Below are 144,179 nucleotides of genomic sequence, written 5' to 3'. Positions count from 1 at the left end.
GAGTAGCTCATAGTGTCTTGTCAATGATATACAGGAATTTTTCTAGCAGGGATAAGGAGGTAATTATCCCCTTGTATAAGGCAATGGTCAGGCCACACCTTGAGAACTGTGTACAGGTCTGGAGGCCTCATTTTAAGAAGGATGTAAAGCTGTTGGAACGAGTACACAGAAGGGCAGCAAGATTAGTGAATGGAACGAAGGGTTGCTCTTACGAAGAAAGGCTTATGTTTTGCAGATTACAGTGTCTGGAGACTAGGCACCTGCGAGGCGATCTGATTGAGGTGTATAAAGCCTTGAATGGTTTGAGCATGCTGAATGCTGATGGGATTCTTCCTCTTGCTCAGAATAATCACCTGAGAGGGCATAAAATAAAATTGAGGAAAGACAGATGTAGGATAGATGTGCGGAAGTTTGCCTTTAGCAGCGGGTAGTTGATTGGTGGAACAGACTTCCATCCCTTGTAGTGGAAGTTGATAGCCTAAATAAATTAAGAATGAGCTGGACATGTATTTGGAACGAACAGAGGAGTGAAATGGGAGCGGTTTTTTTTTTTTTTTGGCTAATACTGCATAAGCTTGCTTTCTTGCATCATATGCCTCTACTAATGCTAATGGTCGTCGGAACACGCTTGTGCTGTGACTAAGCCCAGATCCATGATGTGGAACATTGTTGTCATCAAGCACAATGTTTCACAGGAGGAGATTCAAAGCAGGGCCCTGTGGACATCCCCTGTAGACCCGACGAGCGACACTACTGTATGTAGTGTTCACTTGAATTCTTCTGTTTGTTAGGGAATTGGTGAGATATTTGTAGAGATTTGATGGGATGCTGGCCTGCCGAAGGCGCCTAAGGATGCTGGGCCACTAGAGCTTATCAAAAGCCCAGCAATATCCACTGAGATAACGAGGAAGTATTTATTTATACAGTTGATGGCAGCTGTTATTATGCGGTGGAGAGCATCTTCAGCACAACTACCTGAACAGAACCCGTATTGGTTTTCAGCTTTAAGACCTAAGTTGGGTGTAGTGTTAATTTACTCTGACGAGGAGGAGTCTTTCAAGAAGTTTGTTGACAGTAGAGAGCAAATTAATTGTTACGAGTTGTTTTGTAATTGTATCCCATTTTTGGGGTATTATTACAGATCAGTTGGTTAGAAAAAGGCTGACTGCGAGAAATGACTGGTTGATAGAAAGAAAAAAAAAAAAAAAAAAACCAGAAGGAAAAATATTACACGTAACGTAAGCAAATGCAAAGAAGAAGGAAAGAGCAAATCAGATTCTAGCTACCTTACAGAATAACATGGAGCAGCTGCGCGCAGACCGATTAACTTTTCCACAAAGTAAAAAAGGTCTATAAAAGTTTTCTCTGTCCGTAACAAGAAGTAACTTCACTGAGAATCGAGCTCAAGCCTTTCTGCATGAGTTGCAGGAGGGTTCTTACTGTTGCGATTATTTATATAGCGCATTTGTGTCTAACGCCATATTGTAATGTATGTATTAAGTTTGTCCAGTGTGTGTGTGTGTGTGTGTGTGTGTGTGTGTGTGCGTGCGTGCGTGCATGCTTGCATTGACGATTTGCCTTTTGGGACAAAACCCTTATTATTATTATTGTACGGTTTGAGTTTCATCAGCGACCTAGATCATATTGCGCCATATGTGTATTAGGCCCGTAAATTGCGTGTGTTCTGCGGTTGATTTGAGTATTTGCAGGACGAAAACCCTGAGTTTCTGGGAGAAAAATCGACGCAATCCTCGCTTTAGACCGACTAACTCAGCCAAGTTGTGAAAAAAATTTATCTCGTCATTGACGGGATTCGAACGTGGGTCTTTTCCACCCTGTGTGGGAGCCGCGCCGCTTATATTCACTTGCCACCTGCGAGTTATAGGGACCGTGTTACTGACACCAGCTGATTGTTAGAAAATCATATATGATGACTGTTTTTAACACAAGAAAGAAATTTTATTGGCAGTTTAAGTTAAGTTCATATTAGAACTTGCACAATTGAATAAACAGGGACATCAAAAAGTAAAACTGTAGTTTGAATTGCCCGTATTTAATTAAGTATTTAACTTATAGATAGGAGAAGCGTCATGTATATATGCAGCTCTAAGGAATTTCTTTCTTTACACTTGGGTGCTTGTAATAAGCAATCATTGCAGTGACCACTTATTATGGGAACTCCAGTGCGAGACTTATTTCGAGTTGACTTGAATGATGTCACAAAATATGTAAAATCTGGGAGTTTATTACTGTCGTGTGCTCATTTATAGGTGGAAATTTTAACACTTATGAAAAAGTGATATACATCACAGAGTAGTATGCATTTTATGTAATAAATCCTGGTGGTTATGGAGATGAAATTCGATTTCACTTACTGCAATTATTACTATTTGATTCTAGTACGTCAAGGAACCTGTAAAACTATGCCGGATACCACAAGCACATTCGTTTCAGTTGAGAAGTATCGCAAAAGGAAAGATGCAAAATGGATGACAAGAGAGCTGAAAGACTTAAGTGAACAAAAGAAGAAAGCATGAGGCAGTTGCAGGCTATCGTATGACACTGCTTCACGCATAACTACAAGCAGATATGTAATAAAATCACTGACGGGGTAAAGTATGCAAGAGCTGAGTATGAAACATCTTTAAAGAAACGGAGAATGAGGAAGAGGGGGAAGTTGAAAAGGAGTTCTACGGATATATGAATGCAACGAAGCAATCAACCATCCGTTTAAAATGGTGACAGATGTAAACAAATATTTCGGCAGGTATCATTACAATTCAAACCACATTAATTGATGTCAATTGGGAATGGAAAAGCCGAGTTAAACTACTGAACACGATTGAATGTATCAACCTGTGGTTATGTAGAGTGGATATCTTGCATTGCTCATTTTAATTAGTAAGACAAGTATAAAGCAGTTGGTTGAGAAAAACATAATTTTGCCAGGCATTGCATTTGAGGATTTTAGTAAGGCTTTTGATACAGTTCCTCAAAATATGTTACTTGTTTTAGGTGCATCAGCGACTTACATTAGGGCATATTGTATTGCGATGATATGTTATGTCTTTAATTGCGTATGTTCTGTGGTCGATTTGCCTGTGTGCTAAAAAACCCGATTTTCCAGGAAGAAAAACTCCCCTACCCTCGCTTGAAACCGCCTAACCCAGTGAGGTTGCGAAAAATGCCATAAAAGTTCCCCACGACATTGACGTGATTCGAACTCGGGTCTTTTCCACCCGATGCGTGTGGAGAGAACTGTGATTATATCAACTGTGTACCAGTAAGGCCAAGATAGGTTACTGTACTACACTTAAAAAACAAACTTTGTAGTTAGATTGGAGGGGCGAGGAACTAAAGGATATGCTGACGAGAAAGATTTGAAGATTACGATAAAGAAATATATGAAGTTCAGCAATCAGTATGAGCAGGCGGCAAGAAGGGCACTTGGTGTCTTGTGATTTATTGTAATTTTGCAAGTAGAGAGACAGAGGTCCTTATCGATCTGTATAAAACTGTATTCTGTCTGTCTCTCTCTCTCTGTAGAAGGGGTAAGCAAAATAAATGAGGGAAGAATATTTTCACTGGTGAGTGAGAGAAGAAGGAGAAGGCGCAACTATAAAATCTTAGGAAGTAACAGTAGACTAATCCATGTGTTGTGGAAAGTTGAAATAAGTTATCTTGCAAAGTGACCGAGACGAAGAGTTTGGCAAAATTCAAGGAAGAATTGGAAAGGCACTTCTTGGACAATGAAATAATGGTTTTTTTTTTGGTTTTTTTTTCACATGCTGAATAGTTCGCTTTCTTGAATTATTATGCAATTTTAATACTAATACAAATGTGATATCCTGCATGAAGCACATGAGTAGTACAGTTTATAAAATTGACGTCCTACCTACATTCGGTGTAAAAGACCCGTGTTCGATGCTGTCGATAAGGCAACGAGGCTGGCTGAGTTAGTCGGTCTCAGGCGAAGGTAGCATAGTTTTCGGCAACTCGCGTTCTTCGTATGACAAACAGGTAACTCGGCCACAGAACATCCGAAATTTACAGAAATATGATGAATGGTGCAATGTGGCCCAAGTTGCTGTTGCGCCTGAAATCCAACAACAATAAATAGCCTGCATGAAACTTTTATCAATTGAGTTAGCAGGTTCAACAACTGACATCATTTAATGGAAGTTTGGTATTTCAAAAAACGTTTCTCGGTCTCATATGGAGTTATTAATGTCAAGTAAACTTGCTGCTTACTTTGTGCATGTATTAGTATTGGCTCACATTTTGCGATTGGGCATCTCGGAAGAGGTGCAGAAAGTGAAAATTCTCGGCTCAAGGACTGTGCATTTCTTAGAATAGTGGTCGTGTTACCTTCACGAATATCATCTTTGCTCTTTGCAGATATTCTAAGTGGATAGAGAAAAAGAGAGAGAAAGAGAGACTTGTAATAAGTAAAGAGTGGTTTGAGAGAGAAATAACCCTTTAAAATTGTAGAATTTTATAGTGAGAATATTAACTTCAGTCAGAGGTTCTGTAACTGCTGGTGGAGACGCCGCCATAAGGTCGCGAGCAACTCGGAAGAGTGTCGGCATTCTTTTTTCATTTTGCTTCAGGTTTTAAATTTTATTTTATATATTTTTTTTATTTGTATTTCCAGTGAAATGGTTTCATTTTATTTTATTAAGATTCTATCATTTTTTATTTGATATAGATAAGAATTTAACAATTAAAAGTAAGAGCGTATATTTATTTCTTGCCCAACTCTAACCCAAATGATATCGTTAGTGTTGTTCATTGTGTGGAGTAGGTGGTTTAAATTGGTGTGCATGTAAAACAATTTAAAGACAACTATTACTGAATTTTATTTAATTAATAGTATTAATAATAATAGCATAAATTATTAACTAATTTATTTTACATTAACTAGCAGAATATGATGATAAATTCCAGTAACTAGCTTTAGATGCGAAAATCTTAAAAAAATATATTCACTTCTGAAATCAGGCCATTTCATGTTCACTGAATATCATTGTCAAAATTCATTAATCTTTTTTTTTGATGAAATTTTACTTCAGGAGTATTTTTCAACTTTATCAGTTTTCAACTTCACCTCCCGCCACTGAATATTGGCAAAGTAAACAAAATTCTTATCACTCCCATAAACATTATGAAACGTTCAGGAGCACAGAAGCCGGAAGTGGGCGAGTGGGTGGACATTTCTGTGCTCCTTTAGCAATATTCCATTTAGAATGTTGCTACAGGAGCATAGAAATGCTCACCCACTTACCCATTCACACTGCGTCATTCGTTATTTCTAAGAATTGCAACTTTCCTCAGTTTGAAGCGCGATGGATCTACTGACTCAATTCTGCTTTTCTGTCTTGTATATATACGATATTAGTTTGAAAACTAAATTGAAAATATACATTTTGAAATATATCCCACTTTTTTGCAGCAAACGAGAAAAATGCGTCCAGTACTCGTATGTGTTAAAATATAGCGTTATTGGGCCCCATCATGTTCTTAAAATTTTAATCTTACCTTTTAAGAATATTAAAATTTATGTTTTCAGTTCTGAAAGCGAACGAAGTCATCCTAATGGAACCAGTGAATGGACAAAAACTTAAAAACTATGTTCATGAATAGTATTGATCAATGAAAATTATCCATTTCAATAAAACGAATTATTATAATCAGTTTCCTGTATTGTTTATGTCTGATGTACAATATGATATTAAAGAAAAATTCAGTACTTTAATTCCCAAAAACATTATCAGTATTACTGCTTTATAATGTCGAATATTAAATTAATAATTTCATTATGATTTTTTACACTCCCATGTACTTTCAAAATTTTAGGTTGTTTCAGTGAAAGCAATCATTAATTAATTTATAAAGGCAATAAGGATAAGAGGATACACAGCAAATACCGAACGTGTCTAACGATAAAATGGCTGACACCCTTTGTTTGGGGGGGGGGGGTGTTCTGCACATTTCGTGCATATGAATGGTACATATCCGTTAGGCGAGACAAGTAGAACGTGGCGGCATCTAGTAACAAAGGGACACACTTTGGTAGTAATAAAGGTAGTGGTGAAAATGGAATAATTTTCTTACAAGTTGTTTTAACATTTTCAGATTTTTTTTTGAACTACTTTAGAATTCCACAAATATTTTTATAAATGCACATTTTTGGTGAGACTTCAAAAAAAAATTATTAACTAAAGTAAAAAAGATCGAAAAAATATATAAAAAATAGAAAAATAAGATAAAAAAAACAAAGAAATAGAAATAAATAAAAAAAAAAATAAGTGAGGCCAAAGGACTGAGAACCACGAGTTTGTAAGTTTCCCTTGAAATGGTTCCCATTTTATCCTTCTTTTTAAAATTTCTATTTGTATTTATTTTAGTTAATTCTTCCGGAGAACCATTAGCTTTTTACGCTTCATTGTACTTCGCATATGTATAAAACAGTTTATAATGTTGAGCTTTTATATAATTCTTTTATATTTCATGTGAAATTGTGATTGCTCCAATTCGGAGCAGTCAGAACCGCTAAATCGATATTATAAAAATTTATTATAGTGAGATCGATTCTGCCTCAGATACCACATATTCGGATAATAGAAATCTAACTTTTTTCAACCTCTTTTATAGAATATATTCGTTTATTATTATTTATAGAATTTATTTATGATTGTACAGTCGTTACCGATTCATTACTGTACTGTCATTCCCTATTATAAGTTATAGAACATTCTTAATTAATCACACCATACAAATTTCAGAACTATTAAGAACTTTTTATATTTTCTTATGTTCGACAAATTTTTGATAAAAAATTATCCTGTTTTTATAGCCAAATATTAGCGTTGAGGTCATTATTACATTAGACCATCGATAACCAGAGTTACCATTTTCAAAATTTCTAATGCTATTTTGACCTTTTCAAAATTATGAAAATATTACTTTCTTTTCCAATGACATTTTTTTTTTTGTGGCTGAGGATTTAAATTGTCTATACAGTATATTCAATTGCCTTAATGCTCATAGTACACCAAACTTTTCATTTATGCTACTTGCGGTTTTAAACAAATGGAGATATTATTTCTTTAAAATTAAATATTAAGTCGAAACTTACAGGATGTCATTGCCCTGTAACCAGGAGCAATGACATATTTATTGTAATATTTATACACACACGTAAATATAATTAATTTTATTAATAAGGAAAAAATACAAATTAAAGATAAAATTACTACAAATACAATTCCAGTAACAAAAATTGCAATATTTTATTTTTATAATATTTAATGAGATTTCATACTGTTTATTTTTATCAGTGAATCGATATCTGGATCAATATTTGTTGTATCAATGCGCACAGTATTTTCTCAATTTAAGTCAGAAATTCCATTAATTCAAAAATGTATATCTAATAAACGCCGTGGCATTTATTATACAGTATATGTGTTTTTAAAACAACCGCGGGTCGGATTACTCACGTTCTGGGACCGGAGTTGGCCCGCGGGTTGGATTACTCGCGTTCGGGGACAGGAGTTGGCCTGCGGGGAGTAGGTTGCCCACCCCCTGGTCTAGAGACTCTACACCAGCAATGCCGAACCAGTGGCACGCGTAGTGCTTCGGGAATGAATAGGAAAATACCGGCATGCAGTCACTTATAAATAATACTGAACAACAAATTTTGGGTCATATCTTTTTACGGGCATGAAAGTAAGTTTACTTTATAGATTTTGGGGTGCTAAATAGTGCTTAAAATGGCAAATTGACTCTTGTTTTCGAAAAAAAACAGTAGTTTTTCATATTTATACAAGGTATTTTTTATTTATATGGCAGTAAAATGTAGCTATGAACATACTAGTATCAGACACGGGACGTTCTCGCCTAATATGGCGACACTCCATTTGCTTTTGTATCTTCGTTCCATCGCTACGATGTCTTGATGGAAGCACTCACCATGTTCGTCACTGCAGTTTGGCGAAAGAAATCCAGGTTTGAGTGCAAGAAATGCATCTTCAATGATATGATGCACCCCAGTTTTGCGTAAGAAGTAATGAGATCTTCAACAGCTGTTACTGGCTTTAACATTTCCAAGAAAACTAGTTGAAACATTTCGGAAGGCTTTCCACGCTGATTTATCGCTGTCACTAAGGGCACATTTTAACTGCTCGACTTTGAAAAGTTGCGTTATTTGTGGAGCAATGAAAATGCCTGCTTTGGTCTTCTCTGTACTAAGTCTTGGGAATTTCTCTTGCAAATATGTGAATGCAGGACTGTTCACTTCCAAAGCTTTCACGAAATTTTTCATGAGTCCCAGTTTGATGTGGAGTGGTGGAATCAAAACTTTATTTGGATTTACTAGAGGTTCAAACGCTACGTTCTTCATTCGAGGTGTTAATGATTTTTGTTGAGGCCAACTCCTCTTCTCGTAGTGCATATCCTCGACTATCCCACTCGCAGAGAAAGCAACAATACTTAATGTACCCATTTTTTCAGTCCTAATAAAATGGCGATTACCTTTAAATCACCACATATCTGCCATTCATACTTCTGAAAGTGTACATCTAAGAAGATGTTCTCCATGTTTGCGCATGTTTCTTTTTTGTGCTGCCTTCAATACCTCTTGAAGTATTGAAGACAGCATATTTCCATTGTGTAATAACATAGCCTTAAGGCTAACCTTAGAAGCCTCTATAAATAGTCGCCATTCTTCGGAAACGTGCCTCATGTTTATTGCTGCCATTAGATCATCAATGTCCTTACAAACAGTGAGTTCACCTTCTGTTTGATAGAATTTATCACAGTCTTTATTTCGAGTACGAAATGTTGTCACTTTCACAGAATGGTCTAGAAGATTCCACTGTTGTAGCCTCGAAGCCAAAAGCTCTGCTTTATTCTTTGGTAGTTCGAGATCCCTGACGAGGTCATTAAGCTCACTTTCTGTGATCTTATGTGGTTCGGAAGGCTAAAGGGTTGGACAAAATGGTGGTTTCCTTGACTTAGACGGCTGCTGTACTTCGTGTATATCAAGTTGATGTTCATCAGTGTCTTCATTTCATCAGAGTGTACAGAAAAACATTCGGGTGGTTCAGGAATAGGTAGTACTTCCCTGTGAGGTACGGGACGAATTGCAGATGGTATATTTGGGTATGTCATTGTCCACTTTTTCTTCATTGTCACCCCTTTTCTAATAGGAGGCACCATATAGAAGTAACAGTCTGTGACATGATTGGTTGGATCCCTTCATATCATTGGCATTGCGATAGGCATAAAACTTCCCTTTCGATTCACCCACACCTTGAGTTTTGATGAACAGTAGTGCAGCATATGTGTGGAGCCCAGTAGTTGACCGGGTCTCCTACTTCTTGTACCCAAAGTACAAGAAGTAGGCCTTTTTTATGGTTCGAGTTAAGGGATGCTTTCTTGAAGCTATCATGACTTCTCCACATACGTAACAGAAGTCATCCGGACTATTTACACAATTACGGGGCATATTAATCTTACACGACACAAATAATGCACAAAAAGTAGGAATCGCACAGAGAACAACCGTTAACTGAAAAAAAACCACCCACTACCTAGTCGTATTCGGGGATTACTGCAACAGAGTTGAAAGCGCCAACAACTTATTGCGTGATGCATAGCGAGGTGACAGTTGCCGGCCACCTGATAAGAGCGTGGTGGTATTGAAACTTCGGTTGCAATGCTTTTTGCCGAGAGCCATAGTTGATAATGTAGAGTAACCCGCTAATATGAGGCCCCAACTGTAATTAGAAAACAAAAGCCAATCGACAAATTTTATTGCGCCTTTCGTGTTCAGCAGCTTAAAATCAGTCAAGATTGGGTATTTTCGTTTTCGTAACGTTTTACTTGTTGACCAGTGTATTACTCTGAAGTTTATATTTCCTACCACTCTTATGCCACGTGAACTTAATAATATGCTATTCGCCTAAACTACTATACATTAAGGTGACGTTGCAGGTGTCTTACCGATACCCATTATCAGACCATGCTGCTGAGAGACTCCTCTTGCCGATGCTCCCAGGAACCTGATGTGCATACTGGGAACATCGACAGGAGGAGTCTGTCAGCAGCATGGTCTGATGATGGGTATCGGTAAAACACCTGCAACGTCACCTTAATATATAGTTTAGTTTAGGAGAATAGCTTAATAAACTATATTATTAATTTAATTAAGATTATTGCTATATTACATATAGTAATAATCTTAATGGAAAACATCCACCTAACATCCTTCCTTAACTATATTATATTACTCTATTAAAAATTAGTTTTTTATTTGATGATGTGACCTTATGCGCAAAGTTATACAGCAAAAGTTCTCATTAGAAACGTTCAAGTAATTTTACCATTTTATATCAATGGAAAACTATTTACTAATTTAAGTCAGTTATGTTTTTTATCGCAAGCGAAAATAACTTTATTTTTGTTTCAGTTTACTTCTGGCTTAATTACTATTTTTAATCTTATTAAGCAGGATGCAAAAGATTTATCATTCTTGATTTAGTCTAAATCATGCGGAAAAAATGGAGAAAACACTACAAATTGATCAAATTACAGTATGAGGAAACTACAGGAATGTGAATGAAAAATGGGCGATGTGATTGCCATTTTGTGTTACTAATGTGTTAGAATCGATTTCAGTACATGGTTAACTATTGTCCAAAACATGTCACGGTGAATATTGGCAACATGCCTTGTGATGATTTCCTTAAGTCAGCAAGAGAGTGAATATTGCTTTAATAATCCTGGCCTTCAGCTATCCGCAATACCAGAAGTCATGAGTCGGGAGCAAGGTAGCTAAAAATTGGTAAGATGCCGGGAACAGATGTGATCATCGTCAAATGTTCCCCCAAAACAACACTGTTTTACTGACTAAATAATATGTGGTAGACAAAGATCCTCTCTTGAAAGGCAAGAATCACATATATAAAATGACACAGAAAATCATGTTTCGGGACCTCATGTTAAAATCTTCTGAAAGGAGAATGATTCATTGTGAAGTAGTAGCAGTAGGGTTTTAGAAGCATCAGCAATTAAGGCGATGTTGCTCCGTATATACTGTCTATAAATTTCCTGTCTTCTGTGGTCGATTTTCTGTTTACTGGACGAACAACGCGAGTTTCCGGGAGAAAAATCTTGTTACCGTCGCCTGATACCGATTAACTAAGCCAGGTTGTGAAAAAGGCCCATAAAAATTCTTCAGGGACTCGAACTCAGGTCTTTTCCACCGTTGTGGGGAGGCCGGTGATTCTACTAACAGTGCTAATCACCAGGGCCCATTACTGGACGAACAACGCGAGTTTCCGGGAGAAAAATCTTGTTACCGTCGCCTGATACCGATTAACTAAGCCAGGTTGTGAAAAAGGCCCATAAAAATTCTTCAGGGACTCGAACTCAGGTCTTTTCCACCGTTGTGGGGAGGCCGGTGATTCTACTAACAGTGCTAATCACCAGGGCCCATTGTGAAGTGTGCCGTGAACTTACATCAAACAGTAATGGGTACTGACTGTAGACTTCGTAGATAACATGAATGAGAAGAGTCTTCATCTGTTATCTACGACGTTTTAGCCAGAAATAAGCCTTATCAATGCTGATGAGATGATCCAAATTCATATGTCCATCCATCTCTATCTTAGCCACAAACTGTAGAGCGAAGTGGGAACATTGTTGAGATCAAGTGAAGTTAACTGGAGCCGTATTGCAAATCCTGCAAGTAAATCATTCGGGGGAAAGAAGGAGGAGGATCGAATCCTTATTCGAAGTAGTCTGTAGAATATCTAGTTGCGACTTCGTACTAGTGGACGAATGTGTACTTTGTGTTAAACATCGGCAAGCGCAACGTACGTATCTTGTGCTGTAAAGAAAACGTATTTACTTATATTCTTTCCATTTATCTTTCGCCTCTATGTATTATATTACCAAATTACTTCCACCGACGTTTTTTTTTTTTAAACGAATTATTTGGTGTTTATTGATCATTTTGAGTTAAGCACCTTTGCAGGCTTAATCACCTTTTTCAACGCTTCAATGGAAGAGAGTTGACACTAAGTTTCTTATTTCTGTTTATTTTGTTTTAACTTTTTGTTTTTTATCAGGCTAAAAATTTTCCTAATACCCGATTTTAATTCTGCCACAGCTTACACTTTCTCTTGCTACAACATACACGGGCTACAAAACAGATAAATACATTAAAGAGGTACTGAAATTTATTCGGAATAATAATCCTGTTTTTTTTCATATTTTACTGTAGTCTTCTTACCAAACTTGGTCTTTTATTGCACCATTACTAAATTGCAGTTTCTGGCTTCAATATATTTGTTTTGGAAGAAAGTGCACAGCAATCATCAGTAGGATTCGTTAGACCAAATCATTAAAACGAATTTGGGTTACAACACGTATTCACACAGTTTCATCTGGAAATAGTACTTCTTTAAACTTTGATATCTATTATTAAAGCAAACATTAACTGCGATAGGAACTAGTTCAACTAGTTTTGTGGGAATTTGAAAAAATAAAAGTAAAATTCGATTGGTGGTTATATATTAAGAAATTGGTGCTAAAACGAAAGTAGTATGAGGGCGTTTGACAAGCCCCTTAAAGAGAAAATAATATGATTTATCAAAAGTTGATCACACTTTTTTGTGTTGTTGTTGTGTGAAAAAAAAGTCAATGGGAGATAGTTGCTACTGAGCAACCTCTACGCTTCACAAACAGAGCAGAAAGGAAAGAGGTTGCTAATAGGTATTACGTGTGGCCATTGGCAATATGTTGAACTATATAAAGATTATTCAAGCTTTACTTGCTGATCATTTTAATGCATTTCTCAGACGTAAGCTGCATATTTGGTTTTCTTCAGAACTATACAGTGTAAACCCGGCAATTGGAACAGAATATGAACAAGGTAATTCAAAAATTATGTAATATTGGGAGTATTGTGGTTAAAGATTGGACTAATTAAGAAGTAATTGGATTTTTAAGTAGAGTCCGATTATTTTAGTGTTTTATCATGATTCTCAAGTTGTGGGTCGGTATTCGCCCCAGAGGTTGTAAGTCTATCCTTGAACGGTAAATCCGGGATGGATAACGATCAACAATGGAACCTGTACTTTATCCATTATTTTTATTTTATTAGATCACTCTGTTTCAACTTCATTTAAAATTTAAAGATGAATCTTTATTTTGAGTATTGGCTTTTGCTAAAATAAAAGAATAAATCTAAAGCTGTTTCAGCATATGAGTTTTCATTTGATGTTTCTTTTACTGTAGTTCTCCAAGCTAATTAATTATTTTCTTACAAAACCTTTACAGAAGTAAAATCATACAAGAACAAATCTTGTTCTTGTATGATTTAAATGATTTACTTCTGTAATACCGACCCAAAGACAAAATTTGGTCCCTGATAGTTATTGAAAACATTTTTCCAATCATGAGAGCTTGAGCTGCTATCTGAGAGTCTAAAACACTGATGAAGTTGATATTTAAGTCACCCTTCCTTCAACCCTTGAGAGTCAAGTGGGCGACGTTTCGGCAGAGTCTGATGGTTCTGCAACAACCGGATCCTCTGCTGGCTCCTTCACGGTGGAATCTTCTCTTTTTGGTTGTCTCTGTTATAAAATCTTTTTTTTATCCCATTCTGTAAAATTCACATGTTTCCTCTATCATCCTTCCATTAGAAATCACTAACTTTTTGATTTCCTTTCTTTGAAACTACTTGGTGTTAGTATTATCTCCATTGAATATTCTTTGGGATAATCTGGAAAGTCGGCTTCGGAACACTAGCCAAATGTCCTCAATCGATAGCCTGAATTGACCGTTGTTCCCAATTTCTAAATTATACCAGCAAAAATATAGAAACTCTACGTACCAAAACAAGTAAAAGTGCCATTTAAATATGTATCTGACTAGAAACAATGCTGCTGATTAGTATCAATATCGTATTAATCAGGCCAAACGATTCAAGGAAGTTAAACTATTTCTGCATCAGCCAGAAAAAGAAAACTTTCAGCTGATCACAATTTGCCCATTGCTAAAAGGAAAATATCCGTTTGCACTTTAAACTTTTTCAAAACTTCTTACCTTCATTATCTTAGAAGGGGAACTTTTTCCAGTGATCAATAACATACTGCCCAAAGGTGAACTTCACGTGATCGAATTTTGTGATGCTTCCCGAAATTTCAATATTCCCAAAGTCCTTTCCAAAAATGTTTAATGGCAAATAAGAGTACGCGTGACTAGAATGGATAAACATTTTACGGTACTTTTCTGCTTATTCTTATTTATTTGTACCATTAAGTTTTTAAAATATACAATCAATTTTTAATTATTTTTCCTTCAATTCCAAGTTTGAAGCATCTGTTTCAAGTCTTGCCTACGCTACTGTTTAAAGTATCAAGTCATAAACTCAGAATTGAGATATGATCTCAACTCTGTATCTGTCATTATCAGAAGAACGGAACATTTAATTAGCAAAATGAATATTTTCTCATGTTATCTGAGTCAAAAAAGTGCCTAAATTTTTTTCTAGAATGTTCTTTTTTTATTATTCCTCGTGGATTCAGAGACAGAAGTGTCTTCATCCGGTTTCCTTAGATATGCATCTTTTATACGTGAACTGAAATTGCAAACTCTTCCTAATGTAATCGGCTCCCTTTCCTCTTTCGGCACTTGCACACACACACACCACACAAAATCCGGTACTTTCATTTAATTGACTTCGTTATTAATTTTAGCATTGACGCTTTGTTCAGATGAATAACCATGAAGGAGAAACTGGGAAAACGAATACCATATCAGATCTCAGATCTATTCCCTCAACTAAAATAATGAGTTTATTAACATAATATATATTATACGAATCTTCAACAAAATGTGTGGTAAAATTATATACAGTTATATAGTTCCACTGAAAGTTGCCATTAATGTGCAAATAAACGTACCCGAGATGGAAAAATGATTGAGGAACACTTCAGTTGCATGCTATTTTAAAAGGATAAAATGGCATAAAGATATCAGCGTCAGAACTATTAATAAGTTGTCAAGAAGGCAGATTGGAAGGTCAAAAATAACACGTTTATGTGAATTAACTGCTGGGACAGATGACATTATGCGCACAAATGAACACACGTAAGCAAATAAGGAAAGTCTAGTTTAGAATAAAGTGAGCTCTATGATATGCACTGCGGACAGGAAGAGGTAGCAAACTAAAGCGCATAGGAGGTGCAAATATCCAATATATGATAGACTAGGTGAGTGAGAAAGCATGGGTATTTCACAAACCTTCACCGTACATTTTCTAACTTGTTTATTAAACAGTTGAGATAGGGTAACCAGATTAAATCACAATATCCAGAGTCGAGAACTAGTTGTTTGTAGAAAATAAGGACATGAGTTGTAGAAGATGAAAATGAAGAAATTCACGAGAATTTGAATAAATCCAGGAGCTTTGAGACAGACGACACCTGAAGAGAATCATGAAAATCAAAGCTAAGGCATACACCTAAGTCCGCAAAGGACTCGACGTAGTTTGTAGCGATTACTGAATCAAAATCGTGCAAACTGATTTTGTTTTGAAATAGTCGAGCTGAATAGTGGCATCATCATCTATAAAACAGATGGAAAAGAGTGTCCCCAAAGGTGACCCCTGAGCAACGATACCTTAGTTAATTGAGAATGGAGCAGATTTAGTGCCAATGCCGAAGGAATGGCAATTAGATAGAAAGTACAACGAAAGAAGAATGTTAGGAGGTACCAGACCCAGTTTCGCTGTATCTGTCCAAAGTCATTTATACTCTATTCATGGAAAGGAGAGTACGTGTAAACACATACGAGAAAGATGCTAAGGAAAGAGCTAGCATTAAAAGTGCAGAGAGAATATGTGAAAAAGGTCTCGCATTAGTAGCAAAGTACGGAATATATGTGCAGACAGACGCATGTGAACATTCAAGAAAATCACGTGTTGGAATTGAATTGAGACATTCTTTCTGCTTAACTCCTTGCCACTACCAATACTGTTAATCCCGCTTTCAAATTGAACCAATATCCTACTTGTCGCTGCGATTAATCCTATGGTCTAATTGGGTTCCGACAAGTGAACATGCAATAATCACGCGCTGTTATTTAATTACAGCTATTTGTCTCCTTTCAGTGAATATACTACAGTTTATGAGTTAGGATATTAAGATCAATTCTTTAAAACTCCTGAGCCAAATCAAGGAAGAGAGAATTGACTACTTTTTTCCTTGGTCTAGATAAGAACAGGAGGTCATGGGTTAAGATACCTATGAGGTTGTGGAATATTTAGGCATGATTTCGATTGGGAGCCCGTTTTTATAGACCGGAATTAGACGAATTCGTTTGAGCTTATGTGGATAAAAACCCTTGTAGCGGTAAGGGATTAAGTAGGAAGATTGGATCAATTTTAATCTTCAGCACTCGTGATGCCAGTTCTTATAAACAGCACTGCAAAGGAGCAGGAGCAATCGGGTCTCTGAGGTTGGGAATTTCCTTTTAAAAAATAAATAAACAAACAAAACCATGACAGCTACTTAATGCATCCATATAAGAAAAAAAAAAAAAGAGTTGAAAGAGTTGGTTAGTAACCTGGCCGTGGGACAAAACGAATTGTTAGTCCAATAATGTTAATTTTAGAATGTGGGATGATTTCTTGACTGATCTACAAGAAGGATTTAGTGTTATAATCCTGGACGATACAAGATTCGATAGAATCAAAAAAGCATTTGTATTATATTTGGGCAAGCCTGCTAACTTCTTTGCGATTATTTTGCGATGTGCAACATCATTTTTTTATGATGAGAGAGATTAACGCTGTTAACATCGTTGAGGAAAGACTAATTTCCGGGACAAAGCGATGGAGAACTTCTGGTATACAGCTTTCAGAAAGGAATCAATTTCATTAAAATGAAAGGGAATAAGTCAGATGGTGTTTTAAGAAAGAAAAGCATTCAAATTTGTAGACTTGAACAACTTGAAAAAAGGGGAGAAGCTGACAAGATTATTTAAACGAATTACAGTAGGAAAATAAATGAGAACACGAGGTGTTCAACCCAGCAGTATGGCCGACAGATTCCTTAATTAAGCCATTCATCAAAAAAAAGATACCAACCACAAGGTCCCAAGGGTACACCAATAGCAATCAATTGACAAGAGGCAAATGGATGTAACCCAAACGACAGTAAAATTTTTTCTACAAAATGTTAGGAGCCTTGCTAACAAGCTACATACCCTGCAAGCCCTGCTCTTCCAGGAAGACATTGACTTCATTTGCATCTCGGAAAAATGGGTTGATGAGAGAAAACAACTTGGATTGCTCCTCTCGTCCACTCAATATCAATATATTGCAAACTCCTGGAAGTATAAGAGAGGAGGTAGTGTTGTCATCTTCTACGAGACCTCTTTCAGGCAGATACATGTCTACAGCAGTAAAACACCGAACTATGAAGCAATCACTGCAATTTTCACCAAAAATGAAAAAAAGGATCCAAATGTGCCTTGTGTATCTCCCACCAGGTCACACCCCATCAATCAGAGAGGATCTTATCTCATGGATGTCTACTCATCTACGCCCCGATATTGAAACAACCATTTCAGGAGATTTCAAGTTGCCTCTGTCACGGTACAAGGATGCAAAGCAAGGCATGGAAGATACCATGTGGACCTGGGGGCTCATCCCACTAAATACACCACCGACCAGAGGAAATCAAGTCCTGGACAGCGTCCACCACAATTCGGAACAAATACAAATCATTCCCTATAACTCCAAATTCGTGTCGGACCACCTCCCAATAGTGTTTGAAATTGCACAGGCATCTGCAACCTTAGTCGTTGGGACCAAATCCGCGGACCTGGTGCATACAGTAACCACGTTTTCAACAGACCTGGTCAGCCCAGATGTTATCCTTACTGAACTTAAAGGTATTTAATTGGAATAATCTCTGCTTCAAACCAGTGGAAGAGGCAATTAATGCCATTTCTAATGAATTGAGACACATTTCTCTCATTGGTGCTTCGAAGACAATTAAAATCTCCTCAAACACCAGGTGGTGGTTCAACTCCGAAACGAAACAGGTTTTTAATCTAAAGCAAAATGCCTACAGGACCTGGAAAAACTCTGGCTCTATGCTAGATCACATTGCTTACAATAAACAAAGAGCGGAGCGAATTTCCTGCGTGTTCGGAAGAAGGCACATTGGAGGTGCATCCAGAAAAGACTTAGGCATTCCAAGCATATCGTTTCCACACGTGGTCGTCAGGTAGAAATGGACGAAGAAACGATAAAATTATGGACACAGTCAATCTTCCACCCTGACCAGGAAAAACATCCGACCCTCCCTGTAGCGGTCATCACAGATAAGGCCAGGACTGAGCTTGCGCTTATTAAGATCAAGGGAAATGATTATGAAAGCAATAAACAACCTTTCCAATAAATCTGTAGTTGGTTCCGACAGATTTCCCCTCTTTATTCTGAAAATATGCAGTTTCTATATGATTGACCTGTTACATCACATCAACCGTATCCTCGAGACTGGTATCACACCGACAATTTGGAATGTCTACCATGCTTTACCAGTTCCAAAAACTAATAAACCAAAAGATCTGAGAGGCTACAGAGCAATCTTTATTTCCTGTGGACTACTAAAAGCGTTTGAAAAAACGATACAGTCCATCTTAGTGGATCACTGCTTCAATGGGTGTCCACAGCATCTTCATACTATTATTCCTAGGAGTTCTATGCTTCCAAATCTATTAACGACCAGCTGGGCGATCCAAAAAGCCCTTAATTATAAGAAACAACTTGAAATCTTATTTCTAGACATAAAAGCAGCTTTTGACACACTCAGCACAACAGAGCTAGTTAAAATTTTGAAGCATTATTTCAGAATCGATGGTAATCTTCTCGCTATACTCCATAAACTCCTTATCAACAGGCAACTCTTTATTAAATATGGCCATAGGTTAGAGAGGAGCACCACGACCTCTGTTGGCATCCCACAAGGGGGAGTTCTTTTATCATGGTTTTTTGCCGCAGCACTAGAGCCCTTCCTTGCGAAGCACCCAAACTTCATTTCATACGCTGATGCTGATGATATTAAGATGCTGGCCACATCCGATGATCCAGCAAAAGCTGAGGCAGTCGCCTATGAAAATCAGATAGTAGTGTTTGAACTCCAGGATTTTCTAGGACGTCTGGGAATTAAACTGAATCCTCAGAAAGCAGCTCAGATGACCTTCACAAAAAGGACTATTAATGAAATTATGCTCACAATAAATGGGACCGCCACTAAAAAGGTTCACTCACACACGGATTTGGGATTGAAGTGGGGTGACGGACTTACTTTCAAAGACCACCTCAAGATGGTCAGGCTAAAAACACTTGCGGCTTTCTGAGCAATCCGGCAGGAGTTGGTCGGTCTTATGCCTCGAGAATTCCTTTGGGAATACATCCAAAGGAATTTAACACCCGTACGCTTCGGTACTCTGGTCAGGAGTCTCCTCTACTCAACTAAAGAGATTTCTGGGGGTTGAATACTGGCTACTGAGATGGCTAAAAAAGGAGATGGGCTATCCTTTCACCATCTCTAGCAGCGTGCTCTATGCAAACCTTGGCATGAAACCCTGGGAAACCATGGTCAAAGAGAGGAATCTACACACCTTGGCAACTTCGATGCGGACAAATGGATTCGTCTGACATCTGAGTTGTTTCTGCAAACCCTTGGACCTCAGAACGAACTCGGTGCAGTTCAACACTTTGTCTACAATCTTGTCTGCAAAATGTGCAATACCTGAGGTCAGAGTTCCTTAGGTTAATATATAACTCCCTGGGAATTGATGCCTCATCCATCTGCAGCTCGAATCGCAATAGACAGGACATAGTGAAAGAATTCTATAAACATGAACGATAAGCATTATGTAAAAAGAATTCTCTGCAAAGGCTTCCCTAGATTCACCGTTCTTTTTTTGTTTGTTATTTATTTTATTTTTTATTAATTGATTTTTATTTTGTTGTGTATTTTCAATCTGTTTTGATCGCTTGCAATTCTAATCAATGCAATCAACTGGAATTTGCATAATGTACACCCTTCTAGCCGAACCAGGCTGTTCCTGTTAAATTAAAATGATATTAATAATAATAATAAAAAAAATTAATCAACTTTGTTAATGAAAAATTGTCTGGTGTCAACAGAAAGCCGAGGAAAGCTGAATGCTTTATGGAAAACGGGCAGATCTGTGAGATAGCACTGCCCAATAGGATGTTCCTGAATTGTTAAGCCAGACAATTCTGATAAGAATTAGCGCCAAAGGCAGAAGGTATACTGAAGTCCCCAATAATAAGCATATTGGTTTTCGAAGGCATGGTGGAAAAGGTGTAGTCAATAATTTTATTCAATGAAAATAATATATAATAAGGGACAGAGAGGGGAGGACAGAATAACAGAATTATTAATAATCTGTTAAAATGAGAGACGTACCTTCAACTTTATCGAATTTTGTGAAGTGAAATACCTTCACGAGGTCCCTCGAGATAAGGGAGGCGCTATATGAACAGAATTCAAATAAGAATTCCTGTCAGAGAACAGCCACATAATCCAGATTTTTCCATGGAGGACGAGGACATAGGAATTCTGCAATAAGAAAAGGTAGGATATCCTTAAAAACACTGCAGAAGTTTATTTCTTTTTGGAAGAACAAATTCACAGAAGAATGATGAAATGGATGAAGATATTTTAGATTTTTTTCACACTATTTCAGATGTTTAAAACTTTGTCCAAAAATTATCTTATTTTATAGGACGAGAAATTTTGTCACTAATAATTCTGATGGAAGGGAGGAGCCGAAATCAGAAGTTAGGTTGTAGTAGGCTTTTAGGAACATCAGCAACTAAGGCCATATTTCCCGTGTATATTGTTTGTAAATTGCGCGTGTTCTGAGGAAGATTTTCTGTTTGCTGGACGAAACACCCGAGTTTCAGGGAGAAAATCCATGCTACCCTCGCCTGAGATGGACTAACTCAACCACGTTGTGAAAAGGCCCGTAGAAATCCCTCACGTCATCGACGGGACTTGAACTCAGGTCTTTTCCACCCGGTGTGGGGAGGACGGCAATTCTACCAACTGTGCTACCCACGAGGGCCTAGAAGTTAGGTTTCATATTTCTAAACGAACACTAAGCTTCATAATTAGTAGAAAAAATAATTTCATTATAAAAATTTGAGCCTCCAAAGAGGCATAACGATTTACTGTCTGTCCAATGAAACAGAGAAGTCGTGTCCCACGCGATCTTTAGCCATTCCAAGATAAATTGCCAAACATTAAAGAGTAGTATTTTATAACTTTTTGTGGAGTAAAGCAAAATATAAACAAAACTATTTATAATTTTCATAAATACGGGGTAATTAACATTCGTTTTCTTGTTTTTGCAGATAAAATCTCATAAATTTATGTTATTTTACAGGACAAACTGGTTATGCTAATTCACGTTTTTGCCTTCAACACCACGAACACGTTCGGAATGAGATAAATTACAACCACTTCTTCTCAAGCTGTTAAGTAGCGATTGTTCACGAAAATTTCCAGGAATTTTTTCTGTTATGTATTTTACCTTTCTAGATAGCCTTATTATTGATGAAATATGCTATCGGAAATATAAATTTAAATGAATACATTGAACTGCACTACCGAGACTTTTTTCCCCTTTACTTAATAGCAGTTGGAGAGATGTATTTATTCTCATATTAGTTGTGTGAATGTACTTTTGTGTGTACGGAATTAAAAAAGTAAATGTTAAATTTTATTATCATGTATTCATTGTACGCGTACAGTTGGTATGTCTCATATTATTTTACTTTGTTTTCACAGACAGTTATGTTACGTATTCTGCTATTTATGGCGCTGATGCTGTCATCTTCCTACTTCGTTGATTCTTATCCAGCAGGAGAGGGGAAGGTCAGTATTAAAGTCTGGAGAGGACCAAGCAGGAAAGGAGATACCGAACACGAAGAAGAAGATTCAGCACCTTTTGCTTACTATATTCTACAGCCGGCAGGCAGCTCTCATGGTCACGAGAAAACGCACTACTGAGAAAGTTTCTTTAATACTTAGTTCTGTTTAAATTTCGTTTCTTCTTATTATCTCTGACAGAAAATTCTTAATTTACAAACCAATTTATCTTAATTTAGAAACCAATTTGGAGAGATTAATTACTCAAAAATGTTATCCATTAGAAGAAACAGTTATGTTGTTGATGATGTTTGTAAATTTACTACAGGTACAAAGAAAATAAATGAAATCGTAATAATTTATTTGCACCAGCAATAAAAATTTTCCATGACTTTATAGTCAAGAATAGTTTTTCTATTTAAGTCACGTGCAACCCGCAAAGTAATATTATTTGAAATTACACAAACAACAAAATCCATTTTTTACACAAATAATCTCACTATCAAAAATTGCAAATACAAGAGATAAATTTTACATTTTTTCCTTTCCAGTTGATTCAGTTAATCTGATCGCTTCGTGTATAACCAACACTTGTTTTTTCCCTATCTTGTATGTTGAAATTGATTGTATTGTTATTTCAGGATAACATCTGTCCTGTTCATATTACTTTTAAAATCACATCATGCCTATGTCTTAAAAATTTTCAAGGAGTTATTCCGAATCATATCTCCCACAATAAAGCTGGAATTGTCTGGATACCAAGAGAACCCATGGATACGAGGAATCGTCACATCTTGTCTGTAAATTTCGTGTTTTAAGGTCGTTTCATTTGTTTTCGGGATGAAGAATTTCTACACATTCATCTGAGGCTCTCTAACTGATCTTGAATTTCTCATTAAGTTCTTCGCATCATAGAAAGATTGGAATGCCGTCCTTTGTAAAAAGGTAACGATTGCCAAATCCCCGCAACCACAAAGGCTCTTAGTGAAGAGAAGAAATTAAACGAAGAAAAATGTGGCGCATAAAATAATAAAAAGTAACAGTTTCACCGATCCCGAGATAAATATCACCACCCACTCCTCTCCAGTTGCTTAATGACACATTTTATGTTGTGTAAGTCAACTTCTTCATTTTAAATACTGAATGCAATTTTTGTTTTCTATCACTGTACAATTAAAACTTAAACAAAAATAAAAATTTAGTCATATTTAGGGTTACAGAGAACAATATTATCTCAACCTAATCACGTGTATTATGTTCATAAATTGCGTTTATTTCCTGGTAGGTTTGCCTGTTTATCTGGACTAAAAACCCGAATTTCTGGGAGAAAAATCCTCGCTATACTCTCCTGAGACACACTAACTCAGCCACAGAATGAAAAAATAAAAGCCCATAAGAGTTCCTCGTATCATTAACGAGATTCGAACTCGGGCCTTTTCCACCTGGTGTAGGGAAGGACGGTAATTATAACTGCTGTTATATCCTCAAGGACCAGTTAAAACAGAAAAGAATATATCTGGTGGCTGCTTTTAGAAATTATTCCTAAAAAAAAAAAACATGGCCTGCTTTATTTCATGAAATAGGCCACTCCTTTGGTCGCCCCCTTATCTTTCGCCACCTCCGTATTTGCCACTCCGTACCCACCCTTTAGAAACGTCCTTGGTCAAATAGGAAATGGATAACCTTTATTTGGGATGAAGACTTTAGCTGTAGGTTTACATACAGAATTAAATATGTACAAACTGGACTCGAAAAATTAATTTTCCGAAATATTTGATTGAAAATAAGAATAAAAATATTCATAGAAATCTTTCCAAATGTTATTCATGTAATTCTTATAAGCTTAGGTAAAACGCTAAACTATCCAGCTATATAAAACGTATATAAGACTTTATTTCATAAAAAGTTGGAACTCATCAGCATTTTGAAGCGACAGCCCTTTGAAGTAAACTCCATCTACAACCGCAACACAAAATGCCATTGAGAACTTGTCGAAAACTCAATTTCGTTAAATAATGTTAAGCACTTTAGACTAAAACAGTATTAAAGGAAAAAATCGCTACGGTTTCAAGCACTGATTACTCCACTTATCTCGTGCTCGTAGAAAAAATAATTTCCTCGAGTTATTAGTTCTCGTGAATCCTTGCTTTCTTGAGAAGCAAACCTATCTTTAGGCCTAGCGTGACTATAGAAATTACGGTCACTAGGACTTCTTTGCCGTGAGAAACTGAATGCAGAATGTTCATTTAGCATTCAGAAGGAGATACGAAAATAAATGGGGCGAAAGGTGAGGCTTTATTAGTGTACATAATTTATTAACGAGTACCATGGTGTTCATTTATAATGAAGCTAATAGTGGTACTTTTGACATTAACAGCGACAGTAATCGATAGTCTTTAATTTCTACTAAAAAAAGAAAAGGAAAATGCACAGGAAAAATTAATTTCGAATAGCAATTCTCAGGTTTTATGAGAGTGAGGACATGCGTTTTTCAGAAATTTAATGGATTCAATAATAATGCATAAACACACACCTCTTTGAGTTAATTACCAAAATCAAAGCTAGAGCGAGGAATACAATCGATTTCTTTTCGTATGCTCTCTCTAAGTTAGTCATTCTGTAAGCTCTAATCTTTGGAATTCAAAAAGAAAAAAAATCAAAATCACGAATGTAAATTAGGATATCAGAGTCTCGATTTTGAGACTCTGATATTCAACAATGTAAGTAGACGATGTAATCTGGTAGCGCTTCATGATATTGATAAGAAATTTGTACAAAAAAAAAAAGCCACAGCAGTCATTATCAAACGGAAGTCTTAGAGAATTCGAATACAACAAATATATGGGCTTTCAGGAGTGAAGGATGCCATTAATTTTGGATAAGTTGAAATATAAAATACTCAGCCTATCATTCTTGATTTTATTTTATGAAAACCTCATGCACGAGAAGTATTCGACCTATAATACTTAGTTTAGAGAAATACAGGAGAAGGAAGTTGAGAAGTTGTTCTAGAAAACAGAAGTAAAATGGAAAAATAAGGAAGAGAAATAGTAGATTCTGGGAGTTTGGTGTTGGACAATGAATTGATGCTGACTTCTTGCGTGTTTGGACTGACCTCGAAGAGAGTGGCGGAATTACAAATGCCAATTCAGAGGAACAGAGCTCATGGAAATATCTACAGAAACGGCATGCAGCAGATACTGTTCATCTATGAGACAGAGAGTGACAAATTTTGTAAGAGACGGGTCATTATTCAATCTGGTTGGCCTCTTTGAATAAAGTTTGGAAGCTGGAGAGCTGTTTCGGGGACATGACCTCAGATATGGGTACAATATTCAACAGTAGGGCGGATTTGAGGCTTATACAGAGTGAGTAATTGTTTAGAAGAAAAATAATACTCACAACGAAATAGAAAACTCAGTTTATTTGACGCAGAGGAAGCAATATTTCTGCTTATGCAAAAAGATATTATAAGTCATGGTAATTCCTAATAGAGATATGTGATCATGTTTAGAAATCTCAGTGTCATAAGATAAGCACAAAAACAAGCATCCTTTTTTTGCGAGAAATAAGAGGTTTAAGCTTTCTTTGCCCAATTCTGGAGATTACATAGAAATTGGTATTTAAGAAATTGGTGGTGGATATTCGACAAGTTGAAACTGTTTGTACAGAACGAAGTTATTCAAACTGGAAGGTAGACTGTAAAGTGCAATTCAGCAAAACTGTGAATCGGATTTCCGGTCAGTGGAAGAAGGTCATTAATATTTAAGGATATTAATATACTTTGTCACGGAGGGGGTATCACAGCGACGACACAACCGGGTTCCATTCCTGTCAACAAAAAAACAGGTTCCGTTACAACGGACTTAGAATACCAACGCTGGACAGTGGAGGATTGTAAAAAAAACTGTTGACCGACGAATTCCGGTTCCTGCTGTTTCGTGTTGATGGGAGGACCAGAATATGCAGAAACAACAGCATGACATATGTCAACCTGCAGGCTGGTGCTGGCAGTCTAATGGTGTGAGGAGTATTTATTGAGCTCCTTGTAACATCTAGATATCATGGTTATCTGAAAACTGATACATCCCTTCATGGCAGCAGTATATTTATCTACGAATGCGTTCTTCCAACAGGATAATCTCCAATGTCATAAGGAGATAATTGTAGAGAACTAATTCTAGGAACAGTAGAGTGAATTCAGCCTACTGCGATTGGCCTCCCAATTGCCAGATTTCAATTAAATTGAGCACCTCTGGGAGGGGGATTAAAGACACATAATTAATTATTATAGATACACAATTACGCAATTTGCAACAATTGTGGGAAGCATTTGAATCAACATCTCTGTGATACCCTTCCGACATTTCGTTGAGTCTACACGTCGAATCCAGGCTGTTCTGAAAGCTAAATGGTGGGGAATCTACACGCTATATGGCAAGGGTGCTTAATAAATTGCTCATTCAATTATGTCGCCATTTTCTCTATTGGACTTTTCAATAAAATTTTTCTGTTTTAGTAATAGTCAGAGGATAACTAGGACCTTGAAAATGTCTTTAAAAAAATTATCTTCCCTTTTGTTGTGAAGGAACTAAACAAAGTCCATTATCAAAGCTCAAATACTTGTATATTTGAGCTTTGATAATGGACTTTGTTTAGTTCAGTGTATGTCAAAAAAACCAAACCTTTTTTATTTCGAAATTTTTAATGTGTTTACTGAATGGGTCTTACATGTGACAGTGCAGAATGTACTCCTCAAAGAGCTTATATCTTCAGCTGTATTATTGAAAATCACATTATCCACATAATGATAAACAATTTAATGCATGGGTGATAGGATACTCCTTATGTTTGTCTCAGTATGGATTAGATGAAATCAATTTTTAAATCCTATTCGTAAACAAAACGAAGTCCCCAAAGTCTGTCTACAAAAATTCCACCTCACCTTATAAATTATTTCGTCATAGTCACATGTATGATGTTGCCAGCATTGTTCTGATGAAAGGAACCCAGTTAGATCAAAGATAGCTGACAACTGTTCTTAAACCGAATGACAATGTAAATTCAGAAAAGAGGAGGCTAGTAGTACCGTTCAAAGTGATAGATTTAACGAATTAAGAGGCAAATTCCCTGATTGAACTCGTCTGATAAGTTGATGTATACGAAATAAAAATCTTCACCTCAAGGACCGTACCACATCAATGTTACTGATCTGTTCATGCCGAATTTAATTTGTAAACAAAGCAGAATTACTAATACAAATATTATTTGATAATATTTATTTTGTTAATAAAACAATAGTGCAATCGAATGGGAAAAAGCCAGCACTCTCTCTCTCTCTCTTATTTGGATTGTAAAAAAAAATAAGATCCGCTATTTGATACCGTGCTTTGAAACTAATCCGTATCCAATTACTATAATTATCGTTAAAAGCTGTGATCAAGAAGAATTATATCAATAATTAAGGAGTATAAAAACCGAGGAAAGTGGCTGATAAAAGTTAAGACTACCATCTATGGTCCTTGGTAACCCGGATACTCAAGGATCCCTAAATAGTTGTTAATCACATGCGTTATTAAGAAACACGAGAAGATAATGCGGATGTCACGAGTTAGCCTATATAATTTCTCTATTTCTTTTTTTATTCTTCTTTTGCACGTTCCTCACATCACGGTCGGAACAAATTGATATTGGGAAGTACAGACCAAAATACGTTTTCTCATAGGAAACTTTTGAAATAAACACACAACGCCCTGTATAATCCTTGTGTGATGCATTCTGATTAGAGTTTTTGCCCATACTTCTGTATTTTTTGTTGAACATTTCACAATCGCGAAACAAAAACCTCACTAACAAAATGTTCCTTTTAAGGAAGTAGCTGCTACTTGTACTGGATCTAATGCTGATTTGTGACACTTAAAAGGAAAATAGAAAATACGAAGATTTCAATAATAAAGGATAGTATCGCTACACTTAGTTTGATGATCAACCTTTAGATCCACGCGAGGATTGGATTCGCAGATTACATAATATTTATTAGAACCCTCTCCTTTAAACCAAAGGTTGGATATTGCGTTTTGATTTGATTGAAGTAATTTGGAAAGATTTAAGAGTTGATAGATGTATTCGTCTGTGGATTTATAAATTAAAGAAATTTAATACTTGAAACATAGATGCAATTTTATTTGTACTTGTGAAGCAGAATCTGTTAATTCCAAATTTAATTATATTTCCTACGTAAAACCATTAAGAATTTTTGTCAGATCATTGAAGTTGTTTAAGAGAATCTGAATTAATTCCATTTAAACCAACGTATTGGTTAGTGTTCTGCGCTCTGTATCAGTTTAAATTGATTAGCTTAAAGTGATGCAGAGTCTGGATATTAGGCGTCATTAAAAAAATCTTATATTGTGAATTCCTTTACAACAAGCTGCCCTGCTCTTTAACTTGAATAAGTAATACTTTACAAATGAAGATCCTTGCGGATAGGAAGGTGATTATAATCACAGTCCTCCCCATACTTAAAAGTTCCCCATAAAAGGGGCTTTTATGGGTGTTTATTATTTTGTGGCTCGTTTAGTCGCGAGGATAGCAAGGCACCTACTCTCCTCGGCAACCCGGGTTTTTCTTCCAGCAAACAGACAAATAGACCAGAGAATACACGCAATTTATAGACATAACACGCATAGGTGGGAGAGGTTGTTCTCGGGTAACCCTAATAGAGAGTTTTTTTTTTTTTTTTTTTTAATTAATTTCCATATAAAAAGCATACTGCTACTTATTCTCAGTTCAGTGCCACCACCATCAGACATCACCGTTTCGGAGATTACTGTCTCGTCATTTCTTACATTCAACATAAGAGATGATAATTCAGTTGTGAATTATTTCCACAACTGAATTATCAGTTGTGGTGAAAAATTCAACTTATGTACTTACATACAACTGTAATAAAGCAACTAGTTGTTGTTGTTGTTCTTGGATTTTAGGGGCATCGACAACTAAGGCCATGTTGCTCTGTGTATATTGTCCGAATTGCGTTTGTTTTGAGGTCGATTTTCTGTTTGCTGGACGAAAAAACCGAGTTTCTGGGAGAAAAACCATGCTACTCTCGCCTAGGCCCGACTAACTCAGCCACGTTGTGAAAAAGACCAATAAAATTCTTCCCGTCTTCGACGGGATTCGAACTCAGGTCTTTTCCACCCGGTGTGGGGAGGACGGCGATCCTACCAACTGTGCTACCCACGAGGGCAAAGCACTGGTGAGTGCTCTATAATATCTTTAAATTTTTAGGGATACCCACTTAAACTGCAAACCAACATGAACGTTTTGAACGCCTCCACATTCTTTAATCTCAAGGGAATGACATTGCCACAATTTATGCAAGCCCCTATGTTATCGATGGCCTTCTTAGAACTTATAATGATATGTTGGCCTACAGATTTTTTTTCACCCCTGTGGAATGTCGATGAGGTCATCCCAATTTTTAAAGGAGTCAACTGCAGACTTCAAACCCATTGCTGAGGCAACCATGTCTCCTTTGACTAGTTGAAAATCTGCTGATCCCAATCTTGTTCCAAACAGTTCTTTTTTAATAATCCACCTCAAATCCATTGTGACATTAGCGGACAGTCTGCATTTACAATATGTTGGACATTCGTACCAAAGTTCTTAAGACCTTTGTAAAGATGGTCTGAAATTGTCATTACTTACTTTACTTAAATCTGAAATAACCCCTGTCTATATCAATTGTTATGGGCATGTTAAAAATTTTGCGTACCTCTCTTTCCATATTTATGTTATGTTGCAATCATTGGCGAATCTCATAGTCTACAAGTTTGGAAATTTGCCAACCGGGCTCCTCATGGTATGGCTCAGTTAAGGCAGCATATGTTACAGTAATCTATCACCAACAACGGAGGATATGTTCTCAAAAAGTACCACGTTTGGCAAAACACCACAGTTGGAAAGACTAAGGTCCAAGAAAATATCAGGTTAGGGGAAAATCAATAAATGTTAATTGGGTGTTTAACAATAAGAAAAAATAGAGATAAGAACAAGATGAGAAACAAGATATACATAGAACTACACAAAATTTCGACTATCCTCCTAAGAAGCATCTTCATTTAATACAGAAAAAGATAAGTTGCAAGTTCATTGCTGAAGAGATACGAATAAACGAGGTTCGAATTATCGGACTAGGCTGGACAGTAGCTTCAGCCCCTCTATGGCAATTAAGGAAGATTATACCGTGTTTACTCTTAACTAATCTAGCAAAAGAGTTGTGGCACCGCGTGCACAACAAATCCACTTTTTAGTTAAAGAAAATCGAATAAAAAAACACTTTAAAATAGTTATTCATAAAGCAAACACGTGAGCATGAATAATTGAAAAAGCGTAACAGAAGTACTAACGGGCATCTGTTGTGTAATATTTCTTTCGGCTTGGAAGGATTTTTTTTATATTCATCGTATAACGAATGGGAAATCCGTAACAGAGTGGAATAACAAACAACCACCGGAAAACTGCTGACCTCTGATTATACGAGTAGTTGAATAATTCATAGTCCAAATTTTGCTTCACAAATTTTAGTTTACCGTTTTGGTTGGAGAAAGGATGAGATGAAATCAAAACTGGGGTTGTTTTTAGTTCGTGGTCTTACATTGCAAGAATTAAGTACTCTTTGTGTTCACGATGAGCTAAAGCCAGATCAGACGCAAAATATCATGCTTTATTCTTCCCAAGGAACCACTAACCAGAGGAAAGGCAGCCACCCACCAAAGTGATAGTGCAATTCGTAGTAATACACTCATTGGACAAAAAAGAGTACGTTTAGAAGAGCCCCGATTGAAAAACACACAAAAAAAAAAAAAAAAAAAAACAAAGAAAATCACTGGTGTGTCGAAAGCAATCATCTCCAAAATATACAATGAGTGGAAGATGAAAGGAGAATGCAGCTCCAACACAAAGAAATGTGGTAGAAGGTCGGTACTCTAAGAAAAGAACCGCAGAATTTTAGGTTAATTGTAAATAGAAGATGTGCAGCGAATGATGAAAATTTCAATTTAGCCAAAGAAAGGCATTTCCAAACGAAATATGCTGCTGAAGTCGAAAAATCTGGAATTTTGTAGTCGAAATAGAGATAAGACCAGATTCTTCAACTGGTAGTCGAAGATCTGGAAACTGTGCCTATACGAAAGCCACTTCTTTACAAAATCGAAGGATTCGAATGGAGTGATGCCAAAAATGAAAAGACTAGAATGTGGAATAGTGAAAAATGATCATGTGAGTTGACGGGTTTCGATTTATAATTTTTTGCACCAATGGTAGGATGCAAACTGATGAAGGGTGAACCTCATGAAGCCATGCACCCAGACTGTATGTCTGGTTCTCAAGCGAGTGAAGGTGGTATAACGGTATGGGTATGTTCAGTTGGCACGGATTGCGTTCGCTCATACCGTTAGAAGGTCGTGTTATCTCTACTAAATATCTTCGGTTAAATCGGACCAACTTCACCCTGCAATGCTTCCTTTTTAGCGGACTGTTATCGATTCTTTCAAGACGACAACCATCCACCATGCAAAAAATTGCATCTGAATGGTTCGAGTATCATTACCAAGATTTCCCTCAGACATCCAGTGGAATCCATGTCACGAAGTATGCACAGGCTGTAATTCGGGCAGAAGGTAGCCATCCTAGATATTGAATAAAAGTTTCTAATTTTTTGGACAGTGAGAGCGGTATTTGATGTAGCGTGATCGTGAAGAAGGAACTGTTAAGTAAATTTAGCAGTTCCTTCTTCATCGCTTTGATTTTATCCAATGGATAATGCTGTTAATATTATTTCCTCTATCCAAAGTACTGTGTAGATTTATTTGCTAAACAGAACTACCTACATTATCAACAGTATTTGGTCAACAGCATTTTCCAAAAATTGGACTCTTGAAAATGAAATTAATACCGTTGATTACTTTAAGGCCTTCGGTATATAGGATCCTTCTGAAATAATTTGTTTACTAACGCAGGCAACTCAGATTTTGTACTATTTTTCTTTAAAGCATTCGTCCGCTATGGAGTTGAAAGAGACATATTAGCAGTATCTTGATTTAGTGTTCGTAGCACACGCTTCTTGATTAGACCGGGGTTCGAGCCCGTCACCACCAAATACGGAGGATGCGGAAAGGTCAGGGAATGACCACCGCATTTCCTGGAGCAATATGGCCTTAGCTGCTAATGCTCCTAAAAACCAAAATAACAAACAACAACAAACAAACGATTTAGTGTTCCTTTTTTACCCACATGAGATCAGGATTCTGTGCAGGGCAGACCAATTCTGCAACCATTTTACTCAAAACTACACTACATGCTTCGCTTTACTGCAGGCGAATCAAAATTTTACAGGATCCATTTCAAAAGAATTGCCAGAGTGTAGTTAGTACGGAACTCCAAAATGTCAATGTAGAACAAGGCCATAATGATTATACATAGTTACTGCGACTTTGGTTTCAATTAGAACGACAAGCAATCAAGCACAGCATACCCACATCACTCCATCCAAAAGGAGGCTAAATTGAACAGTGAGCTGGTTGCATCACTTTTAGCAGCCCCTAGAAGTGGTGCAGAAGGGGGGGGGGAGGAGTACACCAAGAGTTGAATTGTAGACTGAATCGGGACTCAGGCGTGAATAGTGGGTTGGGCCATTGGTCTTTGGTTCCAAATTTCATGTTTAGGACACCACTTGATGCGATTTCTCCTCTCTGCTTTGAGGTGAGAACAATGCTGGAATTGGGTCGGAACTCACTGGAGCCTAGGCTAATAAAAGTTTATCAGAATGGTAAGACGGCTATTGGCAATTACGAGTTCGATCACAATTTTAATTAATAGTGACTTCAAAATATCATAAGTGAGAAGCTATGAAATAATATTTGCATATTGAATGAACTTTTGAGAAATATGTATTTAATTCTGTACTTCCGTTGTTAATATTTTTCAATTCGAGGCCTGGGCAAAAAGGGGCACAAATCTTAAGTAATCTTGCATAGAAACTTCTTTTCGACAACTAACGTGATATAGTTTGTGGAAAGTTATCCATCCTGACTGAATTGACCTGCTTCTGTCTGTCCCATCTTCTGTCAATCACAATCTCAATATTTCTTTCGTAACAATCTCGATGATGTAATATCTTCTATTTATGAAGGTCTGAGTTCAGTTCCTGTTACCGAGCTGAAATGATTTATTCTGCTCGATAACGATAGAAATTTCTAAAGACCTTTCCAAGCAGTGGCCGAAGTCAGTGTTGTACAAATTGACCCTAGAATGCCATGTACTGGGAACTCCGCCTTTGTTGCCTATGAGTTGTTTATGCAAAACGATCCAACCGAATCTATTGGCTGTCAACTGGTGCTCGTATCCTGAAACATTGAAAATATTATTTTGAAGAAGAGAGAGAGGTACATGCAAATTTCAAAACTTGAAAAGGAAACGTCCATCAGAAAATCTGACAGTTAATTGTTCTACCCTGTCCTCAAAATACCAAAAAAGAAAAAAGTTAGCTATTCTGGAAAATTTAATTTCATAAACCGTGCTGCGATAAGACTACAGTTTTTTTTTTTAAATATTTTATTTTAATGTTAAAAATATTATAAAATTGATTATATAAATTTTAATTCTTGAACATTATGATGTAATCAACCCTAAGTTTACTTATTAAGGAATTCAAATATTTGCCGTAATTATTAACTGATTGCCAACTGGAGAAAACCTGTTTTTTAAACAAGTTTGTTTGCGGAAGGAAGCACAATTATGAGTAATGACGGTTTTTCACATCTTGTTTGTCCCTCTCAGAGGAGAGAGAGAGAACTAAAACGAGAGTAAGAAGCGGTTGGGGGTGACTCACACCTGTACACAAACCTTTCGATGTGCTGATAGTTCGACTAGTTTTTATAAAGTCCGAGCACGTCCTCAGAAATGAGGCTAATGACGTGACCTCCACCGAAGAGCCGTATAAAAAGGTAGAGGACTCTTTCGCCCTCTGGTATAAAATCGTGGGAGAATATGAACAGGTGTTTGTAAAGCACGCGCTCTTTGAGAGAGTAAAGGCATACCGTTCTTAGCTAATCAACTGGCAAAGAAGACACAGCAAACCGCAGGAAGAAGAGGAGGAGGTGCTACCTGTGGTTTGACCACACCGATTTTGCGACCACCTGTGTTTGCATGTGTGTGCCTGAGCACATGGGTCTACGCAAGCGCTACGACCTCTAATACGCCCAGTGATGGCAGCAACAGCAGCAGCAATTATCGTACAATTCCGAATATGGGCAAGTATACATTAGATCGCATTAATTTCTTAAGAAATCTTAAATCTTAGATAAATCGTGAAACCTTAGAAGTGTCAATTAATTCATGGTAGTTGAGTTGCATTATTTTTTTATACCAGAAAAGCTTATACTAACGTTAACATTTTTTGTAAAATGAAAATTTAAAACTGGAGTATATTCATATTATAACTGAAAGCAGTACTTAATGAATCAATTATTAATTGAGAATTCTTTTTACAATCAAGAGATTGCTCTGCTGTCATCGGTAATTTCTGTGACAGTCCAGCACTTGACTCATTTGGAAATGTTGGGGTTCAAATCCCGATCTCAACCAGAAGGAAGTAGAGGCCCCTCACCTTCGGTTATCCCATATTTTTCAGCTTACACAACATATAAACCACATGAACACATTAATGATATAGTATATGGCCTGCTGTACTCGGATTAAAGTTGTTGCTGCTCTAAAAATTCCCCAAGATGGCAACCAATTGTTATCATTGTATAAATTAGACCTTTTATCATATTTTTCGTCTACGATACGCAACATTTGTAGATGCTAAGTTAATGAAAAACTTAACTTCTAATGTATAGCAATCCTAACTTGTCTTAAGGATCGTCATTCTTTTAATTTTTCATCCATATCCTGAAATACCACTAAAGTAAACCTGTTTTGATCACACATAAACGGACGTATCACTGCCGTTTTCTCTATGCGAAAAACTATTAAAGAAAAAGCGTGAAAAAAATGAAAATTGGCAGGAAACAGAGTAAAAATAAATCGTTTATTTGGATACTGAGGAGAAACACTTTGGTTTAGCGATGAATATTTTAGTTTAGTTTAAAATAACAATTCCTGGAATTCGTATTTCATAGTTTCCATAATGTAATTTTTATTTTGTTTTCCTAGCTTGTTTGAACGCCGAGTGTAATTTTTAAATAAAGAAAAAAAAAAGTGAGAAAAAAAAAACATGGCACAGTTAATCAAAAACCATATAAAAATGAAAAAAAAATGCCAAAAGGGAATAGAACAAGGATATAAGAAACTGCAACATAAATATCAGAACGAGATTTAATAATGTACTATAATATAGAGAAAAACTAAGTACTGTATTTTTTCTGTTGCAGGGCAAAAAAATTCCATAATTTAGTTGTTTGGCAACTGATAAATTATGGAATTTTTTTATATCCATAATATTTATTTCCATTATGATAAATTCAGTTTATCATCTGAATTTATCTAATAACGTATTTCTATCTTTAAAGAAAGTCAATACTTATTGAAATTTATAAGAAACTAAAATGATATTTTTACCATTCATTAATATCCAACGCTGCTTGATTAATGCTGCTTTATTACATTGCTTTATTACATACATGTTAATGCCAAAACAATCAAAATGCTTCCACGTTTTTATTTCCAAATAAGGCATCCAAGTTTTAATTTACTATTCAAAGCAATTTGCTGTATCTTCAGTGAAATTGAAGATGCCTCGTATTATCTTATTTGATTCTGATTCATTTTTAAGAGATGCATCTTGCTCTTTACATATAATCAAAAGTATAGTACGATTCTGAGATATCTTGGAAGAGATAAGTGGTCGACAACTCCTGAGAACATTACTGAATATTAAATACCTACTTTGTTCAGGTGGAGGTTCGGGAAGGTCGTTATGAAGATCAAGCGTGACGTAAACTATGTTTAATGATACCGAAAGAGGTAAAGGGGATGAAAATACGCAAGAAAATGATGAAAAATAAGATATTAAAATACACAAAACAGGAAAGAATAAACCGTTTTCTGAACGAGAAAACAATCACACGGATTATACACTGAATACAAATTTGTGGGACAATGGAACAAAAAAAAAAAAAATAATAATAATAAATAAAAATGGAAGGACAACACCACTTTTAAAGAACGATCGGAACATGGGATTATTCAACAGTTACTAAAACTATTTACATAATTCAAATGTAAAAACAATGAATGTAAAATAGGTCAAAGCTGAAAGAGTATTTGAATACCGTACTTAGAGGAAATCGTTGGAACAGAAATCCAAAAGAAAATAAAGTTGGATAATTTCCTGTTTTTATTCAGGAAGGAGAGTTCATTCCCTGTAACAGCATTAATCAGTTTGTTGAATTCTGCTATCGCCATGTGCTGCCAGTATATTTATTGTAAATAGCGTACGAGGGTGGTTAATATAAGAAGAGAAGTTATTTTATAAATTTTGATTAGCACTAAGTATAAATAAGAAAAGCGGTCATCCATGATGACTTCTAAAAGTTTGGTGACAAGCGGATTGTGATTTGTTGTTATTTTTCAACTGGTGGTCTGCCATAGTATAATTTATGTTTAAAAACCATAATCTTGGATATGCTTGGGGATAATTTCAGTTTATTCTTAGAGGACCTACAGTGGCGGACAAAAAACTGCATCACTTGTAAATTTTGCAAATAATGTGTTTTGCGCTGCATTGTGGATTGCAGAAATGTTCGAAATGTATTTGTTAGATGGGATATACATCTCTGTGAATGAAATCCAATAAAAAGACTCCACCTGATATACCTAATTATCATAAATATCTTCCCAAAGAGTAAAACGCGTATTTAATGGAAATATGAGAAATCATGCAAATGGCAATCATGACAACCAAACATACATTTTATTGCATTTACGTGTTCAAATTGAAATAAAAAGTTAACATAATAGTATTATGTAATGTAAATCGGCAAAATAAGTCCTCAATATTTTGTTGTTCCTCCTCGAGCTGCAATTACAGCCTTGCAACGACCTGGCATAGAGTTAATCAACTTCTGGATATACGGTTGCCCAATTTCGTGGTACCACACCCTTACAATGCCCTCCTGCAGCTGAATCTTACTTATTGGCTTCTTCTGAGCAATTTTAGACGACATTATGTACCAGAAATTTTCAATAGGGTTCAAATGTGGACTGTTGCCGGGCCGGTACAACACTGTAATGCCAGCATTTCTGAAGTACGACTGCACCTTAAGGGAGAAAAACGAGGGAAAACATTGGTATGTTTTAAGCCTTGTGAGATAAGAAGACAAGCTCATCATTAAATCTAAATAGCATAAAACTTACCAATTTTGCTGTGTGGTAAGGTGCTGAGTCCTGACAATCATCCATTTTTCGAAGTCCATTTGCTGAAACACAGAACAGGACAATGTGTAATAAACTCACAAGCTCAATGAAGAAATAAAACAATGAAATAGCATTCGCGTAAAACAAGTATATATTATCGTTTTATTATAACGATTAAGAAAAGGTGTTTTGAAGAATTTAAAATACTTTTATAATTTTAAAATATTTTCATATTATTTAAATAATTGTAAAATAAGATAATTCATTTTAGAATATTTTAAATGTCTAAAGGACTTTGAGGAGGAAGTATTCATACGGAAGTCTTGCTATAGTCGCGACAAAAGTAACTGCCCAACCAAATGCAGCTGTTAGAATCAATAAATTTATTCGGTGAAGATGTAACGCTACACCTCTCATCAGGAGAACGTGTAGGGTTTCCACGGTGAGTTATTTCCGGATTTTTAACCGAGCATAACATGTAAATCGGCCCTTGAACACCTACTATTATAGACAAAAACATATACGGATATTAGAGTTATTCTTGGGCTGTTAAAATAATAATAAATGAAAGAAATCTCTAAGAGATTTTGTTTTGTCCAGCGCAGACACATGGCCCGTGAAGTGTGTGTCTAGCATAATGCTGAACTGCCATTTCGGTTCGAATACTTCACCCAAGTCGGAGTGAAACGTAACAACTGGGATTTTGGTGTTGCTAAATGTTGGTACCATTACCCTGATCGCATCAACATTTGGCAAGACTGGTCTTCAAACAAAACATCATCATCTTGGTCTTATGAGGGGGTTAAACCGCTAAAGAAAACATGCGATTTTCAATAAACTGTTATTAACAAGGTTTGTGGTCAGGATGGGGTTGGGACTAGGGCCAATATGGAGGAAATCTTAAACTCATTCGCGTATGAAGGATTTCTTGGTTATAATGGACTAGCGGTGCTACAATAGCAGTGAATGGCGATCCCAAGAGGGCGCCATCTTGGGAAACTTAAGTAAATAAAATAAATAAATTTTCTGTTTATACTCCGGGACGACCAAACGGTCAGAGGAGTTCACAAGATAGATAGAATACAAGAAACAGCACCGTATTCAGTAGTCACGGGCTTGAACCCCGGTCACTCAAGGCACGTGTACTTACGCACCGGCGCGCCTGACCACTAGGCTACGGCAGCCTTTATACTACTTTCGATTACGATATAGTTTAGGGCTAAAGCCTCAGGTTATGTAAATAGTTTAACTAATGTGGTCCACCCATTGGTCTGTTTATGATAGGTTCGTTTTTAAGTGACAAAGCAACTAAGGCTATAAGACGTTAGTATATTGTGTCTCTAATTTCATGTATTCTTCGGTCTGTTTGTTGGAAGAAAACCTCAGTTTCCAGGCGAAAAACCGTGCCACCCTTGCCTGAGCCCGACTAACTCATCAACATTGTGAAATGAATTAAATGTAATTGTTCTTTTTTAAAGAAAGGCAACTTTGCAACAGTATTAACCCAGCTGGTCAGAATGGTTGTGACTTCGCACTCTTCGAGGACATGCCATGGTATGAGGGTAGGCATTTTTCATTATTGAGAAAGTTCGGGATTATAAATGTTTTACGTGTTTTGGGGACAGTTTCTTGCTCGAGGGCTGTGATATTTAGGCAAGAACTGGACTACGATCAGAGGTAAATTATTTTTCAGGAGAGTCAGATAATGCGCATAGCGTAGATGCAAATAGAAGTTTATTTCCTCTTGTGGGCCTCACATTGATCTAGAAAATTGTAGGTATGGTTGAATGATGGATTCTACGGATAAATAAAAACCAGGGAGTTTGGCAAAAAAAAAACATCAGAGCGCGCACCTCTAACTTCCTGGAGCTGTCATCTCCAGCGTAATTTTAACGTGTATTTTGGATGCGTAAATAAAAAATAAATAAAAACACAAACAAATGAACGCATATTTTTCAACTAATAACCATCCATTATTCACATTTAAATTCTATTCATTCTTATCAGGTACCCGCTATTATAGTAATGAATGCTCACAGCTCGAGGCTACAGGGTTGCTAATCGCCATAATTTTCTAATTGGAATTCAAAGTCGCACGTTGTAATATTGTATTTGACACGCATTCGCTTAACTTAAGGATACAATGTATTGGTCTACTGCCACTGATGGTTTCTGTTGGATGTGACTCGGACGATCAGATAACAATGGAAATGTTTCATCTGTCACGAAAGTATCACTAGCCAGGATCACATAATTACATTTTCGTGATTTGTAAAACCTTCTCGGCGATTCCCTACAGCTTTACGTTTTTATGTGTTCGCCAGATATTTCAGTTTTTTGTTGAGTGAAAAATGCTTATAGATGGGACCACAAATTCGTGAGAGAGTTGTGGCATGTGGAAGCAGAGAGAGAGAGCCAACAATAGCAGGGACATGTCGGTACATGTTTCTACTTGCAGTAGCCACGCTTTCAAGATGGAGTCATCGGCCTTGTCCTAACAGATGAGGGAGAAGAAGCGTATATCATCTCAGATTAACGTAAGAAGACTGAGACTGATTGGTTATTTAGAGTGAAGAATTAATATTAACTTCTGTAGGAAGCTAAACAAATCTGCAAGCGAGGCATTAGACAAATTAATATTTTCTGGATGTCTCCCACATGGTTTGGTTGAATGCATCGTTTCTTAATGCAAGTGGTTGCTGCAGTGGATTTTCTTTGAGATGTGGCGAAGATCATCCTACTGTTTTAACCTTGAGGAGACTTACTCAGATTTTTTTGTTCTGAGTTCGAATCTCTTTTGGAAGGGTTCAAGATTAGAACCCCCCCCCTTCCTGCCTGGGTGCGCCCCTAGTAGCGCTTCTATTGAATGCAAAGATTAACTTCTTATTACTTTAGATCCACTTCGTATTCCATGCATATTTTACATAAAAAAGGCAATTCAAATGCAACACGTAAGGTGGACGTAAATCACAGTAGCGAGTTACTTCCTTAATGTTTTCTGGAAGCTCTGAGCACAAGTGCCTCTCTTTCTGTTGACGTCACCCTTAAGACAGCTTAAAAGATGAAGTCATGCACTTAAATTTAGATGTGATTTGTAATTCGTCTTTTTTAAGCACATAGCTAAATTCATCGTAGAACATGTCTCTATATTAAAAGCGAAAAACAAAGATATTACCATGACTAATGTACTAATTAACTACCTACAATTTCCATTTAAAGTAAGAATTAATGATCTCTCTCACTCTCTCTCTCTCTCTCTCCAAAATCGTATCCACACACCTCAACGGTCAGACATTCTTAATAACCCAATCCTGGATGGCTGTTTCAAACCATCCAGTCGTTCCCTGATTTATGTTTACATATAATCCTTTTCCCACAGTTCAGTACGATCATGGACTTGAGTTGTATCAAATTAAAAATAAACAATTATTTGTCCACTGATTGATGAAGTTCAGGTAGTATGATGATTTACACGCGCCCACAAAGAACTGAGACAAGGGCATTCGTATATCACACCAAAGGAGATTAATTACAAAACAATTGAAAATACTATGGGGATCTACATCATATCCAAAGCCTAATAAGCAACGTATGTGGGCTTATTAATAATACAATCACTATCATTCTGTAGGATAAGAACGGTTCTAGATCGCCAATTAAGAATAGCTCTTAAACCCACTGTAACTTTGGACTAAGCAGGTCTTAGTATCTTCAACCTCCAAAGGATATGAAAGAGAATATCTCGTAATAATATCAAAGTTAGAAACTTAAAAAAATAGTTGAAAATATGTTCTATCTGGTTTCATTTCCCTTTTATCACAAAGAATAATTGCTTAGGTACTCTTTTATTTCACATCAGATTTATCCATAACAATTCTATTCTGTGTTGACCATTTTCGAATTAAAACTCTCCGCTCATGTTCAAATCTTTCTTTCTCTTTTTCAATATTACGCTGAAGGTTTGCTTAATATCACCAAAGCTTAGGGGTGGAAATTAATACACGGTTTCCGATTAAAATCACAAAAATATTTACAGATTAGGAAAGACAAGTCAGCATATAAGACATTTTCATATTTGAACCTATCCTTCTGTGCTTTTAATGATGTAATGTGCGTGTCATTATGGACAAAGTTTTTCAATTGGATTGTCATAAAGTTCCCCATCCATCCCCTTCTTTCAGCGCAAAATACCGCCCCCCTCAGTGAATTAATCATTAGTATAACAATTAATTTGTTCTGAAGTTTCGTTTGTCCACTCAGCTTTAGAAGAATGTGACAGCTTTCTCTTATATACTATTCTTTAGGCTTTCACCTTTTGAAAGGGATCCGGTTAGTTATACGTGGTTTAAGTTTCTACTTTTTGTCGAAGACAGAAGTATGACATTAGCAAAAATTCCTAAAAACAACTTATCTTAAAATTGTTTCAAAAGAGAGAAGACATTACGAAATATAGAGCCTAGAAAAAAGTTTCTGGTCCCATCAAACGAGAGTTTCAAATTTACTGTTTTTTAATATATTTTTGTATATGTCCTTCTCAGTAATCATAAGTATTTTCACGAGTAACCCGCTTGGCCAATTCGAAGAAATTGTCCATGGTGGGTTAAGAATTGGCCTTAGTAATTTCATGGAAGGATACCAAGAAATTACCAAGGCCAGTTGATAACTACTGTCATGGTTGTTTATTCGTTTTCTTCTGTCAATTATTTTTATTTTATTTTTGATATGAGTTGCTCCGAGTATAGTCAATTTAACAAATTGATAGATAGAATAAAACAGACGAATCGTGCTGTGGAACAATTTAAGATTTTTCGTTTATCTTAGTTTCTTGCTGTTTTATTTCTATGTTGGACATGCTTTTATGAATACAACACAAATTTTTTTTTAATTGCAACCTGTTTAAAGATACTTGCGAGAAATTAAAAAAAAATTACGTATTATTTACGAGTACATCCGAATTTATCTTCAAGAGCTATTTAACTTACGTAGAATGCATTCTATTGCCATTTAAATCCGTAAATCAAATGAGTACCACTGCTGCCTAAGATGATACGTACACTAGAAGACGACTCGGAACTAAATATCTGAACACTCGAACCAAACTCCACATACAGTCACCCATGATAGCTGCATTCCACTTTCTCGATACTTCTCCATTGCCTGAATGTCATCCAATTCTCGCTGTTTAGAGAAGTGTGGAAAGTTGCATCAGCATTCATCATTGAAATCGCATTGGTAGCTCTATTCATCGGATGTCCTTTCTAAGGTAGGTGGAGTGACAACAGAGGGTGGTCTAGTTGGATACGTAACCCTTCTTCGATCTTTATCCTTGTTATACATTGAAATGTTCACTGTACAAGGGTAGTAATATAATGGTGGTTAGGGGGCTGTCTCCAGATTCTAGGGATCGGAGAACTCATCTTCTAACGTTGATGGGAAACTACACTGAGTGGACAGAAATCATGGAATACTTACCTAGTAATGGGTAGGCCCACCTTTTGCCCGGATAAGGGCAGTAACACGGCGAGGCATTGAGTCCCTAGTTCACGAAAGTGTTCCATAGTTATTTCCATCAGTGCTTGCTGCACCGCTGTCCATAATTCCGTTGCATTCCTGGGTGGAGGATCCAAAGATCGAATGGACCTTTCCACAGCATCCCAAAGATGCTCCACAGGGTTCATGTCCGGTGAACGGGGAGGCCATTCCATGGTGGAATGGCCTCCCCGTTCAATCTGCGGAATGCTCATCGGACTATGCTCTAGTCGCCACGGCTCTGTGGGAAGGCGCATTGTTCTGCTAGAAGAGTCCATTGCCTTGTGGGTGCACGACGACCATGAAGGGATGCAGGTGGTCTACAAGGATGGACATAACCTGGAGTGTACAGAGATGCGTATAGACGTACCAGAGGTCCCAATGGGTACCAGTTGAACATGCCCCAGACCATTATCGACCGTCCACGTCTGAAAAGTTCCTTGTTGAACTGACGGGTGCATAGCTTCGTGCAGTTTCCGCCAGGTACGCACCCAGTCCCGACAAAATAATTAGAAACGGGACTCATCGGACAAGGAGGTCCAGTACCGATGTTCTTGATGAACGATGATCAAAAATATAATCTCTCTTTTCGATGGATGAATAAGTGAGTGTTACACAGGGTATTAGTCTTCGGGCACAAACTTCACCCTTAGTAGACCATGCCGCTTTCTCTCGAAATCATCTTTTTGATCACCACAAAAAGCTGACATGAGAGATAGCAAGAAAAACTGTTTCCAAAGTATCGATCACGATCCTTGATACAGTCAATCATATGGCAGTATAAACCTACTACCGTTCTGTTTCAAGACTTTCCACAAACGCAGTCATTTTTCTAGGGAAAGGGAGGTTCCTATATCGTTTCTCCATGAAGAGAATCTTCTAAATGACGACTAGCTTGCCACTTGCAGGCGAAATCGCGGGTTTGGTAACCTTGCTAGCGATAGACTACTATGAAAAGATACTATTATATGTAATATTCTGGACGGCAAATGATAGAAAACAGTAATGAAATGATAGTGTTAAAGCTTATAAAGTACACATGAAGAAACCAAAAGGACAAATGTGAGAAATCTACGAAGCCACAAACTAAAGAGCATGGTGGAATTCGAGAAATTCATAAGAGAGGCTATTCCTGGACAAATAAAAACCCAATTATGTTGTTTGGGAAGGAATTTTTGTTCATGGAAATAAGGAATCTCTTTATGGCGTAATCTGAACAGTGCGTTGAACATGCTGCGTGGTATATGAAAATTTTATGCACGATATTTCTCCCTTCTTTCTCTTCCCGCGTGATGCAATGACCCATTATAAACAGGGCTTTGATTATTAACCGATTTGGATCAAAACAAGGATGAGCAAATCGAGAATGCAGCACTTCAAAGGAATAAATGATTTGTAGATATTTTTATGGATGGGGAACAGGTTCTCGTCTGAGACAGGCAGAAATTTAGTCTCGAAGTGCTGAACTTTAAATCTTTCGAATATAAGTGAATTAATAAACATCTTTTCAGAGAAGGCTTTAAGATAATCTAGTTGGAGTGTTTCTTAATAAATATTAGACGGAAAGCGAACTGAAATCAAAAGAAGGTTTGGGAATAATAAAAATAAGACTCACGCTGCTGTTGTATTTAACAACTTGGGCTGAAATAAGGTATAAGTCACTTAAATCAATGGGACACTTCTGGCTTTCCTGTACAACGTTTAAATTATAAAAGGAGATTTTCTTCTTTCTGTTTCTTAGAGAAAGTACTGGATGGGGTTGTTAAAACGATATTTTATTTTTTAGTATTATAAGGTTGGAAACCACTGGTTACTGATTTTGTTAGTGTAACTGAGCGAGAACACAAAATCTACCAAAAGTGTTGAGGATACCCAGATGAAGATACTGAGTGATCATTGAATTATAATCATCTACCTTATATGGTGTTTTGTCACAGTGCGCACTGATAACAGCCGCTATTTGCTTAAGCATAGACTGCACTAAATGTCTGAACAAGTCCATATTAATTTGCTGCCATGTTGCCTACAGGGCTTCCAGTGTCCATACGACTGACTTCCCGTTCCAGAACGTCCTACAGGTGATCAATTTGATTGAGATCAGGCTGAGGCCAGTCAAGACTGGTGATATCGTCACTGCGTTCCTCGAACCACTCGTAAGCAGTGCGAGCCCGAATATATAGCGTATTATCATCTTGGAAGATCCTGGTTTCTGTCCGGGAACTTTAGTTCACCAGGGGTTCTAGTTCTTGCCAGCAAAACGTGCAACCACCTCCACCTGCCTGGATAGTGACACCATGCACGTTGGCTCCACGGACTCGTGTTGCTTGCGCCACACCCGAAGGCACCTATCAGCGTGTTTAATCATGTATTTGGACTCATCCGACAAGCACACTCGTTTCCAGTCTTCCAGTGTCCAACCAGGTGTTGTTGACACCACAGAACTCATACATCTGAGTGTGAAGTGCATCGTCATTTGGGATATTGTATTACGATGTCAACAATCGCACAGTGACCTGCCGTTGATCACAACGCGCTGCACCCTTCGCTCACCACAAAAATTCACCTTGCCTAATCCTTACAGTTCCATTGTCGGGAAGTGGTTTGATCCATTTGGCACCATTCTTTGTACACCTTAACCACACTGGACCGTGAGCAACCGACAAGACGTGCCGTTTCCGATATGGAAGCACCCGACGCAAGAGCTCTCACAGTCGTGTCCTTTTGAAACTTCGTGATATCTTTACTACTTCCCAGAACTGCTACGTTATCAGTTTGACTTGCACAACCATATGTAAATTACCACTCCGCTAGGGTAGGAAACTGTACGACTTTTTATACTGTGGACTATGTGGCACAATCCATTATGGATAGGATGGTCATAATTCAGTGATCACTGAGTGCGTAGTTGAATTTTTGTTCCAGGTGACGCCCTACCTCTGATAGTTAGGCACTCAGTATATAAATAGTAGGGGCAGAGTTTTGCTTATCATCAGAGTGTAACAAGGTGGAATTGAACTAACGTTTAGTTTAGGGTCGCCCTACAATAAGGCACAACACACAAAACAATAGTACATAAATGGTTCAGGGGAGAGAACCCTTAAGTACCGTTTAGACAAGACACACTATATAGATGGACAGAAGGTGGTTAGCATCATTGGTTTTACTGAATTGTTCTGAGTGGACTGAAAGAGTACAGAGAACAATTTAATACATTTTGTAATAGGTTTGTTATTGAAAAAAAGTTACCATTCCAACAGTTCACACAAACAGGACTGATTAATGACAGATCTGGGTATAACAAAGTTTTTAAAGCAACAGAAGCTATGAGACCAATGTCATATCCTACATTTCTGTGGAAGATTCATTGTCTCTTGCAGCAATATTTTCTGACTAATGATTTACGTAAGTGTTCCAGTATAGGCACACTCACGGGGTGAGCAACTCCTCCTAAAGGAGAAGGAAAGAAGATACCATGGAAGATGGAAGGTAAATTTAGTGGTAGATTACTGCTGATCTGAAAAGGGTGATATCTGCAATTTATTTGAGATCAAAACGCAGAATTTATTCGATTAAGAAAATGGAAATGAAATTTTTATTCGTATTCTGCTGCGTATTTAAGACGATGTGGGCAAAATATTGCGCTGTACAGTCGCAGTATCTTGCCCACATATCAGTATGCTATCACATAAAATTCCTGGGATTTTTTTTAAAAATACGTAATACAGTATAATATAGATCCAAATGGGCGCGTGCCAATTTAGGCAACTTACCCATTGCGTTGTAATTCTTTGATGACATGTTAATGAAATAGGAATAGATCTGCGCGGCATGTGCATGGTGTTTTAATTCTTATAGTACAGGAGTTATTCACTGTAATTAAAATTATAAAATTTATTCCATATAAGCGACGCGTATTTGTTGTTTCCAAATTAATTCGCGTAACACGTAATGCAGATATTTAAATCCATCTTTCATTTTTGTTCTTTCAGTGCACCGTTCTTGTCGTAGTCGCTTTGATGTTGCCATCCACAATATCCGCTGCAACAGGAAGTTTTGGTAAAGAAGTAACTATTCCATCAGGAGTCCAGGTCCACTACCAGTTACTTGAACACGCTGGAAGCGGAACTTATAAGTTCGGTTACGACACCGGAAGCAGTCCGAGTCAGTCATTCAGGGAAGAAGAGAAAGGCCCAGATGGAAAAGTCAGAGGTCGTTACGGATACGTCACGCCTTACGGCGTCATGCGTGTTGTGGAATACCTAGCCGATGAAACTGGCTTTCACATTATCACCACACCGAAACGGAGACCGACTGCGCGCCCTTTACCTCCATTCGTGGGTCCCCTGCCACCGTTCGTATTTCGCCCTCTGATTGCAGAAATCTCAGTTTAGTGCAATGTCCACAAAGCACGCACTTGCCTGAGAGGTCAGACACCTTTCTGCAACTTATGTACGAATTTCTGAAGAAACTCGCTTGTTTTTGTTTGGGTAAAGTGACGTCATCAGTACCTCATCTGGAATTACGAGTATTTACTTTTGGACACGCTATTTTATGTTATTCGTATTATTAGGGGAACATCTTCTATAATCATCGAATATATTCATTGCCCCGATCATATTAATGTGTATTATTCATTAATTGACCATAAAAGTCATTACAAAACGTGAGTGTATATAGTTCTTTATTTGTACATCTCTAAATCAAAAGGAGCTTCAAATGCTGTTTTCGAATAATAGAAGTATATTGAGGAGTAAAATTTTTTTTATCATAATTTTGTTAATGCAAATTATTTTAATGAATGCATAATTATCTTGTGTTATGATTTCTGTGTTTTACTAGGATTTACCACGTATTTTCAACGATGACCAGATCAGATGAGAATTATGCAGTGTTGAAAGAGTTTATTCACCAAAATATCCGTGATTTAGCAGAATAACTGCGAATTTTCGATGAAAACGCGAAACTGGCATTGAAAATGCCAATTTCTGGCCCATGATCCTAACTCCCACCTCCATACTCTGGCTCCTGGCATTTTGTTTTTGTTTCTGAGACTTAAATTTAAATGCAAAGGAAGGATGAACACTGCAGCCATTGTCAATCCACTGCAGGATGAAAACGTCCTCAACGACTCATATTGAGGGAAATGGATCATAATCTACCACGCTGGTGGTCCAGTACGAGTATATTGTAGATGAATCAATGGATATTATGTTTGTTGCTGTGCGCTGTTTGGAAGAATGAATGGGGAATACGATTGATGAGCAAAAAGAAATGTTCTAGGATAAAGCAGTGCTTGTATGAAAGTCGTTGCTTTTTCGTAGAGCTTTTTTTTGTTTTCAGTTTACTAAATATCAAAATGACGAATTATAATTATTTGCTTGCTGTATTAATCATAGTAGACACGTGAAATATGAGATATTTCAATTATTATTAAAACGAATAATAGGAAATAAATAAAGTACAAAGTACAATAGGGGAAATAAGTAAAGTACATTACAAAAATGTTGACCGCATATTACAATCTATGGTACGTGTAGCCTAAAATTGTTTGTTTTCGGACAACTTCGATTTTTGATCACAGCATCCAATAATTCCCAGTTCAGTTTTGCTTATTTATTTTAAACTGTTTTATACATTAAAAAAATCATCAATCCATTGAACACGAGACACAAAACTGTCACATTCCCTAAAATAGCAGTCATTTTGCATAAATCTGAGGACGACTGAACTTTTAGCCTTTCTGTTTTTCAGCTTTCCGCATGGGAAACTGTTTACAAATTTTTTGTAGTAAAGAACTTTCTTCATTGCTTCACATTAACATGACAGGTGAGGGTCGCTGCTAAAGTAATGGAAATTTATTGTTCCAGGAAATATTTGGCTGGCATAGGATTATAACCTTTCACACGAATCCTAAATGTAGAACGAACCTTATCTGATTACCACGCCAATAAGAGTCTGCTTTGTGCAGAAATTATTGCCTGCAATTCTAAGGTGATACAAAAAGAGCACAAAACGCGAATAATTTAAGTTTTTAGCGAAGGACAAAGACGGTATTCAACTTATTCATGGCTCTGATTCTGTTAAAAATTCATGTCGTACAGTACTTCCATTGTTGTTTAATAAGAGGGTGAAGAATATAATTTGTAGGCTGTTTTTTCTTTCTCTCTCACTCTTCTCCCCAAGGCAAAAGGAAAAAGTAGTCTGGGCTGTTTTTTTCTTTATCGTAAGACTTCTCATTATCTTGTATTTCAGTGGATGAAAGCTCACCGATTTCAGTGATTTTTCTCTCATCATAGAAACTTAGAAAACAATAGATTTCTAAGTTTCGAAAAATCAGTAATAAATCCAGGGGGGACCTATTCCCTCCTCCTGAGATTGGCCTACAATCTCGATTGAGAAGGACTTTGAAATTCCTTCAGTTGTCAACTGGAATCGAAACCAAAACTCTCCAAATGAAGGAGAAGTGGCGAAACCTCTGTATTAACACGGAGGATACAGAAGGAACACTAATTTCCGAAGCTTTGAATAAGATGTTACAAATCAGCAGATGCAGCGAGAAATGGAAAAGTTGCTCAGTTTTAAGGTTTTAGCATTCTTTCTTTTTGTCCGTCTGCACACATAAAGAAAAAAATACATAACTTAACTTAGTTCTGATGAACAGTTTGATCAAATATGGTAATGGAAAAAACTCTTTTAAAAATTCGTCTACCATTTACTTTTGGTCCACACTGGGCATTTAGACCAACCCTTTGCGAAAAACTTGTCTAATGTTTATAAATACAGGCCTTATTTATGTTGAATGTCATCACTCTATCCAGAAGAGTTAGTAGCGTATGAGATGGTTATCGATTGCACTGAATCCAGAAAACCCATGATGGATGAAAGACTTCTTAATTCTAATTTGGGCATATTCACACAAACAGTCTAAAATTATAATAGGAGGAAATTGAAGGGGCTTTTTTTATTCAGAGTTCCGCTTGCTAATCTCAGACGATTGTATAAGGTTCTCCCATGGTTTTATTCCTAATGTTCCTTATTTTTAATTTTTAGACATCTCCGGTGGATTATAAATTGCTTAATAAGGCGTTCGGTTTGATACTGATTAAGGAGTGTGTGGCAAACTAATGGACTGCAGTTGAGCTACACTTGATATAGAAGTGCTTCAGATGTTTTTATTGTTTATACTTAACTGCACGGATAAAATGTTTTAAACGAGGGCATGATATTGCATAAGTTCTTCTCATGACACTTAAAAAAACTATCTCAATGACTGTCACGATTTGGCTTGTCTGAAGGAGTCAGACATTGCAGATACTTTAAACGTTATTTTACAGTTATACAACTTAACTCCGTTTCAGATCACGTGAGCGTACTCTTGCGATACCCAGCCGCTTGCTGAGCTGTTAGGGAAATCCCTGAGTATCACGTGGACAAGACGGATGTGCTTCACCTTGACTCCAGTGCTCCAACAGTGAAGGCCATCCGGTGACCTGAAACAAAGATTTGATTTACGGAAAACGGCAAGATGTATGTCAGCCAGCATGGGTTCCCTACGGCACCCCACTAATGATATCCATCGAACGCAATCCCTTGGATAGTTTCAATTGCACGTGCTGACCCCCTTCCAGATTTGTGCGCGCTGCTCGTGGCATTCGTCGTTAATGAAAATAGCTAAGGTTGTACCGAAGAAAGTTAATGGTTGACAATTAAAGAATAATATAGTGGATAGAAATTCTAGACGCAGTTGAAGGTCATTAACTGGCTGTCCTCACTCTCAAGTGAATACATTGTGGAGTAACTAGTGAATGTCTTGATCCACCTATAGAAATTCTCTCTACTGTAACATTAAAAGGATCAAATTATGCAAAAACTTGACTTTTTATGCATCGTGTATTCATGTACGAGAACTTTTCACCCCCCCCTCTCCCCCCAAAAAAACCTTGGTTTTCCCGCAAACATGCAAACCGGACAACGACTGAACAAGAACATGTTTTTCACAGCTGTCTTGGCTGCAGCGCAGATTTATATCATTCATCACGTCAAAAGCACGCTATGATTCTCACAAGGACACAGCGAATTCCCAAAGAATGGTTAAATCACTGTTGATCTTCTATTGGCGAAACTATCTAGGTCATTTATTAAGAAAACATCCAGAACACAGGCACGCGCACACACACAAAAAAGACAGTATGTATCTTCGGAAGTTATCTGTCATCATCCTGGCAGATTCGTGACCGAGTTATTAAGGAGATTTGCTACAAGTAAGCCAGTGACAGTACTGTACGTTTGTCTGTTACGAGGACACTTGAAAGATGGTGCACCAATTTTCAAAGTTTTTCCTAATCTGTTTCATTGGTATGCAAGTGGGAGAATGCAATCAGTTCAAACCTTTTAATACCCTGAACGACATTGCTCTCAAGAAATCGGTTAATTAAAAACTTAGTCTTGTTTAGGTAGACAGAACCGGTTTCAGACAGCTTTATGTGAGTTCCGGTTGGCGAATTAGATCACAGTAATGGCTCACTCTTCCCAAGCAGAAGTATAGTATCCCAACATATACTTTTCCTAATTAAAGATGTTTAATCAGCATTTATCCAAGCCGAAAAAAATCCGCATAAAAGTAATCATATTGCTTTTCGACTTTAATGACTTCTTTATACGTTTAAGTGGACTCATCTCGGATTCCGATTGCGCTGTAGATGCTACCTTAACACCAATTATTGTAGAATTACCGGTTTATGCTTCTATAAACAGATAACCTTTATTTTGCCAAAGGCACAGACAAATTCACAATACGTGTATTTGAGAATTATGTGACAGAACGCAACTATAGAATTGTTTGACTATTTTTAGATACAACAAAAAAAAAGTAACCATTAGTTGTCCTGCGTGTTTCTGTGCCATAACTATCCGCGTCATTTCTATCATGGGAAGAAATAATAGTAGAGATGCGTATATTCATACTCTATTCGTATCTGAACTCTTCCCTTTACCATTTTATGGAAATCTCCTCGTAATTGCTGTGAGTCATAATCCTCCACCCAGCTGAATAAACACACTTTCCAGTGGCTTATAAGGAAATTTCGGCACTAAATTATTTCTTTTTTCTCGAACAAAGCTGTAATTTTATTCGATAACAGAACCCATAACGCTAATTTTTCTTCGAGTAGTCAACAGATGTCGCAGTGTCCTACAAACCTTACTTTCATGGTTGCTGCAATTATTTAAAGGAATGAACCCAACTACTGATTAAGCAGGCGTGTTATATCACGCTTCAAGTGGTGTGTCTTTGACCTCGTACACATTAGGAAGAGCTACTGATGTCTATTTGCGGCCCAAATTCAGAAAGGATTCTTCTGTTTGAAGACAATCATTCCTTATTATAATTGATGAGGTAAGAGAAAATGGTGTCAGCTTACTTCACTCGAAGAAGTGAATGAATGTATTAAGATATTTTATTTTCGCACATTACACCGTATAGTATTCCATCTTTTTTCTTGAACTTCTTATCCGCATCTTTTACAGCCTCAGGATATTTTATTAAATTCCTATAATAAATGATTCTTGCCAAGAGTTTAACTTGATTCAAGTGGTATGCGACTCATTACACACAGATGATAACAACAACAGCTTTAAGTACGAGGGGTTGTTTGATACGTTTACACCCTCTCACAAAAGAAAGGAAGGCGCATTGTTATGAACATCAGATCCCAATAAAATATCTTTAGAAAATGGGGGTTATTAAGAAGTGTAAAATGTATTAGGAGAATCCGCCCCATCCCATGCAACTGTAAAAAATTGAATGGCTCAATATGCCAAAACGAACACCGAAGTTGAACAGTGGACGTCCATCAACAGTGACCACTGTTAGATGGAATAGAGGCTACAAGCATCTGGTTTGAACGAGTGAAAAACATTGACAAATTAATTAGATAAAACAAGGGTTTCTTTTGAAGTCCAAAACTTCAAAGGAATTTTTTGCTCTTTATCAAGCAGATCCTGAAAACTTTCTGGCCAGATATTTAACTATAGATGAAATATGGCTTCATTATTATCACCCAGAATTAAAAACTACGATCAAAATAATGGAAGCGTACTGATTCATTCGCCTCCAACGAAGGCCTCGTCAGTCCCATTTGCATTCAAGGTCATGGCATCTATCTTCTGGGATTCAAAGGGGATAATAGTGGTAGATTATCTTCCAAAGGGGAAAAAATAAATGGACAATGCTATGATAACTTAGTAACTAAATTCCGAGATGCAATCAAGCCAAAGCGAACAGGCAAGCTGATTACGTTTTGCTTCACCAGGACAATGCATCGGTTTTTTCCATGGCAGCAATCAGCCATGGTGAAAAAGATTTATACTGTAATGATATCAATTAGTAAATGCCGAGAACTGAAATTTCTAATCTGGTTGGAATCCGTTGAATAACTACTGATTTGTACACTGAAAAATGAGCAAAATAGTTTGGAATTAACCTTCGATGTAAAGTAAACTTTAATTTTAAAAAAAATCAAACAGTGAATACTGATTAGCCAAAAGTAGTTCGGAACTGTAATAATTAGTACATGTGAAAGAGGGGTAACTAACTACTCGATAGATAATGGGGAGAGAGAGATGGAAGAATAAAACGGTCAAAGGCAACGGATATTAAAATAATCTCTTTATTTTATCGAGCCAACATACAAATCAACAAGAAAATATCAAGAGTTTCACGAACTCTTAACCTATATATTAAGGAACATAATATAAATTATTGAATTCTTTTATCCTTCATTTCTGGAGAATTTAGGTTCGACAATCAAAGAAGGAAGCCTGAAGTCGGTGAACCAACTTCTCATCTGTTCTTCACAACAGTATTCATTCTCTATGGACCAAAGAGAAAGGTCAATATTGGGAAACTAGCCAACACTTGGGAAAGAAAACATGGATTAGGAAGTAGCGAATAACCTGTTTAAACACAAAGAACAATTATGTTTCTCTAAGACTTCGTTCCGAAGCGTTAAAATTCGAAATGTAGGACACGGTCGAGCAATTATTTACCACGTCAGAAAATTCGAGCGAAATTCAGTCCTATTCACACACTTCTATTCAGCTACGAAGAGCTAAACAATTCCGTAGACCTCGTGAAAGACCTTCTGTAAACATATTTGTCAAGGTGTTTCACCACGAAGTCTTTCAGACTGCTTTACGAGTCGTTTAGAACCGGGTTCGCTGTTGCCATTGCTTGCTCATTAGTGGGATTTCGATAGAAATTTGTCTAACCATTGTAACTCACTGGATGAGGAAACCTCGAGCATTAAAGGCGGCTTTAGTGAACCCCGCTGATCTTAACAATTCGATCCATTCATTGGGGGACCTCTTTAAAGAAGCGCAACGAAACAAGAGTTGCCATTCAACTGTTAAGTAGAGCAATCTTTGCTTTACATGGTTCGCTTATGCAACCATTGGGTAATAAGTGGCCATTCGACATGTTTACGGTATTGCTAATCCGTCTGTCACGATAAAAAGGGATAAAACAGGCAGATGCCTCTCCTTACGAATTTCGAAGGTGTGTTTTTCTTTTTTAAGGGGCCGACGTCAGTCTGTCGGCAATATACAAGTTTTGCAGCTATGCCGCCTACTGTTCATCTGTAAAAAGCACAGTTTTTCTTTTAATCGTATCTGGAAGGACAATTTTTTTTGGCATCCAAAAAACCTTCAGAAGTGATAAAATTATAAATTATTAAAATAGCAACTTAGTGGGTTTACATGGATGAACGATTAGAAGGGCAGCCCCTGCAATCGCTATGGTCCTCCATTTGAACCCATTGAGAACACTAAATGTCTGCCACATCTGTGCATTGAGTTTTTCCAGTCTATTTGTGTTTATTCAATGAAAAATGTGAATTTCTGAAGGAAAGCTCCTCCATAATGTCCCAGTTGAGGTCTTTCTTTTGAAGGATCGTGTCATCATCGGATTGGACAACCACTTGACTACGGGAATCAAACCTAGACTTTTTAAAATAGGTGAAAAGTAACTAATTAATTATTCCAGGAGTTCTTAAGAATTTTGTACAGTCATCTCCTCCCCCTTAGCCCTCATTTTTTTGCTACCACCTTACCTTTCTTATTCCAGTTTCAAAATGGTCAGACATTTCAATTTTGAAGGATCTTGATGTCCAAAACCCCACTACAACCGAAACCCCGGGATAACTTCGCTGGTTAAGAATCCTTGCGCAATCAAACTATGAAATTACAAAGTAAATATGAAATCATAATTAACAAGCAAGAACCATTATTCATCCTAAGCACATCCTCTTAGGATTCTACAAAATTAACTGCCTGATTAGCGATAAGAAAACCCACCATGCACCACTCATAAGCGTAAATCACTAAGAGAAATAACACAAAAAAGTATTAGGGAATTATGGTGAAAACTTGATCATGGTCTGCCATGGTTAATATTCCCGAACTTGCATTTCTGTGGTGACCTGCTTTAGCCACTACAGCGATACGAATACCTCGATGCAAAAGATGAAGATTTATCTTAAAATGCGTTCTATATTCAATCAGTTTTGTGAAACTGGTTGAACTATTTCTCAGGCATGCAATCATTTTGTTTCGTAGAAGCAGAACAAAAATGTTTTTGAAGAAAAGAGCAGATTTCTGGTATCGCTGTGATGGTTGTGGTTCTATCTAAGGAAGGAAGATGAAACAGGAGCACATTATGCTTCCCTCCTAGAAGTACACGTATCATATGGGGACCTGTTGTACATTTTTGTTTGTTGATTTGTTTCAAAGTTGTTAGCTTCAATTTATCGCCCGTGTACCCTTGTATGCCCGTCCTCAACCATAACATGCACTATTGTACCAAAAGTCATTGAACACTCTTCTGACTGCAGGAAATTGTGTGACTACGAAATATAAAAATTTCATGGCCTATGGAGGTGGACAACGGAATTCATTTCAGTTCAGGCGGGAATGGTAGTTGTATGAAAGGTGGAAGAAATATCTGTGCGTGCTATTGCCTCAAAAATTAACATTTCCAAATGGACAACTGGCAACGTGCTGAAGAAATTCAAGTCTAGAGATGACAATTCTCGCCATCACATCCTAGAGAATATTTTGGAGTTGCCAATAACCATGGCAAACTTGTGATTCCACCAAACGTGGAGAGCCGCATACCATGAATTTAAAGAAGAGCTGCAGCCCACAAGCCTTTGATAACAAAATCAAATGCAAACTATTGATTGGTATGGTGGACAGAACACTGGACCTGAACTGATCAATCGAAATCGCTCCTGCAGAGCGACGCGTCTTTCTGTACACTCTTACGATTTAATGGACGTTTTATTTTTACTTCTTTGTGTAGAAGGTAGCTCAAGAATTACTGTCTGAATCAACGTTCTGCAATCTCAGTCTACCACATACCTTAAATACGACAACATTCCACAACACTAAGCAAAGATTATGAAAGCGTGGTTTGAAGAAAATAATATCTGAACATTTCAGTGATCAGCACAGAGCACCGACCTAAACCCAAATGAACTAGAACGCGGAATTAGGGTAAGGCCAAGGCGTTCTTCTTCTTTAGTGGAGCTCATGAATACTTTAGAGGAAGGATAGATTTTAGTAGAAAGGATATTAGTAGAAAATCTTGGTCATTACAGCTGAAGCTAACGCGCTAGTAATTTATTTGAATAAATAAATACATTTTGTTCTTAATACAAGTTTCCGTAACTTTTGATAGGAGGGTGTACACATACGTATTTATATCTACGGTGTTCCACAAGTCTAGGAAAAATTATTATGGGAGGGCTATTAGTAGCAGAGGAACACAATGTCCTTTAAGTCTTCTTTTATGCAAACTTAAGTTCTAAATATCACCGAATGGGGGTGCTCTTTGCGCAGGCTAAAAGATGAAACATATGGTTCGAAACAAATTTATAGCAAGTTCTTAATGTGTCCACTACCATATTATAGTACTTAATGTAGGCGTGGTATTACTCTGCTCTGAGGAAAATAATTTCTTTCGAACCCTCTTAGAATCAGATGTTCTGAGCGTGCAGTTCATTTACCACGTTTCAGAAAACGTTATTTGAAGACTTTGTACCACTTATCATTTGTTATAAACATTCATGGCCATATCGCGCCTAAGTCTGGTAAATATTTCTTTCAGTTTCATGCTTAGGGCTCAACGCCACCACCAAATCACCATCACATAATGGAGACATTTTTGCTGCTTCTGAAAAGCTTTTCTTGATATCAAACGTGATTGGTTTGGATTAATTCTATCATCAAAACCATTTTAAATAATGCAACAAGAACTGATAGAGGATAATCAAGTCTTTTACAAATATCAAATTTTATATTGAGTACTAAGAGCTGTTCATCTATAATTGAATAAATCTTTATTTAGAAGTAATATAATGTAAATTTATTTAACGTTATAAAAATATATATTATTTTAAATTACGTATCATAATTTTAAACAATTATAATGGGACAGACATTATCCGAACCGTTGAATTAAATGGTAGATGGCACCATTTGGTGCCATCCAAACTAATGCAATAGCGTGGATGCCACCATTTAATTCAACGGTTAGGGTAATGCATGTCCCGTTATAATTATTTAAAATTATGAAACGTAATTTAAAATAATATATATTTTTTTAATTTTAAATAAATTTACTTTATATGCACTTATAAATAAAGATTCATTCAATTATATTTGGACAGCTCTTAGTACTCAACATAAAACTGATAATTGGAAAAGACTTGAAAATTGAGGGTTTTTATTACTGGACTGCCCAGTAAAAAAATAAAAACATTTAAAACAGATGATTTTACTTGTCATTTTCACAGTTTTTTTTGTTTACCTCTTTTTACACCACCTTCCCTTTCATTTTTTCCTTATTTCCCTCGTTCTTTTCCTGTCAAATCAACTGAATAACCAACACTTAACCATTTAGGAAGGCGGCAGATGCCAGTTGGGCATCGAGGCAGTAGACATTGTCAAAGGGGATTAATTGCCACAGCCTCCAGCCTCTGTTCTCACGGTTTACAAAATTGCAGTTCTCTTCACACTCGCTTTGCTATCCCAAATTGGCATTGACAGCAGGTTAAACCGGAGTAGCTGCCTCTTTGTTGCCGCTGTTCCCTCTTAAGGTGCTTTCCATGACCTCATAAGTATCCGCCCATTCTCCTGTCTCGTGTCAGACACTACCTGGGATGTGGCCACTTTCGAAAATTCCTCGGTTGTTTTTAAGCGAATATTTGCAAGTATGTAACAAGATAAAGGATGTCTCGTTCTTTGTTTTGTGTAAGAGAAAATCGTGGAAGAATGATGAAAATGGAAAAAGTTTTAAGCGGAACTAGAATTCCGACTGAAGAATTGAAAAAGAAGGCGATAAATAAGTAGTTGAATCTCGAGTGAAGCTCAAAATTGAAAATAAAAATGAATAATAAAAACGTAAGAAATGCGAATGTTGACTTAATCAGAATAATAATTAAAAACAAAAATCATGGTCAAACAATCTCCTAACTGGTGCAGCCCATTATGTGCATCACTTTCAAAGTTTCCTACGATGCAGATTTAGCCTTACATCAACTGGCTATGACACTCGCACGAAGTTTCTCTTAACGATACGTGAAATTTAATGACTGTTCGAACATTTGTATGCGTGAAACTCTTAGTTTTTCATGATCCATATGAACTCTGAATGAACACACGCTTCCCTGTGTTGTTTATATGAATTGGTGAGCTGAATACTAGCACCGCTCCTAAACGGGAATTCACTCACGCAAAAAATGACACTCGGGTGCTGACAAGCGAAAATTCTAAAATGTCCATCGTACATACAAGTATAAAATGCACGAGGGGCGTTTTGAAAGTCCCTTGTTTTTGTGGATGGAATTGAGGCAAACGGTTTAAGTTCAACGATGTCTCTTCACGATTGAGTGACCGAAGTATCTGATAATTGTGAGGTTCAGAAAGATGCCACATTTCGATATTGTCCTGCTCGTATCCATTTCGGTAACTGATAAGGTCTGTGAAGTCGCTGCATCAAATAGTCACCCAATATCGATATCCTGGAACTTGTTATATCTTTCTTCTTTTCCATCTTGGAAAATCCGCGAATAACTTTTCATTAAGCGATATGTGAGGTACACAGAGATGACCGCTTGCCATCGTTTATTATTGCTGAATTATCCGATTGTTTTCAATGTAATGGCCTATGTACGATATCACAGAAGCCTCTGATATTTTGGACAGCATGTGTAGTTGTCATTCTGCTTTCAGATTAGCGAAACCAACGAGTGGCGAAATTAATTTTGAAATGAATTACTCTATTACCACATGTATAATACAAAGTTAGTTTATTAATCAAGTGTTTTTGACCTAATTCCTAAATTAAACTTGACATGTAAGAAAGATCAGGTTCAAGGTCCTTGCGGAATTCCCTCACCAGACCATGCAGGCTCTTAACAGCTTCTCATACCTTGCCAAACTTTCTTAAGAGATATATACAAATTTTACAAATGTAAAACTGCTCAACTCATTTCGGTTTCGAACTCTAATTAAAATAAGTAACCAGGGAGCAGAAATAATTTATGTTAAATCTTGGACATCTGAAATGAATATTATACTTCTGCGTTGAAAAAAAAAAGAAGACGTTTTCACAGAAATAGACTGGGATTTTATACCATTCTTATATTGCAAAACGTCCTAGTGGTAGATAATTCACAATTGATATAATCACCGAATTTCCCAATACCACCAGGTGGAAATACCTGGGATCCCATCAAGGACGAAAGTCGATCTCAGAAAAGGGTAGCTTGGTTTTTTCTCCTGGGAACTTGGGTTTTTCGTCCAGCAACCAGGCAAATCGACTCGGAATTCTCGCCTGAGATCGACTAACTCAGCCAAGTTGTGAAAAAGGCCAAAAAAAATTCCTCGCGCTATCGACGGGACTCGAACTCGGGTTTTTTCCACCCAGTGTGGGGAGGACGGCGATTCTACCAACTATGCTACTCACGAGGGCAAAATAATAGAGAAAGAAAAGTGGGATCTGCTAACCACTTCAATGAAATACAATCACATTTCAAACTTCACTACTGAATTTCTGATGAGCCTACAAACCATGCGCCATCCTTTATTCCAACCCATTCCATCTCACTTCAGACGTATTAGAAATTAGATGGAATAAATAGCATTAGCAGCGGCATATAATGCAAGAAAGCAAGCTTATAAAGCATCAGCCAAAACAAATCCTTCCCATTTCACCCATCCATTCGCTCCAGACGTTTGTCCAATTCTTCCCTGAATCTATTTAAGCTACCAACTTCCACAACGACAGGTGGAAGTTTGTTCCAGCAATCAACCACCTGCTGGCTAAAGGCAAATTTTCGTACATCTATTCTACAACTGTCTTTCCTCAATTTGAATTTATGTCCCCTCAGGTTCTTAGTCTGAGCAAGAGGAAGAATCCCATCAGCATTGATCTTGCTCAATCCATTCAGTCAGATTACCTCGCAGGTGCTAGTCTCCAGACGCTGCAATTTTCAGAAATTAACCCTTTCTTCTTAAGAGCACCCCTTTGTTCCCCTTACCAATCTCGATGCCCTTCTCTGTACTCATTCCAGCAGCTCTACATCCTTCCGAAAATGAGGCTTCCAGGTATGGACTGTACGCAGTACTCAAGGTATGGTCTGACCACTGCTTTATACAAATACATAATCAACTTCTTATCCCTGCTAGTAAAGTTTCTGTATATTAGGATTCGGTAACCTTTTTTGAGTGAAGAGCCATTTTTTATCTAATTAAAAAAAAAAAAAAAGAATCCGAAGAGCCGCATCTCAGCTCAAGGTGGGAGAGGAGGAGGAGTTTAAGAAATGGAATAGAGTGGGAAGGTGTTTTATTAAAATATATATACATATATATCGAAATATTATTTATTAATACTGAAAAAAACGTAACAAACATCCAATTAGGTAAATACAAATTGACGTGACTTTTGCTGCTGAATTTCTTGAACGACTCTCCCAACATCAGGTGAATATGCTGTAATTTATCTTTAAACAAACTGAGAGACTCGCATTGTTCAGACGGTTTCTTGATTTATTTTTAATACAGTTCATGTTCGAAAACATTTTCAAATTTATATACGTGTCCGGTAAGCTACTCCACGCATGGTCTTGCTTTTTCAACTCATCTATCGCCGTCCATTTGTGTAGAATTGCAAAGGCAGCCTTTTTCCTCTCAAAATCCTCAATTTCAGTTTTAAGGCATTTTAGTCTTGCACTCCACATATCCTTGATATTTAAGTCCTCTAACTCCATTTCAAATTGTGCTTTATGTGGGCTAAAAGTTAGAAAGAGCTGCAGTTACATGCTCAGAGTTGCCGACCCCTGCGGTATATCATTGACAGGACCCCATGAGCTGCTCTGAGAGCCTGTCTGCACTCATAAGAAAATTTCATATCCGACTGCACAATTGCCCCAAAGGTATTTTTTATTCTCCACTACCCTCAGTGTAGTACCACACAGTTGGTACATTACTCTGGGGTTACAGCTACCCATAGGCTGCACTGTGCATTTGTCAATGTTTATCATAGTGGCAACTCACGGCTCATCTGCCCAACTTTTCCAGATCCTTTGTGTTATCTGCAAACTTGGACATTAAGTCTGATATACCTTCATCAATATCATTGATAAAGGTATATCAGACCGATGTCCAAGTGGAGTCTCCCAACACCGAACTCTGGGGGATTCCACTAATAACGTTAGTCCACGAAGAGCAATGTCCATTGATTACCACTCTGTCTTCTCCCACTCGACCATCTCTTTATCCTTAATTAATGACGTTCATCTGGTTTCAATTAAGATCGGTGAATTTTAAATAGCATTTTAAAGTCTTATTCGATGCCCAACCAAACCTGTTGTTTAAAACGTTGTCTGTGGATACCAAAATACATTTACATGCGTTTTAGTATCCAAAAGTTTTAAGACAGTTTGAAACACAATCTGCTGTAAAAAAACCCGAAAAAATGGCGAAACAGTTTGCTTCTTCATCATGACAATGCTCCTTATCACACGTCACTCGCTGAGCGGCAATTTTTGAGCGATAAAAATATTTACCTTATTCATCTGATTTGGCAAAGTGCGACTTTTGGCTATTCCCAAAATTAAAACAGGGCATGGAAGGGAAACGACTTGAGCCTTCTCAAAAAAAAAAAAACTCCAATCAAACACGATGGAGCGCCTTAAAGCATTCACAAAAGAAGACCTGAAAAAAAAAAATTGGTTGTTTCATCATGCCTGCCACAATGAAACAAGTGCGCGATTGCAGAAGGAGATTATATTGAAGATATTAATATTTATTATTAAATTTTTGCAACGTTCACAGAACTTTCTGATCAAATCTTGCATATCTCATTTTTCCACGCTCTGTTTTGTTTTTCGTTAGGTTTTAGGCGAATCGGAGGCTTACCATATTGCACCATTATACTGTATGTTATGTCTGTAGAAGAACTGGGTGTCCACTTGCAGATTTACATTGAGGGAAGCCTACTCCCCCTTACTCAGATCGGCTAACTTACTATCTCAAATAGGCAGGTTTTAAGAAATTCCTCCAGTCATAGACGAGAATCAAACGGAGACCTTTCCAGAGTGGAGAAATCGGGGACTTCCACTCACTTGTATAACTTTCTTTTAAAAGTAATTTTTAACTGTATAAATTCAAAACAAAGTGTGCTGTACTTGCACAGTTCACAGGTAGGACGTCATATGCATGCGATGATTTCACCTACAAGCAGAATTGCAAATGTATTCAGCGAGGAGGGTCCGAAGAGTTGGAATTATGAAGAAATATGAGAGGCAAATTAGAATTTAAAAATCGCAAATGAAGATCAGGAACGCCTCAAAATTTACACAGTTGAACAAGAACACGATAACCAAGAACAATTCTTGGTTCAGAAATCTTCTAAGTAATGAAATGTAGCCTAAAATAAAATAAAAAAAAAAAAATAAATAAATGAAATACCATTTTTATTTTATTGTTTTTATCTATAATTTACCAATTAACATAAAGTGAAACTTACATTAGCAAATCCAAGAAAACAAAATTAAGAAGTCTGCGAAATACGCAAAACATTAAGAATGTCCAATCTACATCTTATAAAAGACATTTGGAAATGATCAAAGGGACAGAACAAGAGAGTAGAACATCAACGCCCTCTGCGTCGTCTACCTGATTTCTTTAATTCCTTAAATCGGCCTCCGAGGGGGAGGGGGGGAGCAGTCATGATAACAGGATAGATATAGTATCAAATTATATGCCCAATTCCCGAGGCCTGTTTGAATAATAGGTTAATGTACAGGGAGAGCGTAATTAAAGTTCACCTACACTTTCTAAGGGCAGTCAAATTTGGAATAATTGAAAGAGAAATTTACCACAAATAAAGTTTCAAATTACACCACCAGAGGGAATGCCAGTATTATATATTATGTGTTATTGCTGAGTCCAGATGACGCGGTATGCAAAGATGCAATAAGTGAACTGACGATTGGGAAGAAAGCAAGAATGTATCGCGATATTCAAATTCACGTGAACCTGCGTGCAAGTGAAGAAACAGCCTTCATATCATGTCACGTTAGTTGACGTGAACGCATTTTAATTTCCATGGTTGTCGATTCAATGTTGAGTTCATGATGGTCGGTACTTTTTTGTTGAAAATACCTGATACGTTCAGTGCTTCGCTATCATTTACTTCTTACTATAACTGCACAATCTTCAGGCTACCATGTTCACGAGACCTGCGAGAAGTGTCTCAAGACTGGTGTTTCCGAAATGAATGATAAACTGTAATTTTGTTAGATGATCATTGCATCCACCAGCATTAAGCCTTTGTGACTGTGACTTTTCGCTGTGGAATATCTGCAGACTAACGTTTATTGTGAAAACATTCGCTATTTGGATCATTTTGAAGCCACCATTACTCAGCGTGTAAGAAACATCGTGCCAGATACTTTGTGCCTCGTTGAAAATGTTATCCATTGCCGCCATCAGGTTATTAAAAGTGACATGTGGAGAAAGACCTTCAATAACTTATGTGATGCTGGCTCCAATCTTTCTCCTGATGTTGTTATTTGAACTTGAACTGTACACATTCCAAATTTCATTGTTCGCCTACGAATTTCCAACTACAGACTCGTGAACTTAAATTCTTCTCACCCTGCCATTCTGTGTTAAAGATGCACCTTGTAAAATGCTAGAAGTCTGGGCTATTGGACCTCCAAATTGGACTTTGCAGGTGCTGTTATTAATTTGTGAAACAACCAAGGCTGAATTTGGTCATGAACACGCATTCCAATTAATAAATATAATGTAGTTCAGGCCGATTGTACTTCTATTATTTCCATCATTCTATTTCCACTGTCCCTTTTATGGCTGGTTCTTTTTTGTTCAATTTCGGAACCACAAAAGAAGTGTCCTTTTACTGCCAGGAAAAAAGATGGGTTCATTGGGATAATGTAGTCAAGACCCTGGCTGATGATTCAAAACAGTTCCATCTGGCTATTCGTTCAATTTGGAAAGACAGTGGGGAAAGTGGAGTCCCAAGTGTTAACCGACTATGAATGAGCAGGAATTAACAGCTGAAGAACGTTAAGTAAGTGAATTGCGATGTTTATAATCAAACTAAGGGTTAAACTATCATTAGCTTTCATAGGATGGGTGCATTATTATATATTATAGTGATTCTAGCTTTGATGGAGATATCTTCCCTGTCTTTTTTCACGCCATTTCTCTCTTCTCTTTTCTATATAATTTCCTTTGAACTATTTTTAATGCTCTTACTCCAATTATTTTATTTCTCCGATGATTGGTTTGATGAAATTGCAGTAACCCATTCAATAAAGATGATAAGTTCATTGAGTATTTACCACTTTTTATTTAGACGCGTTACTGAACGTTCAAGCTCGGGCGAAGGTTGTGGGACCGAATTTATTCCTAGACAAGTTAGACTATAGTCCCGGGCCTGTAATTTTGCAAACCCATAACCACCCTTGGCAAATCTGTTCACATTATCTTTTAAAATTAGACAAGCGTTAGCTGCTGCGTTTATTTGAAAAGAACGCGAGACGTAACCCCCTACCCCTCGCAAGTCCCTGGTTCTTTTGCCCCAAGCTCGTATACGGATATTTTATCTTGAACCCAGAAAGTTTCTGGTGTAGCATACTTTTTATTGATAATTTACACTGACTAAGGCCATTAAATACAATACACCGACGTCTAATAGCCTTAGTGGCGCCTCAGCGTAAATGCTTAATAACAATAGCAACAGCTACGATAAATGAAAAGTAAAATTATGCAAATTTCTTGTCTTTCAAGCAAAAGCCACTCCTAAGTTATAACAGAGAAGTGCTGCCATCTATTGGATAAACGAGGAACGTTTGGTATGCAAACAACTTATTTTAAACTTTAGCATACAAATAAAAAAGAACCTGTTTCCATAGAGAAACGAATTATGTAAATTGTAACCTCTGAGTGAAATGAAATTAAAGTCCCAACTGGTATTGCAAACAAATATATAATTACTTGACATAAGTAAATGAGTTTCGAACGTGTTGTTATTAGCGCAGCGTATTTTTCTGGTATTGCGATCAACCTTCCCACGTGAAGTGACCTCGTTTGGATTCCTTGGAAGTGGGTTGTACGACTCCTGACAGAATAAATTGCTCTTCTGGCAGATTTTATTTAACATCTGCCACTCGACTGAACACACTGTTAATGGTCGCATTAATCTTTAGTGGAAGAAATGATCACGCTATGATTTTGACTACTGCTGCCCTCTATTATGCATTAGAAGCAATTTAACGAAGTCGCTGCTTATAATCGTTTAGTTGGTTTTGAGCAGAAGTAGTTACAGTAGTTTATTTTCGCAGAAAAACTTCCATCATTAACTTCCAAAATGAATAAAAAACCCTGTATTTCCATGCTAATAACTTTACACGAATACATAGACAAACCACACTTCTTCGGATTTTGTTGTCTCGGTTTACGCATGTGCAGTGGAATAGATTACGTTGCGTGTCTGGGTACTGCTGTTGCTTCGGTATGGTTGTCGATGTCGTTACTCCATGAAAGGAAGTACTCCTCCCAATCTGAATGTTTTACAGTAGAGCATTAACCGTCTTTTAATTTTTCTTTTTAATTTTTCTTTTTTTTTTTTTAATGCTTTGTGTGGATTTCCATTTTGGCAATGCACTTTTATCTATGAGAAATGGTCCAATTCCGAAAAAGTGCATTATTATGAAAAAAATTTAAAGGTGTACAAAAATAACGTTTAATTTAAATAAGTAAAATAAAGTTCTTTAGAAGTATATTTAATAAAATAAACTTAATTCTATTTATTTTTCTTCAAATCTATATTATGACAATATACGAATTAGCAGAACAAGAAAGAAAGGAAAATTCCTTTTTTTTTTTTTATCTATTCTGGCCTGATGCGTTACAATAATCCAGTCGCTGTTGGATAATAGTACAAACATTTCGCTGGAGGGTTGCATGATTTTTTGACCAGAATTTTGGGTTTTTCGTCCAGCAAACCGACTGATGAATTCACGCCATTTACAGATACAGAAAAACTTTTCTGTATATCTTTTCTTTCGTATTCTCTTTGTCTCTAGTGTATATTCACTTGAAATTTCTTAATGACATCTTCCACGAGAAAAATAGGGAACGCACGTTGAACTAGAAGCATTAAAACCTCGGTGGTTGGAGCTATAACAAATAAAAACAAACCGAGACAGTATTCATAAAAGTGTAATGCGCAGTCAGAATTGGTGAACGTTAGGTAAAGGGATATACATACATAAAAGTAGTGATGGGCGTATTCGAAAAGGTCATAGCTGATGACGGTTCATAATGGAAATTATAAGATTTGAGTAATAAATTACTGGAGTTTTGATAATCGAATGGAAAGTACGTATAATCGGAAATGTGGCTGTGGTGGGGGGACAAATACAATGGTGAGAAAGATAGATATTAGTCAGTATAAGACAATTCAGGACAGAGCTTTAGTTTTCATTTCATAATCGACTATTTCAATAATGATCGATTATGGTAATTATTCAATTATTGAAATAATCGATTGTGAGTCATTCAATTATGCATAAAACAGAGTAGAATTCGTAGATGAAGATGCGCGGATGTGAGGGTTACCAGCAGCGATTGATAATGCAATTGATATACACGCAGTGGACAAGTTATTAGGAAGGACGTTGCAGGACATGATGCTTCTCAATGGATCATATGGCAATTCACAGAGCCACCAGATGACTCATAACTCTGCTTATAGTGTACCACAGTATAACGACAGTGTTCCATTTATTTTGCTCTGTGACAGTGAGTAAACTAATTGCTACAATAGTGACTATATTGCAGCAGCTTGAGGAGCTGCTTAGACCTTATTTGGACTTTATGATCTGAAACTATGATTTTACAGATACGCCGCGGGATTGCTGAAGGTTGGAAGGGACCACCTAATACAATAAATATATAAGTATTACCTAGAACTTCCTGTCATGTTCAGGACAGCGGGTCAATGCAGCATTCACTCCAAAGAAAGACGATATTCTTCTAGCAGACCGGATAAAACATCACTCAGTACTTGAATAGTGCACGGAACCCGAGACATACGTCTGATAGCCTTTCAATTTCGTCCCAAAATGCTTTACTGGGGGGGACAACCAGACTCATTCATTTTATTTTAGATTTAGAAATGTTCTTATATGCCAGGAACTTTTTTTACCTATTTTAAATGTGTGTTCTGATTATCTGTGTTAAGGTCATTTCATAATGGTTTTGAAAATTGGTTGAGATCTGCAACTACTGCAAGTTAATTAATAAATCCGATATCAAGCATCTGTTATTACAAAAAACCTTTGTTGATATTGATTATATTCAATAAAATGACGAAAAGGTTACTTTTATTAAATAAAACTTAATTTATATATTTGCTGGCACACACTCTTTTGATGACAAAAGATCTTTTATTAATTTTCTTATAAACTTATGAAAACAGAAACAATAACAAGTTGGCATCGTGATGGGAAAGTTCTCTCTCTCTGTTTCGGACAGTTTGGCAGTTAATAAAGATTAGGCAGCTTTTGTTGTTGTGGTTGTCGTTGTGATTGTTGTAATTATCGTTGACTTAGGGGTCTTTTCTTTTGTTGTCCTGGTTGTTGTGTGCATGAGATCAGGAGATGGCCGAACAGCTGGGGGATTCTCTGGTTGAAGGGCGTACTTCTCAAGTTGCGACAGTGGAAACAAGGGTGGTCCTCCACGGAAACCAGTTAAAGAGTCGTACTGGGTGTCTTCTTGGGCAGGAAATATCTGTCGACTGTGGGACGGATTTAGTAACTTCTGTTCACTTTCCTTTTTGTCAGATGGAGGTAAAGGATAATCGTAGGCATCTGCGAAAGGAGACAGAGGATGGAAAGCATCCTCTAGATATCGAGGAAACTTTGAATTGATTGCTATGGATTCTGTGTCAAATATAGAGATTCCAGTTGCCCTCATGTGAGGAACTGGAGCTAAGGATTCTGGAGCTTTTTCTTCTTTTTCCCGTGGCTCCAAAGATGGTGTCGCAATTTTTAATGTAGGATTAGCTTTCTTCTTGTCATGATCTTTGATATCTCGATCTCCAGCTTTATCTAAAGAGATTACTGAAGGACGTTCAGAGCCACCTGGAGTGGCAGGGCTGGCGAGAGTTGGTAAAATGGGATTTTTGTATAAAGGAACTCTTGAGATTTTCTTCTGTTTGTCGTGGCTTTCAGGTTTCTTGATGGCTTTTACGTTTATATCTTCTAACAACTCTTGAGGAAAACGATAACTTTCTTCAGGAAACCCGCCGTATTCCCCTGTTGGATCATTCATCTGGAAATTTTGAAAAGGTTGTCGTCTTGGATCTCCATACTCTCCCAGAAGACGGATGTTAATTTCTGTTCCTTGTGGCGGAAAAACGGGACTTTCATCTATAGGTCGGTAGAAGTACCTGGATTTTTCAGGTCTTTCAAATGGAGTCGCAGAGGCGAGAGTGAAAGCAGCGAAAATGGCAACCTGAGGAAATAATAATAAGGAATTACTTTCATTGAATGCATGGGTAGATCTAGATTAAAAATAAAAGTAGCAAGCATTTCCCAAAAAGTTATTTAAATAACTTATTATATATCACATTCACAGCTTATAGAAATAAACAATTTCTGTACCTATGGGATCCATTCCTATCACGCATTGAATCCTTTACAGAAGTAAATGGAAAAGGACCAAGAAACACCTTCGTAATGTATGGTGAAATGGTAAAAAGAGTGATGGATGGATGGGTTCATAGTTATATGTATAGATATTTGGTCATTTCTTCTCTCTCTCTCTCTCTCTCTCTCTCTCTCTCTCTCTCTCTCTGCTCTCCCAGTAATGAACAAATATTACGAATTAATTCATATTCTTGTCAATGTTTACAAATAACCATGTGCTGAATGGTCTTATGTGTTAAGAAATCTTAAATAATACGTGACCTTTGTACAGGAAACTAGTCGAAGAGCGCAAACAGGGGATATTAAACTCTTCTAAGAATGAAAGTGGACCATTTATCACCGTAGCTCAATCGTTGACAACCTTTAGACAATCAGCTGGATACGACACACGAACTGCCCATCTGTCAGGGGGAGTTTACAGAATGGATAAAGCGAGAATGAAAGTAACAAATGACCAGCGGAACGTGTAAAGTAAAAACGCCTACTTACGGGTCAATCACCCGTGGGTTGTACTGACGTAGTTTCCATACCATCAGATGACAAGTGAAAGTATTTCAAGGTAACCTTTTTTTAGGACGGATTACGTGCTCGTTTGCTCGAAGCTCGTGGGTGTTCAACTGTGCAGTATGCAAGTTCACGGGGTCTACTTCTGTTAATGCAAGTCGTTAACCTGAAGGCACTGAGATCATGGCTGTGATGGTATACAGAAAATAGGGCTTAAAGAATAAAGCTGATGCAAACACTCTTGAAGTTCGTATAGTTTCTCTTTTATAAGTACTGTTATAGAGAGAGAGACAGCAAAATGGCACCGGTATATTTTTTATTTGAACAAATTTTCCGCCATTTTGATACTTATACAAGAAACTGTTTGATCATCGTTGGGTGTCGATGTGAATCTGAGGAATAAAATGACATAATTTGGATTTCTATGAGTTCTGAACATAACGACTTTGTATATCTTTTAAAATATAGACTGTTTAGTATAGATTTAACTTAGTTTTTCTAAACTGAAAGTTTAATGAGTTAAATTAACGTATAGTTACAGGTTTATCTATTGTAGTCATCTGACTTGCAACCCGGAAATGTTAATGTGTCGATTAGATATCTGAATTGAATTTTAACTATTACGTGTTGTGTAACTAAGGCTGAAGGTTCTATTAGGTTATTGTCATGATCGTTATTGTCACCTGATCTCCCGGGAGCAGTTAATAAAAGCAATACTAGCAAATAATCTAGGTCACAGATTTTTTTATTATTATTATTTTTTTAATCCGAAGAATTTTGATTGGAGCTTGGTGAATTAGGTTAAGAATGTATTTTCACACGTCAGTTGCACCCAGACTTCGTGTACATGTGGTTGGGAGGGCGTGGGCTTCAAGGCTAGTCGTGTCTTAAACCCCTAGAAATGACTACGCAGTAAAATCGAACGACAGCGCCATCAATTTTAACGATGTGACCTCAAATCGAAAACAAGTTAAATCACTCGAATGTCTGCTAATTATTAGTGGCTGGAACTTGAAACGAAAAATTATAAAACTTTAAGATTCGAGGAGTAGGAAGTGGTGAAGTTTGAGGGAATTTCTTTAAAATGTTGTTATTTGGATTGCCATAATGTTACCTAAAAGAGAACCTTACAGTTATTTTCGATGATTTAATGATAAATAAATAAAAGGATTGCGAGGATGTCTACATGGCGTATTGGAACCGTGTCATTGTCAATTTAATTGACAATGACACCGTTTCATTTGCTGTTCTGCGCATGCACTCTTTTCTTTGTGTAAACAAAGAAAAGAGCGCATGCGTAGGACATTCAGAGCGTTGTACTTTGTGGTGGTTATTCCTTTGAACCTGTTTACCTTTTAGATTTAACTTCCTTTTAGATTTAACTTAACTATCCCAAGTTTTACAAATCTTAGTGGAAAGTTTTATACTTGCATAGTTCAATGCACAAGAAATTTTGTGGAGCGAAGAAAGATGTCAATAGGAAAGTTAATATATTATTACGCTTTTTTCTTTGTATAAATGTTGCGCGTGTGAAATAATCTTTTCATCCCTCTGGTGGCTTATTTTTGTCTCGTGATATCGATAGAGAGTAATATATTAACTTCCGATATCATGTAAAATAATAGAAAGTTAAATAAAATGTAAAAAAAAAAAGTACAGTATCCTGTTTTTATTTATTATTTCTTTACTTTATGGTTAATAAATTAGCCGCCTTCGGAGAGTTAAAGTTCGTAATGTGGCCCCATTGTAGAAATATCATCTCTCTCGGGTTAGATCCAGTTTTCACTTTAAAGCATGCCATATTCGGGTTCCATTTCTTGCCAATTTGATATTATTAGTATAGTTTTTTTTTAAATTTTAGAATAAGAAATACGCTACTTCTTTTATACTCCGGGATAACCACAGAGGAGTTTCCAAGGTAGAGAGAATAAAAGAAGCTTTCTGTAGTAGTCACGTACTCGAACTAAGGTTAGCTCAAATGCGCGTACTGCTGTACCTAAGCGTGACTACTCGGCTACTTCAGGCCTTACAGTTTACAAAAACAATTTATGGTTTAAACAATTTCATTTGTTTAAACACCACAGTATTTAAAACTATGGCTTTGATGAGGCACTAAACTGGAATTTGGAAATCTGTACAGGCATTATAAAGGCACTTCTTGTAGCAATTTTTTTTCGTAACAAATTGCATTTAAGAAATTAACTTTTGGTACGAAGCATTCTAAAAAATTGTATAGTTTAAGCGAAAAGAATCAGGTTAGAGATTTTTGGTAAATAATTTCTGCTAATTATCATCATAATTAAAATAGTCTTAAATGTTATCAACTATTGTTTTTTTTCAACGGTTTCGGATAATCCCCTAAAATTAAATAAGCGGCCACCCCGACCCTATTCCCCTGAACCTTTTCCGGCACATAGGCTAATGATAATAATCTAACAATTATTATAATTAACCTATGTGCATGTATTCCTAGAAAGAATTTTTTTTTACATTACCCAATCGATTACTAATTGGCACAGGTGATAGAACTTCCATATGAAAAAAAAAAAAAAAAATCCCTTAATCTGATGCGTATTTATTGTCTGGGTAAAGCAGCAGTAATAGTAGAGGCATATGATGCAAGAAAGCAAGCTTATATAACATCAGCCAAAAAAAAAAAAAAAAAAAACACGCCCATTTCCTCTAAAAGTTTGTCCAGTTCCTCCTTGAATTTATTTAAGCTATCAACTTCCACAACGACAGGTGGAAGTTTGTTCCAGCAATCAACAATCCGCTGGCTAAAGGTAAATTTCCCCGCATCTATTCTACAATTATCTTTCCTCAATTTGAAATAATATACCCCCCCCCCCTCAGGTTCGTAATCTGAGCAAGAATCCCATCAGAATCGAGCCTGCTCGACCCATTCAACCTCAATCAGATCACCTCACAGATACCTAGTCTCCAGATGCTGCAATTTGCAGAACTTAATCCTTTCTTCGTAAGCCCACCCCTTCGTTCCCCTCACCAAACTTGTTGCCCTTCTCTGTACTCGCTCAAGCAACTCTACATCCTTCCTAAAATGCCTTCAGACCTGTACGCAGTACTCAAGGTGTGGCCTGACCATTGCCTTATACAAAGGGATAATCATCTCCTTTTCCCTACTAGCAAAATTCCTATATATCATTGACAACACCCTATGCTCTGTCTGCAATGCTCAGAAAACTTCATATTTGGCTGCACAATTACTCCCAGGCAAATTTCATTTTCTACCACCCAAGTGTAGTACCACACAGTTGGTACGTTTATTTGGGGTTACATCTGCCCATATGCAGTACTTTACATTTGTCAATGTTAAACTTCAGTTGTCACTTCTCAGCCCATCTGCGCAACTTTTCTAGATCCTGATGTAGTAGCATACTGTCATTAATAACCCTGCCAACCTTAGTATCATCTGCAAACTTGCATATTAAACCTGATATACCTTCACCAATATCATTGATAAATATACAAAACAACAGTGGGCCCAACACCGAACCCTGGGGGATTCCACTAATAACATTAGTCCACGAAGAGCAGCGTCCATTGATTACCACTCTCTGTCTTCTTCCTCCCCCACCATCAACCACCCTTTTATCCATTGTATCAATTTGCCCTTAATACCATTATGCTCCAATTTGTACAATAGTCTTCCATGCGCAACAGTGTCAAAAGCTTTCCTGAAATCCAAATATATGATATCGAAATTATTTTTTCCATCCAGTTCCTTTGTAACCACATCATAAAATATCCTATCAAATTTGTCAGACAAGACTTTCCCTTAACAAACCCATGCTGTGTCTGAATTATTGCTGGCTGCAGTCTTGTCTAGATGAACCTGCAATGCTGCTTTAACCAGTGACTCCATTATTTTTCCCGGAACAGAAGTTAAACTAACTGGTCTGTAACTACTCGTGTTCCCCTTTTTAATTTGGGGATACACTTGCACATTTGTAGTCCGTGCAGTAAACTGGTTGGGACCAAACTTACGGTTTTGCAGATATTAAAACTAAGAAGCGCTCGCTGCATTCCATTAAATGCGTTAAAAGTTTCTTTTTCTTTAATTTATTTTCATTTATTCTTAAACAATTTATCGTTACCGTTTTACAACAAATGCATTCCAACTTGTCAAGGCATGTGGAAAGCGTTTAACTTAACTTTTTCCTTCAAAATTTGGTTCCATATACAGTTTTCTGAACTACTAATTAATAAATCGAATCCCGGGTAGTGATTGATGCGATATAAATTTTAAATTATTTTAAAGTAAACACAGTACTCCAAAACCAAAATAGTCCTTTTCATCAGTATCAGATTAAGATATTATTTCATTACTTTCCTGTCGAGGGTAGTATGGTTTTTCCTCCCGGAAACTCGAGTTTTTCGTCCAGAATAAAAAATCGACAACAGAACACGCAATTTACAGACAATATACAAGAAGCAATATGGCCTTGGTCGCTGATGCTCCTGAAACCCTACTACCTAGCAACATTACTCTCATGTAGTCTAAATATAATTGCTGAGTCCGCAGTAGTTTTGATACAAAATGATGACATCATTTGGAATGTGGTATTGTATTACTAGCGTTCGCTTTACTGCCGTTATATTCTCTCTACGCCCTCCCCCACCCTTTAAACTGTATATATTCGTTTGAGTTTTAACTGAAATGACTTTGGTAATAAAAATACGCAGTCATGACCAAGGAAGAGCATTACTGACAATACAATTATTGAAATGTCAGCAACATTTCAACAACTATTTGAAACAAGATGATAAAAAGTAGAATGAGCAAACTAGTTTGGCTTTCTCTGAATTCAAGAATAAAACAAAAAATCTAAAAGTTAATTTTAAGAACAGCTGCGTGGTATTGAGCAGAAAGGAGCATTTAGAATGAACCACACGAAGCGCGTCATGTGACGTCCAAACGCGATATCTTAAATCCTTTCACTCCCACACAATGCTGTAATCCTGTCGCCATAATGGTTAATCAATTGCGCCATTTTAAGGTGAAGTTTAGCCTTGCAAGGTTTGATGGAGTAAGTGACATTCAAGAATGTCAGTTATTCCCTCAAATCGTTCGCTTCAATGCACAGGGGAACAAAAACGAAAGTTCCGGTAGTGAAGCAATACTGAGGTGGAAATTCCAAGCTGGAAATTCTGTTAGTAACGCGTTTTGAAATCTGGAAAAAAAACTGTTGAAATAAAGCAGGATTACAATGAACACTTGGAATTCTTGGAGTTGTTGCGGTGTTATCTGGTCTGGTTGAAATTCTTTGTTTGAAAGATTGACTGTGTTCGTATTTTCGTTTATTGAAGTAAATGTTTTACTGGTGGCTAAATATAATATATTTTTGTTGCTGCAGAGTTTAACAAACTCGTAGTTTGCGATAGAATATTTTGTTATATACCGATTGGAGCTGAAGATGTGCATTCTGATAATAATTGAGGCAAAAGAGTTCTGCTTGCTAAGTTGTTTATGACCCACATGCTAGGTGTTTCGTGACCCACATTCAGAAGGAGCTTTCATTAATCCTTTGACGTACTTACTTGATTCATAGTGTATTTCAGTATCCCTTCTTGATGTTTGACTTTACAAGAGGTTGCATAATAGCACCTTCTCTGGGATGGACACAATTTAAAATGTTTTATTGCTTCCCATGTACAGTAGTTCATAAAGGGACGTCGGTTTATCACAAGAGAGTATGTCGTAATGCGTCACGTGACTGATGAGCAAGTTAAAATAGGGTCGTTGTACAAAAGTACAGAATGGAAAGCAATAAACGATTTATTTGCTTGACGTCAATTCAAAAAAAGAATTGCTGGGAGGAACTATGAATTTTGTATCTTTCAAATAAAATGAAATGCTCCTTCCAGCGTACAGATCGTATTCTTCAGTTTATCTTTAATTCGCCCCAATAAGAACAACATCCTTCCCTAGAAGTGGTAGGTCTAAATCTAAAAGAGAACTTTTAAGTAGCTGGTTGCTGTAACTTTTCGTATTTGAGTATTGCCGATTCCAGAATGATTCGAGGGTTGAGAAACAAGACGAAACTTTTTCATATTGGACTCGAATGGTCGCAGGCTTCCGACATTCGGGTCCAACATGAACGATACAAAGCAACGATGTTCCCATGTTTTGTGGGATGAAAACACCCAGACCGAATTCTAATGTAAGCCTTTATCCACACGAGGACAGCGATTGTAACTTCTGTGCTGCCAGCGAGGGCAATGATTAGGTGACGTAAATAACATGTAGGTGAAATATTTACAGGTATGCGAACCTTTAACAGACCTGGGCCTTCTTCAACACGGAATGTTTAGCAATTGTTCAACTTCAATTATGTTAGCAGCCCTTATATGCGAATTGAATTCGGTTTGTCCGCAGCCACTGTTAAAATTATGATTGCGGTAATAGGGTATTTTGAAGGTACGAGTATGCACATGGAATTATCATATAGCGATGACGTGGTTCCAAATGTACCACAATCATTTTAGCCAGTGATAAGAAAGATAGATCCACAGTCATCTCGATAGTGTTGCCTGTATAGATATTTGTCAAGTCAGGACAAAAAAATCCATAAAAAGTAGATCAATAGAAATTCGTCATTTTCTGTTCATACATGTTGAGTTATCTGCGTACTTGTGTTACAGAATAATCGACATTATTGTATGAGGACTCAGTATCCACGTGTTTAAGGACAATAACGTCATAAAATGCTAAAATACTGCTATTCTGTAAAAGAGCATTTATGATAATGCCGCGAAGTATCACAACATCATTAATGACTCTGTATGTAGTGTGGGGGAGGATCTCATTATTTGAGGGAAAATATCGCTAGAAAAGATGATGGACCAGCAAACACGGAAGTTATCTTGTATTTAACTATTTACTTTATGTTATTTCATTTCTCAGTCCCTTAACTCGCATTATTATCGTTTTGTACCAAGCTGTGTAAATACGACAAATTTCCTGAATCATTTTATTGTACTCATATAAAAATTACTTTAATTCAAGAAATTTTTCAGTTACTCGGCATAAAAAGTTGTTTATTCATAGAAGAGAAATCTGCCTTTCTCTGAAACTTACGTGGACACTGATAAGGCACAGAATTTCTGCAAATACCGTGGGGTTAAAACTACACTGATCAAAACAATTAATGGATCACAGCATGTACAGACTGTTTGCGAATATATATAGTGCCATGTGATGTATTTGCAGTGACTACTGAAGGGCTTTTGAAACGGGCCCACTTACTCTTAGTCCTAGGAAGGTGTTCAGACTATATATTGACACATCATGGCCCTAGTTACCTCCACGTTATCTGAAACAATGCATCACAACGTCCTATAAGAAATAAACGAATCTCTTGACTGATTTTTAAACTGCTATAAACTTAATCTCTCTCTCTCTCACCTGGCCGATATTCATTCGTTCTACATTTAGCTTGCAGTTACAGATCCACAAACACGAACAATATGAAATTAATTTTCTGGAACCACTGATTTAAAAGTTATTATTCAGCTAAAAGACATCCTCACTAGACGAAAACAGGACTGGTATTGAAAAATAAGTCAGAAATTGCCGGTTATTTTCTGAATTTCTGGGAGAGTTTAACTGCAAGTCTCGTTAAATTTGTAATTGTGGAAATGCTGATTGAAAAAAAATGAATGAAAACATCAGGAAGAAACAAAACAAGAGAAATGGTAAGTTGTTACTTTGCTCTGCAGGTCGAATATCTGAGCGTCTATTATTTGTAACTACATAATAACAATTCACAATTAATATCCTTGATTGCTACAAAATTCTTATAATGGGTACTTCTATCTCTGTTTTAATTTCAGAAAGTAAAATAATCTCCAACGCGCTTTAATTGTCCAGATACAGCAGGAACCTTCCATTCCACCAAAGGAGTCTTCTGCTGTTTTCTTTCTTCCTAGAGATTTAACATAGTTTACCACTCATCATTCAGAAGCACGTTGTTCGTTTCGAAGCCTAACAGCTGGTAATCTTCCGGATATGAACCATATTACCAGAAATAATGCGTTTCTTTACGAGCCTCTTCTGATATTGTCAAGATCTTTTTACTCTTAAATGAATAAACTCGAGATCATCGACTTCCAAGTCTAGCAGATAGTCCTTAAAGGTTAAAACCACTGTTCTTCCAAATCGGGGTAGAAAGACCTCGGTTAGAAACCCGGAAACTCTGGTTTTTCATCCAGCAACACATGCGAACCATAGAATGCAATCAATTTATTGACACGACATACTAACGCTTTCACACCTGGGTTTAAAAACAATTTAGTTTAAAGAGTCATTGCCATTAATAATTGAGAAAATTACATACTTTGATAAAATAATTGATACTTTAATTATAAAATATAAGTCATTATTCGGCGTCTAGAATAAAATTAATAATTTGACCAACCAATTATACAGAAACTGCGCTATATGCAATCTGTCAGATTATGACATCAGTTTCCTAGTCCAAAAGCTAGCAAAGGTTAAGAGTCGTTTCTCTATTAAGTTGGTTGTAGAGTAGGTTGTGCGGAAGTCAATTCCCCTCGCGCAATCCTGAAGATCAAACTCCAATTTAAATGTACTCCAGTTATAAAGTTAGTTTTAAGGTCACGCGACCTAAAAATAGGAAATATTCTTGCTCTCATTTTATCATGTGGGTTCACAAGAAGAATAAAGATTTCCCATCGCGTGGCACGCTGCCACGTGACAGATACTTAACGACAGAAGGAGAAGAAAATATTCCAAAGTGTGTTACTTACTAGAATTGACATGGTAGCCCTTGATGTCTTCCCACAAACCAAAACTTTCGACTCCCAACCGTTGACGCAACTCTTTCTCTTTTATATCGAGGGGCAGCCGAAGGCTACGTTCGTCATACCTGACGGAATATCAGCTGTTGTGACCTTCGTTGCTACTGGTTGTTTGTGCGTGTGTATTTGGTGTTCACGATTGGGAAGTCTCAACCAGATCAAGGCTTCACTCTCGCTTGTACACGTCACACTCTGACTCTTTCCCAACACTTCCGCTAGACTCCTACTCAGAAATTTTCTTCGTTAAATGAAAGAGTTTTTTATTGTATTTTTAACGCTTGCCGCTTCGGGAAAGTGGATGACCTATTGGAGCTCCAGAGGGAGAGGAGGGGGTGTGTGTGAAGGCGGGGATGTTGCTGCCTAATGAAACGTAAACATCGACGGGATGTTAGATCATTGTTACTCTATAATATTTACTATTTTAGCATCTTACCTCCCCCCCAGAGAGGATTTTCCACCGGATTATCCTCTTACAACACTCCCTCACAAAGACTGCCTTAATAATGGCATAACCAGTGGCCGAGACTCATGAGGTTACCGACTTTGTTTTGCTGCACAACATGCACCGATTCGAGAAACCATGGTTCACCTTTAACCTTCGAAGTGATTAACGTGAACGAGAGTGTATTAATGGAGGAAATAAGAAACCCAGTGTGCTCCGAAGCGGTTTCGTAGAACGCTCTTTAGTTTATGTAAGAGATGGGTGTGTTTACTAAAAATAAAAACTAATTGGACATCTTGGATGACTGGAGTTCGGAGAAAGACGATCTGAGAGAGAAATTCTGACCTGTAGGACCCCCACCCGGCTGTCTGTTGGATATTTTTGCGATTACCAAGAAAATATTTTTGTTATTTAAGAAGTGGCGAGCAAAGTACAGTCTGGAGTCTAGTAGCGGCTTGTTACAGCCCGGAATATCTTCTCATTTAAATGTTCTGACGTTTTATATATCAAATATAAATCAAATATACCTAAACATTTTGAATATCAAATTAGCGAAGAGAACACGGGGTCTTTTTAAAGTGCTTTGGCTTTACATATGACAAAGTGATGAGAAAACAGAATAAGAAAGTGGATTGTTTAGAACAAGTTGTTTGTTTGTTTTCCAGCGGTCTAAGGCACAGATTTTACGCACCATCTCATTGAGAGATGAATTGAATTAAATCCCATTAAGTATCAAGCTTCGTTTCTATCCCTTCTGCTAACTGTATCAGAGAAACATTCCTAAATCTTAATTAAAGAGATAAACGATATGGATGAAAAAGAGTTCCAGCTTTGTCGAAAAACAAAACTATTTCTATTGATCTTTAGTGATTTATCCAATATTCTGTTCCACTGACGTAACAATGTTTTTTATCAAGGATTGGAAGAGTCAAGTTGACTGTTCATCGTGCGTTTCGTTAAAAATAGCCCACAAATTGTGATGTTTTATTTCATGTCAATATTAAGCTTAATTCCAATCTTAACAACATATTATCTATTATTAAGGTTGGAGTAAAAAATAAACTTTGGCAGCGGTGGGATTCGAACCCACGCCTCAATGAGACTGGTGCCTAAAACCAGCGCCTTAGACCGCTCGGCCACGCTACCTCTTGTAAGAGGTTCTTTTTCCTATTGACTTGCACATTGAATTGCCCAAGTAATCTTGAAGCGGCTCTAATCAGTGGCTGTGATGGAATTATAAATTAGGTTGAATAATCTTCATTGTATTAAAGAAAGTTAAATAAAAGGTACGTAAACAAAGGTTATTTCTTTTAAGTATTCTCATTGTTTTAGATTTTTAAGGATTCACAAAGGCTACTTAACATCCTGGTGATCACCCTCGAATGTTTGGATTTTCATTGCCTACAAAGAAAACAAACAAATAAACATCAGAGTAAAAAATCAAATGTTTAAATCGATGCATTACGAGTGCTACATCAAAGTAAAATATGGCACAAATTAAAGTTATACAAATATATAACTGTTATCTAAACGTTAAAAATTGTTTCATTTGTAATATTAATTATTGTCACAAAATTACGAGTGTCACATAGCTTTTATTAAAGTACAGGGAATAGCACTGATCACAATTTAGCAGAGACAATAAAATTACAATGTGACACTTTTGGAAGCTGCTAACAGAAAAAAAAATGATCACTTCATCCTTCTGCAGTCACATTTCAGTAATACTAACCCCATGGTTTTAGTGTTATTGAGCCCATTTTGATGGGGGTTACATCTTGGATTTCTCTTGAAGGTATGATGGATCAATGACTGATTCGAGAGGGAGGAAGGAAGACTGACATCTCCTTGTGAGAATTAGGGGCCGTTTTTTTTAACTACTTTCTCAGATAGTGCACTAGGACAGTCGAAAGGAGAAAAAAGATAGCAAGATATCTGAAATACCACTGATTTTGTTTTCAAGTTATTATTATTATTAGCCATATGGTGCAAGGAAGCCTGACGCTTATCAGCCAAAAAGAAAAAAAACATTCTGAATTAACTTGAGAGAGAAACCAAGAAAAATAAGAATGATGATATCAAGCACAGTGGGCGTGCCAAGCCCATACTCGCCAGATGTGAGCCCCTGAGACTCACAAGCGTTTCTTTCCCATCGATATTAATCTAGGAATTGCCTTTGAATATCACATCCGTATCATTACCACCAATTATCAATACCACGAATTACACGTTAACTGGAAATTGTTATTCCAGTTGTCTTAGTTTGACAGGTACCTTGGCGACACCCTAAGTCTCCAGGTTCGATTTCAATCTGGAAATAAAGTTAATTTTATTCCTTCGTTGTAAATAGTCCATAAAATGCAAGGATTACTGTGGTTAATCTCCATCTTCAAATGGCACTTAAAGAGCAGTTCACGCATTTCGCATTAAAACTTGCATTGTAAATGAAATAAATTACGTTTTCACACTACTTGTATACACCGATGAGCTAAAACGTTATGACCAGCGAGTCGTTATGCAAATCGAAGCAACTGTAGGTGAAGTACGGTGCGTGCGCGGGTCGGCACACGGTATAAAAAATACTGAGCTCCGTTAATCACTGTTACTCTTGTCCTTCAGATGGGAAAGGCAGCGGAATTAAGCGAGTTTGACAAAGATTCAGACGACTGGGTCAGAGCATATCCGAAACTGCAGGGCTAGTGGGATGCGCACGGTCAGCCGTGGTTAGTACCTACCGAAAGTGGTCCAAGGAGGGAAAACCCACGAACCGCAGGCGAGATGGTCGACGACCACTGCTCATCGATGCTCGAGGTGAGCGAAGGCTCTCCTGGATGGTACGTGGCAACAGAAGGGCGACTGTGGCGCAACGCGCTAGTAATTGGAATGCTGGTGACGGGAGTGATGTGTCATAACACACAGTACATGGAACCCTGCTGAAAATGGGGCTGCATAGCCGTAGCCCGCTCCGAGTTCCCATGCTACCCACAGTTCACCAACGACAGCGCCTTTTTTTTTTTAATTTTTTTTTACACACAGTTATTTACAAATTATATACAAAACTTACAAAGAAGATATACACAATTTTATATACATTTCCATTCTCATTATACATATACAAGATACTATATTATATATGAATACGTGTGTGTGTTTTTACCTGTATCAAGGGTGGCTCCTAGGCCTAAGCCCATCTCCACCTTGCATGTCTGTGTTGGTGCAGAAACTCTGCAAAGCTTTATGTATTAGTGTATGGTATGTCGCTTGTGTCAGTCTACCTCGCCACCAGGGAGCAGACAACACCTAGGTAGCCGCTGCTCGCCCTCAGGCACAAGGAGCTGAGCCTGGGTCTACTATCGCCTTTAGTGCCTTGTGCACAAATCCCGCACCCACCGGAGATAGTGCAATACCGGTGGGTGCCAGCAATCCCGTCCCCAGGTCGCCCAAAACTGGAAACCAGCTAAAAAAAAAAAAAAAACTAGTGGAAAAACATCCAAGCAGATACAAGCCAATTTGAAAAACTCAAACTTATCGAAGTAAATATTTACATTTGTAGAAGATACTAGAATTTTAACTCTAAATTCTAGAAATAGAATTAAATTTACATAGCTTACAACAAGTCATTCTATTTATATAGGCGTCTTCATAGCCAGGTGGGAAGGAGCAACAGTGCGTAGCACACGCTTCTTGATTAGACCGGGGTTCGAGCCCGTGGCTACCAAATGCGGAAAGGTCAGGGAATGACCACCGCATATCCCCGGAGCAATATGGCTTTAGTTGCTAATGCTCCTAAAAACCAAAATAACAACAATCTATTTATATTTAATGGGATACAAACATATATATTAAATTGTCAGATTTCTATTCGATTTTGGATTTGAGTTCTTAGTTCAAGAATTTTCTTAAAGACCAATTCTGCAAAGGTCCGGAAAGTCTCAAAGTTTGTGTTGTTCTCAACTATTATTTTTACATTCTCCTCAGCTAGACCTGGAACCTGATTAAGTAGCAATACTCGATGATCTGTATATTGCGGACAAAATAGTAAACCATGGATCCAATCCTCCATTTCACCACAGGTGCAAAAAAAGGATCCGGCTCCAAACCTCTGTCGAAAAGTTTGGCCCTCAAAGATCCATGTCCTGTTAATGAATACGTCTTAAACATGCTTGGTGCAAACCATGAAACAGAAGGTTGAGTAGAAGCAAACTCAACATTTTCAATATACTTCTTTGTGACTTCACCATGCACAGACTCATTCCATCTACTTTTCCAAATACTAACCATTTCACTCCATATTCTTTTCCGTTCTGTTTTCAAGTTACTAACTGGGTCTGTTTTAATTCCCATAATAGATATCTGCAGTCCTTTCTTATGTTTATAAATAATGCCACGGTATAAAATAAATAAATCTAAAGGTAGTTCACCTCCAAGGATTTGGAGGGCATTGTTTGATACTGCGAGGGACATTATTTAGTGCCAGAAGCACTGTTTTTTCAATTGATAGTAGCTTAATTTTGATTTTAGTGGTCAGGCGCGCGGGTGCATAAGTACACGTGCCTTGAGTGACCGGGGTTCAAGCCCGTGACTACTGAATACGGTGCTGTTTCTTGTATTCTGTCTATCTTGTGAACTCCTCTGACCGTTTGGTCGTCCCGGAGTATAAACAGAAAATTTATTTTTTTTATTTATTTTGACCTTAACGATGTTCTGGTGCCAAATACCTGCTACGTACGAAACTGTAGGCAGAAATATTGCTTTATAATATATTTTCATGGTCTTTTTATTCAAATCCCAGTCTCTTTTGGAGATTCTTATGATTGAAGCAGTAAAATTTCTATTATTTTCCTTCAGTTTGGTGACATGAGGGAGAAAGGTTAATTTATCATTGGAGATTATGCCTAGATATTTGTTTTGAGGAACATAAGGTATCTGTGAAACATTCAGTTGAATTCTTGGTGGTCTTCCCTAATTAAAGTGGTTTTTAAATGTCATGAAATTTGCTTTGTGCACTGGCGCATTATCCTGCTGGAAGTAACCATCTGACTGAGGATAAACTGTCAACATGAACGAATGCACTTGGTCAGCAATGATGTTTATGTACGATGTGGCATTCAGGCGTAAATCTATGGGTATCAATCGACCTAACGTGGGCCAAGAAAACATTCCCCCTCCCCACCTTGTACAGTAGTCACACATGGCGAGTCCATGGATTCATGTTGTTTTCGCGAAATTCTGAGCCTTCCATCAACATTATACACCACGAACTTCGACTCGTCAGACCAAGCAACTGTTTTGCAATCCTCAATAGTCCAGTGCTGGTGTTGCTGTGCCCACAGGAGGCGTGCTCTCTTGTTATTTATTGATAACAAATGCACGCGATGCGGCCTGTTGTAGCCCATTCGCGACAAAGTGCGACTAGTGGTCCTTTGCGATATTTTGTTCTGCGCACCAGGTTTGTATTCTGACGTGATGTGCGACATCGTGTCCCGTCTGTTTGCTTGAACGATTCTAGCCATCCTCCTCTGACTTCTTTCATCAACAAGCGATTTTCTTCTAGAGGAGTGCCGTTGAGAGCATGTTTTCTGTTCGTTGCACCATTCTCGATACACCCTTGAAACTGTGGTGCGTGAAAAATTCAGGAGAACTGCCGTTTCAGAGATGCTTTGTCCAGCACGTCTTGCACCTACTACCATGCCACGTTCGAAGTCCGTTAGATCACTCATTTTCCCATTCTTGCTACGGTTTGTACGCTTAACCGATACTAGAAAGGTTGTTCTTCTGCATTTATATCCACAACTGTGGTCATGTGACTTGCAACGTTTGGGACAAACCATTTGTGTGCACAGCAGGGGTGTACCTAATAAAGTGGCAGCACGGTGTATATCAGGCGCAGTTTGTTTCTCCATCAGCAATAAGCAAAAATATTAAGTCGATTAATGCCTGTGGTGTCTTAAGTGAGTCAGAGCTTTTTCAATTTCATAATCTCCACGACGTAGGATAAACGTATGCTGTTTACTACTATTTTAACTGAGGATGCTTATGTAAGGGTGTCGTGAACAGGGAAAGGAGGGAATATTTATTAATGGTAACCATTCTCCCTCTGAGTGTTCCAAATCATGCGCTTTAGTGGCAAAACAGACAGAAAAAAAATATCAATAATCCATCTGGAGTCACGTTTCAGTAATACAAACCCAAAGAATATCCCTTGGTTTTAGTCTTATTGTGCTCATTTTAATGAAGTCGCACCTTGGATTTTTCCTTAAGAAATGATAGGACAATGACTGATTGGAGAAGTAGGAAGGGAGACTGAACATCCCTTTATAAGAATGAGGGGCAGTTTTGTTTGAACGCTGGTTTCTCCAGTTCGACAGATAGTTCACGAGGACATTTAAAAAAAAAAAAAAAGATAGCTAAATGGTAAATTGATTGATGAGCTTCTAAAATACCACTGTTTCTTTTCTTGTTCTTCATCCACACTCAAGCCTTTCTTTTCCATTCGTATTAATCTACAATTTGAGTTGAATAACACATCTGTATCATTACCACCAATCAATCGCGGATTTTACGTTAACTGGAAATATTTATTTACTGGAAATATTTCTGTCATGAGCACACGTTTGTGTGCTCATGAAGATACACGTTTATTTTACGGAAACAAACTCGAAACTGCGCGCTTGTAACGTGTGTGTGCTCATCTGACTTCAAACAGATTCGTACTTTGGCAATGGAACGTGAGTGGCTGGCTTAAGATTCTGGAGAGAGGATTTTGCTGGGCAGAAAAAAATTATATTTGGCAGCGGTGGGATTCGAACCCACGCCTCAATGAGACTGGTGCCTAAAACCAGCGCCTTAGACCGCTCGGCCACGCTACCTCTTATAAGAGTTTTTTTACTATTGATTTGTGCATTGAATTTCCCAATAAATGTTGAGCACTCTAACCCCGGGTTTAATGGATTTATCTCCACTGCGCCTGATGGCGAGGGTAAATACTGCTATGATCGCAATTTTGTGATCTTAAAAAAATTATTATCACCATTGTGGTCTTAAAACTTCTAATCCGGATCAAGTTCATGATGATGATAAACTCAGATTAGCAATTCTGCACAACGATAAATTTTGATAACAACAATTCTATACTAATTCAGTTTTGCTATTGTAGAGCAAAACTGAAAAGTGTTAAACCAACTCTTCTTTGGCATGGTCAGTTGTCTTCAGAAAATCCCCAATGCGGATCCTCAACATAAACCGTGGGCGACACTGCTACAGGGTCATTGAAAAGGATGAGTCCAGTTTCTTTGTCCTGGTGAGGGTTTTTTTAGGGAAAAAAAAAGAAACACATTGGCAGCGGTGAGATTCGAACGCATGCCTCAATGAGACTGGTGCCTAAAACCAGCGCCTTACACCACTCAACCACTTATAATCGTTTCTTTTTTCCTATTGACTTGCACATTGAATTGCCCAAATAATCTTGAAGAGGCTTTAATCCGTGGCTGTGATGGTGATTGATTGATTTGATAGTTGTTGGCGCATCGGCTTCTGTGGCCATAATGCACCTCCCAAGGTTTTTGCAATACTTTGATCCAAGCCCGAGGCGGGAATCGAACCCGCGACCTTTGGGTTGCCGGGCAGGTACTTTACCCACTCGGCGACTGTGATGGAATTATAAATTAATTTGAATAATCTTCATTGTATTAAACAAAGATAAATAAAAGGTACGTAAACAAAGGTTATTTCTTTAAATATTCTTATTGTTTTAGATGTTTAAGGATTCAGAAAGTCTGGTAAAGTCTTAGTTATCATTCTGAAAGGTTTATTTTGATTGCCAACAAAGAAATAAACATCAACGTAAAAAAAAATCAGATGTTTAAATTGATCCATTACAAGTGCTACATCAAAGTAAAATATCACATAAATTAAAGTTATACACACATGTAACTGTTATCTAAACGTTAAGAATTGTTTAATTTTTAACATTAATTTTTTCACAAAATTACCAGTGTTACATAGCTTTTATTAAAGTACAGGGCATAGCACTGATCACAATTTAGCTGAGACAATAAAATTACAAAGTGACACCTTTGGAAGATGCTAAAGCAAAATCTAATTGAAAATTAAAGTAAAGGACATGGCTGCTATGTTAATCTTAAGTTGTTATGCGCATGTCAGGGGAAAAGGAAGACGGATTAAGGATCAACATTTCTCTGTAGAGGCAGGCACTGGCAGAGGAATTACAGATGATAGATACGTGGCCGAATACGAAATATATATTAATCGAAGTTTTTCTGTGCACCAGCAATGAACAGAACATATTAATTCAGTTAAAGCCTCTGGTAGGGGAAGTCACTCGGAGATTTTTTAAAGATCTCAATCTTCAGGGGGACAGGATAAACTTATACTGCTGTTTCAAATAAGGATGGTTATGTAAGGGTATTGTATATAGGGAAAGAAGGAATATTTATAAAAGGTAACTGGTCCTCCTCCTCCAGAGTGTTCCAAGGCAATGCGCCGTAGTGGCTTAACAGAAAAAAAAAAGATAACTTCATTCTTCTGCATTCCCATTTCATTAATACTAACCCAAAGAATATCCCATGGTTTTAGTGTTATTGAGCCAATTTTGATGAGGGTTGCATCTTCGATTTCTGTCGAAGGTATGATGGGTCAATGACTGATGGGAGGGGTAGGAAGGGAGATTCATAAATGTCCTTGTAAGAATGAGGAGCGATTTGTTAAACGCTTCTCAGACAGTGCCTAGGACAGTTGAAAAGAGCAAAAGATAGTAAATTGATTACAGAACTTCTGAAATACCGCTGATTTTGTTTTCTAGTTCTTCTTCCAGACTCTCAAGGTTTTCTTTCCCCTCGACATTAATCTAGAAATTGCCTTTGAATAACACGTCCGTATCATTACCACCAATCGTTCACGAATTGCATGTTAACTGGAATTTGTTATTCCAGTTGTCTTAGTTTGAGAGGAACCGGGCGACATCCTCGGTCTCCAGGTTCAATTTCAATCTGGAAATAAAGTTAATTTTATGCATTCGTTGTAAATAGTCCATATAATATAAGGGCTAACCATATAAAGATGGTTATCACCATCTACATATGTTATGTTACTTAAACATTTTTAGAAAAATTTTCTCCTTAAAACCTGCAAAGTAAATGAAATAAATTATGTTTTCACAGTACTTCTACACTGTGCTGCCGCTTTATTAGGTACACCTACCTAGTAGCGTGTTGAGGCTCCTTTAGACTTCAAAACAGCCTGAATTCATCTAGGCATGAACTGAACGAGATGCTGAAAAGGTTGTGCAGGAATGCAGTACCATGCAGACAGGAGTGTGCCACGCAGTTCTTTGAGATTCGACGGACGTGTAGGCCTGCAGCGAACAGCCCTTTCCAGCTCATTCCAAATATATTCAATAGGATTGAAATCCAGGGGGACTCAATGGGCCACTGCAGTAAAGAAAAATCATTGTCAAGTTTCTGGTACCATTCCATAGTGATTCTGGTTTTGTGCACCGGTGCATTATCCTGCTGGAAGTAACCATCTGACTGAGGATTAACTGTTAACATGAACCTATGCACTTGGTCAGCAATGATGTTTATGTACGATGTGGCATTCAGGCGTGAATCTATGGATATCAATCGACCCAACGTGTGCCAAGAAAACCCTCTCCCCCACCACCTTGCACAGTAATCGTCAGACATGACGGGTCCATGGATTTATGTTGTTTTCGCAAAGTTCTGAGCCTTCCATCAACATGATACACCAGGAACTTCGACTCGTCAGACCAAGCAACTGTTTTCCAATCCTCGGTAGTCCAGTGCTGGTATTGCTGTGCCCACAGGAGGCGTGCTCTCTAGTTCTTTATTGATAAAAAAGGTACGCGATGTGGCCTTTTGTAGCCCATTCGCGACAAAGTATGACTAGTGGTACTTTGCGATATTTTGTTCTGAGCACCAGGGTTGTATTCTGACGTGATGTGCAACATTGTGTCCCGTCTGTTTGCTTGCACAATTCTAGCCATCGTCCTCTGTCTTCTTTCATCAACAAGCGATTTTCTTCCAGAGGAGTGCCGTTGTGAGGATGTTTTCTTTTCGTTGCACCATTCTCGATACATCCTTGAAACTGTGGTGCATGAAAAGTTCAGAACTGCCGTTTCAGAGATGCTTTGTCCAGCACGTCTTGCACCTACTACCACGTTCGAAGTCTATTAGATCACACCTTTTCTCCATTCTGGCTACGGTTTGTACGCTTAACCGATACTAGAAAGGTTGTTCTTCTGCATTTATATCCACAACTGTGGTCATATGACTTGCAACGTTTGGGACAAACCATTTGTGTGCACAGCAGGGGTGTACCTAATAAAGTGGCAGCACGGTGTATATCAGGCGCAGTTTGTTTCTCCATCAGCAATAAGCAAAAATATTAAGTCGGTTAATGCCTGTGATGTCTTAAGTGAGTCAGAGCTGTTTTAATTTCCTAATCTCCACGACGTAGGATAAACGTATGCTGTTTACTACTATTTTAACTGAGGATGCTTATGTAAGGGTGTTGTGAACAGGGAAAGGAGGGAATATTTATTAATGGTAACCATTCCTCCCTCGGAGTGTTCCAAGGCATGCGCTTTAGTGGCAAAACAGAAAAAAAAAAAAAAAATTATCACTAAATCCATCTGCAGTCACGTTTCAGTAATACAAACCCAAAGAATATCCCTTGGTTTTAGCTTATTGTGCTCATTTTAATGAGGTCGCACCTTGGATTTTTCCTGAAGAAATGATGGGACAATGACTGATTGGAGAAGTAGGAAGGGAGACTGAACATCCCTTTATAAGAATGAGGGGCGGTTTTGTTTGAACGCTGGTTTCTCCAGTTCGACAGATAGTTCACGAGGACATTAAAAAAAAAAAAAAAAAATAAGATAGCTAAAGGATAAGTTGATTGATGAGCTTCTAAAATACCATTGTATTTCTTTTCTTGCTCTGCATCCACACTCAAGCCTTTTTTTCCATTGATATTAATCTAGAATTTGAGTTGAATAACACACCTGTATCATTACCACCAATCGATCGCGGATTTTATGTTAACTGCAAATATTTCTGTCATGAGCACACGTTTGTGTGCTCATGAAGATACACGTTTATTTTACCGAAACAAATTCGAAACTTCGCGCTTGTAACGTGTATGTGTGTTCATCTACTTCAAAGAAAATCGTACTTCGTCAATGGAACGTGAGTGGCTGACTTAAGACTCTGGAGAGAGGTTTTTGCTGGGCAGAAAAAAATTTTATTTGGCAGCGGTGGGATTCGAACCCACGCCTCAGTGAGACTGGTGCCTAAAACCAGCGCCTTAGACCGCTCGGCCACGCTACCACTTGTAAGAGTGTCTTTTTACTATTGACTTGTACATTGAATTGCCCAATAAATGATGAGCACTGTAACCCCGGGTTTAATGGATTTACCCCCACTGCGCCTGATGGCGAGGGTAAATACTGCTATGATCGCAATTTTGTGATCATAGCGGTCTTAAAAGATCTAATCCGGATCAAATTCATGATGATGATAAACTCAGATTAGCAGTTCTGCACAATGATAAAGTTTGATAATAATAATTCTATTCGAAATAATTCTCATACTAATTCAGTTTTGTTATTGTAGAGCAAAACTGAAAGGTGTAAAACCTACTCTTCTTTGGCATGGTCCATTGTGTTCAGAAAATCCCCAATGCAGCTCCTCAATATAAACCGTGGGCGACACGTAGGGTCTTTGAAAAGGATGAGTCCAGTTTCTTTGTCCTGGTGAGGGTTTTTTTAGGGGGAAAAAAAATAAACATATTGGCAGCGGTGGGATTTGAACCCACGCCTCAATGAGACTGGTGCCTAAAACCAGCGCCTTAGACCGCTCGGCCACGCTACCACTTGTAACAGTTTTTTTTTTTTCATATTGACTTTCACATTGAATTGCTCAAGTAATCTTGAAGAGGCTTTAAACCGGGGCTGTGATGGAATTATAAATTAGATTGAATAATCTTCATTGTATTAAAGAAAGATAAATAAAAGGTACGTAAACAAAGGTTGTTTCTTTAAATATTCTCATTGTTTTAGATGTTTAAGGATTCAGAAAGTCTGGTAAAGTCTTAGTTGTCATTCTGAAACGTTTATTTTGATTGCAACAAAGAAATAAACATAACGGTAAAAAAAAAAAAAATCAGACATTTAAATTGATGCATTACAAGTGCTACATCAAAGTAAAATATCGGACAAGTTAAAGTTATACACACCTGTAACTGTTATCTAAACGTAAAGAATTGTGTTTAATTTGTAACATTAATTTTTTCACAAAATTACGAGTGTTACATAGCTGTTATTAAAGTACAGGGAATAGCACTGATCACAATTTAGCAGAGACAATAAAATTACAAAGTGACACCTTTGGAAGCTGCTAAAGCAAAATCTAATTGAAAATTAAAATAAAGGACATGGCTGCTATGTTAATCTTTTGTTGGTATGCGCATTTCAGGGGAAAAGGAAGAGGGATTAAGGATCAACATTTCTCTGTAGAGGCAGGCACTGCAGAGGAATTACAGATGATAGATACGTGGCCGAATACGAAATATATATTAATCGAAGTTTTTCTGTGCACCAGCAGTGAACAGAAAATATTAAGTCGGTTAAAGCCTCTGGTAGGGGAAGTCATTCGGAGATTTTTTTTAAAGATCTCAATCTTCAGGGGGACAGGATAAACTTATACTGCTGCTTTAAATAAGGATGGTTATGTGATGGTTATGTGAGTTATATATGGAAAGAAGGAATATTTATAGACGGTAACTGGTCCTCCTCCTCCAGAGTGTTCCAAGGCAATGCGCCGTAGTGGCTTAACAGAAAAAAAAGATAACTTCATTCTTCTGCAGTCCCATTTCAATAATACTAACCAAAGAATATCCCATGGTTTTAGTGTTATTGAGTCCATTTTGATGGGGGTTTCATCTTCGATTTCTCTCTAAGGTATGATGGGTCAATGACTGATTCGAGGGGGAGTAAGGGAGATCGAATATGTCCTTGTAAGAATAAGGAGCGTTTTGTTTAAACGCTGCTTTCTCAGACAGTGCCCTAGGACAGTTGAAAAGAGTAAAAAAGAGTAAAAGATAGTAAATTGATTACAGAACTTCTGAAACACCGCTGATTTTGTTTTCGAGTTCTTCTTCCAGACTCTCAAGGCTTTCTTTCCCCTCGACATTAATCTAGAAATTGCCTTTGAATAACACATCCGTATCATTACCACCAATCGTTCACGAATTGCACGTTAACTGGAAATTTCTATTCCCAGTTGTTTTAGTTTGAGAGGAACTCCGCGACATCCTCGGTCTCCAGGTTCGATTTCAACGTGGAAATAAAGTTAATTTTATTCCTTCGTTTTAAATAGTCCATGAAATGTAAGGACTAACCATATGAAGATGGTTAATCACCATCTTCATTTGGCACTTGACCATTTCTGGCAACATTTCGCATTAAAACCCGCATAGTAAATCATATTAAATTGTTTTCACCCTACTTTTGTATAAATTCGTAACTTAAGTCTTCTAGTTCTAAATTTATACGAAACCCGCCTAATGTTGTTTAGGCCACTTATTCCCATAAGTCTGTAATTAAAAAAGGAGACAAGCTGTTTAAGGCGCTAATTATGGGCATCTATCTATTTGAGACTTAAGTTCAAATTTTCCACTGCCCACCTCTGAACTTAGTAGTATTATTCGTACCCGCCCTCACCTTTAACTTGACTACATCCTTCTTAAAATTGTTAAATTGCCATTAAACAGATTTTTAACTTCATAACTTTACGACATATGTAACAGCTGTGGGCTTTAATGAGTGAAGGTACGTATTTCTACACATTCTCATTAATTTATGAAGCAGCATTTCAAAATTTCAACAACATTAAAAATCGACTGTTTTTAATTTTTACTGAGGAATATTTTGTTATTTAAGCCAGCCATTCGCATTGCAAGGCCGCACTACGATTTAGTTCAATGCAACAAAATTGAAATCACTTTAACGTGTGTGGGCACGATCTATTGAATCTGCGGAGGGAGTTGTGAGGGAAAAAAATATAATAATATTGGCAGCGGTGGGATTCGAACCCACGCCTCAATGAGACTGGTGCCTTAAACCAGCGCCTTAGACCGCTCGGCCACGCTACCACATGTAAGTGTTTCTATTTACTCTTTACTTGGACATTCAATTGGCCATTAATATTGATTTACCCCCAAATGTGCCTGCTGGTGAGGGTAAATACCACCATGATTGCAATTTCGGGATTATGTTGTCATCTAGTGCAGCGCACACATTTTGCAGTTGTTGAATAAAAACTTGCAGTCCTCTCTCTGAACCGGAACTGAATTTATTAAGGTTAAAATCGTATTCGCACAATAACGTTTTAATTTTTTAAAAGCGGTTCGTTGCCATCCCGTACATATGATAGGATTCTTTTATTATGTAGGATCATAGTCAAAAACCGTTTTTTAGAACATAAGGGATCATCGAGTTCATGTTTGAATATTAACCATTTCAAGTGCCAGTATTTGGCTGATTGTATAGGCCGAAGAGAAGACAGAGCTGCTGAGGCCCAGATTTCTTCAGCGTCTTCCAGTTGTCTTAGTTTGAGAGGAACCGGACGACATCCTCAGACTCCAGGTCCGATTTCAATCTGGAAATAAAGTTAATTTTATTCATTCGTTGTAAATAGTCCATAAAATATAAGAGCTAACCATATAAAGATGGTTAATCACAATCTTCATATGGCACTTAAACATTTTTCTCATTAAAACCTGCAAAGTAAATGAAATAAATTGTTTTCACACTACTTCTACACTGTGCTGCCACTTTATTAGGTGCACCTATCTAGTAGCGTGTTGAGGCTCTTTTAGCCTTCAAAACAGCCTGAATTCGTCTAGACATAGATTGAAGAAGATGTTGAAAACGTTGTGCAGGAATGGAGTACCATGCAGATATGAGTGTGTGTCACGCAGTTCCTTGAGATTCAATGGAGTTAGGCCTGCAGCGAACATCCCTTTCCAGCTCATCCCAAAGATGTTCAATAGGATTCAGATCCACGGATTGCGCAGGCCACTGCAGAAAAGAAGTCATTGTCATGTTTCTGAAACCATTCCTTAGTGATTCGGGCTTTATGCACCGGCGCATTATCCTGCTGGAAGTGACCATCTGATTGAGGTTAAACTGCCAACTTGAACGGATGCACTTGGTCAGCAAATATGTTAAGTTACGATGTGGCATTCATACGTGAATCTATGGGTATCAATGCATCCAACATGTCCCAAGAAACATTCCACACACCATAACACTGCCCCACTACTTTGCAGAGTAGTCGTCATACATGACGGGTCCATGGATTCATGTTGTTTTCGCCAAATTCTGAGCTTTCCATCAGCATGATGCACCAGGAATTTTGACTCGTCAGACCAAGCAGCTGTTTTCCAATCCTCGATAGTCCAATGCTCGTGTTGCTGTGCCCACAGGAGGCGTGCTCTCTAGTTCTTTATTGATAAAAAAAGGTACGCCATGCGGCTGTCGGCTGTTGTAGCCCATTCGCGACAAAGTGCTTCTAGTGGTCCGTTGCAATATTTTGTTCTGCGTACCAAGATTGTATTCTGACATGATGTGCGACATCGTGGTGGCCCGTCTGTTTGCTTGCACAGTTCTAACCAATATCCTCTGACCTCTTTCATCAACAAGCGATTTTCTTCCACAGGAGTGCTGCTGAGATGATGTCTTCTGTTCGTTGCACAATTATCGATACACCCTTCCAAATGTGGTGTGCGAAACGCCCAGGGGAACAGCCGTTTCAGAGATGCTTTGTCTTGCCCCTACTACCATGCCAAGTTGGAAGTCTGTTAGATCACTCCTTTTCCCCATTCTTGCTACGGTTTGTACGCTTAACTGATACTAGAAAGGCTGTTCTGCTGCATTTATATCCACAACTGTGGTCATGTTCTTGCAACGTTCTGGGACAAACCATTTGTGTGCACAGCAGTGGTGTACCTAATAAAGTGGCAGCACAGTGTATATCAGGCGCAGTTTGTTTCTCCATCAGCAAAAAGCAAAAATACTAAGGTTAATGCCTTTGGTGTGGTAAATGAGTCAGAGCTGTTTTAATTTCCTAATCTCCACGACGTAGGATAAACGTATGCTGTTTGCTACTATTTTAACTGAGGATGCTTATGTAAGGGTGTTATGAACAGGGAAAGGAGGGAATATTTATTAATGGTAACCATTCCCGCTCAAGAGTGTTCAAAGGCATGCGCTTTAGTGGCAAAACAGAAAAAAAAAAATTATCACTAAATCCATCTGCAGTCACGTTTCAGTAATACAAACCCAAAGAATATCCCTTGGTTTTAGTCTTATTGTGCCCATTTTGGTGAGGTCGCACTTTGGATTTTTCCTGAAGAAATGATGGGACAATGACTGATTGGAGAAGTAGGAAGGGAACATCTCTTTGTAAGAATGAGGGGCGGTTTTGTTTAAACGCTGGTTTCTCCAGTTCGACAGATAGTTCACGAGGACAGTTTTTTAAAAAAAAGATAGCTAAAGAGTAAATTGATTGATAAACTTCTAAAATAGCATTGTGTTTCTTTTCTTGTTCCTCATCCACACTCGCAAGCCTTTCTTTTCCATTGATATTAATCCAAAATTTGCAGTTCAATAACACATCTGTATTATTACCACCAATCGATCACAGATTTTAGGTTAACTGAAAATATTTATATCAGCGTGACATAAATATTTATGTCATGAGTACACAAACGTGCACTCATGAAAATGCACATTTATTTTACGGAAACACATTTGAAACTGCGCGCTTGTAATGTGTGTTCAACTGACTTCAAACAGAATCGTACTTTGGCAATGGGACGTGAGTGGCTGGCTTAAGATTTTGGAGAGGGGTTTTTGCCGGACGAAAAAAAGTAATATTTGGCAGCGGTGGGATTGGAACCCACGCCTCAATGAGACTGGTGCCTAAAACCAGCGCCTTAGACCGCTCGGCCGCGCTACCACTTATAATCGTTACTTTTCCTTATTAACTTGCAAATTGAATTGCCCAAGTAATCTTGAAGAGGCTTTAATCCGGGGCTGTGATGGAATTATAAATTAGGTTGAATAATCTTCATTGTATTAAAGAAAGATAAATAAAAGGTACGTAAACAAAGGTTATTTCTTTAAATATTCTCATTGTTTTAGATGTTTAAGGATTCAGAAAGTGTGGTAAACTCTTAGTTATCATTCTGAAACGTTTATTTTGATTGCCAACAAAGAAATAAACATCACGGTAAAAAAAATCAGATGTTTAAATTGATGCATTACAAGTGCTACATCAAAGTAGAATATCGGACAAGTTAAAGTTATACACACCTGTAACTGTTATCTAAACGTAAAGAATTGTGTTTAATTTGTAACATTAATTTTTTCACAAAATTACAAGTGTTACATAGCTGTTATTAAAGTACAGGGAATAGCACTGATCACAATTTAGCAGAGACAATAAAATTACAATGTGACACCTTTGGAAGCTGCTAATGCAAAATCTAAATGAAAATTAAAGTAAAGAATATCGCTGCTATGTTAATCTTGTGTTGTTATGCGCATGTCAGGGGGAAAAGGAAGAGGGATTAAGGATCAACATTTCTCTGTGGAGGCAGGCACTGGCAGAAGAATTACAGATGATAGATATGTGGCCGAATACGAAATATATATTAACCGTAGTTTCTCTGTGCACCAGTAATGAACAGAAAATATTAAGTCGATTAAAGCCTCTGGTAGGGGAAGTCATTCGGAGATTTTTTTTAAAGATCTCAATCTTCAGGGGGACAGGATAAACTTATACTGCTGTTTCAAATAAGGATGGTTATGTAAGGGTATTGTATATAGGGAAAGAAGGAATATTTATAAAAGGTAACTGGTCCTCCTCCTCCAGAGTGTTCCAAGGCAATGCGCCGTAGTGGCTTAACAGAAAAAAAAAAGATAACTTCATTCTTCTGCATTCCCATTTCATTAATACTAACCCAAAGAATATCCCATGGTTTTAGTGTTATTGAGCCAATTTTGATGAGGGTTGCATCTTCGATTTCTGTCGAAGGTATGATGGGTCAATGACTGATGGGAGGGGTAGGAAGGGAGATTCATAAATGTCCTTGTAAGAATGAGGAGCGTTTTGTTTAAATGCTGCTTTCTCAGACAGTGCCCTAGGACAGTTGAAAAGAGCAAAAGATAGTAAATTGATTACAGAACTTCTGAAATACCGCTGATTTTGTTTTCTAGTTCTTCTTCCAGACTCTCAAGGTTTTCTTTCCCATCGACATTAATCTAGAAATTGCCTTTGAATAACACATCCGTATCATTACCACCAATCGTTCACGAATTGCACGTTAACTGGAAATTTCTATTCCCAGTTGTTTTAGTTTGAGAGGAACCGGGCGACATCCTCGGTCTCCAGGTTCGATTTCAACGTGGAAATAAAGTTAATTTTATTCCTTCGTTTTAAATAGTCCATGAAATGTAAGGACTAACCATATGAAGATGGTTAATCACCATCTTCATATGGCACTTGAACATTTCTAGCAACATTTCGCATTAAAATCTGCACAGTAAATGATATTAAATTGTTTTCACCCTACTTTTGTATAAATTCGTAACTTAAGTCTTCTGGTTCGAAATTTATAGAAAACCCGCCTAATGTTATTTAGGCCACTTATTCCGATAAGTCTGTAATTAAAAAAAGGGAGCCAAGCTGTTTAAGGCGCTAATTATGGGCATCTATCTATTTGAGACAGGTTCAAATTCTTCACTGCCCACCTCTGAACTTAGTAGTAGTATTATTCCTACCCGCCCTCACCTTTATCTTGACAATATCCTGCTTAAAATTGCTAAATTGTCATTAAACAGATTTTTAACTTCATAACTTTACGACATATGTAACAGCTGTGGGCTTTAATCAGTGAAGGTATGTATTTCTACACATTTTCATTAATTTATGAAGCAGCTTTCAAAATTTCAACAACATTAAAAATCGACTGTATTTATTTTTTTCTGACGAAGATTTTGTTATTTAAGCCAGCCATTCTCATTGCAAGGCCGCACTACGATTTAGTTCAATGCGACAAAATTGAAATCACTTTAACGTGTGTGGGCACGATCTACTGAATCTGCGGAGGGAGTTGTGGGGAAAAAATATATATTAGCAGCGGTGGGATTCGAACCCACGCCTCAATGAGACTGGTGCCTTAAACCAGCGCCTTAGACCGCTCGGCCACGCTACCTCTTGTGTTTCTATTTACTTTTTACTTGGACATTCAATTGCCCATTAATATTGAGCACTCTTTAACCTCCGGGTTTAATGGATTTACCCCCAATGCGCCTGCTGGTGAGGGTAAATACCGCCATAATTGCAATTTCGAGATTATGTTGTCATCTAGTGCAACGCATACATTTTGCAGTTGTTGAATAAAAACGTGAAGTCCTCTCTCAACCGGAACTGAATTTATTTAGGTTACTATCATGTATCGTGTTCGCACAATAACGTTTTAATTTTTTAAAAGCGGTTCGTTGCCATTCCGTACATATGATAGGATTCTTTTATTATGTAGGATCATAGTCAAAAACCGTTTTTTAGAACATAAGGGATCATCGATTTCATGTTTGAATATTAACCATTTCAAGTGCCTGTAATTGGCTGATTGTATAGGTCGACGTGTAGACAGAGCTGCTGAGGCCCAGATTTCTTCGGCGTCTTCCAGTTGTCTTAGTTTGAGAGGAACCAGGCAACATCCTCAGTCTCCAGGTTCCATTTCAATCTAGAAATAAAGTTAATTTTATTCATACGTTGTAAATAGTCCATAAAATGTAAGGGCTAACCATATAAAGTTGGTTAATAGCCATCTTCATATGGCACTTAAACATTTCTAGCAACATTTTCTCATTAAAACCTGCAAAGTAAATGAAATAAATTGTTTTCACACTACTTCTACACTGTGCTGCCACTTTATTAGGTAACCCTATCTAGTAGCGTGTTGAGGCTCCTTTAGCCTTCGAAACAGCCTGAATTCGTCTAGACATGGATTGAACAAGATGCTGAAAACGTTGTGCAGGAATGGAGTACCATGCAGATATGAGTGTGTCACGCAGTTCCTTGAAATTCGACGGAGGTAGGCCTGCAGCGAACATCCCTTTCCAGCTCATCCCAAAGATGTTCAATAGGATTCAGATCCACGGATTGCGCGGGCCACTGCAGCAAAGAAAAGTCATTGTCATGTTTCTGGAACCATTCCTTAGTGATTCGAGCTTTGTGCACCGGCTGATTGTGGATAAACTGCCAACTTGAACGGATGCACTTGGTCAGCAACTATGTTAAGTTACGATGTGGCATTCAGACGTGAATCTATGGGTATCAATGCACCTAACATGTCCCAAGAAACATTCCCCACACCATAACACTGTCCCCACCACTTTGCAGAGTAGTCGTCATACATGACGGGTCCATGGATTCATGTTGTTTTCGCCAAAATCTGAGCCTTCCATCAGCATGATGCACCAGGAACTTTGACTCGTCAGACCAAGCAACTGTTTTTCCAAGCCTCGATAGTCCAATGCTCGTGTTGCTCTGCCCACAGGAGGCGTGCTCTCTAGTTCTTCATTGATAAAAAAAGGTACGCCATGCGGCTGTCGGCTGTTGTAGCCCATTCGCGACAAAGTGCGTCTAGTGGTCCGTTGCGATATTTTGTTCTGCGTACCAACGTTGTATTTTGACGTGATGTGCGACATCGTGGTTGCCCGTCTGTTTGTTAGCACAGTTCTAACCAGCCTCCTCTGACCTCTCTCATTAACAAACAATTTTCTTCCACAGGAGTGCTGCTGAGATGATGCTTTCTGTTCGTTGCATAATTATCGATACACCCTTCAAACTGTGTTGCGTGAAAAGTCTAGGAGAACTGCCGGTTCAGAGATGCTTTGTCTTGCACCTACTATCATGCCAAGTTGGAAGTCCGTTAGATCACTCCTTTTCCCCATTCTTGCTACGGTTTGTACGCTTAACTGATACTACAAAGGTTGTTCTGCTGGATTTATATCCACAATTGTGGTCATGTTCTTGCAACGTTTTGGGGCAAACCATTTGTGTGCACAGCAGTGGTGTACCTAATAAAGTAGCAGCACAGTGAATATTAGGCGCAGTTTGTTTCTCCATCAGCAGTAACCAAAATATTAAGTCGGTTAATGTCTATGGTGTCTTAAGTGAGTCAGAGCTGTTTCAATTTCATAATCTCCACTACGTAGGATAAACGTATGCTCTTTACTATTATTTTAACTGAGGGTGCTTATGTAAGGGTGTTGTGAACAGGAAAGGAGGGACTATTTATTAAAATGGTAACCGTTCCTCCTCCGGAGTGTTCCAAGGCATGTGAAAACAGAAAAACTTTAGTGGCAAAACAGAAAAAAAAATATCATTAAATCCATCTGCAGTCACGTTTCAGTAATACAAACCCAAAGAATATTCCTTGGTTTTAGCCTTATTGTGCTCATTTTGGTGAGGTCGCACCTTGGGCTTTTCTTGGAGAAATGATGGGACAATAACTGATTGGAGGAGTGAAGAAGGGAGACTGAACATCTCTTTGTAAGAATGAGGGGCGGTTTTGTTTGAAGGCTGGTTTCTCCAGTGGGACAGATAGTTCACAAGGACAGTTTAAAAAAAAAAAAAGATAGCTAAAGAGTAAATTTATTGATGAGCTTCTAAAATACCCACTAGCGATTGTAGGAGGTTCCCGTTGCCATCCCGTACATATTAGGGGATTCTTTTATTATGTAGAATCATAGTCGAAAACCGTGTTTTATGACGTAAGGGATCATAGAGTTCATGTTTGAATATTAACCATTTCAGGTGTCATTGTTTGGCTGATTGTATTGGTCGACGTGAGGACACAGCTGCTGAAGCCCAGATTTCTTTAGCATATACAGTATTGTATACTGTTCTTTGGAGAATTCTTAGGCTATGGTGATCATACGATGGTCAAGTAAAAGATCGTATTTTGTTTTCCAACAAAACAAAACAGTGTAAGAAGTTTGGTGTACATGGTGGCGACGAAGTGCTACTCAATGTAGACGTAATGTATAGTTCACTCAGTAGACAGCAGCTATAATTCTATCCTGTGGAACTATAGCTATTCCTTTAGGTCAACTTTAAGTTAGTAAAATATAATCACACTCCAACGTATTTATATACACATGTGATAATGCTTCAAGTTTTGGAGATCATTTCTGGAAGTGTAAATATCAAAAAGAACTTTTATTGAAGTTCATAACACTTAAACATTTTCTTTTTACGCTTAAATTCTGCAGTTTAATTCAGCTACTTTTAGTTGTAGTTCAATATGAGCTAATGATGAAGCATGGTGTCTTCATTAGCTCTTGCAGTCACAGAATTTTGACCGGAGGTTGATTGTTAAACATTTCAGCCCTTAACTCAGATCAACAATTATCATTTCACTAAAAACCTACAGGGAAGAGATCTGGGCCCACAGGGACAAAGATGGCGAGATCATCTCAAGACCATCTAAAAGCTACAACGGAACGTGTCTTAAAAGATCTAATTCCGATCAAGTTCATGATGATGATAAAATCAGATTAGCAGTTTTGCACAATAATAAAGTTTGATAATAATAATTCTATTCAAAATAATTCTCATAATAATTCAGTTTTGCTATTGTAAAGCAAAACTGAAAGATGTTAAACCGACCGTTTTTTGCCATCGTTCGTTGTATTCAGAAAAAAAAAAACCCAGTGCAGCTCCTCCATATAAACGGTGAGCGACATTGCTATAGGGTCGTTGAAAAGGATGAGACCAGTTCCTTTGTTCTGGGGTGGAATTAAAAAAAAAAAAAAAAAAAAAACACTACATTGGCAGCGGTGGGATTCGAACCCACGCCTCAATGAGACTGGTGCCTAAAACCAGCGCCTTAGACCGCTCGGCCACGCTACCTCTCTTAAGCAGGTTTTGTTTACTATTCCCTTGGACATTCAATTGCCCAATAATGTTGAGCACTCTTTAACCCCCGGATTTAATGGAATTATCCCCACTCTGCCTGATGGTGACGGTAAATACCGCCATGAGTGAAATTTTGTGTTTATGCTGTCAACTAGTGCAGCGCACATATTTTCCAGTTGGTGAATGAAAACCTGAAGTCCTCTATCAACTGGAACTGAATTTATTTATTTAGGTTAATATCGTGTATCGTAGCCGGCCTCCGTAGCCGAGTGGGCAGGAGCGTGAGTACAGTAGCACACGCTCTTTGAGTTAGACCGGAGTTCAAGCCCCTGACTGCTGAATACGGTCTTCGTTAAATACCCGCGTATTTGTTTATTAATAAAATTCCAATTTCCTCAGTTCTGAGAGAAGAGAGCATTCAGTGCGAACTCTGTATTTTATTAAATTTCCATTAAATTAGAAAGGAAATCGAATTGTTTATTATAAACAGATACCATTATATTGCCATTTTTCTTCAACTAATTTTGGAACTGAATTCTCCCAAAATAACTGAAATACTCAAATATTTTCTTACAAAAAATCTAGAATAAAAGTAGTTTCTATGACTTAAGTTTCAGCAGTATTCTTTTCTTATGATCACACACCTGACCAGTTGATTTCAGCTGATGCTTTTCAAGGCAATTTCTTCCGCCCACTAATTCAATTAAAGGATAAATTTCGAAATGGCATAAGTCGTTAGCCTGACCTATATAGCATTATCCAATTTTCTTCGCTAGATCTTCCTTTTCTACACTTATCGTATAGAAAGAAACGATGTGCCAGGATCCAAACTCGTGATGATACACCACTTGAAAGAGCTGCTGTCAGTCCTTGTTAGCCATGGATCTTGAATCAGTCGGTTCGTCCCAAATGGTTTGTCCCAAACGGTCAGAGGAGTTAATAACTCCTCTGACCGTTTGGTCGTCCCGGAGTATAAACAGAAAATTTATTTATTTATTTATTATAATATTAAATTATCACACAAATTAAAGTTCTTTATATATATATATATAGCTGTAAATATTTAACTGTTAACTAACCTTAAAAAATGTTTCCTTTGTCACAAAATTACGAGAGTCACATAACTTCTATTAAACTTTTGGGACAATATTTAGCAGACATATTGAAATTACAATGTGATGACACTGCTTTAAGTTAAGAACATCACTGCTATGACAAACGTACGTTGTTTATGCGCATCTCTTTTTTCCCATTGATATTAATCTAGAATTTGCAGTTCAATAACACACCTGTATCAATACCAATAATCGATCGTGGATTTTACGTTAACTGGAAATATTTATGTTAGAAAATATTTATTTACTGGAAATATTTATGTCAGGAGCACACGTTTGTGTGCTCATGAAGATACACGTTTATTTTACCGAAAGCAACTCGAAACTTCGCGCTTGTAACGTGTGTGCGTTCATCTGACTTCAAAGAAAATCGTATGTCGTCAATGGAACGTGAGTGGCTGACTTAAGATTCTGGAGAGGGGATTTTGCTGGGAAAAAAAAATTACATTGGGCAGCGGGATTCGAACCCACGGTTCAATGAGACTGGTGCCTAAAAACAAGCGCCTTAGACCGCTCGGCCACGCTACCTTTTTTAAGATTGTCTTTTTACTATTGACTTGTGCATTGAATTGCCCAATAAATGTTTAGCACTGTTTAACCCAGAATTTAATGGATTTACCTCCACTGCGTCTGATGGGGAGGGTAAATACTACTATGATCGCAATTTTGTGATCATAGCGGTCTTCAAAGATCTAATCCGGATGAAGTTCATGATGATGATAAACTCAGATTAGCAGTTCTGCACAATGATAAAGTTTGATAATAATTCTATTCAAAATAATTCTTATATTAATTCAGTTTTGCTATTGTAGAGCAAAATTGAAAGATGTTAAACCAACCCTTCTTTGGCATGGTCCGTTGTGTTCAGAAAATCCCCAATGCGGCCCCTCAACATAAACTGTGGGCGACACTGCTACAGGGTCGTTGAAAAGGATGAGTCCAGTTTCTTTGTCCTGGTGAGGATTTTTTTAGGGAAAAAAGAAAGAAACACATTGGCAGCAGTGGGATTTGAACCCACGCCTCAATGAGACTGGTGCCTAAAAAGCAGCGCCTTAGACCGCTCGGCCACGCTACCACTTATAATCGTTTCTTTTTCCTATTGACTTTCACATTGAATTGCCCAAGTAATCTTGAACAGGCTTTAATCCGTGGCTGTGATGGAATTATAAATTAGGTTGAATAATCTTCATTGTATTAAAGAAAGATAAATAAAAGGTACGTAAACAAAGGTTATTTCTTTAAATATTCTCATTGTTTTAGATGTTTAAGGATTCAAAAAGTCTGGTAAACTCTTAGTTCTCATTTTGAAACATCACGGTAAAAAAAAAAATCAGATGTTTAAATTGATGCATTACAAGTGCTACATCAAAGTAAAATATCGGACAAGTTAAAGTTATATACACCTGTAATTATTATCTAAACGTAAAGAATTATGTTTCATTTGTAACATTAATTTTTTCACAAAATTACAGGTGTTACATAGCTTTTCTTAAAGTATAGAAGAATAGCACTGATCACAATTTAGCAGAGACAATAAAATTACAATGTGACACCTTTGGAAGCTGCTAAAGCAAAAGCTAAATGAAAATTAAAGTAAAGGACATGGCTGCTATGTTAATCTTAAGTTGTTATGCGCATGTCAGGAGAAAAGGAAGAGGGATTAGGGATCAACATTTCTCCGTGGAAAATGAAGAGGGATTAGGAATCAACATTTCTCTGTAGAGGCAGGCACTGGCAGAGGAATTACAGATGTTAGATACGTGGCCGAAAACGAAATATATATTAATCGAAGTTTCTCTGTGCACCAGCAATGAACAGAAAATATTAAGTCGGTTAAAGATTATGGTAGGGGAAGTCATTTGGAGATTTTTTAAAGATCTCAATCTTCAGGGGGACAGGATAAACTTATACTGCTGTTTCAAATAAGGATGGTTATGTGAGGGTATCGTATATAGGGAAAGAAGGAATATTTATAGAAGGTAACTGGTTCTCCTCCTCCAGAGCGTTCCAAGGCAAAACGCCTTAGTGGCTTAACAGAAAAAAAAAGATAACTTCTTTCTTCTGCAGTCCCATTTCAATAATACTAACCCAAAGAATATCCCATGGTTTTAGTGTTATTGAGCCCATTTTGATGGGGGTTGCATCTTCGATTTCTCTCGAAGGTATGACGACTCAATGACTGATTCGAGGGGGAGTAAGGGAGATTGAATATGTCCTTGTAAAAATGAGAAGCGTTTTGTTTAAACGCTGCTTTCTCAGACATTGCCCTAGGACAGTTGAAAAGAGCAAAAGATAGTAAATTGATTACAGAACTTCTGAAATACCGCTGATTTTGTTTTCTAGTTCTTCTTCCAGACTCTCAAGGCTTTCTTTCCCCTCGACATTAATCTAGAAATTGCCTTTGAATAACACATCCGTATCATTACCACCAATCGTTCACGAATTGCACGTTAACTGGAAATTTCTATTCCCAGTTGTTTTAGTTTGAGAGGAACCGGGCGACATCCTCGGTCTCCACGTTCAATTTCAATCTGGAAATAAAGTTAATTTTATTCCTTCGTTTTAAATAGTCCATGAAATGTAAGGACTAACCATATGAAGATGGTTAATCACCATCTTCATATGGCACTTGAACATTTCTAGCAACATTTCGCATTAAAACCTGCATAGTAAATGAAATTAAATTGTTTTCACCCTACTTTTGTATTTCGAAACTTAAGTCTTCTGGCTCGAAATTTATACGAAACCAGCCTAATGTTATTTAGGCCACTTATTCCGATAAGTCTGTAGTTAAAAAAGGAGCCAAGCTGTTTATGGCGCTAATTATGGGCATCTATCTATTTGAGACTTAGGTTCAAATTCTTCACCGCCCACCTCTGAACTTAGTAGTATTATTCCTACTCGCACTCACCTTTATCTTGACAACATTCTGCTTAAAATTTAATTTTTTCTGAGGAAGATTTTGTTATTTAAGCCAGCCATTCGCATTTGAAGGCCGCACTAGGATTTAGTTCAATGCAACAAAATTGAAATCACTTTAACGTGTGTGGGCACGATCTATTGAATCTGCGGAGGGAGTTGTGAGGGAAAAAAATATAATAATATTGGCAGCGGTGGGATTCGAACCCACGCCTCAATGAGACTGGTGCCTTAAACCAGCGCCTTAGACCGCTCGGCCACGCTACCTCTTGTGTTTCTATTTACTTTTTACTTGGACATTCAATTGCCCATTAATATTGAGCACTCTTTAACCCCCGGGTTTAATGGATTTACCCCGAAATGCGCCTGCTGGTGAGGGTAAATACCGCCATGATTGCAATTTCGAGATTATGTTGTCATCTATTGCCTCTATTGTCAACTATTGAAGTCCTCTCTCAACCGGAACTGAATTTATTTAGGTTAATATCATGTATCGTATTCGCACAATTTTTAATTTTTTAAAAGCGGTTCGTTGCCATCCCGTACATATGATAGGATTCTTTTATTATGTAGGATCATAGTCAAAAACCGTGTTTTAGGACATAAGGGATCATCGAGTTCATGTTTGAATATTAACCCTTTCAGGTGCCAGTATTTTGGCTGATTGTATAGGTCGACGTGTAGACAGAGCTGCTGAGGCCCAGATTTCTTCAGTGTCTTCCAGTTGTCTTAGTTTGAGAGGAACCGGGCGACATCCTCAGTCTCCAGGTTCCATTTCAATCTGGAAATAAAGTTAATTTTATTCATTCGTTGTAAATAGTCCATAAAATATAAGGGCTAACTATATAAAGATGGTTAATCACCATCTTCATATGGCACTTAAACTTTCTAGCAACATTTTCTCATTAAAACCTGCAAAGTAAATGAAATAAATTGTTTTCACACTACTTCTAAACTGTGCTGCCACTTTATTAGGTACACCTATCTAGTATCGTGTTGAGGCTCCTTTATCCTTCGAAACAGCATGAATTCGTCTAGACGTGGATTGAACAAGATGCTGAAAACGTTGTGTAGGAATGGAGTACCATGCAGTTATGAGTGTGTCAAGCAGTAGGTAGGCCTGCAGCGAACATCCCTTTCCAGCTCACCCCAAAGATGTTCAATAGGATTCAGATCCACGGATTGCGCGGGCCACTGCAGCAAAGAAAAGTCATTGTCATGTTTCTGGAACCATTCCATAGTGATTCGAGCTTTGTGCACCGGCGCGTTATCCTGCTGAAAGTCATCATCTGATTGAGGATAAACTGCCAACTTGAACGGATGCACTTGGTCAGCAAGTATGTTAAGTTACGATGTGGCATTCAGACGTGAATCTATGGGTATCAATGCACCCAACATGTCCCAAGAAACATTCCCCACACCATAACACTGCCCCCGCCACTTTGCAGAGTAGTCGTCATACATGACGGGTCCATGGATTCATGTTGTTTTCGCCAAATTCTGAGCCTTCCATTAGCATGATGCAGCAGGAACTTTGACTCGTCAGACCAAGCAACTGTTTTTCCAAGCCTCGATAGTCCAATGCTCGTGTTGCTCTGCCCACAGGAGGCGTGCTCTCTAGTTCTTCATTGATAAAAAAAGGTACGCCATGCGGCTGTCGGCTGTTGTAGCCCATTCGCGACAAAATGCGTCTAGTGGTCCGTTGCGATATTTTGTTCTGCGTACCAAGGTTGTATTCTGACGTGATGTGCAACATCGTGGTTGCCCGTCTGTTTGCTTGCACACTTCTAACCAGCCTCCTCTTACCTCTCTCATCAACAAGCAATTTTCTTCCACAGGAGTGCTGCTGAGATGATGCTTTCTGTTCGTTGCATAATTATCGATACACCCTTTAAACTTTGGTGCGTGAAAAGTCCAGGAGAACTGCCGGTTCAGAGATGCTTTGTCTTGCACCTACTATCATGCCAAGTTGGAAGTCCGTTAGATCACTCCTTTTCCCCATTCTTGCTACGGTTTGTACGCTTAACTGATACTACAAACGTTGTTCTGCTGGATTTATATCCACAACTGTGGTCATGTTCTTGCAACGTTTTGGGGCAAACCATTTGTGTGCACAGCAGTTGTTTACCTAATAAAGTGGCAGCATAGTGTATATCAGGCTTAGTTTGTTTCTCCATCAGCAATAAGCAAAAATACTAAGTCGGTTAATGCCTCTGGTGTGGTAAGTGAGTCAGAGCTCTTTCAATTTCATAATCTCCATGACGTAGGATAAACGTATGGTGTTTACTACTATTTTAACTGAGGATGCTTATGTAAGGGTGTTGTGAACAGGGAAATGAGGGAATATTTATTAATGGTAACCATTCCTCCTCCGGAGTGTTCCAAGGCATGCGCTTTAGTGGCAAAACAGAAAAAAAATTATCATTAAATCCATCTGCAGTCACGTTTCAGTAATACAAACCCAAAGAATATCCCTTGGTTTTAGTCTTATTGTGCTCATTTTGGTGAGGTCGCACCTTGGGTTTTTCTTGGAGAAATGATTAAAAAAAAAAGATAGCTAAAGAGTAAATTGATTGATAAACTTCTAAAATAGCATTGTGTTTCTTTTCTCGTTCTTAATCCACACTCGCAAGCCTTTCTTTTCCATTGATATTAATCTAAAATTTGCAGTTGAATAACACATCTGTATTATTACCACCAATCGATCACAGATTTTAAGTTAACTGAAAATATTTATGTCAGAGTGACATAAATATTTATGTCATGAGCACACGTTTTTGTGCTGATGAAGATGCATGTTTATTTTACGGAAACAAATTTGAAACTGCGCGCTTGTAACGTGTGTGTGTGTTCAACTGACTTCAAACAGAATCGTACTTTGGCAATGGAACGTGAGTGGCTGGCTTAAGATTCTGGAGAGGGGTTCTTGCTGGACGAAAAAAGTAATATTTGGCAGAGGTGGAATACGAACCCACGCCTCAATGAGACTGGTGCCTAAAACCAGCGCCGTAGACCGCTCTGCCACGGTACCTCTTGTAAGAGTTTCTTTTTACTATTCACTTGCACATTCAATTGCCCAATAAATGTTGAGCACTCTTTAACCCCGTGTTTAATGGATAGCTAAAGAGTAAATTTATTGATGAGCTTCTAAAATACCCACTAGAGATCGTAGGAGGTTCCCGTTGCCATCCCTTTCATATGATAGGGTTCTTTTATTATGTAGGATCATAGTCAAAAACCGTGTTTTATGACGTAAGGGATCATCGAGTTCATCTTTGAATATTAACCATTTCAGGTGCCAGTATTTGGCTGATTGTATAGACCAGATTTCTTCAGCGTATACAGCGTGAACTATAAATTATTCAAATGTAATCACACCAAAATGTTTTTAAATGCACATGTGGTATTGACTCAAGTGCTTCGAGATCATTTCTGGAAGTTTAAAAATTAAAAAGAACTTTTATTGATGTTCATTCATCTTAAATATATTCTTATTAAGCCTAAATTCTGCAGTTTACTTCAGTTAGTTTTAGTTATAGTTCAGTAACCGCTAATGAAGACACCATGCGCCTTCATTACCTCTCGTAGTTCCAGAATTTTCATCATCAAGTTCATGATGATAATGAATTAGATTAGCAATTTTGCATAATAATAAAGTTTGATAATAATTCTATTCATAATAAGTGAGTTTTGCTATTACAGAGCAAAACTGAAAGATGTTAAACCAACACTTCCTTAGGAAGGTCCGTTGAGTTCAAAAAATCACCCCTGCGGTCCTCGACATAAATCCTCGGCGACGCTGCTATAGGGTCATTGAAAAGGTAGAGCCCAGTTACTGAGAGACGTGTGATTTGTATTCAAAGAAATTGTATTTCAATGATCATTTGTTAATTCATTTAATCGTAAATTTTCCCAATGATAAATTTTCATTTATACCCACCAAAAAAATATTTTATTTCTTTTAAAATGAAAAACAAAGTATCGTTACTGTTTCTTAATCCAGCCCGATTAGAAACGATATAGATTTCGTAGAATTCGTTCATTTTTGGAATTAAAAAGCAGTTTATTCTGTTTTGGGTCATGCTAGTAATTGTGAATGCTAGTATTTGGTTCGGATCGTGCATGTTGAATCCTTCCACTCAATTCGATTTTGTTGACAAAAAGATACGGCAAAAACTTTCCGACTTCAATTTTTGAATTCTTTAAAGAATATATTTTCCTTGTAAAGTAAAGTCACCAGAATATTATGAGACAAACAAAAGGTGAGGTCGCTCTGGGGAGGAGTACTTCAGGGGCACAAAAATACGATTTTGGCAGCGGTGGGATTCGAACCCACGCCTCAATGAGACTGGTACCTTAAACCAACGCCTTAGACCGCTCGGCCACGCTACCTCTTCTACGCATTTTTTTTACTATTCACTTGGCTATTGAATTGCCCAAGTAAGGTTAAACTGTGTTTAACCCCCGGGTTTGATGGATATTTCGGTTGCGTAATCTTTATTGTATTAAACAAAGATAAATAAAAGATACATATATATAGGCTACTGAACTATTTCAATATTCTAATTATTTTAGATTTTGAGGGTTCACGAAGGTTTCTTAACATTAAAGTCATCACCCTCAAATGTTTGTTCTTGATTACCAACAAAGAAAACAAAGAAACGAACATTATGCTGAAAGTATCAGAGGTTTAGTTTAATGAATTACAGTTACTACATAATATTAAATTATCACACAAATTAAAGTTCTTTATATATATATATATAGCTGTAAATATTTAACTGTTAACTAACCTTAAAAAATGTTTCCTTTGTCACAAAATTACGAGAGTCACATAACTTCTATTAAACTTTTGGGACAATATTTGGCAGAGATATTGAAATTACAATGTGATGACACTTCTGGAAGTTAAGAACATCACTGCTATGACAAACATACGTTGTTTATGCGCATCTCTTTTTTCCCATTGATATTAATCTAGAATTTACAGTTTAATAACACAGCTGTATCATTACCACCAATCGATCGCGGATTTTACGTTAAATGGAAATATTTGTCAGGAGCACACGTTTGTGTACTCATGAAGATACACGTTTATTTTACGGAAACAAACTAGAAACTTCGCGCTTGTAACGTGTGTGTGTTCATCGGACTTCAAACAAAATCGTACTTCGTCAATGGAACGTGAGTGGTTGACTTAAGATTCTGGAGAGAGGGTTTTGCTGGGCAAAAAAAAAAAATGCTTGGTAGTGGTGGGATTCGAACCCACGGCTCAATGAAACTGGTACCTAAAACCAGCGCCTTAGACCGCTCGGCCACGCTACCTCTTGTAAGGCCTCGTTTTTGCTATTCACTTGGGCATTCAATTGACCAATAAATGTTGAGCACTCTTTAACCCCGGGTTTAACGGATTTACCCCCACTGTGCCTGATGGCGAGGGTAAATACCGCTATGATCGCAATTTTGTGATCATAGCGGTATTTCAGTTTTGCTATTGTAGAGCAAAACTGAAAGATGTTAAACCAACCCTTCTTTGGCATGGTTCGTTGTGTTCAGAAAATCCTCAGTGCGGCTCCTCAACATAAACCGTGGGCGACACTCTATAGGGTCGTTGAAAAGGATGAGTCCAGTTTCTTTTTCCTGGTGAGGGTTTTTTTTAGGGGAAGAAAAATAAACACATTGGCAGCGGTGGGATTCGAACCCACGCCTCAATGAGACTGGTGCCTAAAACCAGCGCCTTAGACCGCTCGGCCACGCTACCTCTTCTGAGTGTTTTTCTTTACTCTTAACTTGCATATTGAATTGCCCAAGTAATCTTGAAGAGGCTTTAATCCGTGGCTGTGATGGAATTATAAATTAGGTTGAATAATCTTCATTGTATTAAAGAAAGATAAATAAAAGGTACATAATCAAAGTTATTTCTTTAAATATTCTCATTGTATAGTATTGCAAACTGTTCTCTGGAGAATACATCGTTCTATGGCGATGTATTCTCCAGAATACATATGATGGTCCTGTAAAAGATCGTATTTTGTTTTCTAACAAAACAGTGCAAGAGGTTTGGTGTACACGGTGGCGAAGAAGTGCTAGTCAATGTAGACGTACTGTATAGTTCACGCAGTAGACAGCAGCGATAATTCTATCCTGTGGAATTATATCTTTTCCTTTATGTCAACTTTAAGTTATTCAAACGTAATCAACATTTTATGTACACATGTGTTACTGCCGCAAGTGTTTCGAGACCATTTTTGAAAGGTTAAATATTCAGATAACTTTTATTGATGTTCATAAACCTTAAATATATTCTTATTAAGCCTAAATTCTGCAGTTTACTTCAGTTAGTTTTAGTTGTAATTCAGTAATCGCTAATGAAGATACCATGCGCCTTCATTAGCTCTTGTAGTTCCAGAATTTTAACGAGGAGGTTGATTGTTAGATAATGAACATCTTTAAGCCCTTAACTGAGATTAGCATTTCACTACCTACTGGCAAGAGAGATGTCCAGATGAAGATCACCTCCAAGAGCTACAACCGAACAGGTCTTAATAGACCTAATCTGAATCAAGTTCATGATGATGATGAACTCAATTAGCAATTTTACATAACAATAAAGTTTGATAATAATAATTCTATTCATAATAATTGAGTTTTGTTATTACAGAGCAAAACTGAAAGATGTTAAACGAAACCTTCCTTAGCAATGTCCGTTGTGTTCAACTATAGCAGTGACACCTGCGGCGTCGCTGCTATAGAGTCATTGAAAAGGGGAGACCAGTTACTGAGAGCTGTACAATTTGTGTTCAAAGAAGTTGCATTTAAATTTTCATTTATTAATTGATTTAATCGAAAATTTTCACAGTAATAAGTTCTCATTTATACCCACAATAAAAAAAAACAACTTTTTTTTCTTTTAAAATGAAAAACAAAGTATTGTTACTGGTTCTAAGTCCAGCCTGATTATAAACGACATAGCTTTCATAGACCTTGTTCAATTTCGGAATTAAAAAATTAGTTTATTCTATTTTGGTTCTTGGACTCGACTGCTCGTCCAAGTCTTCCGAGTGTTGTTTGATTTATCTGTAAACATAAGACTGATGGGTGAGTGCTGAAGAAACGCATACTCAAGAACGGATTTTGATAATCTGTAAATAGGCTATCAGAAACAGATCGTCTTTTGCCATTTTTAGACTGTTTGTTTTAAGATTCATAGAAGTTACTGTAATTGATAATACCTTTTAATAGAAATTTAATTCACAATACCGTAGGTGAACGATGTTAAACTGACCTCAGTAAAACGATGCTTGAAACCAGTGGTTTAGACAGCTCTGGGGAGGAGTACTTGCGGGGCGAAAAAATAGCGTTTTGGCAGCGGTGGGATTCGAACCCACGCCTCAATGAGGCTGGTGCCTTAAACCAGCGCCTTAGACCGCTCGGCCACGCTACCTCTTGTGATAGTCTTTTTACTATTGATTTTCATTGATTTTGCCCAAATAATTTTGAATAGTGTTTAACCCCCGGGTTTGATGGACATTTCGGTTGAGCAATCTTCACTGTATTAAGAATTAATTGTTGTCAAAAAATTACGAATTACGAGAGTTACATAATTTCTATTAAAGTTTTGAGAAAATATTGGTAAAATCTCTGGCTGAGACATTGAAATTACACTTTTGAAAGTTAAAGGACATCGGACATTGTAGTTAAAGGACATTGTAGTCCATCTTCCTCTTCCTCATGTCAAGGGAAGATGGACTACAAATCAATCTTTCTCCGGATAGGCAGACCCTGGAAAAAGAATTAGAGAAGAGAGATTCGTGGCTGAATGCGAAATATACGTATATCAGGCGCAGTTTGTTTCTCCATCAGCAATGAGCAAAAATACACTGGTGTGCAAAAATTTGAATCGTGATGAGAGGGTTCACATAAACAGATTTGCAACAGTTCATGATGATCGCGATTGTTGCAGACGTTCGATTAGTTGCATACAGTGCTACAGACAACGAAATGACCAGTAGACAACGTCTGGATGACTTTACCCGGGGTCGAATCATTGGGAAGCTCGAGGAAGGTCGAAGTGCGAGGAGTGTGGCTGCAGATTTCAGTATCGCCCATAGCATCGTCTCACGTGCGTGGTCCGGCTTCAGAACGACAGCTACAGCTGTTCGAAGGCCAGGCGACTCCACAAAGGTGAACTGTTTGCCTAACGGCCAGTGCGATGTGTCCCTTTAACACCTGCAGATCGGAGACACCGTTTACAGTGATGCATCGAACACAAGGAATGGACAGCAGCGCAATGGGGTAAGGTACTCTTTAGTGATGAGAGTAGATTCAGTCTCAGCAGCGATTCTGGACGTCAGCTAATCTGGCGAGAGGTTGGCACACGGTATCACCCCGCAAACATCACTGAAAGGGATCGATATAGCGGTCGAGGTGTTATCGTCTGTGGAAACGTTATCTTGATTGGACGTACACAACTCGAGATACTGGAAGGCGGTACTGTTACCGGTGCACGCTACTGTACTGAGGTAATCCTTCCCCACGTGCGTCTGTTCCGGGATGCCATTGGCCCCGAGTTCGTGTTTATGGATGATAACGTCACACCCCATCGCACTGCATCTGTTGATATGCTTTTCGAAAGTGAGGACATTGTTCGTATGGATTAGCCTGTCCGTTCCCCCATCGAACATATATGAGACGCTTTGGGGAGACGCCTAGCGGCACGTCCACACCCACCAGAATATGTTCACCAGCTGAAGATGGCGCTGACAGAAGAATGGACGATGTTGCCGCAAGAACTTATCAACAACATTGTTCTAAGTATGGACAGGCGGTGCAAAGCCTGCATCGACATTAGGGGTGGCCACATCTCCTACTGAAAACCACCTCTTCCCTTTGTTCCATCTTTGGCAGTGATGCATCTGTATCAAGGCTGTCAGTGCTATGTTGCCATTTTTGAATAAAGTCCCTCTGTACCGTTTTGTTTCCTTCATCATTTCTGTACCTCAGGAGGTTCCTTTGGTATGTTTTTCCATATCCAGGCCACTCCTATGAGAAGCTACAGATGAAAACCTGACTGGTTCTTAAGGTTTGCATACCAGTGTATTAAGTAGTTTAATGCCTCTGGTGAAGAAAGTCAGTCATAGAGATCATCTGCTTCATCCATGAAAATTTTTCAGATGTAGTGCGAAATTGAACACCAAAGAAAATAGTCCTACTTTTATTTTCTCTGCTGGATTTCTTATTTAAAACATAATGTATATACACAACCAATGATGCATTGCCTTCTAAATAAAAAATAAAAATAACCTGCTGATTGAACGGGAAGGGGGGTTTAATTTGAAGGTTTTCGCGTTTTAAAGTTAACGGTTTCAAAAATATTGCGAGTCACTTTGGTCACTGCCTGTTAAAGAGCGTATGATGTCATGAAGACATTTAGGTCAGAATTAAATTGTTCCTTAAATTTAAAAAAAAAATTCAGAAGGCTGCAGAAATTTTCTTGCTTAACTGGCTTTTGGATGGTTTCTGAAAATTAGTCAATTTTTCGCTGCACAGAGATTTAAACTGTGACGGAAGGATTACCTTCTATCACGCAAGTGAAAACTGGTTATCAAAAGACTTTCAATTTTATGTTTTGCGATCTTATTGTTTTTATTAAAGTAATAATAGAAACAATGAATAGTCGTATATGGGAATTATTTAACCAAAGTTACAGGAATTTCCTGTAAAATTAATCGCAGTTCACTTGGAAGTTGTCCAACACGTCATCAACTAAGTTGAAGCCAAAATGGCGCTTGTCGTCTGGGGATACTCATAAGGCAATAAATAAAAATCGGCTGAAGCCCATATTTCCTCACGTATGCAGTATTATAGAGTGTAATATGGGGGGGGGGGAATACGTATCCTATGGGGATCTCACGATGATTATATCAATATCGTATTTTGTTTTCCAATAAAAGTATAAGTTTGGTGTACAAGGTGGCAATGAAGTTCTAGTCAATGTAGACGTACAGTATAATTCACTCAGAAGCTATTATTCCATTCTATATTCTCGCTTTTAGGTAAACTTTAATGTTATTCAAATGTTCTCACACCCCAACTTTTAATACACTCATGTGATACTCCTGAAAGTCCATCGAGTTAATTTCTAGAAGTTTAAATATCAAAAAATATATATTAAAAAGTAGTTTATTCTATTTTCTTTCACTTCTTACACTTGACTACTCGTCAAAGTCTTTCGAGTGTTGTATGATTTCTTTGTAAACGTGAATTTAGTAAAATCCACTATCTCTTTAATAGAAATTTACTAATTTTAATCACCATACCGCGTGTGAAAGACGTTAAACTAACCTGAGTGAAAGTTGCCTAAAACCAGCACCTTACTCAGGTCGGCCGCGGTACCTCGAAGCAATCTTAGAGTTACTCGCAGATTGTTTTCTTTAACTGTGGGGTTGTCAAAGAAAGTGGCCCAACCCCAACAAACTCCAAGTTTTGTAACAAGATAAGAAACTAAAACTTGAAGTATTCAACAAGTTTTTCTTAATTTTTTTCAAGGCTACGTCTGCATAACTAATCTTAAGTCTTCTATCTCAAAATTTATACGAAACCTTTCTAATATTATTTAGGCAACTTATTCAGAAAAGCCCGTAGTTTAAGAAGCGGTCTATGGCGCTGATTTTGGGCACCAATTTGAGGCCTGGGTTCAACTCCTTCACTGCCCAGCTCTCCTCGTAGTACAACTATTCCTACTCTTCCCGCCCCCATCTAGACAAGGTCTTGCTTAAAATTCCTCAACTTTCATTAAACAGATTGAAAACTTTATTACTTTACGACCAATATGAAAGAGTTTAGTTTTTAATGGGTGAAGAAACGCATTTCTACACCAGAAACAAACTTGAAACTGCCCGCGTGTGGATGCTTATCTGACTTCAAACAAAATCATACTTCGGCAATGGAACATGAGTGGCAGGCTTAAGGTTCTGGAGAGGGGTACTTGATGGGCGAAAAAAATATCTGATAGCGGTGGGATTCGAACCCACGCCTCAATGAGACTGGTACCTAAAACCAGCGCCTTAGACCGCTCGGCCACGCTATCTCTTATGAATGTTTCTTTTTACTATTGACTTGTACATTTAATTGCCCAAATAACGTTGAACTGTGTTTAACCCCGTGGATCGATGGATTTATAAATTCGGTTGCGTAATGTTTATTGTATTAAAGAAAGATAAATAAAAGATGCATATATGAAAGTTATTTATCTATTTCAATAATCTAATTATTTTAGATTTTGAGGATTCACAAATGCTGCTTAACATTTCAGTCATCATCCTCGAATGTTTGTTTTTCGTTTACCAACAAAGAAAACAAACAAATAAACATAACGGTGAAAATGGTAGAGGTTTAGTTTGATGCATTGGAGGTGCTACATTAAAGTAAAGTATCGCACAAATTAAACTGCTACAATTATATAACTGTTATCTAACGTTAAAATTTGTCTCATTTGTAACATTAATTATTGACACAAAATTACGGGTGTTACCTGGCTACGTTTAAAGATTTCACAGACAATAAAACTACAATGTGATGACACTTTTGGAAGTTAAAGGACTTCACTGCTATGTCAATCTTACGTTGTTTATGCGCATCTCAGGGGAAGATGGATTACAAATCAATCTTTCTCCGGATAGGCAGACCCTGGAAAAAGAATTAGAGATACGTAGCCGAATGCGAAATATATATCAGGCAGAGTTTGTTTGTCCATCAGCAATGAGCAAAAATATTAAGTCCACAAATGCTTCTTGTGAAGAAAGTCAGTATATTTTAAAAAAATATATTAAACAATATAAACATTTTGTTTATATTGTTTATAATCGAACAAGTTAGTGCAAGCATCGCTTTAGAAAACCACGAAGCAGGTGAAATTGTATCGTTTTTTATATTTCATGTTGTTAATGCCTTCACAGCGAGTTGCCCTGATATTGCACTACTCCAATAAGCAACGCTTCGCCAATAGAGAACAATAATGTTACTTATTTTCGCCGGATACCATTACCCAGAGAGATAATGATGAGGAGGCAAACAATATACTAAACAACTCGAAGATACCTAGCTTAGGGCTGCTAGCAGAAACCCCAAGAAACAGACGACCCTCTATCTGAATTTATGATGTCTCAAAGGATTTTGACCCTGCTGTAATCACAGAGAAGATCTACCTTCGTGACCTTCAGAGGGACTTCCCAGACAATGAACCATCTGACCTACTTTTCCCCAAATATCAGTCAAGTTGGAAAGTCGAACAGACGACCAATTGGGTTGTGGAACTGGTCCCATCTGCCTGGCAGTCTATTGCCAGACAAGACAGAGTTTACATAGGCTGGGGATGCCACAGATACAGGAAGCACATTCCAGTGCCAAAGTGTTTTAAGTGCTGCAGGTTTGGACACACCTCCCATACCTGCACTCTGACCGAGCTGTGGGCACTGTGCCGAAAAGGGCCACAACTGTAATGCATGCCCAAACAAAACATCACAACTAGTTTTTACATACCCATTTAATACGAGATGGCAAGTGTCCAGTCTACCAAAAATCAAAGAGTGCATTCCAAATGAGAATCAATTATGGGAACACAAATTAAACGGTATAATCACAAAAAGATAAAATTTCTTCAAATTAATGCACAGAGAGCCAAAACCGTCGCTGGACAGATAAGAAAAAAGATTGAGGAAGAAAACTATGACATGCTTCTCATTTAAGAGCCCTACACTTATGCTAATGAGGTGCGGAATTATCCCCTAACCTACAAGGTAATTTAAACAGCTGGAGAAACCCCCTGGTCCGCAGTAGTCGTGCGTAACCCCCACCTCACAGTGATGAAAATTACCCATCTCTGGGCTGCCTGCGTCCACATAATTAGCTCTTTGGGTGAGTTCTATGTGGTCTCTCTGTATTGTCGCCCGGGAGAGGATATCATCACCCCTGCCATCCAGTACCTGCGCAATCTCAGCACGGTGCTCCGTGGAGCAAAGATTTTGATTGAATCTGACGTGAACTGTCGCCCCCCCATCTGGCACAGCGAAACACTCGAACGTAGAGGAGCCCGAAATGGACACAGACTCGAGGAGCTCCTGGCCAATAGCAACCTCATAGTCCTTAATAGAACTAATAATCTTTCGACCTTTTCCAGTACGCTCTGGAAGGCGACGATAGACGTTTCCGTCGCCACCAGATCTTTCGTGGGATACATCACAAACTGGGCCGTTCGTGACGAATGGACAACTTCTGACCACCTCGCCATCACGTTCAACATGGATAGAACATTACATTGTACAACCTCTTCCAGGCAGATACTTCACTGTTACCCAGTGCAAAAGGTGGATTGACCACTGTTCAAGGACACACTACGCGATTATGCCAGAGCGATCCAAATTGTCACTCTAATGAATTCCGACTTGGACTCCCCCCAGCGTAAAATCACTGATACTATTAAGCGGAAAAACCCCGTACCGAGTGCTGTGCCATGGTGATCCCGGGAACTGAAGACTCTCAGAAAAGAGGTCAATCAAAAGAGGCGTATCTTCCAGAGAGCCAGAAGGTCCTGGCCTGCTACAGAAGTAGAATACCTCAGGAACCCAACACAGGGAGGCAAGGAATTCCTATACGGCAATGATGAGGGAGAGGGAAAACTGTCCTGGGAGCACCTTGTCTCCACTGTGGACAACTCTGACCCATGGGGGATTGTTTATAGGATAACAACTAGAAAACTCCCTAAGGGAAAGGTCATTCTCTCCACGAAGACACCTGAAGGACAGATGACAACGACGTGGCAGGACTCCATCTGTAATATCTTGGATGTCATTTTTCAGCAACTATACCCGGATCGCACCACCGAATAACTTCAACTGGAGAGGTAAATGCCCAGTATCACACCACAGTGGTAGAACTACCCTTCACTATACAGGAACTCACTGCTACAGCCTACAAAATCAGGAATAAGAAATTTCCCGGAAAAGACCTAATTGAGCCAGAAATTGCCAAAAAAGTCATTGAGTATGAACCTGATCTCATTCTAAACCACTGCCTGAAACGTGGGGCATTCCCAACAGATTGGAAAACTGCATTAGCCCGCCTAATACTCAAGAATCCGCCAAAACCACCAGAATCCTATAGGCCTATTGCTCTGTTGTCCGTCCTGAGCGTTTGAACAGCTCCTTCTCCAGAGATTAGAAACCTACTACGAACCGCAGGGTTGGCTGCAGGGCTGCTTCAAACCAATTTGGTTTCAATCCAGGAAAATCAACCGTTGATACACTGGAAAATATTATAGCTACAGCCACAAACTGCAACAATAAATACTTCTTGGCAATATCCGTAGACTTCGCCAGGGTATTCGGCGCCTTATGGTGGTCGAGTGTCCTGGGTCGACTCAGACGAGCCAAGATCCCGGAGAACAGGGATCGAAGTGTTAAGGCGAAGTGTTGCCTATTCGAGAATTCACTGTCGAAGCGTTGCTTATTCTAGATAGTTCCTAGAATAAGGAACTACCTAGTTTCTTATTCGAATTGCCCTAATAGGGCAATTCGTTGTGAAGGCATTCACAATATGAGGTGTAACAAAAACGATGCCATTTCATCTGCTTCGGTAATTTATTACTAACTAAAATTATGCTGCGCACTAACTTGTTCGATTAATCACTTTTCGATGGTCTGATGCTTTCAGCCTTAAAACCTTTTTAGTTTAAAAACTTGGTTATAATGGAAGTGACATATTGCAATGGTTTTCATCGGTATCCATAATTGGATAACTTCGACCGCGTGAAGCAAGTACAATAAAGCATTTTCCGTTAAGTTCTGATTTTTCTGAACAGTTCTGAATTACTTAGTGGATTGTTGCTGTGTCTTATTGTAATTCTGACCTTTTAAGGTACGTTGAAACTCCAAAGGAGCTCATCCTTCTAACTTGTTAATGAGTACTTGGTAATGAGTTTAATGAGCAGAATGTTACACAATTAGAAAACCTCAGTTTAAAAATGTTTCCCATAGGTAAAATAATAAACTACACTGTGCTGCCACTTTATTGGGTGCACCCCTGCTGTGCACACAAATGGTTTGTCCCACAGCGTTGCAAGTCACATGACCACAGTTGTGGATATAAATGCAGCAGAACAACCTTTCTAGTATCAGGTAAGCGACAAACCGTAGAGAAATGGGGAAAAAGGAGTGATCTAACGGACTTCGAACGTGGTATGGTAGTAGGTGCAAGACGTGATGGACAAAGCATCTCTGAAACGGCAGTTCTCCTGAACTTTTCACGACCACAGTTTCAAGGGTGTATCGAGAATGGTGCAACGAACAGAAAACGTCCTCTCAACGGCACTCCTGTGGAAGAAAATCGCTTGTTGATGAGAGAGGTCAGAGGAGGATGGCTAAAATTGTGCAAGCAAACAGACGGGCCACAGCGTCGCACATCACGTCAGAAGACAACCTTGGTGTGCAGAACAAAATATCGCAACGGACCACTAGTCGCACTTTGTCGCGAATGGGCTACAACAGCCGACGGCCACATCGCGTACCTTTGTTATCAATGTAGAACAAGAGAGAAGACCTCCTGTGGGCACAGCAACACGAGCACTGGACTATCGAGAATTGGAAAACAGTTGTTTGGTCTGACGAGGCGAAGTTCCTGGTGCATCACGTTGATGGAAGGCTCAGAATTAGGAGAAAACAAAACGAATCCATGTATCCATCAGGTCTGACGACAACTGTGCAAGGTGGTGGGGGCAGTGTTATCTTGGCATATTAGGTCTATTGATAGCCGTAGATTCACGAATGAATGCTACATCGAACCTAAACATCATTGCTGACCAAGTGCATACGTTCATGTTGACAGTTTCACAGTCAGATGGTTACTTCAAGCAGGATAATGCGCCGGTGCACAAAGCCCGAATCGCTATGGAATGTTTCCAGGAACATGACTTTTCTTTGCTGCAGTGGCTCGCTCAGTCCGCGGATCTCAATCCTATTGAACATCTTTGGGATGAACTGGAAAGGGCTGTTCGCTGCAGGCCTACACCTCCGTCGAATCTCAAGGAACTGCGTGACACACTTATTTCTGCATGGTACTCTATTCCTGCACAACGTTTTCAGCATCTTGTTCAATCCATGCCTAGACGAATTCAGGCTGTTTTGAAGGCTAAAGGAGGCTAAACACGCTACTAGATAGGTGTACCTAATAAAGTGGCAGCACAGTGTATTTGTAAATGTGTGAAATACATGAGTAGAATATTTATAAATTCTGAAGTAGTACTTAAAATGATCTTAAACTTAAGGATGTGCATCTTTTGATATTTATTCATGTAGTTAATATTTCATACCATTACATCATTTTCCCATCTAAGAAGTTTTCCCGCGTAAGAAGTTCTAAACCTCCAGTCCCTCGGAAAACTTCTTATCCGGGTTTTACTGTATATGTCAGTGTTCACAGTTTGACAGAGATGCTAATGACACCATGGGCGATATCCTCAGATTTCAGGTTCAATTTCAATCTATAAATAAAGTTAATTTTATCCGTTCGTTGCATATAGTCCATAAAATGTAAGGCGTACTGTGGTTAATCACCCTTTCCGTATGGTACTTTTCATTTCTTAAACAGCACGCAGTACTAGCAACATTTCGCATTACATTGAGATCATCTTCTTGATCCATGAAAACCTTGAAGTAGTGCGAAACTGATTTAGTTTTTAAAACATAATGTATATATAAATCCAATAAAGCTTTGCCAATAAAGATTGAAAAAAAAAACAACCTTTTTTTTTTTTTTTTTTTCCATCACTAAACTGTGATGGAAGAATTACCTTCTTGCCTTCCATCACGCAAAATTACAAGAAATGTCCTGTAAAATTAACCGAAGTACACTTGAAAGCTTTTAGATCAACTTTAAGGTTATTTAAATTTAATTATGTACTCATCAGCATTTCTAAATTTTACCAACATTAAAAATCTACAGAATTATTTTTTCGTAGGAAGATTTTGTTAATTAAAGCCAGCGTTTGATGGAATTATAAATTAGTTTGCTTAACCTTCATTGTATTAAAGAAAGATAAATAAAAGATACATAAATAAAGATTATTTATTTATTTAAATAATATCATTATTTTAGATTTTAAGTGTTCACAGAGGCTGCGTAACATCCCGGTTACCACCCTCAAATATTTGTTTTTGATCGCCTGCAAAGGACACAAACAAATAACATTTAAGATGAAAATGTCAGAGGTTTAGTTTGATGCTTTACTGGTACTATATCTCTGTTATCTAACGTTAAAAGTTATATTTCATTTGTAACGTTAATTATTTTCACAAAATTATGAGTGGTACATAATTTCTATCAGAGTTTAGGGAAAAAATTGGTCAAGATTTGGAAGAGATATTAAAATTACAATGAGATGACACCCTTGGAAGTTAAGGATATCGCTGCTATATCAATCTTATATTGTTAATGCGTATGTCAGGGGAAGATGGATTACAAATCAATCTTTCTTTGGTAAAGCAAGCACTGGCAAAAGAATTACACATGACAGATACGTGGCCGAATGAGATCATGCGCAGTTTGTCTGTCCATCAGCAATAAGCAAAAAATATTAAGTTGCTTAATATCTCTGATGGGGAAAGTCAAATTGAAAAATCTCTGACTGACTTTCCTCACTAGAGACATTAACCGATTTATTTTGCTCATTTCTGATGGACAGACAAACTGCGCCTGATATATGTTCTGCATTCGACCTTCTCTTTATCTGCCTTCTCTAATTCTTTTGCCAGTGCCTGCCTACCCGGAGAAAGATTGATTTGCAATCTATCTTCCCCAGAGATACGCATAAACAACTTAAGATTGCCATAGCAGTGTTCAAAAGTGTTATCACATGTTATCATGTAATTTTAATATCTCTGACAAATATTGACCAATTTTTTCCTCGACTTTAATAGAGCTATGTAGCACTCGTAATTTGGTGACATTAATTTAATTAATGTTACAAATGAAACAATTTTTAGATAACAGTTATATATTTGTATAACTTTTGATTTGTGCGATTCTTTACTTTGATGTAGCACTTGTAATGCATCCAACTAAACTTCTAACATTTTCATTGTAATCTTTATTTGTTTATTTTCCTTTTAGGCCATCAAACAACAAATATTTGAGGGTGATAACTGAAATGTTAAACAGCTTTTGTGAACCCTTAAAATCTAAACGAATGAGATTATTTATGTATCTTTTATTTATATTTCTTTAATGCAAAGAACATTACGCAACCTAATTTATAATTCCATCAAATACGGTGGTTAAACTCTGTTCAGCATTACTTGAGCAAAATCAATCTACAAATCAATAGCAAAAAGAACTATTTACAAGTGGTAGCGTGGCCGAGCGGTCTAAGGCGCTGGTTTTAGGCACCAGTCTCATTGAGGCGTGGGTTCGAATCCCACCGCTGCCAGTATGTTTTTTTTTTTGCCTTAAAACTCCCCATTCCCAATAACCTAACGCCGAAGTACGACGGTTTTGTACGAAATCGGATGACCGCACAATAAAAGAAATAGAATATTCATATTCCCAGATGAAGCTTTATTCTTGTAGGTTGTAGGTAAGGGGGAGTTTTAAGGCAAAAAAAAAAACATACTGGTAGCGGTGGGATTCGAACCCACGCCTCAATGAGACTGGTGCCTAAAACCAGCGCCTTAGACCGCTCGGCCACGCTAACCCTAGTAAGTTCTTTTTGCTATTGATTTGTAGATTGATTATGCTCAAATAATGCTGAACAGAGTTTAACCACCGTATTTGATGGAATTATAAATTTTATCTCAACTCAAAAAGTTTTTTTTACCACTTCAGTACATTTCTACATGTGCTCCGTTTGTTGCCTGGAAAACGTCTACTCGATACTCGATTTCTCTCGATGTTTTCTCCAACATCTCTTCAGTAACCGTCGCGAAAGCATCTGTTATCCTCGCCTTTAAAATTTCAGTATCACGAACGGGAGTCGAATACACTTTGTCCTTTGTCCATAAAAAAAAGTCGAGGGGTAATGTCCGTTGAACGGGCTGGCCATGGTGTTGGACCATCCTTCCCAATCCATCGGTTAGGAAACGTAACATCCAGGAACTCACGAATAACTGAACTCCAGTGTGGCGGTGCACCATCTTGTTGGAAAATTACCCATGGCTGAAACTCTAACTGAAGTGCAGCGAATTGCTCCAACATGTCCTGAAATGGTGGGCTCAGCAAAAAAAAAAAAAAAATGGTCCAATAACCTTGTTGGGCATTAGGCCTCACCAAACGTTCACTTTAGGGCTGTCCCTCTCTTTCTCAAAAACAACAGGTGGGTTCTTTAACCCCCAAATACGGACATTGTGTCGATTTACCTTCCCCGAGGTGCGGAAGGTAGCCTCATCAGAAAAACAAACACGCTTAAGATAATCATTGTTTTCATCAACTCGCTGAAGAATCTCTTTAGCAAAAGCAGTATGTCAGGGATGATCGTCTTGCTTCAAGGGTTGAACAATTTGCACTTTATATGCATACAAACGAAGCAGTTTGTGCAAAGTTTTAACCACTGGCCTCTGAGGTATGCCAGGTTCCCTTGATGCACGACGAGTTGAATTCCGAGGATTGCGTTCAAAAGCATCACGCACAGCATCAACATTCTCTTAACTCACACTAGGCCTACCAGCTCTTTTAAGGTCTCCAACACTACCAGTTTCTTTAAACTTTGCATATCAACCTCTGATGTTTTTAACATCTGGTGGATCTTTTGCCCATACTCTCTTCTAAAGTTTCGCTGAACTGTAATTGGCGATTTTGTTTCATGAAACCACACAAAACACACTGAGCTTTCTCCTTCATCGACGCCATTTTGATATTGGCGATTGCAGCGATGTATCCATTGCAGCGATACCTAGATCGTCCACAGATTGTACAACTGTATAGTGCAAAAAAACTTTTCTAAGTATTGGCCTTCGTTATGACACAAGGTGCAAGTTTCTATCTAGCATAGTTTAAGTTATAATTTTTCTTATTCAGGGAAAGACTTTATGCTCACCCTGTACATCACATTTAATAAAATTAAGAACAAAATGCAGTAAGAAATAGATATTGTTTTTAATTGACGATACATGTCCATGCATTGCATATTACTTGAGATTTAGTGTAAGAACAGCTTTTCGGTATTCAATTTTTGTGCAAAATTTTAGAAAATTACCATCGAACTGTGAATCCTGTCAAGCATCGGTGCTGCGTGTCATCTACTGGCTGTCCCGAATAGTGGATAGGGCTGGCTTCATTTCTAATCGCGACTGAACGATCCTTCATTTACAAATATCTCGGAATACATGGGCCTTTATCCTTTGAGCACCAAATTTGATGGCGAAATATAATCTGTTGTCGTCAAATGGTACGGGGTGTCCACAAAGCTCCTGTACAAATGTGCGCGCTGCAGTAGGTGGCAGCATAGTCGTAAAACACTAGACATGGTGGAGTTTACCAACAAACTTCCATCATCTTGGTTTTGTTGTTGATCGACAGCTTCTATGTACTCACTGACCTCAACTTGTTAAGCTCGCAACTAGCATGTCGTGTGAACTTCTTTGGGCTACGGGTTAAGTTTCCTCGAACCAGTTCCACTGCACCCTCACATACTTTAGTTAGGCCAAATTCTCTATTGAGTGATTGCACAAACAGGCGTCCTTCATTTTCTCTATCATTATATAACTGTAAATCTACTCGGTGGCTTATTTTTAAACGGTGTTCGAAATTTATTCGTAAAAGCAGTGGTAGACTGTAGCTCGTTGAAACAAAATATTAAAGAAAGCTTTTATCCTTATTGATGTTCATAAATCTTAAATATTTTCTTGTTAAGCTTAAATTCTGCTGTTTAGTTCGGTTATTTTTAGATATAGTTCAGTAAGAGCTAATGCGCCTTCATTAGCTCTAACCAGCCCTTCCCTAGCAAGGTCAGTTGTGTTCAGAAAATCCCCAGTGCGGGTCCTCGACATAAACGGTACCACTGCTGTAGGGTCATTGAAAAGGGCGAGTGAATTAAGTTACTGGAAGATGTAATTTGTGATCAAACTTGTATTTGTGATCAAAGAACTTGTATTTCAATGTTCATTCGTTAATTCATTTATTCGTAAATTTTCAAAATTTCAACATCAAAAATCGACAGGGTTTAATTTTTCGTAGGAAGATTTTGTTATTAAAGCCGCCCACTCGCATTCCAACTCTGCAGTACGATTTTGACCGCAGACATTTCAGGTTCACTGTGGCAATACAATCCTGTTGGATACAATATAATCTGGGGTGGGAGTTGTGGGACAAAAAAAAATAGTATGTTGGCAGCGGTGGGATTCGAACCCACGCCTCAATGAGACTGGTGCCTAAAACCAGCGCCTTAGACCGCTCGGCCACGCTACCTCTTGTAATAGCTTCGTTTTACTATTGTCTTGCACATTGACTTGCAGAGTTTTCCAAGGCACTACGTGTAGTGGCTTATCATAAAAAAAATATATCACTTCATCCATCTGCGGTAACGTTTCAATAATACAAACCCAAAGAATATCCCATGGGTTTTTGTGTTATTGTGCATATTTTGATGGGGTTCTGTGTTGGAGTTCTCTTGAAGGTATGATGAGTCAATGACTGATTGGAAGGAGAAGAAGAGAGACTGAACATGTCCTTGTAAGAATGAAAGGCGGTTTTGTTCGGACCTTGGTTTATCAAGTTCGACAGACAGTGCAAGGGCCCAGTTTAAAAGCGAAAAGATAGCTAGATAGTCAATTGATTACAGAGCTTCTGCTACTATGTTTGCCTTCTAGTCCTTCATCCAGACTCGGAAGCTTTTCTTTTCTATCCATATTAATTTAAAAATTGCCTTTTGAATAACACATCCTCGATATTACTACTAATTGATCATGAATTATATGTTAACTGGGAATTTTTATGTTAGTTTTCGTAGTTTGACAGATGATAGTGATACCGTGGTAATAAGTTGAAGTAGAAGGTTTTCTCGTTAACGGTTTCAAAAATATTCCGAGTCACTTTGGTCAACTTATGAGGTCCTAAAGAAATTTTGGTAGGAACTAAGGTGTTTTAAGCAATTAGAATATATATTTTTAATAATTCATTTAATATATTTTTCTAATAATTCAACGAATTCTACATGAACTTGCTGTTACATTTATAAATAGATAAACAAGTATATAACTTTTAAATTAACCAAAAAAAAAAAAAAAAATCAAAATCAAAGAACAGGTCGTATTAGTAGAACTGTGGAAATGCATCCTGTTTGTAGGGATGTGTTTGCACATCTCGTTGTACTGTTTTCGCACTACCCCCCCTAAAGATTTTCATGTGCAAATTAACTGCAAAAAGAAAACGCTTACAAGTGGTAGCGTGGCCGAGCGGTCTAAGGCGCTGGTTTTAGGCACCAGTCTCATTGAGGCGTGGGTTCGAATCCTACCGCTGCCAATATATCATTTTTTCGTCCCACAACTCCCCATTCCTAGAACTTTAAGCCGGCCACTCGCATTCCAATTCCGAACTACGATTTTGTAGAAAAAATCAGATGACAGAGCAATAATCGAAATGCTTTATTATTATTGTAGGTGGAAGGGATATCACGCGAGACTTACCATAATACATACGGTACACAGCCCTCAGTGATTATTAGCATGGATAAGTTGCTGTTGCTATCTCCAATAATTATGAATATGGAAAAAAAGTACATCAATTTTTATAAAGTTAAGTAAAAAAGGCAATAAGAAATAGATATCGTTTTTAATTGACGATACATGCCCATTCATTGCATATTACTTGAGGTTCAGTATAAGAATAGCTTTCCGGTATTTAGTCTTTGTACAAAATTTTAGAAAATTAGCATCGAACTGCGAATCCTGTCAAGCATCGGTGCTGGCTGACACGAATAGTTGATAGGGCTGGCTTGATTTCGAATCCCGACTGAACGATTCTTCATTGGCAAATACCTCGGATTACATGGGCCTTAATCCAATCAATAGCAAATTTGATAGCGAAATATAGTCTGTTTTTATGAAATGGTACAGGGTGCCTACAAAGCTCCTGTATAAAATTCAAAATATAAAACAAAGTATCCATAATGGTTCTTAATCCAGTCTGTTGAGAAACTACAAAGCCTTCATAGATCTCGTTCAATTCTGTAATTTCGGGATTAAAAAGCAGTTTATTCTATTTTGGTTCATTTCTTAAACTCGACTGCTTGTTAAAGCTTCTCAAGTGTTGTTTGTTTTGTCTGTAAACATAGGACATATTGGTGAGTGGTGGAGAAATGCTTATTGAAGAACGGTTTTAAATAATGTATAAACAGGCTCAGAAATAAATCGTCTTTTGCCATTTTTAAACTGTTTGTCTTAAGATTCATGGTTAGTATAATCGACAATCTCCTTTATAGAAATTTAGTAATTTTAATTTCAATATCGTAGATGAAATATGTTAACTAACCTCAGTGAATGGTGCCTAACACCAGCGCTTTAGTCCTCTCGTCAATGGTACCTCGAAGATTGCTTTTCTTTAACTATGGAGTTGTCAAAGAAAGTGTCCAACTGACTGAGCAAGTCCGTAACAAGATAAGAAACGGAAACTTCAAGGCTTCGACTATATAATCAACGTAAAAATAATGCGAAAATATACCAAAAATCATCACATATTCATTCAAAAACACGCATCGTAAACAAAATAAATTATGCTTTCACACTTCTTGTATATAAATTGTATGAATTCTTAGCTTAAGTCTTCTGGCTCAAAATGTATACTATATAAAATCTGCCTAATATTATTTAGGCAAATTATTCCGAAAAGTCCGTTGTGAAAGAAGCTGTCAAGCTGTCTAAGGCGCTGATTTTAGGCACCAATCTATTTGAGGCTTAGGTACAAACCCTTCACTGCCCAGCTCTGATCTTAATAGTCGTATTCCTATCCCCAGAGGACTTGAACGCTTTTATTCAGCACTCCATACTCAGAGCCTTATACAGGTCCTCAAGGAAGAAAGTGTTCAACCCGGTAATCTGCTCCTTGTGGACCCAGGAACTCACCATCTTGTGGCCGTCGCTGATGATCTTACAGCGGTGGTGTCAGGGAATTCACGGAAGGCCATCGAAGAGAACGCAAACCAGGTCCTCGACGATCTTTCATCTTAGGCTGCACTCAATAAAGTGTATATCAATCCAACAAAACTTAAAATTATTCTATTCAAGAATAGACTGGATCTCAGGCGCCCACTGCAGGTAAAGATTTCCAATACTCAACTGCCAATCGTCACCGAAACCATGGTGCATGGGGTGATTATTGACCACAAACCTAACTTTCTCCCACATCTTGTCCATCTAAGGAACAAAGTTAAGAAATTCTTGGGATCCATCATACGCATTTCTAGAATGATTGAGGACTCTCCAAAAAGTCCCCGAAGTTGTATTACAATGCTGTATTTTTACCAATTTTTACCTACGCGGCCGGCGCCTGGTTCCACCGGGTAACTCTTGTGAAGATGCGAGATAAGCTTGGAATCATCCAGAGGTCAATGTTGATGGCAATCTGCCGAGTGTGTAGCACGGCTTCCACTCCTGCCATTCAGGTCATCGCGGGAGCCCTTCTGCTCGATCTATATGTCATGTTCTGTGGGTTGCGTTTTCGAATTAGGAGGAATATCCTAACGAGGATCCTTGACATTGAGGTTAACCTGGATCCCACCCCAAGACTGAGATGACCAGTAGCTACAACTAGCTCCTAAACGTTTGGAAAACTCAATGGGAACCATGGGATACCTCAACACTGGACATTGTCACAAGAAGATTCCTATCTGATGTAGCCCACCCAGCTTCTAAATCTGCACAGTCTTGGTTAACCCTTCACTAGAAAGGTCATACCTAATTACTGGACAAGGATCCATGAATGAAAAATTACACCAACTGGGTCTTCACCCAACATATCTGTTTTTTTGTTGTCCCGTGCTGGATGAAGAACTTTTTTTTTTTTTTTTTTTTTGTTTTTCGCATCCTGCTCCTGCTACATTTCTGAATTTTTCCCCCTTCGCGTTCTGAACAGTAACCAATTTTTTTTTGGTACACCACGGATTTTTTTCCACCTCTGGAGTGGGTCCCAGAGAAATTTGTCCCGCCTTTTGTCAACATCAGGTGGGTCAGAATCTCGAATTGAGACGGTATGTGTTTTATTGGGACTGGCCTACCTTTCAGTGGTGGGATGAGTATCCGGCATCATCTCTTCAGGTGACTGATGCTTCTGGGTCGCCAGCGGGGGTGCACACACACACACACATTATTACAGTGGTACTATTCTTCACAGACATACGAGGCGGAGTTGAACTGAAGTTCTAAGAGCCCCCCCCTTACAAAAACAACATAATCTGGGGAAGAAGTTGTGGGGCGAAAAAAATAGATAGTGGTAGCGGTGGGATTCGAACCCACGCCTCGATGAGACTGGTGCCTAAAACCAGCGCCTTAGACCGCTCGGCCACGCTACCTCTGGTGAATGGTTCTTTTTAATATTAACTTGTGCATTGAATTGCCCAAATAATGGTGAAGTCATTAAACTCCGGCTATGATTGAATTATAAATTAGGCTGTGTGATCTTCATTTTATTAAAGAAAGATAATTAAATGAAGGTTATTTATTTTTTTAAATAATATCATTCTTTTAGATTTTAAGGATTGAAAAATGTTGATTGAATGAGGGTTCAAAAACGTTGTTGTACGTGACCGAATGAGAACTATATATAAAGTGCAATTTGTCAGTCCATCAGCAATGAGCAAAATATAGAAATCGTTTAATCCATTTGGTGGGGAAAGTCAGTCAAACATTTTCCAAATTCATTATCTTGTAGAAGGGGAATGAACTTATGTTATTTACTGCTGTTTTAAATGAGGATGCTTATCTAAGGGTACCGTATATAGGGAAAGGAGGGAATATTTATAGATGGTAACCAGTCCTGCTCCAGCGTGTTCCAAATCACTACGTTGAAGTGGCTTATCAGAAAAAAATATCACTTCATCCATTGAAAGTCATGTTTCAGTAATACTAACCCAAAGAATGTCCCATAGTGTTAGTTTGCATATTTTGATGGGGTTTCATCTTGGACCTCTCTTGTAGGTATGATGAATCAATGACTGATTGAAGGAGAAGGAAGAAGGGACATAGACTGAACATGTTCTTGTAAGAATGAGGGATGGTATTGTTCGAACGCTGGTTTTTCAAGTTCGACGGACAGTGCACGAGGCTAGTTTAAAAGAGAAAATGGTAGTCAGAGAGTAAATTGATTACTGTGCTTCTGGAATTCTACGGTTTTTGTTTTCTAATTTTTCATCCAGACTCGCAATCCTTTCTTATCCATCTATATTAATCTTGATATTGCCTTTGAATATCATATTCGTGTCATTACCACCAATTGATCACGAATTATACGTTAACTGGAAACATTTATGTCAATTTTCTTAGTTTGACAGAGATGATAATGACACCGTGGCGAAATACTCAGACTCCAAATTCGATTCCAATCCGGAAATAAAGTTAATTTATTTCGTTCGTTGCAAATAGTCCGTAAAATGTAAGATCTACTGTGGTTAATCACCCTCTCCATTATCTGCCTCATCTATGAAAATCTGTACAAGGTAGTAATGAGACGTGGAAACACATCCTGTACAGGATGTGTTTCCACGTCTCATTCCCAAATATATTGATTTTTTGTTTTAATTTATCTTATTTATTTGTTTATCTATAAATATCGCAAGGTAGTCCTCGAGGTTTAAAAACTCCAGAAGGATGCAGAAATTTAGCAATTTTAATTGCAATACCGTAGGTGAAAGATGTTAAACTAACCTCAGTGAAATGGTGCCTAAAACCAGCGCCTTAGTCGATCTGCCAAGGTACCTCGAAGATTGCTTTTCAATGGGGTTGTCAAAGAAAGTGCCCAACTAACTGAGCAAGTTCAGTAACAAGACAAGAAACGGAAATTTCAAGTTTTCAAAAAGATTTTCTTCAAGGCTTCACATAAAAATTCTTCCTCACATAATTATTCAAAAATATGCATCGTAAATGAAATAAATTATGTTTCATACTACTTGCATATAAATTCTGATTAAACAGATAACTCTACGACATATGATGAAACAGTTGTGGATTTTAAAGAGTGAAGGAACGTATTTTTAAGCATTTTCAGTAATTTATACATCAGCATTTCAAAACACTTTGAATCGATCGTGTACACACACACACGTACAATCGATTCGATTTTGACAGCAGAGATTTCAGGGTGACAACATAATCTGGGGAGGAAGTTGTGGGGTTAAAAAACAATATATTGGCAGCGGTGGGATTCGAACCCACGCCTCAATGAGACTGGTGCCTAAAACCAGCGCCTTAGACCGCTCGGCCACGCTACCTCTTGTGAATGTTTCTTTTTACTGTTAACTTGCATATTGAATTGCCCAATGTTGAGCACTCTTTAATCTCAGAGTATGATGGGATTATAAATTAGTTTGCCTAATCTTTATTGTATTAAAGAAAGGAAAAATAGAATATACATAAATAAACGTTATTTATTTAAATAATCTCATTATTTTGGATTTTAAGGGTTCACAAATGCTGCGTAACATCCCAATTATTGTTCTCAAATGTTTCTTTTTTGATCGCCTAAAAAGAAAAAAAATAAACGAACGTTATAGTGAAAAGATCAGAGGTTTAGGTGATGCATTACAAGTGCTGCATCTAAGTAAAGTATCACACAAATTACGGTGCTACAAATATAATTGTTATCTAACGTTAAAAATTGTTTCATTTCTGACATTATTTATGGTCACAAAATTACGAGTGTTACAAGCTTCGTTTAAAGTTTAGGGGGAAAAAATTGGTCGAGATATGGCAGAGACATTAAAATTACAATGTGATATTTTGGAAGATAAGGACATCGCTGCTCTGTTACACACTGTTGAATTTGACATGTTAAGGTCATGACTAGCATGTTGTGTGAATTTCTGTCGGTTCCGGGATAAGCTTGTCGAGATGAGACGTCCTAACAGGCGTTCTTTATTTTCGGTACCATGGGAGGACTGTAAATCTACTCGATAACTTTTTTTTACAGTTCGAAATTTATTCTTAATTCGATATTACGAATAAACCAAGCCTGAACTAAACTGGCACTGCGCATTCGCATGGGTTGCTGAATTTCTCCACGATTGCAACTTGGTGATTATGCTGCCATCTTCTGCAGCGCGCACATTATTTGGTTCGTGAATAAAAAATTAAACATATATCCTCTATCTCCTGGAAACGGTTTCAGGTTTATATCGTGTACTCTATTCATACATTAACGTTTTGGTTTTGTAAAGGCGTTGTGGTCATCCTGTACATATGATAGGGCATCTTTTATGATGTAGGATCACAGTCAAAAGTTTTGTGGTTTACTTCGTAAGGGATCATCGGGTCTCTATTTGAATATTAGCGATTTTAGGTGCGTGCCACTATTTAGCATTAGTAGAGGCATACGATGCAGGAAAGCTAGCTTATGCAGCATCAGCCCCCCCCCCCAAATTTAACCCCCATTCGTTCCAAATGCCTGTCCAGCTCAGCTTTAAATTTATTTAGGCTATCAACTTCCACAACAAAAGGTGAAAGTCTGTTCCACCAATCAACCACCCGCTGGCTAAAGGCACTCTTACGCACATCTATCCTACAGCTGCCTTTCCTCAATTTGAATTTGTGTCCCCTCAGGTTCTTAATCTGAGGAAGAATCCCATCAGCATTCAGCTTGCTCAACCCATTCAAGGCTTTATACCCCTCAATCAGATCACTTCGCAGGTGCCTACACTCCAGTCGCTGCAATTTGCAGAACTTAAGCCTTTCTTGGTAAGAGCACCCCTTTGTTCCCCTCATCAATCTTGTTGCCCTTCTTTGTACTCCTTCTAGCAACTCTACATCCTTCCTAATATGAGGCCTCCAGACCTGTACATAGTACTCTAGGTGTGGCCTGACCATTGACTTGTATAATGGGATAATCACCTCCCTGATTCCATGAACTGTCCTGGCAACGCGTCAGCACTGCTCCGCGAACTTCATATTTCACTGCACAATTACCCCCAGGTATTTTCCACTTCCCTGAGTGTAGTCACACACAGTGGCACGTTTCTCTTGGGTTTTTGCTACCCAAATGCAGTACTTTGCATTTGTCAACGTTAAACTTCAGTTGCCACTTCTCAGTCCATTTGCCCAACTTATCTAGATACAGTTGGAGTAGCATACTGCCTTTACTGTCGTTAACAACCCTGCCAACCTTTGTATCATCTGCAAACTTGGACATTAATCCTGATATACGTTCATCAATATCATCAATAAATATACAAAACAAGAGTGAGCACTCAGTTCAGTGGGCATTCAGTTCCGTTGTGACCATATCATATACTAGTGTGCGAAACGTAAGGACCAACACTATTTCTAAAGGTTACAACTACAAAATCAAACGAAACAGCCTGTGGCGATTTGCATAACTCTGGCCGTTCAGTAGAAAGCTGGTGCACATGCAAAAATTTGAATCGTGATGAGAGGGTTCACATAAACAGCTAAAAGCAGCAGTTCAGAAGTCATGTGCAAATTGCCAAATGGTGATCACGATCGTTATAGACGTTCGATTGGTTTCATACAGTGCTACACACAACGAAATGGCCAGTAGACAACGGCTGGATGACTTTACCCGGGGTCGAATAATTGGGAAACTCGAGGAAGGTCGAAGTGCTAGGAGTGTGGCTGCAGAGTTCGGTATCGCCCATAACATCGTCTCATGTGCATGGTCGGCTTTCAAAACGACAGCTACAGCTGTTCGAAGGATTAGTGGTGGTCGTCCACGAAATATAAAGTCCAATGATGACCGCTATATACGCCTACAGGCCAAGAGGGACCGACACCAAACAGCGGGATCCATTGCAAACCAGCTGCACAGGGCGCAGGATATCGCGGTTTATTGTGGCCAAGCGACTCCACGAAGGTGGACTGTTTGCCCGACGGCCAGTACGCTGTGTCCCTTTAACACCTGCCCATCGGAGACACCGTTTACAGTGGTGCATCGAACACAAGGACTGGACAGCAGCGCAATGGGGTAAAATACTCTTTACTGATGAGAGTAGATTCAGTCTCAGCAACGATTCTGGACGTCAGCTAATCTGGCGAAAGGTTGGTACTCGGTATCACCCCACAAACATCACTGAAAGGGATCAATATGGCAGTCGAGGTGTTCTCGTCTGGGGAGGCGTTATCTTGGATGTACGTACACAACTCAAGATACAGATACTGGAAGGCGGTACTGTAACTGGTGCACGCTGCTGTACTGAGGTAATCCTTTACCATGTGCGTCTGTTTCGAGATGCCATTGGCCCAGAGTTCGTGTTTATGGATGATAACGCCACACCCCCATCGCATTGCAGCTGTTAATATGCTTTTGGAAAGTGAGGACATTGTTTGTATGGATTGGCCTGCCCGTTCGGTCGATCTAAATCCCATCGAACACATATGGGACGCTCTGAGGAGACACCTAGCGGCACGTCCACACACACCAGAAAATGTTCACGCCGAAGGTGGAGCTGACAGAGGAATGGACGATGTTACTGCAAGAACTTAACAACAACAACATTGTTCTAAGTATGGACAGGCGGTGCAAAGCCTGCATCGACATTAGGGGTGACCATATCTCCTACTGAGGACCACCTCTTCCCTTTTGTTTCATCTTTGTCAGTGATGCATCTGTATCATGGCAACCAGTGCTATGTTGTCATTTTTGAATAAAGTCCCTCTGTACCGTTTTGTTTCCGTTGTTGTGTCGATATTGTTTCCTTCATCATTTCTGTACCTCACGAGATTCCTTTGGTATGCTTTTCCCACATCCAAACCAATCCTATGAGAAGCTACAGGTGAAAACCTGACTGGTCCTTAAGTTTTGCACACCAGTGTAGTATGCAATGAAATTGGTCCAGTGACACCATTATTTTCCCGCAACACAAGTTAAACTAACAGGTCTGTAGTTACTTTTGTCACCTTTTGAACCCCCTTTGTGAATTGGTGATACATTTGCACACCTCCAATCCATGGGGACCTCCACTGAATTTAAGGATGCTTTCATAATTATGGCTTAGGGTTTGCTTTATTCCCTCCCTGCTTCCTTCAATATAAGTGGATAGATCCTATCCACCCCAGTTGCCTTTCTTATGTTTAACTTCAATTTTTTCTTCACTTTGCTCTCCGTTATTACAAAAGCATTAGCTCCCTTTAGAGTTATTAAACGTCTGTCCTCCCCTTTCTTACAGAATTCCTCGTGTGCGAATGTAGATGCAAAATACTCACTCAGTTTGTCAGCTATCTGATATATAGTTGCACAGGTTGAGGTTGATATATGATTGTATAGGTTGAGGTGATTCCAGAGCGGCTGGGCCTCTGATTTATTCATTGTATACGTACACTGATTTAGATCGTACCATGAAGAATAGGTATGCTATGGGGATCACATGATGGTTATGTCAAAGATCGATTTTTTTGTTTTTCAACAAAACAGTGTAAGTTTGGTGTACAAGGTGGCAAATGATGTAGAGTGGACAGAAGCTATAATTCCATCCTATGGAACTATAATTTCGCGATTAGGTCAACTTTAAGTCTTTTCAAATATAATCACATCACAAATGCTTCAAGATCATTTATAGAAAGTTGAAAAGAAAATTTTATCTTTTATTCATGATCATAAGGCGCATTTAGGGCTAGAGCCTCAAGCTGCGAACAAATTTAGACTATGTATATAAAGTGCTTAGCATCATAATACACAGCCATTTCTGAATAAACAGAAAATTTTTAAGGTGGCATCGTTTTAGGTTATATCTCATATTGTGAATACCTTCACAACGAGTTGCCATGATATTGCACTACTTCGAATAAGTAACGCTTCACCCTAAGGAGAAGACTAATGTTACTTATTCCCAGATAGGTACCACCACCCAGACAGCACTGTTTCAGGGCTATTTGGCCCTTCGTCAGTGAGTGGGTAGGTACCCAAGTGATGCAATGATGACAAAAACAGTTATGAAGTATAACTCCACAATATAACCTAAAACGATGCCACCTTAAAAATTTTCTGTTTATTCAGAAATGGCTCTGTATTATGATGCTAAGCACTTTATATACATAGTCTAAATTTGTTCGCAGCTTGAGGCTCTAGCCCTAAATGCGCCTTAGTCTAAATACATCATACACCATCAGGCATCTCTCATATTGTGGAGTTATACTTCATAACTGTTTTTGCCATCATTGCATCACTTGGGTACCTACCCACTCACTGACGAAGGGCCAAATAGCCCTGAAACAGTGCTGCTAGGGGGAGCTTGATGATGTCCGGAGTTTCCGAGAATAGGTAACAACAGCCTTCTCCACTGGGGAAGCGTTGCCTATTCGAGGAGTTTATGAGTTTTTGAGTGGTGTGAGTTGAAGGAGTTACTGTCCCTTTCATTCTTCTACACTGTTTCTTTTCCTCTTCCACTCCTACTATAACTTTCCCTCTACCTTTTTTGCTTTTCTAAGTCTAATAGGGACAAGTGGATATTCGAGTAGATATTCACATACATACATCAAATAGTCCTGAAACAGTGCTGTCTGGGTGGTGGTACCTATCTGAGAATAAGTAACACTAGTCTTCTCCTTAGGTGAAGCGTTACTTATTCGAAGTAGTGCAATATCACAATATGAGATATAACCTAAAACGATGCCACCTTAAAAATTTTCTGTTTATTCAGAAATGGCTGTGTATTATGATGCTAAGCACTTTATATACATAGTCATGATCATAATTAAACATAAATTAAAAATATTTTATTATTAAGTTAAATGCTGGGTTTAATTCAGTTATTTATCAGTTATGGTTCTGTAAGAGCTAATGAAGATACTATGCGTCTTCATTAAAAGTGGCCCAACTAATTGAGTAAGTTTTGTAACAAGATAAGAGACGGGAGGCTTCAAGTTTTCAACAAATTTTTCTTCAAGTATAATGCAAAAAGACATTAAAAGTTACATCCAGACAACATCGTGCTAAAATTCCTAAATTCTTATTAAATAGATTGTAAACTTTATTACTTTAAGACCAATTAATTTGTTCGTAGGGAGATTTTATTACTAAAATATTTGGAAGGGATAATAGCGGAATAGAAAAAAAAAAAAAAAAAAAACTAATACTGGCAGCGGTGGGATTCGAACCCACGCCTCAATGAGACTGGTGCCTAAAACCAGCGCCTTAGACCGCTCGGCCACGCTACCTCGGCAAGTCGTTTCCTTAACTTGTAAAATGGAACAGCCCAACTGATGTCGAACAGGCTGTAACACCTCGCTTTCTTCTAGCCTGGATCGCAAGAGCAAATTGTTTGTACAATTGAGAAATATTAAGCAAAGATAGAGTAATAAAGAACATTCACTTAACCTGATTTTCTTTGTCTCCTAACCTGATTTTCTTTGTCTCCTATGCTTGGCGAAGGCACTGGGGAAGAGTTAAAAGATAACGTGGTCGAATACGAAATAGATATTAAGCGCGATTTCGCCATTAACTGACAATCATTGCCTCCGGTTGAGTTAGTCCACGGATTTCGTCGATGATTCCATTTGCAAATGGGGCGATAAATTATGTTGTCCATTGCTGCTTTATATGGGGAGAGTGGGGGGGGGGAGTTTCCTCTAATGATGTGGTGAAGAGGGAGAAGTGTTGCACTTACAAAGGGTTCGTTAAACTCACGGATGATTATTTGAAATGACTGTGGTGTAGTGGCTACTATTTCAGTTTTAAATAAAACTGTCCATCTTTTCTCTTAGACGTCCCGAAAATGGTAGAATTGTACAAACACGTCACCTTCATCGATCCACTCATATCACGCATAATAACAATTGCACGTGGAACGTACATCAGTTTTTTTCCTAGTGAAGTCCTTCCAGCTGAATTTTCGTCTCTGTAAACCCCTTGAGAAGTTTATTTGTATATTAAGTACAAAAGTAAAATCTGCAGCAGGATCTAGTTATTTCAAATGGATAGAACTTTGAGAAGCAACTGAATGATTACCCTGGTTCACATTTGTCACCTCCGATCTCTTTCTATGGAGATTTTTGGAGATGTTTACAAAATAAGATCTAGAGAGTAACTTTTAGCTTGTAGGGATTGTAAGGAATGTAGTTAGAACATCTGATATAAATATTTCAAGTTGGAGACTAATATCCTAGAACAAAGATATAGACTAGCAAAAACAGCTTAAATACTGCATCTTTTTATTTGCATCAGATTTTCTTTATATATTTTAGTTATGACCAGAAGAAGAATTGTGTATAGTTATGCCTTTTAAAATTATAATTCATCTATATGTAAAAAAAAAAAACCTCATGCAGTTTCTATTGTTCGATGAATTATTAATATTACAAGTTTATATATAATTTTAATGGTTTAGTTTAATTTTCTTATGGAGAAATTCAGTTTTACTTTCAATTAATGCTTTTTGTCTGTTGTTGGGTTAATAAGGTTAATTCCATTGTTTTGTGTTATTATACGTATTAATCTTGTTTCAGTAAACTGAGTTTACAGTTTTACTGGAAGAATATGCTATGAATAAAGGGACCACTTAAGAGCGTGTTGTATTCTAAACAAATGCAGTCCTGCTATTGGAGTAATACTATGATTATTCCAAAGTGAAGAGGTTTCCAGAAATAGCATGAACTATTCACAATAAAAGTTTTGAGTTTCTCCCAAAGACGTTTCTCCAATTCAAACCTTTAATTGCTGTCCTTGATTTTCACGCACTGAAATTCTGTTTTCAGTCCTTGAAATCTTTCATTTTGCAGACTGGAGTGAAGCTGCTTTCTCTTGCCACCTTTCATCTGATTTCCATTAGTACGAAGAAATCTAGGGTGTGGTGCTTGTTTGACAACGTTGCTTCCTTTGTTAAGTTGTATCAATAGGGAAAAGAAGCGTGAACTGGGTTTATCATTGGCCCACAGAAGAAAGTCTTCCAACAGAAAACAGAGCTTTAATAATCATGTCCCGTTTCCTTCAACTTTTAAGTAGGGTGTTATAAGAAGGCCACTTTCTACTCTATCTCTGGATGGGAAAATTGTCAGGAGAGGCGTGGCGACCTTGAATACTCAAAGCATCTCCGTCCCTTCCTTTTTTCCCCCATGTCCCTGAAAACAACATCCACCTGTGACATTTCACTCTCTCTATAGGAAAGAATTACGAGTTCACCTTGATAGAAGTATAGCAGATACCCGACTGTGGTTTGTGTGCGCGCGTGCGGGTTATAAAAATATTTGATTAAAACATTCGTAAAATCTTTCCGATTAATTTATTCTCTCAGTTGATTTGTTTATTAGTTCGGAGAGGATTAATAACACGATAGAGTTATAAACAGCCTTTATTAATGCGTATATAACGGGAATATAAAGTAGTTTGGAGGAGGAGGATGTTTTACGGTTCTCAGTAAAAATAATGGTGCACATATATTCAAGTTATTTTAATGAGGAAGTTACGACTAAGTCTAAATGGTGACTAAGTCTAAATGGTGTATATTTATGTATATTTATCTCTTCTATTTCATACGTAAGTTTAATGGCGACGAAGGGTGCACCGCTAGAGTGGTGAGGATAGGAGGATAATTAACAAGGACAGAAGGAAATAATAAAACTTCGGAACAATCTCATTTATGAGATCTAGAGTGCTGAATAATAAAAATTTTTCGCTTTAAAACTATAGAATAAAAAAGACGTTAAATACATATAAAAGACAGTAATGGTATCTCGGAAAAGCTGAAGGAAATGTTTTATTGTATCTGAGTAAGAAGTGAAAATCGCGATTTCAAAACCCTTCTTGTTGACCTTCGGGACAACGTCAGGGCTGATTTTAGGCAAGAAACCCGTAGTAAATTTTAAGGCAGGGGCTAAAAAAGGAAATAGGTAGAGAGAGAGAGAGAGAGAGAGAGAGAGAGAGAGAGAGAGAGAGAGAGAATTGAGACCAGCAACTTAACACCTCAAAATTATATTATGGAAAATGACGTCACACATTCGCACTTTCTCATTTCAGGGATATTTATTGTGATACATTTCAGAAAAAAGTTTTGAGTGTATCTCCATAACGTTTCCAAAGTATTTATCATAACTCGTATTGCGATAAAATATTGGAATAAAATTTACCTTTAACAAGTTATTTTTAATATACACAGTGCGGTATATTTCAGGCGCATTAGCAAGTAATATATCGTAATTTATAACAAAAAAAAGCAAATAAAAATGGCTTCTGCGCATCTGGCATATTGTTAATTCATTTCTCTAATCAGCACATGACCAGAATATGCCCAACAACAACAGGAGATAGCCTACGTTGGTATGTATAAAAAAAATAAATAATAAATAATAATAAAAAAATAACGATTTCCGGATTTGTTTGATCCAATTTTGATGGGATGGCTGGACAGATATTTCTAAAAGGCTTAAATATAAAATTTCATGAAACTCCATTTAACACTAGCCGAGTTATTACATGCGGACGAACGGACGGACACTAAGGCTATAGGCGCACTATGCATGTATGAAAATGCATGTATGGTTACTCCGGCATGATTTTTCAGGCGATCATTACAAGCATGAACTAGAATGTAGAATAATCAAGATAACCCTCATCTTATGAATTCTTTCCATTTTAGACGAGTTAGCGTATTGTATATGAATAATGTGCCTCTTGTGTCCACTATGACCGTCCGTCTGTCCATTTACATGTAATAATTCGACCACCAGTTCTTTCTAAAAGTTTTTTTTTTTTTTTTTTTTTTTTTTAGCTATTCAAAATTTCATTGAAATCGGACCAGTAGAAATTCACCAGTTATTATTTTTGTCTGTGTGTAGTAATTTGCCTCCCAGTAGATGAATTTTATTCGAGCTTTTTAGAAAGATTAGTGCAGTCGTTCCAAATGTAATTAAAATTGGACCAACAGAAATCCGGGAATTGTTCATTTTTTTTCATACATATTACTTAGGATGCCCATATACATCATTATATATTATAGCTGAAGCACTGCACGTTATGTTTATTGCTATGCACTAGTTGGGGGGGGGGCGGACAATGTAGCGGATGTGGCGAAAATCTGATATCAAAATTATCTGTAAGAATACACTTTCAACTGTTGTAGCTTTAAGTCGGACAATTATTTCTATTCCACAGCGACTTCATTTAAGAAGATTTACTTCGACTTTCACTCAACGTCAGTTTCTTTTCAAGCTGATCATTTCTTTTATTATTAATATCATTTTATTTCCACATCAGTGGGCACCACTGGAACAGCCTGGTTCGGCTAGAAGGATGTCATCATCATCATCAGCCATTTTCAATCCACTGCAGGATGAAGGCCTCTCCAGCAACTTTCCAGTTCCTTCTGTTTTGAGCACTGGCCATCCATTTACTACTCAAAAACTCATGAATTTCATCTATCCATTTCCGCCTTTGTCTTCCAGGTTTTCTTCTAGCTCCTCTTGGGTACCATTCTGTTATTTTCTTAGTCCATCTGTCATCATGTCTTTGCATTATGTACATCATGTAGAAGGATGTACATAATGCAAATTCCAGTTGATTACGTTCATTGGAATCGCAAGAGATCAAAGCAGATTGAAAATACACAACAAAATAAAAATCTATAAATAAAATAATAAAAAATAAAATAAATAAATAACAGACAAAAAAAAAAAAAAAACACAACGGTGAATCCAGGGAAACCTTTGCAGGGAATTCTTTTCACATAATAGACACCTCCGTAGCCAGGTGGGAAGGAGCAGCAGTGCGTAGCACACGCTTCTTGATTAGACCGGGGTTCGAACCCGTCACCACCAAATACGGAGGATGCGGAAAGGTCAGGGAATGACCACCGCATATCCCCGGAGCAATATGGCCTTAGTTGCTAATGCTCCTAAAAACCAAATAACAAAAACATTTTCACATAATGCTTATTGTTC

At 37.8% G+C, this 144,179-nt stretch overlaps 2 protein-coding genes and 21 non-coding genes across 23 annotated transcripts; 3 read left to right on the top strand and 20 right to left on the bottom strand.

The window, feature by feature from the left end:
* Window positions 1-34,036: 34,036 nt before the first annotated feature.
* Window positions 34,037-47,609, top strand: LOC150091315 (pupal cuticle protein 20-like). The gene is made up of 2 exons (XM_090383148.1): window positions 34,037-34,309; window positions 46,937-47,609. The coding sequence occupies exons 1-2, from the start codon at window positions 34,265-34,267 to the stop codon at window positions 47,336-47,338; spliced, it is 447 nt and encodes a 148-aa protein (XP_090239274.1). The 5' UTR covers window positions 34,037-34,264; the 3' UTR covers window positions 47,339-47,609.
* A 20,361-nt stretch (window positions 47,610-67,970) lies between these two features.
* On the bottom strand, window positions 67,971-78,687 carry LOC150091314 (uncharacterized). The gene is made up of 2 exons (XM_090375133.1): window positions 78,548-78,687; window positions 67,971-69,059 (listed from the first exon to the last, which is right to left on the bottom strand). The coding sequence occupies exons 1-2, from the start codon at window positions 78,557-78,559 to the stop codon at window positions 68,097-68,099; spliced, it is 975 nt and encodes a 324-aa protein (XP_090231259.1). The 5' UTR covers window positions 78,560-78,687; the 3' UTR covers window positions 67,971-68,096.
* Window positions 78,688-80,105: 1,418 nt separating this feature from the next.
* TRNAL-UAG (transfer RNA leucine (anticodon UAG)) lies at window positions 80,106-80,186 on the bottom strand. The gene has a single exon. It is a non-coding gene; the product is annotated as a tRNA-Leu (tRNA).
* A 5,642-nt stretch (window positions 80,187-85,828) lies between these two features.
* Window positions 85,829-85,909, bottom strand: TRNAL-UAG (transfer RNA leucine (anticodon UAG)). The gene has a single exon. It is a non-coding gene; the product is annotated as a tRNA-Leu (tRNA).
* A 4,419-nt stretch (window positions 85,910-90,328) lies between these two features.
* Window positions 90,329-90,409, bottom strand: TRNAL-UAG (transfer RNA leucine (anticodon UAG)). The gene has a single exon. It is a non-coding gene; the product is annotated as a tRNA-Leu (tRNA).
* Window positions 90,410-90,871: 462 nt separating this feature from the next.
* TRNAL-UAG (transfer RNA leucine (anticodon UAG)) lies at window positions 90,872-90,952 on the bottom strand. The gene has a single exon. It is a non-coding gene; the product is annotated as a tRNA-Leu (tRNA).
* Window positions 90,953-93,152: 2,200 nt separating this feature from the next.
* On the bottom strand, window positions 93,153-93,233 carry TRNAL-AAG (transfer RNA leucine (anticodon AAG)). The gene has a single exon. It is a non-coding gene; the product is annotated as a tRNA-Leu (tRNA).
* Window positions 93,234-96,022: 2,789 nt separating this feature from the next.
* Window positions 96,023-96,103, bottom strand: TRNAL-UAG (transfer RNA leucine (anticodon UAG)). The gene has a single exon. It is a non-coding gene; the product is annotated as a tRNA-Leu (tRNA).
* A 2,179-nt stretch (window positions 96,104-98,282) lies between these two features.
* Window positions 98,283-98,363, bottom strand: TRNAL-AAG (transfer RNA leucine (anticodon AAG)). Its single transcript has one exon. It is a non-coding gene; the product is annotated as a tRNA-Leu (tRNA).
* A 3,629-nt stretch (window positions 98,364-101,992) lies between these two features.
* Window positions 101,993-102,073, bottom strand: TRNAL-UAG (transfer RNA leucine (anticodon UAG)). The gene has a single exon. It is a non-coding gene; the product is annotated as a tRNA-Leu (tRNA).
* Window positions 102,074-106,299: 4,226 nt separating this feature from the next.
* On the bottom strand, window positions 106,300-106,380 carry TRNAL-AAG (transfer RNA leucine (anticodon AAG)). Its single transcript has one exon. It is a non-coding gene; the product is annotated as a tRNA-Leu (tRNA).
* A 4,044-nt stretch (window positions 106,381-110,424) lies between these two features.
* TRNAL-AAG (transfer RNA leucine (anticodon AAG)) lies at window positions 110,425-110,505 on the bottom strand. Its single transcript has one exon. It is a non-coding gene; the product is annotated as a tRNA-Leu (tRNA).
* Window positions 110,506-111,357: 852 nt separating this feature from the next.
* On the bottom strand, window positions 111,358-111,438 carry TRNAL-UAG (transfer RNA leucine (anticodon UAG)). Its single transcript has one exon. It is a non-coding gene; the product is annotated as a tRNA-Leu (tRNA).
* A 355-nt stretch (window positions 111,439-111,793) lies between these two features.
* TRNAL-UAG (transfer RNA leucine (anticodon UAG)) lies at window positions 111,794-111,874 on the bottom strand. Its single transcript has one exon. It is a non-coding gene; the product is annotated as a tRNA-Leu (tRNA).
* A 1,602-nt stretch (window positions 111,875-113,476) lies between these two features.
* Window positions 113,477-113,557, bottom strand: TRNAL-AAG (transfer RNA leucine (anticodon AAG)). Its single transcript has one exon. It is a non-coding gene; the product is annotated as a tRNA-Leu (tRNA).
* Window positions 113,558-117,121: 3,564 nt separating this feature from the next.
* On the bottom strand, window positions 117,122-117,202 carry TRNAL-UAG (transfer RNA leucine (anticodon UAG)). Its single transcript has one exon. It is a non-coding gene; the product is annotated as a tRNA-Leu (tRNA).
* A 7,308-nt stretch (window positions 117,203-124,510) lies between these two features.
* On the top strand, window positions 124,511-124,591 carry TRNAL-UAG (transfer RNA leucine (anticodon UAG)). The gene has a single exon. It is a non-coding gene; the product is annotated as a tRNA-Leu (tRNA).
* A 183-nt stretch (window positions 124,592-124,774) lies between these two features.
* TRNAL-UAG (transfer RNA leucine (anticodon UAG)) lies at window positions 124,775-124,856 on the bottom strand. Its single transcript has one exon. It is a non-coding gene; the product is annotated as a tRNA-Leu (tRNA).
* A 2,626-nt stretch (window positions 124,857-127,482) lies between these two features.
* Window positions 127,483-127,563, bottom strand: TRNAL-UAG (transfer RNA leucine (anticodon UAG)). The gene has a single exon. It is a non-coding gene; the product is annotated as a tRNA-Leu (tRNA).
* Window positions 127,564-128,535: 972 nt separating this feature from the next.
* On the top strand, window positions 128,536-128,616 carry TRNAL-UAG (transfer RNA leucine (anticodon UAG)). Its single transcript has one exon. It is a non-coding gene; the product is annotated as a tRNA-Leu (tRNA).
* A 2,962-nt stretch (window positions 128,617-131,578) lies between these two features.
* TRNAL-UAG (transfer RNA leucine (anticodon UAG)) lies at window positions 131,579-131,659 on the bottom strand. Its single transcript has one exon. It is a non-coding gene; the product is annotated as a tRNA-Leu (tRNA).
* A 1,833-nt stretch (window positions 131,660-133,492) lies between these two features.
* Window positions 133,493-133,573, bottom strand: TRNAL-UAG (transfer RNA leucine (anticodon UAG)). Its single transcript has one exon. It is a non-coding gene; the product is annotated as a tRNA-Leu (tRNA).
* A 5,812-nt stretch (window positions 133,574-139,385) lies between these two features.
* Window positions 139,386-139,466, bottom strand: TRNAL-UAG (transfer RNA leucine (anticodon UAG)). The gene has a single exon. It is a non-coding gene; the product is annotated as a tRNA-Leu (tRNA).
* Window positions 139,467-144,179: the final 4,713 nt, after the last annotated feature.

Source organism: Mastigoproctus giganteus, chromosome 1 (assembly GCF_048544385.1).
Source record: "Mastigoproctus giganteus isolate SK-2022 chromosome 1, ASM4854438v1, whole genome shotgun sequence".
NCBI lineage: Eukaryota > Metazoa > Arthropoda > Arachnida > Uropygi > Thelyphonidae > Mastigoproctus > Mastigoproctus giganteus.
The sequence above is the reverse complement of the archived record's forward strand: the minus strand, read 5'-3'. Positions and strand labels throughout refer to the sequence as shown.

Coding starts and splice junctions, on each gene's coding strand:
- LOC150091315 (XM_090383148.1), top strand. CDS start 34,265: ATGGCAGCAACAGCAGCAGCAATTATCGTACAATTCCGAATATGG. Junction 34,310..46,936: donor TCGTACAATTCCGAATATGG/GCAAGTATACAT, acceptor TTGTTCTTTCAG/TGCACCGTTCTTGTCGTAGT.